General features: G+C 42.6%; 1 protein-coding gene across 13 annotated transcripts; it reads right to left on the bottom strand.

Moving 5' to 3' along the window:
* Positions 1-37583: 37583 nt before the first annotated feature.
* On the bottom strand, positions 37584-98937 carry CREM (cAMP responsive element modulator). Of its 13 annotated transcripts, none has more exons than XM_054020960.1 (7): positions 98818-98937; positions 78945-79091; positions 71592-71689; positions 71174-71316; positions 57806-57994; positions 48962-49118; positions 37584-38283 (listed from the first exon to the last, which is right to left on the bottom strand). In XM_054020960.1, exons 1-7 carry the CDS (start codon positions 98935-98937, stop codon positions 38139-38141), a joined length of 999 nt encoding a protein of 332 aa, XP_053876935.1. In that variant the 3' UTR covers positions 37584-38138. The 13 variants fall into 13 exon arrangements, with proteins under 13 accessions (XP_053876935.1, XP_053876937.1, XP_053876934.1 ...); XM_054020959.1 differs by having other exon boundaries at positions 38189-38675; XM_054020964.1 differs by lacking the exons at positions 71174-71316; positions 71592-71689; positions 78945-79091; positions 98818-98937 and adding an exon at positions 69995-70179 and having other exon boundaries at positions 38189-38675.
* Positions 98938-112112: the final 13175 nt, after the last annotated feature.

Here is a 112112-nt window from a genome sequence, read left to right as displayed (position 1 = left end):
CATAACTTAAGTCGACTTAATACCGTAGTGTAGACATGGCCTTAGGAAGAAAAGGACTTCATGTGTTGCTAGCTGTGAAAGGAAGAGATGTATGCCCATTGTCAAAATGCACCAGTATCAAACTCTCTAAGAAGGCAGACAAAATAAATGAAGTAGATTTATTTCTTTTTCATGGTCAGATGGGATCTTCTGTTTGTATAGGAGAAAACATTAATAAAGCAAAGGATGTGGAAGGGAAAGGGTTTAGTTAAGTTAAAGGACTCTCACATACTATGGTGTCCGCAGAGTACCTTAGTTTAGCTATCAAAATCTGAATGTGGCATCTATAAACCCTTCTCATCTGAATCACCCCTGGGGAGAAGGGAATATGTAAGCAACAAATCAAGCTTCCTCTTTAAGAAAAGTACACATGACCAATATAAGCCTGTTTTTATTCTCAAATTCATCCCCATGGGCATGATATCCTTGCAGAAAGAGAAGGTCTCCCTTTTGTCCTGAAAAAATTGTTCTTAATGGTCTCCTCCTAAGCAAAGAAGAGGTATAGTGGAGTACTTAGACTGTATTTAACTATCCTCTTCAGGGCTGGAATAAGGTAGAATCCATGGATTTGTGGATCAAGCCCTGAACTGGAAGTCACCCACAAACTACAACTCTATATGAGGAGGGGTCTGCTGGCACAGACTGCTGGGCCTGCCATGGGTACTGGGAAGGAAAAAGCATAGCATGGGTAAGGCTAGAAAAAGAAGAGAAGGACGTTATGGAAAGCTCTCTTCTATCAATTAGCAGGTTTGGTAACCTGTTCTTGCATCTGGTAATAAGAAGGTGCCTATTTCCTGTGTGAAGACTGCTACAGACCTAGCAAACACAGAGTGGATCTGGAATCCCTGACTTTTTCCAGCGTTTCATTTCTGGTCCCACAAAAGGCAGCTTTTCTGGTTTATTTTGCACACTCTCAGCTAACCCAGAACTCTTTAGCCACATGGCCCTCCTTGAGAATACTATAGTTGCTATGGAGAAGCTGCAGTATCAAAGGCATCCTATGTCACTTGAGGGAAAGTTTAGCTATATTCTCCCACAGCTATTTGTCTGTTTTAGCCACCTGTAGCGTCTTAGACTGTGAGCAAGCTGGGGCAGGACGTCTTTATTTTTACTTAAGAAGGATGGTCCAGTGGCTAGAGCACTAGCCTGGGAGTTAGAAGATCTGGGTTCAATTTCCTGCAGGCTTATTGTGTGACTTTGGGCAAATCCCTTAGCCTCTCTGTACCCCATCTGCAAAATAGGGATAATAGCAATTTCCTACCTCACAGAGGTGGTCTGAGGATAAATGCATTAGAGACTGAGTTACTCAGATATTATAGAAATGGGAGCCAAATAATTAAACAAAATAGATGATTCATATGGTACTTCAAGGTAGACACAGTAGAGTTCTTTGATGCATGTCCCAGGCCTATCTTGAAATGCCTGGTGGAGATTGATGTAATTAAGGAACAAATCACTTTGAAGTTTCTGTGGCTTATGAACTCTACCCACAACATCACTTGACTGAGTGAGCAGGCAGAAGTAAATCAACTGAAAGAAGAAAAGCTAAAAAGATATGAAAGTAGCCATCTTTCCACTCTAAATAGAGCCAGTTTAAGTCACCAGCACTTGTAATATGGGCCTGGGAAAATTAGTCATTGACCTAAAAACACTTCCCACTGGATGTCTGCGAATACATTTCACATCCTGCAAAGAAAAATAATCACTGAAGAGAAAAGAACAAAAGTAGATAAAGAAACACCATATGGTGAAATGAAAATAGATTGTGCTAGCAAGTACATAAATAAAAGTATAAGGAATATAAATATAACCAAAGTACATTAAGTTAATATTATTGGCCAATTTAAAAGTCAAAAGCCAAAACAGTAGACTTGAGTCTGCCTCTTAGTAGAAATAAAACAGAGCTTTCCTTTAAATCATCCGACATTCTCTAAGCACAACAGGACGGTGTAATTGTACATCCCCAGTTTGCTACAATCCCAAGCAGCTCTGGCACTCCTACAGATGACCTGAAATTGTTCTTTAAAGCCAGCAATTTATGGTTAAACAGGAATTCAGCACATTCATTTAAAACATATTAGGCCACATACTCAAGCTGGTGTAAGTCACCAAAGCTCTATCAAAATCAATGAAGAGGCACCAATTTACACCAGAATCTGGACCCCTTTCTTTGCTTTTTAGATCAGTGATGTCCACACCTGCTGCAAATCACTGGCTCTCACTTTCCAAAAATGCACTCTGCTGATTGTCTCATACCAACCGTAGGATTCTACTGGAGGTGGTTTATTGAGATAAAGCAAGCCTATGTTTTTGCATTAGAATTTTATTGCTTTCAACGTTATTAATGTTCTTAGGCCTGATACTCCATTCCATCACTCCAGTTTTATGGCAGTGTAAGCTAATTGCACTCAGTGATGTCACACTAATGTAAAACTGGAGTGAAATGCTGTTGAAGCTAGGCCTTTGTTTTTAAACTGTTCTTCAAAGGAGACGATTCAAATCATTAAATCATGACAGCTCAATCACAGAGCTCACTGCAAGGTATAGAGCACATGGTGATAATTTATTAAATTCTAGGAAATAACATGGGAGCATATTACAGCATATGACTACAGGCTGCAACCCTCCTGCGTAGGCTTGGCTTGAAAACCAGAAGATATGTCTTCGCAAACTCATTTTTCTTGAACCAACAGTGCATAAAAACAATTACCGTATATACTTGTTCATAAGCCGAATATTTTTGGTAAAAAAGTGACACATCAAAGAGCGAGGGTCGGCTTATAAATGGGCGTACACCAAAATTTGATGATTTTAAACTCTATGGAATCATTGAATTGAATATCTAATACACTGTTGTTTTGTTTACCTGGAGCATCTGCAGGGATGGAGTGCCTCAGCTCCCTATGGCCGCGGTTCACTGTTCCCAGCCAATGGGAGCTGTGGGAAGTGGCACGCTCCATCCCTGCAGACGCTCCAGGTAAACAAAACGTCCTGCCTGTGGCTTATCCTGACAGGCCGGGAGCCAAAGTTTGCCAATCCATTTATTGATGTCAATACTGCAGCCTTTTAAAGTTGCAAAGGCTTTGTTTAGTGGACTACATTGGCTTGAAATGGACCTCATAAGTCTCGAGCCAATATGAAAATATAACGTGCAGAATCAATGGAATCTCTAATAAAATTGAAATAGCCTGTTATCCCTACAGACGTGCCAATCTACAGGGCTGCTTTGAAATAAACAAAGAACAATAATAATTTGACAGTGATAAAGCAGGTGACATTGCTATATAAAGTCCTACAAAATCTATAACTAAAATAATAATCATCTATTTTCATACTAGTATTTAAAATGAACAACAGTGAAATCAAAAGAAAAGTCTTCTTATCATGCAGCATTCAAACTTAAAGTTGTTGAATATGCAGAAGCAAACAATAATTGTGCCGCTGCTCGTGAATTCTGTATCAATGAGAAGCAAGTAAGAGAATGGCGAAAAAATAAAACACACTAAAAGACATGCCAAGAAGCAATAAAAAATGTCCAACGAGGTGCACTTCATTTCCTGAGCTAGAGAAAGATCTCAATAATTGGGTTGTTGAATGTCGACAAAATGGGTACATTGTTACTAGAACTGGAATTCATTTGCGTGCTCTGCAAATGTCGAAAGACGACAAATACAAGTCAGTAAAGCCGTCAATGTTTGTCGCATCAGCGGGTTGGTGTATTCGCTTCATGAATTGTCATGATCTCTGTCTTCCCCTTGACTGGGAATGGCAAACTGCGGACACTGGGAGCTGAGGGGCTCCAGGCCTGCAGATGCTCCAAGTAAACAAAACATCCCGACCCGCCAGCGGCTTACCCTGATGGGCTGGGAGCCAAAGTTTGCCAACACCTGAAATATAGGGTCAGTTTATGAAAGGGTCATACAGTTTTTGCTATTTTTACCTAACCATCTTGGGGGGTCATCTTATAAACGAACGGGCTAATGAATGAGTATATACGGTAACTGTCTTTCTATAAATGTTGTTTGAGACGTGTTGTACATATCCATTCCACAGTAGGTGTGTGCATGCCTTGAGCACCGTTGGAGAACTTTTTCCTTCAGTGGTACCCATCAGGGTGGCTTGAGCACTCTGTTGTCACATGCCCCTGTGTGCTGGTATAAGAGGGTGGAGCTTCCCCGGACCCAATCCCCTCCCCCAGTTCCTTCATATCAGATAGACTACACAGAGAGGAAAAGGAGGGTGGGTCATGGAATGGCCACGTGCAACACATCTTGAAGAAATGTTACAGAAAGGTAGGTAACTGTTTTTTAATTCGAGTGCTTGCACATGTCCGTTCCCTTGTACCTGACTCACAAGCAAACAAACATGGAGGTGAACAGTGATTGTAGGAAACCCATCCAAAACTGAGAAGCAAAAGTGTGGACTGATAACTAAGTCACCACTTTGCAAATGTCTCTGATAGGTACCTGCACCAAGAAAGCCACTGATGTTGCCTGCAATCTAGTAGAATCTGCCAGTACTCTATCTGGTGGGGTTATATTAGCCAATTGGAGCATAAATGAATGCACTAAGATATCCAGGATGAGATTCTCTGAGTGAAGACTGGTTGGCGCTTAGCTCTGTCCACCACCACAACAAACAACTGTGTGGAGGCCCTAAAGGACAAGGTACGTTCCAGGTAGAAAGCTAGAGCCCTTCTCATGTTCAATGAATGAAGTATCTCCTCATCTCTATGTGCATGAGCTTTCAGCAAGAATTTTGGCAAACAGATTAACAGGTTAACATGGTAGCTGCTCATAGGCATGCTTCAGTGTGGGATAGTCTCTTTGGTCTTGGTAAAAGGCTGTCGCCATACCCCAGCCTGGGGATGTGGGGGCTGTTCGGGCCTACCAACCATCTCCTCTGGCAGGGCTGGCTGGTCTCCGGAGTCTGTCTCATCCACCTGGGTTGTCTCGTCATCAGGCTTCTCCCCTTCGAAGACCATCTGTGTGGGAATGTCCCAGAGATCCAGGTTCTGGAGAAGCTGGGGGAACTCTGGCCAGTCCCACCCAAGGATGACGGGATAGAGTAAGTCTGCGGTGACTGACACAGACATCTTTTAGGTCATCCCTGCTACAGTTAGTGTCACAAAAGCCGTGAAGTAGGTCTTGATGTCTCTGGTGCATGGAACAGAGCTGTACCTGGACCCAGGTCATGTCAAGGGCTGATATCAGTCATTGGCATACCAAGGTCTGACCGTACCCAGAATCAAGTAGGGCGGTAACCGACCGTTGGCTGAAGCATACAGGAATCACTACCACTGCTCAGGCTTCTCATCCCAGTCCCAGGCTCCTTCCCCAGCCAGTCCTTATTCCCCTCTCCTGCCCCATCTTCTTGTTCCCAGCCATTCCCAGTTCTCCCCTCCTCAATCCTCATCTGACCTGCCTCTTCTCTCCCACCCAACACCACTGACTCCCTGATCCAGACTTCCTCCCCAGGTTCCTCATCCAGTCTCAGTTTTCTGTCCCACTTCTTCCATGGTTTCTTGCCCCAGTCTTTGTCCATCCAAACCCAGTTCTCTTCTCCCATCCAGTACTTTGTCAGATCTGACTCTCCTCCCTCCCATGGTTCCTAGACTCAGGCTCCTTGTCCAGCCAGTCCCAGGTTCTCCTTTCTCCTCCCCTTGCCCCCAGCTCTTTGTCTGATCTCAGTGTGCCTCACAGCCAACTGGATTCTAGTACCTGCCCCAGCCCTCACCAGTTCCCAGTCCCTATCTTCTTGCCCAGCCTGTTCCATCCTTCCCTCCCTCTTAGTTCCAGCCTCCCCTTCCCTCTAGATCCCAGTCCCAGTCTCCTTGTCCAGCGAGTCCCAGTCACAATTTACCTTTCCCCCCACTACTCCAGTCCCAGTTTCACCAGACGACTTGTCCCAATGTATTCCTTTCCTCCCCCGCCCCCCCCCCATGGGGATGAACATGCTCCGTCTGGTGTGCACTAGGAACTATGAGAGGCTCGAGCATGTGTAGTGAGGATAGAATCTTCAGACATGTTAGCTGCTAAAATCAAAGAAGTCTCTACTGAGCATGTGAAAACTGCGAATTTTGGGTAGATTTTCACAGGGATAGCAAAAGGCACATTACTGACTCAAAGGCCATCCCGCTGCCAAATTTCAAATCTCTGCTCGAAAGCATAGAGGCACTACAGCTGTTGAAAGAAAAAAGTCTCCAGAATTTTTTAACATGGGCAAACCATTGTGTTTTTCCATAGCCTTGTTTTCAGAAAGCACCAACCATTTTTGGCTGATATTTTCCAGAAACATTCAACCTGAGGCAAACATCTGGCATGGCAAATTTCATCCCAGATAGTTAACATTTTGACAGTGGCCAATGCCAGGTGCCCCAGAGGGAATGAACAGAACAGGCAATCATTGAGTGATCCATCCCGTCATCCATTCCCATCTTCTGGAAATCAGGTGCTAGGGACAAGCAGAGCACTGGGTTGCATCCCTGACCATCTTGGCTAATAGTCATTGATGGAACGATTCTCCATGAACTTATCTAGTTCTTTTTTTGAACCCTGTTATGGATAAAAACTGGTCAAACAAGACCCAAAACTCAACTTAGCACTAAAAGCAGCTAATTAACTTTAAATTAACTATTTTCTAACAAAAAGAAGAACAGGAGTACTTGTGGCACCTTAGAGACTAACAAATTTATTAGAGCATAAGCTTTCGTGGACTACAGCCCACTTCTTCGGATGCATATAGAATGGAACATATAATGAGGAGATATATATACACACATACAGAGAGCATAAACAGGTGGGAGTTGTCTTACTAACTCTGAGAGGCCAATTAATTAAGAGAAAAAAAAAAAAAAAAAAAACTTTTGAAGTGATAATCAAGCTAGACGAGTACAGACAGTGTGATAAGAAGTGTGAGAGTACTTACAAGGGGAGATAGTCAACGTTTGTAATGGCTCAGCCATTCCCAGTCCTTATTCAAACCGGAGTTAATTGTGTCTAGTTTGCATATCAATTCTAGCTCTGCAGTCTCTCTTTGGAGTCTGTTTTTGAAGTTTTTCTGTTGTAATATAGCCACCCGCAGGTCTGTCACTGAATGACCAGACAGGTTAAAGTGTTCTCCCACTGGTTTTTGAGTATTTTGATTCCTGATGTCAGATTTGTGTCCATTAATTCTTTTGCGTAGAGACTGTCCGGTTTGGCCAATGTACATGGCAGAGGGGCATTGCTGGCACATGATGGCATAGATCACATTGGTAGATGTGCAGGTGAACGAGCCCCTGATGGTATGGCTGATGTGATTAGGTCCTATGATGATGTCACTTGAATAGATATGTGGACAGAGTTGGCATCGGGGTTTGTTACAAGGATAGGTTCCTGGGTTAGTGGTTTTGTTCAGTGATGTGTGGTTGCTGGTGAGTATTTGCTTTAGGTTGGGGGGTTGTCTGTAAGCGAGGACAGGTCTGTCTCCCAAGATCTGTGAGAGTAAAGGATCATCTTTCAGGATAGGTTGTAGATTTCTGATGATGCGCTGGAGAGGTTTTAGTTGGGGGCTGAAGGTGACAGCTAGTGGTGTTCTGTTATTTTCTAACAATAACAGGATATATGTATGAAGGAGCGAGGGAAGCACTTATCACAACAAGTCTGATATTGCTCCAACAACTGTCACTGGCAGTAAGAAGGAACTGAGGGTGTCCGGGGGTGGCTCCACCCTATTATATCAGCATGCAGGGCCGTGTGGCAACAGAGGGCACTCAAGCTGCCCTAATGGGAGGAAAAAAGTTCTCTGACAACAGTGCTCAACACACACAACTACAGTGGAATGGACATGTGCAAGCACTTGAAGAAGAATTATGTCTTATGTAAAATAGGACTGAATGTCAGTGTATGAACATTTGATCATTTTCTGTCAGATTTGATTATAACCTACCAATAACTATAAGGTTTTCCCATAAAAAGAGAAAGGAGGGGAAAAAAGAAAATGCAGCAAAACAAGACCCTTTGTTGGTAATACAAACAATTAAAGTAATCTCTAAGAGTAAAAACAGGTGAATTATATGCATCACGAGGACTTGATGCAGGAATTACACAGTGATGTTCTATTGCCTGCATTATGCAAGAAATCAGACTACATAATCACAATGGTCCCTTCTGGCCTTAAAAATCCATGAAAAACAGTCTTGTTCCTATTTTGACTGTACTTACGTATTCAACATGTATAAAGTTTTCTGAGACCAGGTTCTACTGGAACTTTCATCTCCTCTCTGTCCATAGAATGGATACCAATGGCACAGTGGTTCTGACGTTCATTTTCTAAGCATTGCTTCAGTTTTTCTATAAGCAAGATATGCTGTTTTCTCTGGATCCATTTTAACACTTGCAAAATATTCCCAGTTTCTCAGCCATTATGAGATGTGGACAGAGAATTCCCCATACATGGCTGGAACTGTACTCAGTGGATAGGAAGTTGAAATTAAAAGAGTGTGTGATTTTAACATTTCCCCTAAAATGTTTTACCAAAAAAGGTTTAATTTCAGGGTAAATCTGCCACTGATGTAGGGAAGTGGATTTCTGGCCACAACCTATCTAAGAGAAAGGAGAGCAAATGGTATTAGTGATATTAATGGAAAATACAATCTTCATCATCCATCCATAGTATTCGCATTTATACCTATTTGGGCTTCATCTGTAATCCTTAGTCACATGTATAGTCCCATGGACTCAAATGATTAAGCCTTGCAGAATCAAACCCATTGCAGGCCAGTCACTATGAGAAAGAGAAACACATATACTTTGAGTTAAGTATTTCATGGGGTCAGTGGGAGCTGTGGGTGTTCAGTACCTCTGGCTAACTTTAGGCCAGCAGTTCCCAAACTTTTGAGGGTTGTGCCCCCTTCCTCCATCCGCACTCTCCGCCTCTCCTCTCCCCTCCCCTTCCCCCCGGAGCTGAGAGCAGGGCCGTAGCTCCGGGGAGGGGGGGAATGGATGCATGCAGACAGGGATAAGAAGGCTGAGGTTGGGACTGCAGCTGGGGGTTAGTCTGGGGCCAGAAGCGGGGTTGCAGGGCGGGAGTGGAGCCGCAGACAGGCTGTGGTGGGGGCTGGGCCAGGAGTAGAGCTGTGTCGTGGCTGTGGTCGGGACCAGGTGTGAGGCCAGGAGCCGGGGACGCTGCTGGGGGTGGGACCGGAGCAGAGCTGGGGGCGGGGAAGGGCTGGGTGGTGCTCCCTCTCTGCCCCCCATGGGGGGTGGCTTGGGCTGTGCCCCCCTCCAAATATTCCTCCATGCCCCCCTTAGGGGGCATGCCCACAGTTTGGGTACCTCTGCTTTAGGCACACATGTCTGCAAACATTGACCTGTGTCGAATGAGGCAGAGATTGTGTGAAACAAATAGTTTGTGACCATGTAATGGCTGTACCATAGGGTCTAAGCCAAAGCTCACTCCAAAGCGAATGGAAAGACTCCTATGACTTCAGTAGGCTTTGATCAGATCCATAATGCATCTGTGCAAAGGAAAAGAATTAAAGCTGGATGATCCACCTTAGTTTTGTCACTTGCTAAAACTTTTTTGTGCTTGACTTTGAAATTTTCACATTTTTTTACTGAAGGCTCTTTTCCCTTGTATCAGTGAGTCTTATATTGTATGTTATACACTTCCATTGATGTTGTAGCAAATCACTGAGGGATTTGTGCCTCACTCAATGTCAGTTGAATTATTACAAGGTATTATTGACAGAGAAGATAAAGACACCATGAAAGGTAAAATAGAGACTTGTCCATTTTGCACCAATCAGAAGTTTTTTGCGTTAATGCCACCAAGGTCTCACAGTAGGGTTTGAGTGTAAAAATGGCCAAGGCCCCCATTTCATTGGATCTATGCGGGAGCATGCTTACCTCAGCACAGAGCCTCTTTTAAGTCTATACTATAGGGCAGCATCAGGCACAAGGTTCTGCCTGTTTAGCTCTGGGTTGCAGGATCAGAGGCTCAGTCCATCGGGAAGATTGGCACAAATTGGAGATAAACACCTAACTCTCAGTGAAAAATCAGTGAGGGCTGGATGCCTACCTCCCATTTGTGCCTTTGAAAATCCCCCCAATAGAACTTTAACCCAAAGTTATAATAACCAAAAGTTACATTTTTTATTTCCTTATCAAAAAGCATGTATTTCTGCCCATTTCTAGTTTCTCCTCAGGCAAGTATTACTTTTGGTATATTCCTAACCCAGATGAGATATGACATTCAAAATTAAGCTGAATAATATTTTTATTCTATGAAAAACTGTTTGAACACCTCAGGCCAATTAAATCTCCAGCAGTTTATTAGAACCCCTCTGCTGTGTTGTTCTCTTCTTTGAATTTATTACACCTATTGCTCAACTTCAGCAAGCTGAACGTTTCCACGTTGCATTGCTAAGCAAAAGCCAGAACCAGAAGGGTTGAGTATGGAGGCTGAAAACAACCCTGGCTTTTTTGTCAGTCTTGTTATCGTCTTTATCAATCGTGCTGGGAATCAATATTCGGAACAATCTGATTTCACAAGCAGAAGCTGCTGGATATCTGCGAGGGGTCATTGTACCCATGTATTTGGAAGTAACACATACAAGGCTTTTTGCTGTGCCAAAGGAAAAAATATCAATGTGACAGTCTTCTTTTTGTCACAGAGGAGCCCACGTATTTTACAAGAGAAACAGTTTCCAGGTGAATGTATCAGCTCTGTCACGGAGCAAAGCTTTGCAGCTTTCTATGCCACTTCTCCACAAGAATCTATTAACACTAGATGCACAGCCAGCCAGCCACTCCAGGTTGTTACCAATTAGTTATTTGGCAATTGCGAGCTACTGCTTTCTCTTTCTCAAATTGTCCTTTCTCAAGATGTACACACTGGTGTCTAGTCAACCTTGAGTTTTGAAAATCTACCTGGAGTGCAAGGGAAGTGAGAAAGGCTGTCTACTCCATCTACTGACATGATGGAAAAGATTCTTCAGGGAGTAGGCAGAAGTACCCCTCATCATCCCAGCAAAAATCAACAAAGAACCCAGTTTCTTCAGGGAAGTCCTACAAAATGCAAGGGCTTCTCTCTGATTCTTCCTGACGATTTCAGACATTGTCAAAAATGATTTTATTGCTCATGAGGTGTCCTGGATTGACAGTACTAGAATATGAATGCATAATTAGTGCCATATCCTGCTCCCTTTTATATCACGGGTAGTTTTGCCATTGATCTCAATGAGAGAGATGGATCGAGCCTTACATTGTGCATGTGCAATCAGAACCCTATTGTGCATTTAATTCAGGGGTCTCAAACTCAAATGACCGCGAGGGCCACATGAGGACTACTGCATTGACCCGAGGGCTGCATCACTGACACCCCACCCGATGCCTCTGGCCCCGCCCCCACTCCACCCCTTCCATGAGGCCCCGCCCCTGCCCCGTCTCTTCTCCACCTCCTCCTCCAAGTGGTTTTAATAATATATATATACTCAGTAAAGCCTCCACTCCACTGGGCTGCACCACCACTCCACCCCTGCTCTGCCTCTTCCAGGGGTGGCAGGTTTATAGAAATTTTGGTGGTGCCCAAAACCTGCTCCCCCCAAACTCTGCCCCCACCTGCCTAAGGCTCTGGGAGGGAGTTTGGATGGGGCAAGGAGTTGGGGTGCAGACTCTGGGATGGAGTTTTGGGATAGCAGGGGGTGCAGGAGTGAGGGCTGTGGGGCTGGGGATGAGGGGCATTGGAGAGTCTCAGGACTAGGGAAGGGGAAGGGCAGCCTGCCCTGACCTTAGTGGATGGGGGGCACTAGGACCTTGCGGCAGCAAATGATGCGGGAAACCGGCAGAGCAGAGCATGAGCTGCAGGCTCTGGGGCAGTGAAGGGGCAGCAAGTGAGGCTGGGGGACACTTGGGAGAGGTGCATGGGGGTGGCAGGCGGGGCCCAGGGAGAGACCCAGCCCCAAACATTGGGGAGCAGCGCACGGGGAGCTTAGCTGCCATATAAAATAACTCGGGGCGGGGGTGAGGGGAGTTTGGCGGCAACAGGAAGTAACTGGGGGGGGGCGCGGGGAGCTTGGCGGGCCGCAGGGAAGAGCTCCGTGGGCCGCATGCGGCCCACGGGCCACGTGTTTGAGACCCCTGATTTAATTCAACTAGTTACATGAACCAGGAGAGCACCGATTTGCACATAGGGCTTCCTCCACGGTAGTCTATTTACAGTGGCAGTAATTCTATATTATCTTATACAAACACACTGTGTAGCACCAGAGAAGCATTAAATACATCTTGAAAACACAGCCAGAAGAACATTATTCAGTGTCTCCTAGTCACCAAGAGGTATTTTGGTAGGATGGCTATAGTACCTACTAATTCAAACGAATTAAATTCCATCTTGCTCTGATGTATAGTTAAAATCCATAAATATGATAAATGTGGGAAAGTTTCACTAAGGAGAATCAATGCTACCAAATTAGTTGGCGCAATCAACCAGTGCACTATGGAATTAACATGTAGAGGTTGCTCCAGCAAAAGACAACAGCTTGATTCTCAAAAAGAAGAACAGGAGTACTTGTGGCACCTTAGAGACTAACAAATTTATTAGAGCATAAGCTTTCATGGACTACAGCCCACTTCTTCGGATGCATATAGAATGGAACATATAATGAGGAGATATATATGCACACATACAGAGAGCATAAACAGGTGGGAGTTGTCTTACTAACTCTGAGAGGCCAATTAATTAAGAGAAAAAAAACTTTTGAAGTGATAATCAAGCTAGCCGAGTACAGACAGTGTGATAAGAAGTGTGAGAGTACTGTATATCATTGTAATGCTCAGCAATGCAAACTAATGCAGTGCCCATAGCCAATTACCAATTCTATCTTAAAGTAACAGGGGCTGTCCGAAAGTGGAAATACAGCATTGTAATGTAATGGGATGTGAATTAACCCGAATCAGCTAGTCTGTGATAGCAGTAGGCATACATCAGTGCAGACAAAAAACATCATTTATCAGTGCATGGGAGAGCAAGTGCATTTCTCAACTTCTGATTTTGACTTTTAAATTAATAATATGAATATTATAGACACTGCCCCGACCAGATGCTGCTGTATAAAGAGACCCCTGTTAAGCACAAAGACTTAATATCAAGAGAAAAGACACTGCTGCTATAAGTCAAGTTTTCTGTATTTTACTAAAACACAACAAAATAGTTAGCAGTAAAAACCATACACTTAAATAAATGCACGCTACCAAAAAGATCTCTATAACTAGGATTTCCACTTGTATAGTGAACTAATCATACTGTTTTGATGAAGCTGCTAGCAGCAGTGGCAAAGCAACAGTTTAAACAAATGATGAAAATAGCTTCAAATGTTTTCAGAACTGCATAGATTATTAATTTATTATCTTTATCTGAGTACTTCACAAAATTATTCAGCTGGAATTCAGGTAGACTAAACAATGATTATTCTGGATAGACTTGAATTTGTGGTTAGAATGAAAATTACATAATTTTGCAGTCATGGTTCTGATGTTTCACTCTACCAAAAAAAAAAAATATATATATGTCTTGTCCAGAATAAAAGTTGATGATTTAAGACCTTTCTTTAGGCAGCAATGAATTCCTTTTTCCCACTCTCAGTCCAGGTTACTGTCAATCCCCAATCCATTTGAACCCAAACACTGCAATGCATTTTAGATTCTCCTGGCATTGTGGATTTTGGAGGTGCCTAAGTCAACAATATTTTGCTGATGTCTTTCCCAAAAACTTATGGAAGCAGTTTGTTTAAATCCTTGTTTGTATTTTTGTGCAATTATGCAAAGAGAGCCTTTGTCTCTACAAACTTAATTAAATGTTTTGTTCTACAAAATGTTCTAAAAGAGTAAAGACTATTCAGAAAAACTTGAGAAATGTTACTAAAATGTGGTTTCCATGAGTTAAGGTAGAAAATGTCAATTGTGTAAGGAAAAGTATATAAAGAAAAGAATAATAAAATAAATAATAATAAGTAACACATATATAGCACCCTCTAGCTGAGGATCCCAATATACTTGACACAGGTGGGTAAGTATTACTATTGCCATTTTTCAGATGGGGAAACTGAGACACAGAGACAATAAATTATTTGACCAAGGTTACACAGCAAGTCAGGACAGCGTTGGAAATAGGCACTAGGCCTCCTGACTCCCAGTCTTCTGCTATAGCTGATAGGCAATACTGCCTTCCATAGTAGGTTGACTGGGTCTACTGCTTCCCAAACAGAGGCTATTATGGGACCTCTCATGTATCCTGAATGTAGACCATCCTTTCAGATTTCAGTATCAATTTGGCTCCCTCTGGTGACCGATAACAGCAAAGCCTGAAATATTCTCACAGTTCAAGTTTCAAATGTAAAGTAGTTCCCACGCCCATCTGTCTGCCTGTTTTCTTTGCTCTCACATGAAGACTTCCATTAACCTCAACAGACTTTGGATCGTACAGTTTAGCACTGGGTACAAAGGGCAACCTATACTGGTACAGCAGAACCTTACAATATATTCCAGTCTCTGTCCAACAGCCAATTGTCGCTTGTTGATTATCATTCCTGTGAGCACTACTGTCTGTGTTGTACAGATGAGCAGCATCCAAACAGAGGAGTGCTTAGCATAGCTTCTGTTGGTTCACTTGGTAAATTTTGCTGCTTAGGGTCTAACCAGGTTTTCTGCTGCAATTATCAGCTGATGTTGTGAGCTGACATAAAACCTGTTAAAAGAAGAACAGGAGGACTTGTGGCACCTTAGAGACTAACAAATTTATTAGAGCATAAGCTTTCGTGGACTACAGCCCACTTCTTCGGATGCATATAGAATGGAACATATAATGAGGAGATATATATACATACATACAGAGAGCATAAACAGGTGGGAGTTGTCTTACCAACTCTGAGAGGCCAATTAATTAAGAGAAAAAAAAAAAAACTTTTGAAGTGATAATCAAGCTAGCCGAGTACAGACAGTGTGATAAGAAGTGTGAGAGTACTTACAAGGGGAGATAGAGTCAACGTTTGTAATGGCTCAGCCATTCCCAGTCCTTATTCAAACCGGAGTTGATTGTGTCTAGTTTGCATATCAATTCTAGCTCTGCAGTCTCTCTTTGGAGTCTGTTTTTGAAGTTTTTCTGTTGTAATATAGCCACCCGCAGGTCTGTCACTGAATGACCAGACAGGTTAAAGTGTTCTCCCACTGGTTTTTGAGTATTTTGATTCCTGATGTCAGATTTGTGTCCATTAATTCTTTTGCGTAGAGACTGTCCGGTTTGGCCAATGTACATGGCAGAGGGGCATTGCTGGCACATGATGGCATATATCACATTGGTAGATGTGCAGGTGAACGAGCCCCTGATGGTATGGCTGATGTGATTAGGTCCTATGATGATGTCACTTGAATAGATATGTGGACAGAGTTGGCATCGGGGTTTGTTACAAGGATAGGTTCCTGGGTTAGTGGTTTTGTTCAGTGATGTGTGGTTGCTGGTGAGTATTTGCTTTAGGTTGGGGGGTTGTCTGTAAGCGAGGACAGGTCTGTCTCCCAAGATCTGTGAGAGTAAAGGATCATCTTTCAGGATAGGTTGTAGATCTCTGATGATGCGCTGGAGAGGTTTTAGTTGGGGGCTGAAGGTGACAGCTAGTGGTGTTCTGTTGTTTTCTTTGTTGGGCCTGTCTTGTAGGAGGTGACTTCTGGGTACTCGTCTGGCTCTGTCAATCTGTTTTTTCACTTCAGCAGGTGGGTATTGTAGTTTTAAGAATGCTTGATAGAGATCTTATAGGTGCTTGTCTCTATCCGAGGGATTGGAGCAAATGCGGTTATATCTTAGAGCTTGGCTGTAGACAATGGATCGTGTGGTGTGTCCTGGATGGAAGCTGGAGGCATGTAGGTAAGTGTAGCGGTCAGTAGGTTTCCGGTATAGGGTGGTATTGATGTGACCATCGCTTATTAGCACAGTAGTGTCCAGGAAATGGACCGCTTGGACGTAGAAGCCCTCTACACCAATATTCCACACAAAGATGGACTACAAGCTATCAGGAACAGTATCCCTGATAATGTCACAACTAACCTGGTGGCTGAACTTTGTGATTTTGTCCTCACCCACAACTATTTCACATTTGGGGACAATATATACCTTCAAGTCAGCGGCACTGCTATGGGTACCCGCATGGCCCCACAATATGCCAACATTTTTATGGCTGACTTAGAACAACGCTTCCTTAGCTCTCGTCCCCTAACGCCCCTACTCTACTTGCGCTACATTGATGACATCTTCATCATCTGGACCCATGGAAAAGAAGCCCTTGAGGAATTTCACCATGATTTCAATAATTTCCATCCCACCATCAACCTCAGCCTAGATCAATCCACACAAGCGGTCCATTTCCTGGACACTACTGTGCTAATAAGCGATGGTCACATCAATACCACCCTATACCGGAAACCTACTGACCGCTACACTTACCTACATGCCTCCAGCTTCCATCCAGGACACACCACACGATCCATTGTCTACAGCCAAGCTCTAAGATATAACCGCATTTGCTCCAATCCCTCGGATAGAGACAAGCACCTACAAGATCTCTATCAAGCATTCTTAAAACTACAATACCCACCTGCTGAAGTGAAAAAACAGATTGACAGAGCCAGACGAGTACCCAGAAGTCACCTCCTACAAGACAGGCCCAACAAAGAAAACAACAGAAAACCACTAGCTGTCACCTTCAGCCCCCAACTAAAACCTCTCCAGCGCATCATCAGAGATCTACAACCTATCCTGAAAGATGATCCTTTACTCTCACAGATCTTGGGAGACAGACCTGTCCTCGCTTACAGACAACCCCCCAACCTAAAGCAAATACTCACCAGCAACCACACATCACTGAACAAAACCACTAACCCAGGAACCTATCCTTGTAACAAACCCCGATGCCAACTCTGTCCACATATCTATTCAAGTGACATCATCATAGGACCTAATCACATCAGCCATACCATCAGGGGCTCGTTCACCTGCACATCTACCAATGTGATATATGCCATCATGTGCCAGCAATGCCCCTCTGCCATGTACATTGGCCAAACCGGACAGTCTCTACGCAAAAGAATTAATGGACACAAATCTGACATCAGGAATCAAAATACTCAAAAACCAGTGGGAGAACACTTTAACCTGTCTGGTCATTCAGTGACAGACCTGCGGGTGGCTATATTACAACAGAAAAACTTCAAAAACAGACTCCAAAGAGAGACTGCAGAGCTAGAATTGATATGCAAACTAGACACAATCAACTCCGGTTTGAATAAGGACTGGGAATGGCTGAGCCATTACAAACGTTGACTCTATCTCCCCTTGTAAGTACTCTCACACTTCTTATCACACTGTCTGTACTCGGCTAGCTTGATTATCACTTCAAAAGTTTTTTTTTTTTTTTTCTCTTAATTAATTGGCCTCTCAGAGTTGGTAAGACAACTCCCACCTGTTTATGCTCTCTGTATGTATGTATATATATCTCCTCATTATATGTTCCATTCTATATGCATCCGAAGAAGTGGGCTGTAGTCCACGAAAGCTTATGCTCTAATAAATTTGTTAGTCTCTAAGGTGCCACAAGTCCTCCTGTTCTTCTTTTTGCGGATACAGACTAACACGGCTGTTACTCTGAAACTTGTCATAAAACCTGTTGTTTGTTCTAGTATCGATGTCATTTCCATCAGATATAGTCACCATATCTTTGGTGGCTTTTTTTTATGGGGAATTGTTGTTAATGGTACAAAGCAGATGAATTTGTCAGGAATCTAGCCCTTAATGAGATCTAACCCACGTTTTACCATTGTGCTATGTAGGGAAATGACTTATTAGACAGAGTTATTCCATCACCAAGTGATTGCTTTTAAACCCAATTGATCTTCTTACAATATTTCTCTGAATTAATGCAAAGTTAATGTATTATTTTAATAGGATTATATTTATATTAGCTATTCCATTAAGTGGTTTTCATTTGACTGGGCATCTATCCAAGATCTTAGAGAACTAATCTCTTCAAGGTAGCCCACAAACTTATCCATTGTGCCATTCCATGAGGGACATTAATTGACTCATATTTTCTCTTTGATCTATACACAGAATTCCCCCGTGCAATAGCATTAATTATTATAAATCAAACAATTTTATTTTCTATGTGGCGACCTCTCAAGAGTGATTTACATACAAAGACAATTGAGCTAACATTCTAAGCAGAAATGAAGTTTTGACTAAAATATGCTTTACATTTTTAAAAATAGTCCACCCTAGTTTAAATTTAAGAATATTACATGTACACGTATGCATACACAGTAATTATATACTTTACACTTCTCCAGGTATAGTGAATGCAGTTTAAATTTTTCTTTACCTTTTTATCAGTAGGTAAGATAATACTGGTTTGGGCAGTATTCTCCATTTTAATGACAGGGAATACCAAGTCAAACCCATTATAAGGAAAAAAAATTAACTGTGTCCACTCTGTATATAAGTATCTATGCACGTAGAATTATTATGTATATATATGTACGCAAGGTTGGTAGTGCTATTATTAAGATTGCCTGACACTTTCATTGTAAGACCCTATTTTCAGTTGCTTACAACTTTCCAAAAAGTTAACTATTTGCCATGCCAGATGTTTGCCTCAGGCTGAATGTTTCTGGAAAATATCAGCCAAAAATGGTTGGTGCTTTCTGAAAACAAGTCTATGGAAAAACACAATGATTTGCCAATGTTAAAAAATTCTGGAGATCTTTTTCTTTCAACAGCTGTAGTGCCTCTATGCTTTCGAGCAGAGACTTGAAATTTGGCAGCGGGATGGCCTTTGAGTCAGTAATGTGCCTTTTGCTATCCCTGTGAAAATCTACCTAAAATTCGCAGTTTTCACATGCTCAGTAGAGACTTCTTTGATTTTAGCAGCTAACATGTCTGAAGATTCTATCCTCACTACACATGCTCGAGCCTCTCATAGTTCCTAGTGCACACCAGACGGAGCATGTTCATCCCTGTGGCAGCGGAGGGGGAGGAAAGGAGTACATTGGGACAAGTCGTCTGGTGAAACTGGGACTGGAGGAGTGGGGAGAAAGGTAAATTATGACTGGGACTCGCTGGACAAGGAGACTGGGACTGGGATCTAGAGGGAAGGGGAGGCTGGAACTAAGAGGGAGGGGAGGATGGAACAGGCTGGGCAAGAAGATAGGGACTGGGAACTGGTGAGGGCCAGGGCAGGTACTAGAATCCAGTTGGCTGTGAGGCACACTGAGATCAGGCAGGGGGAGGAGAAAGGAGAGCCTGGGGCTGGCTGGACAAGGAGCCTGAGTCTAGGAACCATGGGAGGGAGGAGAGTCAGATCTGACAAAGTACTGGATGGGAGAAGAGAACTGGGTTTGGATGGACAAAGACTGGGGCAAGAAACCATGGAAGAAGTGGAACAGAAAACTGAGACTGGATGAGGAACCTGGGGAGGAAGTCTGGATCAGGGAGTCAGTGGTGTTGGGTGGGAGAGAAAAGGCAGGTCAGATGAGGATTGAGGAGGGGAGAACTGGGAATGGCTGGGAACAAGAAGATGGGGCAGGAGAGGGGAATAAGGACTGGCTGGGGAAGGAGCCTGGGACTGGGATGAGAAGCCTGGGCAGTGGTAGTGATTCCTGTATGCTTCAGCCAACGGTCGGTTACCGCCCTACTTGATTCTGGGTGTGGTCAGACCTTGGTATGCCAATGACTGATATCAGCCCTTGACGTAATTTTAACATATACTAATTTTCTATATACTACTGTCTGTCACTTATGATGTATATACACAAATCAATACACACACACACAATATAAACCTTCTTAATTTTAGGTATCACTGATTAAGATCACTTCTTTGTGACTTAATGAGGGACTATACTATTAACAAGAAGTCATTAGAATGTGATCTCAGAAGGCAAGCAAATAAGGTTGAGCAGATTAATAAAAGACGGAAGCAAACAGAGTAAGACTAGGAACTGTGAACTAGGAGAAGATAATATAAAACTGTAGCTATTGTATGTAGAATACAAAATAAGCCAGGTTTAAAAGAAGAACACGGGGAAATAATTAACTGGAAGGAACAAATGAGGAAGCATGACAACATAATTCAGTCCTATATAAACATCACTGGCAGGTCTCAGTAACATTAACCTCCTGAACAGTGGAGCAATCTGAGTTACTGGGAAGAATATATCAACGGCAATAAGAAGCAGGCTCTCTGCAAGGGATTATCACCATACAGAAATGTGCAAAACAAAGGCAATACCCCTAAATTTTACTCTTCGCTCTGACACTCTCTGTGGCCTTGGACGTATTATTTAACCTCTCTATGTCCAATTCCTTATCTGTAAAATGCTTGTTCCACCATGAAGAATTCCCCTGCATAAAGTGCAAACTGACGACCCTTCTAGAGAAAAAATGTGGACTTGAGCATTAACTGACTGCTCTGAAACAGACAAGGTCATTAAAAGAACTCCCAGAAGGCCTGCTGCAAGACGCAGCACTGGAAGATCAGACTGAAAAATGGAAGCAGGAGGGGGTCAGATGGAAGATCACATCTGAAATTAGAACTGTTTCTGCAAGGATTTCTCTTACCTCAAGAGACACCAGGTTCTGACTAAGAAGAAGAAGCAACAAGTTCTGCTGGTGGGGGACACATTACTAAGGTGTAAGGACAGAACAGCATTGTACAGTATGTGGCACAATGGGGCCCTGACCTGATTGAGGCTTCTAGATGCTATCACAATACAAATGTTGAATAACTAAAGAACATTCTGCAAGCAGGATCCTGTGCTGCCTGTTGCTAGCGGGAGCAAAAAGCTGAAATGTGTTACAGAGTGCAAAGGAAACAGCAGACGCAGGAGCTCTTTGAAAAGTATCGTGGATGATTTTAGAGACCTAGCTCAAGAAGTGAAAGAGGACAGCACCGGTGATTTCCTCAAGTGTTCTGCCAGTCCTAAGGTTGGATAAGTAGGATTGTAGAAATAAACCAATGGCTAAAGAGGTGAGGAGGTTAAGATTCACAGAGCACTTATGCCTTCTCCTTTTGTGGAGGGAAGGGGTTGTTCGAATTGGACAGCTTTGCCTAAATGGTAGGGAGACCTACCCCACTAGCAGAACTAGTCAGGAACTCTTCAAATTGAGGCACTGGCTTGGCTAGGTAATTAGTTTGGAACAGAGTTTAACTATTGTTTCAGTGAAAACATTTTCCAGCCTCAGGCATAGTCTAGTCTGAAGGGTGGATATGTAGTCAGTTCTAACATTAGCCAGACTCACCATGTCAGAAACTACTGGAAGAATAATTAAACACTTATTTAAATACTGTTCTTGGCCCAGTAAGTACCAGCGTCAGAAGAAATGGAGTGGGGCACAGTAAGAAGAGAGAACACAGAGCGGCAGCATAGTAAAGGGAGTTGATTGAAATAAAAATCCCAAATGAATTTAATTTAGAAGGTCTGCAAATATAACACACAAGACAAGTGTACACATACCTGCTCTCTAATTGCCTGAGCTGTGACAATGTGAAGAGGATACAGTGCAAGCTTTTAAGGAAAAATTTAGGTTGCTACCAATTTAAAATTACTTCCATTAATCTCAATTTGTGAATGTAAACAAGACTGATTTACATACAAATATTCATAATATGATGAAAATTTGGAAGTATTATGCAAAGTTGAATAAACAAATTCAAATATTGTGTATCCATGCATCACTTAGGGAAGTGGTTTTCGAACTTTTTAATCTGCATACGGCTTTCCAAATAATGTAGTCTACCACATACCTCCATCTGAGATAGGATCATAATATACCTATGAAAACAGAAAGGAAAAAAATAAAAGGGTCTGTAAGGGATAACACGATGCCATTGTCCACCATTACGAGACTTTTCTCGCGTACTCCCTGACGAGAGCTCGCGTGCCCCTAGGGATACTCATACCCCAGTTTGAAAACCACTGATTAGGGAGTATTCCCATTATTAAACATCGCGCTACAACACATGAAAATTCATTTACTGTACAAGAACCTCAGATTATATCTGACGCACTGACTTTTTCTGGGATAATTCACTTTTTTAAAAAGTTTTAATATTTTTACTTTCTTGAGTTCCCAATTATAGATCTATTTATGGCAGATTCTACAAATACCAGTTTTGTCTTTAATCCATATTATTCACATTTTTGAAAAAAGACTAGTGAATTTAAGACATGTTTGCTATTATTCAGTTATATTTAGGCAGTCACCAAAGGCTCCATTCAGGATCAGGCATTAATTCTGCCAGGTGCCAATGATGCATTCAGTTAAGGCTGCACGGAACCCTAATGAAATCTATGGGTGCAAGGGACCTCCTGCTCAGATATGACTGCAGGATCAGGGTCTAGTTTATTAACTATTGTAAGGCAGAAATGAATGAGCTTTGTCTAAAAAAAAAGAGAACTTTCCACTCAAAGCGTAGATTTTCACCACTTCTTCTCCGCTGTTTTGCTTTTGTTTCCTGCCTTCTAATTATTTTTTCTCCTGCTTTCTTCTCTGCCTTTCACAAACACCAAAATGAATTTTAATTGGGATGTTGAAAGGTAAAGTATTTCCTTCCACCTCCATATCCTGTGTTTCAAAAGGACTTATTTTTTTATATATTTTTAAATTTTTATTCCACATTTTGTAGTCCAAAGTTAACTAACTACTGACCTCCATGAACCATTAGATTTATCACTCTGAATAGAGTTTGCAGTGTAAATTCTTGACATTTGTGTTACAGAGTTTATATTTATTCATCAGTGTATGCTCAAGATTCAGGATCACCTATTTTAGCTCCTTTATCAGATGCCAATATCAGTCAGAAAGGAATCTGTAAATTAAATTTTTATAAGTATGATGGCTTTGTATATTGAGAAAAGGGGCCAGTAATAATAAAATTATACAATCATTTTATTACTAGATAAATCTTTAGTGCTGACCAACAAGTCATATTAGTTTTAGCTTTTTCAATCATTGCAAAACAGCTTTTATAGTATAATTCAATACTAAAAAATAAAACCTTATATAAAAGAAATGTTTTATTCCTTTCATTGGTACTGTTTGATTCTTTAATTGTTGCTTGGAAAATAATAAATACAGTTAACACTTCATTCCGCCAGGTGTCACTATAAAACAATCATAGGAATCATTTACTTTGTTTCAAATTCTAACCTGAAATTTTACAACTAAGGGGGAGTTGCATCCTCAAATGGAGAAGCCCTATGTCCTCTCTGCTCTGATGCCCTCCTCTTACCTAATATAAAAAAACAGCGCAAAAGGGATTTCTTCAATTATCAAGTATATTTAGAAACCAACCTATTGAAAAATTATTTATCAACCTTGGTTTTACAAAAATGTCAATAAATAATGCTTAGTTTTATGTTATCATCCATGTGTTACTTATTCAGGGTACATTCCACTGCCTTTTACACAACTGACATTGGCTTAGCAAAGGAGCAGAGGTCAGCTTGATGATTTAGGCATAACAGGTATTTAAAATTCTTATTTTAAAAGGTATTATCTCTCAAGAAAGTTACACTAACCATGACACACACACACACACTTACTTACTTTTCCCTTTTAAATTCAATGTGATATATGCGAAGAAAGTTTAGGCACATTTTAAAAAAATCAGCAAAGCGAAATACTGTACCTCAATTGGAAAGAACACAGGCCACAAGGCACAGGTTTTCTATTCATGTGACTCAAAGTGCATTTGCTTCAGAGAGATGGTGGTAACTAATAATTTGTACTAAATTTAAGAATACAAAGCAATTTTGTGAAGAGCTCATCTTTTAGTCATGTGCAAATTTCATCATAGCATGTTTTTAAATACGTACAAAAGGAAGACTAGCTGGGGGCTGGCCAGAGTTGAGGGGTGAGGGGCCCAGCTTCGGAGTGAGGGAAGAGGGCTGGCTGGGGCAGGGCCACCCAGAGGGGGGCGCAAGTGGGGCAATTTGTCCCGGGCCCCACAGGGGCCCCCACGAGAATATAGTATTCTATGGTATTGCAACTTTTTTTTTTAATGGAAGGGGCCCCCAAAATTGCTTTGCCCCAGGCCCCCTGAATCCTCTTGGCGGCCCTGAGCTAGGGTGGGAGCAAGGGACCCTGCTGGAGTGGGGGTGAGGGCTCCTGCTGTCGGGGGGCTGGCTGTAGTGGGGGCTGAACTGGGTATATGGCTTGGCCTCCCAAAGTAACAAGTGTGCAATCCTCTAATAGTAATTTTGTGCTTTACCCAAAGCCATAAGCCATTAGGCACTAATTCCATCCCTATTCAGCAAAGTCCTTGAGCATGTGCCTAACTTCAACAATGTGCTTAAGTTCCATTGACTTCAATAGGAGCTAAGCATGTGATTAAATGCTTTCCTTGAATTGGAGAACTCCTTCAGTAGAATGAGCATCGCTTGCCTTAAGTCTTAATTTAAAAGAACCAATCTTTCTGATTATTTCATTAGACACTGCTGGTGCTCAATATGTGATGTATGTAGCCATATATTGAGTTATGCTGTGTGCTAACCTTTTCAGATAGAGGAGTCAGCCTTCCTGCCACATATGTTTTTCTTGGGGAGGGAACAAGTGTTATAGATCTATATCTGGTGAAGTTTTTATTTGGTGTGAGCTCAACCACATTTGAAGCATCATGGAAGAAAGCCATCAAATGTGGTTGCAATGGCCAGGAAGTGGCTCACATTAGAAGCTTGTAACATCCCTGTGTCTTGAACCAACCAGGAACCACATAACAAAACAGTAGCTTAGCTGCATCACAAGACTTCTGAGTAGTGACATTTTTACAGGATATATTAACCCCATCAGCCTTCACTAATACAGCCATTAAAGGGCAGGAAAAATCTCAGGAGGTAACAAAACAAAGGCACTTCCTTTGTTTCTTTTTTTCCATTTAATTTAATAGATTTCAAACTGCACTTGATATGAGTAAGAGCTTTTCCATTTAATCTACACCCAGTACTAAGCGCTCACAATATCAGCAACTGCTTTGATTGTTCGAGGTGTCTGAGGCTTGAGATGTTATTTCCAGGTTATGGGGACCCTGCAGCCTCTGTAAGTCATGAAGTTGTGATGGTAACAACCCACCTCTTCTTTGAGGTGCTGCCTCACTACATCTACCATGCAAGTTACAGTTACTACATTTTACTGACAATTATTAATAAACTACTCTCCTCATTACCTGCTGGACAACAATGAGGTTCATAACTGAGGCCCCTTAGAAATCTGTGAACACTACATAGGAGGAGGGCAGGCTGTATATTAGACATTAGAGATGGAAAATATCTATTTGATCAGCTTATTCATCCACCTACCAGATTGATTTGGGGTAATTATTGCATTGCCCTAAAATTTAATACTTGACATCTTGAAACTTAAGAAACTTGTTGTAAGTTAATGCTCTCCCATTACCCAATGAAGACTAATGCTGTTGCTGAAATAATGAAAGTGTTCTTATGTTTATGCAGTACGTTTGATCCAGACGAATCCCAAAGTACTTTATAAACTGACTTTACAAACCATATATTGCACAGTAATGACTTTATTCAACACTGAAGTGCAGCCATTTCTGCATCAATTGTTTAACAGCTCAGCAACAGCACATGACAATGTAATGTTTGACTGCTTTAAGGAAAAAAAATCCTTCACACTGATTTAACTGTGGTACCATTACCACAATTCCATAATCGGACAAAGCACAAGGGAAAATTTTAAGTAAGCAGAATGAGGCTACTCCCAGTTAGAATGAGAGTGGGATGCTGGGCTCGTCTGAAATACTGCTGCTTTCAATAAAACTGGAGCTCTCTATCTTATATGGCCCCCAGCACCATAGTATCTGATTTCATCACAATCTCTAATGTCAGGTTTCAGAGTAGCAGCCGTGTTAGTCTGTATCCGTAAAAAGAACAGGAGTACTTGTGGCACCTTAGAGACTAACAAATTTATTAGAGCATAAGCTTTCGTGGACTACAGCCCACTTCTTCGGATGCATACATTAATCTCTAATGTATTTATCTTCCCAACACCCCTGTGAATTAGGGAGGTGCAATTATCCCCATTTTACGTATGGGGAACTGAGGCACAGACAGGAAAAGGAACTTGCCCAAGGTCACACAGGAAGTCGGTGGCAGAGCAGTGATTTGAATCCAGTCCCTAGGCTAGTGCCCTAACTGCTGGACAGTCCTTCATCAATATAGGTTGAGAGAGGAACTGAGAGGGGCAGGATGTATGCCCTGGGATATGGATTTAGGGCTGCAACTTGTATTTTCCTAAAATTTGGGTTCAGATCCTTATAAAAACCATCTATAGGAAGCCCAGATTATCTTTTGTGGATAATTGCAGGGGACTGTCTTTCTCCTTCTTGCACCAAGAATACCAAATCCTCTAGATACCTTAGTAAGATCAATTAGTGAAAGTTTTAATGAATTTCATTAGGAAATCATCCAGCTTTTGAGAGTAACTATGATCTAGGAGCTATGGCTACTAAGGTTTAATCTTGTGAGCCTCAGACGGGTAGGTCTAGGGGGCCAAGTGAAGGAAGTTCCAAGAGACTGGCATTATTCGTGGCAGACAAACACATACAGCAATTTACAAGCCAAGAGTGTCTTCATTAAGTTACTACAAGTGATGAGCACATTAGAAGAACCTATATAGAACAGAATAAACTTGTAAGGGATGACCAGGATTAATTAAGCTTGAACTTGATCGATCTTTCTGGCTGCCCAGCATATAATGGGAAAAGGTAAAAAAAGTAACCCTGGAACCCCAACCAGGGACTGATAGAGCATCTGGTCTCCAGGCCTGTGAGTGAGAATGCTGTGGACAGAATTTATCTTCTTGGCTTCAATTCCCAGCAACACCCTTGGGAGGAGGCTAACTATTGCATTCTCTACTGCCCACAACTCTAGGAGGCTGATGTTGACCTGGCATTCATGGGGACACCACTTTCCCTGAAATATATGAAATCCTACCTGAGGAGCTCTTCCCACCAGACTGGCCTCAGCCCTCATATGGATTGCTGGAGGATCTGCCAACAGTTTCTCTTGGAGATATATGTTGGGGTGATCACTGCACCACATAGGGGAAGGCAAGCTTGGGCCAGTAGAGCTTCATTTTCTTGTAGAGCATCCCCTTTTGTTGCAGCCTCTATGCCTGGTGTTGGGGAATAATTTCCTGGCTCTTGTGAATCATAAAGGATAACAGGATTGGCAGTCTGGGTAGAACTAAAGTTGTAACTGACACAAAGCTTCCTTGCACATCTCTCAATAATGGATGATTTGATGAGTCCAAAAGGCCTTTTTCCCAAGGCTAACCAAAGAGCTCCATCCCATCAAATGGCACTTGAACTAGATTGCTCTCAAAGTGGGGTCTGTATCTAGAGCCTGGAGCCACAATTTTCATTGATGTTTCAAGGAAGCGATCTGATAGAAAATCTGGTGAGGTAACAGAAGGCATCACACAGAAGAATTCATGTCAGGTTGAATACAGTTTCTTTCTAGTCCCCTCTTTAGGTCCCCAGAGATCTCATTTTCTGAGAAGAGGAAGTGGTGGCAAAACAATGGAGGTGGGTTTTAAGGTGTTTGATCTTTTGGTCAAGAAGTCCTTTGGTAAAAGTCCACCTCAATGACTATTTCTGTGTGAACCTGATCCTGACTAAGATGAAGGAAGGCCAAGTCAATCTTTGGGACAGGAGAGAATTTGGTGGCTTTATTCCACTGGACTTGGTAGCAGAGATATCATTGATCACTCTCTTTTTGTCAGAGTTTGGCTACTTAAGTCATCAATGCTCTCAACATGATCTGCTTTTCCTTTGCCGCATTCTGAATGAGCCCTAGGGAATTGGATTGCTGATTCAGCTATCTTGAGAAAGGAATGGATTTATTCAACCAAAACATGGCAAACAGAAGACCTGATTTCTCTCTTTCAAGGTGCTCAGAGTGGGACGAATGTTCCTCTTCTCTGATGAGCACAGGGCAAATCAGATGTGCCAAACCCATGAAAAAAGACAGAAATTGGGCTTGTTTTTGACTTAACTGGCTTGTGAGTTGCTTGTTGGCTAGTTTTTGGCTTGTTGCTTGTTTGGCTTGTAGCTTGTTGCTTCTTTTTTTGACCTGCTCCTGGCAAGCAAGGGCGGGGGGGGGGCAAATGGGAGCAAGGCAGGGAGAATGTCAGGGGTGCATAGCGAGCCCACAACAGTCCCAGACTGCACGCCGGGGGGATTGAGTCACATAGGGTGTTGGGGTTCTTAGGGATTGGCTTGTTTTGGCCTTATTTTGAATTAGCTTGATTTTTGGTTTATTGTGAAAGTCAGGGTGCTTATTTACCCCATGAAAGTTGGCAACTATTCTTGTAATTTGTAAGGGAATATGCAGAAAAGAGGCCATTTTGGGAAACTGGGGAAGAGAAATGATATTTACTGTCCTTTCACTGAGAGGATATGAACAAACAGACAGTTGGACTGGATCTCACAACACATCATCATCAGTGAGCCCACCTCCAAAGGCATTTGATACTTAATTTTCAGAGCAGAAGGAAAACTGAGGTGGGTTTTTTCTAGTCAATGGACCTTGCACTCATAACTCCCTAATGCACTTCTGAAAATCCAAGCCTTACTTATTACAGAAGATGCTTCTATAGTCCAAGAATCAGGTCTTCATTCTGCAGATCTTTGCATTGTGCACATCAGGAAGTGCAATGCTGCTGCATTCCCACAGCAAGAGTGAGCAGAAGCTATGCATCGGCAGAAATGAAGTTAAGCATTAAGCTTGTGCAATGAACAGAAGTAAGCTTCAAGCCCCTTGTATGCTCTTTCCGTTACAGTCACAAAGGCAGAGTAAAAAAATGAAACAGAGGTAGGTGAAGAATGGGCTTAACTGAATCCTGTTTGGCTGTATTCCTGTTACAAGAGAGGAATAACTTTGTAGCTGCACAATAATGCTCTTTAGTGTATTCTTGCAATCCCCTCTATTCCTTGTCCTCCTCATCATTTTACACATTGTGCTACACTCAATACTTGTCCTGTGCAAGATCAAGACCTGAATAAGAAAAATGTTTGAACAGTATGTCTCACAGACAGTGAGAATTCTTTTCAGGCTACTGCATAGCCCCAAGCAAAAAATCAAGTTCAATGTCTCACTTTGGAGACTTAAGTTAAAAGTGTCCCCTTACACCTTTATATTTACTTCTTTATCTATTTGTGTGGTCACCTGGCATTTCCCATGCCTCTGGAGGCTGCTAGCCCTGACTGCAACACTCCTCATGGGAAAGGACCCCTTCAGCCATGCCCTTTTGCCTGAGAATCCCAAGCAGGGAATTCATAGATTCTAGGACTGGAAGGGACCTCAAGAGGTCATCCCACATGGCAGGACCAAATACTGTCTAGACCATCCCTGATAGACATTTATCTAACCTACTCTTAAATATCTCCAGAGATGGAGATTCCACAACCTCCCTAGGCAATTTATTTGAGTGTTTAACCACCCTGACAGTTAGGAACTTTTTCCTAATGTCCAACCTAGACCTCCCTTGCTGCAGTTTAAGCCCATTGCTTCTTGTTCTATCCTTAGAGGCTAAGGTGAACAAGTTTTCTCCCTCCTCCTTATGACACCCTTTTAGATACCTATCCTATCTCTTAGAACTGGAAGGGACCTTGAAAGGTCATCAAGTCCAGCCCCCTGCCTTCACTAGCAGGACCAAGTACTGATTTCTGCCCCAGATCCCTAAGTGGCCCCCTCAAGGATTGAACTCACAACCCTGGGTTTAGCAGGCCAATGCTCAAACCACTGAGCTATCCCTCCCTGAAGACATACTTCATTCCCTCCTTTTTCTTAGAGGTTGAAAGAACATTACTTACCTTACAGCAACTGTGGTTCTTGGAGATGTTGTACTCAGCGTGGATACCACTGAAGATACACACGAGTCTCATCAGTGTGAGACTGGACATTTTTGCATAGTGGTGTCCGTTGGGCTGTGCACATGCTCTTTGCCTCCTCACACTCCTTTGCGAGGGCATAAAGCATGGGGGGTTGCTGGGAGCCTTCCTCTGTTCCTTCGCAGTTTGAAGCCTCTGATAGCTGAGGACTCCAAAAAACAAGGATGGAGGGAGCGTTGTGGGATCTGACTACTGCATCTAAAAAAACAGTTACTGTAAGTTCTTTCTTTGAGCATTTGTCCACGTGGATGTCTGGCAAGCAGCTTCTCCTCAGGATGATGGGAGTTAGGAGCATAATTTGAATGAGCCAAACAATTATTAATGACAAGTGGACTTTGAGATAACTGAATGCCAGTCTCACCTGTTTTGGGAGCAGTGTACACCAAGATTTTTGGAATCAGTTCCCTAACTAGATCCAAACCATTTGGGGCTGCTCATATGAAAGATCTTTTCCACTTCGAGAAATAAATTTTCCTGGTGGAGGATTTTCTGCTCCGCATGAGAATCTTTTGAACCTGTATGGAGCAGTCTCTGTCTGTACTGCTCAAGCAGCCAATATCTAAGCCATCAGTCATAACGACTAAGGGTACAGGTGCAAGATCTGATTGTGGTTCTGGGATATTGTATCTGGCAGGCTAGGTCTGACATCCAAAACTGGCTTAGCCAGTAAAGGGCTATCAGGATGACCGTAGCCTTGTCCCGATGTTGGATAGCATCCTAGGGATCAAGGGAATTGGTGATGGAATATGAGGTCTATGATAGACTCCTTCAGTGACTGCTTGTGGTTGGTCACTGCATGCCTGCTTACAAAGTCTTCCAGGTTGTTGTTGACCCCTGGAAAGTGTAGAGCCAGCAGGGTTAATCTGTGTTGATGGAACCACATCCATAGTCTGATGGCTTCCTGGCAAAGAGGGAATGATCAGGTGCCTTCCTGTTTGTTTATATAGTGCATTACTGTGTTGTCTGTCAGGATTTCATGTGTAATCTTAGGTCATCCTGAGGTCATGTTTCTTATGCATCTGCAGGAGGTTCAGGTAGGCACACCAAATGCATCCCTGAAACATCTGTGATAGGTGTCGTAGTTGGGGAGGAAACAAAGGGACCCCTTTTGGTATATTCATTGGGTCTACCCACCAAGTTAGCTCTGATAAGACTTGGGATGGGACTATGACCTTTTTGTCTATGTGGTGTCTCAACAGGGTGTACATGGACCTCAGCCATAGGTATAAGGGGCAATGATGAAGTCTGGCAAGCGGCATCATATACGTGCATGGCAACATGTGACCTAACAGCCCCAGACACATATACACCATCACTGAATTTGACTTCAGGTCATTGACTAATAATGGGAGAGACCAGAATCTGTCTTCTGACAGGTAGACTTTGGCTGATATGGAGTCAGTCATAGCTCCTATGAACTGTATCATCTGTGATGGGGCAATGGCAATTTCTGTAGGTCATAAGGAGTCCTAATTGGGACAACAGGAAAAGTATGTAATCCAAGGATCCCACACTCCTGCTGGGACCTGTCTCTGATCAGCCAATCATTCAGGTACAAGTGGACACAGATGCTCTGTCTCCTTAAGTACACTGCCATTAGTGTCAAGCATTTTGTGAATACTCTTGGTGCACTGGATAATCCAAAGGGAAGAACTCTGTATTGGTAATGGTTTGGCCCCACTGTCAATCTTAGGTACTTCCTATGGGCTAGGTGGATTTGGATATGGAAATACATCTCCTGAAAATTGAGAGCCATGAACCAATCTTGAACTTGGAGAGAGAGGATGATGGAGGCAAGAATTACCATCCTGAACATGAGACAGCATATTTGTTGAGTCTTCGCAGGTCTAGGATAGGACAAAGACACCCTTTCTTCAAAATCAGGGAACACTGGGACTAGATGCCTCTCCTCCTGAACTTTTCTGTTACCTCCTCCACAGCTCCCAGATGAAGCAAGGAGGCCACTTCTGATTGCAGTAGGCTCTCATGAAAAGAGTCCCTGAAGAAGGATGGGCAAGGGGGATAGGTGGAGGGTAAAGAGTGAAAATGGATGGGTTAGCCATGGGTGATGATCCCTAACACCCATCTGTTTGATGTAAGGGCAGATCATGCCCAGAAGAATTGGGCGAGGCAGATTCCAAAGGTAGAGCTCATTTGATTGGATCTGATGTGGCTCCCAACTGTGCTGTCAAATTTGCTGTTGTGTGCCAAAGGTAGGTGTGTTGCCAAGGAGGAAGAAGGTCAGTGTCCTCTAATGTACCTTAGTCTTTTCTTGGGCTGGTATTCAGGATGCTTGTGTTGGTCAGCTGGTGTCTGTGGCCTCGACTGGGCCTATGGGTGCTACAGCTTGTGGTACAGTGTTGGGATGCAAATCCCTGGGGATCGTAAAGTGACCTTTGAGTCTTCTAATGAGTGCAGAGCGCTATCTGCCTGCTCTCTAAAGAGCTCCATGCCCTCAAAAAAGACAGGTCCTCAGTTGTGGTCTGTACCTCCTGTGACACTGTGCCTGATACTCTTCATATTCATAATTTCTCTATGATATAGTTATGATGTATTTTGTGCAAGATACAGCATGTGAGATGTCTTGGAAAAGTTATGATTTGCTGAATATGATTATCCTATTTGTATGCATGTATCATTTTTGTATCTGAAGTTACGAATATTGACTATGTATCTATATTTCAAATGTGTTTACACCTGGAGAACACCCACTACGCAAAAGGCTCTCAGTCTAGATGGCTGGCTGGGAAGGGCCCATTCAAGTTAAGGGCCATTAGAAAAAACAATAGGCCTTATAAGAAGCTTATCTCTCATCTGCGAAGTCTTCCTGAGAACGCTACAAACAGCCTCCGAGGCTGCTGTGACACTACAGAGACATTTGACCAGGTCATCAGGTGCTGGACTCCATCTTGGGATGTCAGTATTTTTGCACTGACTGGCATGGGAACCAAGTTTTGAAACAAAGAGATCTTTCCATATGCAAAAGCTATATAAGACAGGGGAGTGACATCATCTAGGTTCTTCACGGACTCCCCACCCAAGAAGGCTCCTGGAAATACCTGAGGAACACAGACAGAACTGGGGGAAGTGCTGGACCCAGGCTAAAGGGATTTTTAGCCTGTGAATGAAACACCTGGGGATTCCAAGCTGTAAGCAAATGCAGCTTGCCCCTTAAGAATCTGCAGCCTGCTTGTATCATCACTTTGGGTGAGAATTTGCTATTCATATCTGATCTATGTAGTATATTAAGCTCAGTTTGCAGTTTTTTTATTTGCTAGGTAATCTGCTTTGATCTGTTTGCTATCCCTTATAATCTCTTAAAATTTATCTTTTATAGTTAGTATATTTGTTTTTACTTTGTTTAAAACCAGTGTGTGGGAATCATAACTCGGGTCAGAAAGTTGTCGCATATTCCTCTCCACATTGAAGGAGGAGGTGAATTTCATGAGCTTACATGAGTTCCCTGTGCAGTGCAAGATGGTATAATTTGGGTTTACACTCAAGAGGGAGTGCATGCCTGTGTAGCAGGGAAGTTCTCTAGCTGGAGCCTTCCCAGGCGGGGCTGGTCATAGTGTCTGCATGTAACTGCAGGTGGGTGTGTCCCTAGCTGTATGTGTGCTGGTGAAAGTGCAGGCTGGAGCCTGGAGTGGGCTGGACAGCTTGTCACAGCAGTACAGTGTAAAGGGAGCCCAGGCTGGTGGGTCAGGGGGGCTCAGTGGTACCCAACTTCCAGGTGTCACCCTGGGGGGAAACCCGTCACATCTCCCTTGGGATACCTGATGTTTGGTGCCATGGTGCTTTGCACATCATCATTGTGTTGACCACGGACCTTACCACTGTGTCAGAGGTATCCATTACAGCTTGCAGTGCCATCGTGACTACTAGTTGACCTTCCTTTATTGTGTCTCTTAGCTCCTTTCTGCTATCTTGTGGGAGTTTTGCAAGGAGGGGTTTCATCCTTGGATAATAAGGCCTGCCAGTTGGCCATATGCAGCTGTTGGGAGGCACAGGAGTATGACTTTCTCCCAGACAGGTCAAGTACTTTCAGGTCTTTGTCTTTGGGGCTACATTTGCTCAAATTTGATTTCCTGTATCACCAATATGACTAAGGAGCCTGGGGTGGGGTGGGTACAGAAGTACTCAAAACCCAATGGAGGTAATTGGTATCTGTTCTCAACCCATTTCACAGTAAGTGGTTCTATGGCAGATGTCAGCCACAGAGCCTTGGCTGGGTCCAATAATCCCCTTATAAGGAGAGTGATCCTGGCTGGACCAAAAGCTGACAGGATGTTGAATAGCTTATGGGATTTTTCTGAAATCTGCCATCTCTAGCTCCAGAGTTTTGGCAATCTGCTCAAGGAATTCCTGGAATGATTGCAAAATGGACAGGGCTTGAAGCCTGCAGGTTTCAAGTCTGCCATATTAAGGAGACCTGTGCAGGGTAAGGATCTATATAGGGAGTGTGTCAGTCCAGGAGAGCCTGTATAGGGAGGTCTAACTGTTGGTACTTAGTCAAGATGGGTCAATATGATCACAGCTATCAAAGAGGAAGGTAATCAAAGGTGTTTTCAAGAACTTCAGATTCAGAAGGTCTGTGTAAGATTTAGTCAAAGCTAAGAACTAGCAGGTCTGAAATTGTCCAGGTTCTGTCTCGCTGTTTTGAATCGTCAATTTGTGGTTCCTGTTTTTTCTTTATCACCTTGACAACCCAGATTCCTTCTGTGGGAGCATATACATATAGTTATCTCCAGTCCCATCCTTGCATCTTATTTCCAAATAAGCATTTCCCTTCTCCAACAGTCATAGGATCTTTGTTCTCTCTTAGCAACCATATATTTGCATGTTAATTGTCTCAGTAAGAGGTGTTAATCTGAAACTGGGTCATTCTGTCTTTAAAAAATACAGGACTAATATTTTTGTAATTTTTCCTAACATTAATTTTGTGTTATACTAATCCAAATTATAGAAAGTTTAACAACAATAGGCTACAGGAAGTTTCTCCATTTTTTCTAATCTCTTTCAGTTAGAAGAACCAGTCTTTTTGCCAGGTGGATTTTTCTGAAGGTATATAAATATGATACCTTTCATTGCTGTGGATAAGTAAATAAATAATCTCTAAATGAGAGTTTTTCAGAAGGATAACCACCTATCAGAAAATCTTTTAGGTTTAGCTTCCATTGTTTACAAAAAAATTTCCCTGTGGAAGAATGAATTTTTAATTACAGAACATATAATAAATGTGTCTTCTAGAATCCTGAACAAAGGAGGGCCCATAGTACAAGCTGTACAGACTTGGAACAGACACGCAATCCATTTGTTCCAGTTTCCAACAGTAGCCAATACTAGATGCTTCAAAGACAGGCATAACCACACAATGCACCTAATTTTGCGATACTATACAGTGCAAGGAGGGAGCTCTTCCAGACCCAGCAGGTGATCACTTTATGCTTTGTGCACAACCTTTGTAATTTTATGGCAACTGTCGTAACTGTAGATGTTATGCAAGCATCATAAAATATATTGTCATAGAAAAGGAAAGTGAACTTAAAGTTACCCTTCAGGAATCCTACTACTTTAGTCATTCCCTACATAATCCATTACCATCTCAAAGGCTTGCCCCAAGTCATCAGGGAGGACTGAACACATTAAGACTGAAGCATGTTGCTGAGTATGGCTCTTCTGAGAGCCAGGTCAACTGGAAAGGACATAGAATCAGGAGCTAATTGACCTGTAGCTCATGGCTACACTAGAACACAGAAGTTGTTTAAGAGGTAGGGGTGGAATTTAGGAATATAAAAATATCAGTCCTCCTACTGAGAAGAAACTAGTTATTTGCATTTCAAGGATTTTGAAGTATCAGTTTTGCTGATCCCATTCATGATTTATGTTTTCCATTATAGTAGTGTGCTCTGGGAAGATACAGTGGAATGGAAATTTCTTCTCCTAAAAACACAACCTTGTAGTTATTCAACACTAGCTTCTAAACCTAAAGAAATCAAGGCCCTGAGAATTAAGGCCTCTGCTGTATCTGCCTAGGATATCCCATTCTCTGAAGTCTAGCTGATCAGGTTGCATAAATACTTAATCTAAGGTTTTGGAGCAGAGGGAAACAATCCCATAGTTGGGACCCTCCTTCCAGAGGATGTCATGGTATCCTCTCGCACTGAGATACCTCTCCAGGGGAGGTAACTCCAGTTATTAGGAAGAGACAGATAATAGTTATGGGGGATTCGATCATTAGAAACATAGATAGCTGGGTTTGTGATGACCGGGAGAACTGCATAGTGACTTGGCTGCCTGGTGCGAAGGTTGCGGATCTCTCAAGACATCTAGGTAGACTTATATGTAGTGCTGAGGAGGAGTCGGTGGTCATGTAGATATCAATGACATAGGGAAGGATAGGAACTCTTTGCCAGAGGATGTTGTGAAGGCCAAGACTATAACAGGGTTCAAAAAAGAACTAGATAAATTCATGGAGAATAGGTCCATCAATGGCTACTAGTCAAGATGGGCAGGGATGATGTCCCTAGCCTCTGTTTGCCAGAAGCTAGGAATGGGCACCAGGGGATGGATCACTTGATGATGACCTGTTCTGTTCATTCCCTCTGGAGCACCTGGCATTGACTACTGTCAGAAGACAGGACACTGGGCTAGATGTACCTTTGGTCTGACCCAGTATGGTCATTCTTATGTTCTCCCTACTTTCAGTCCTTGGATGAAATCCTGAGCCCCCTAAAGTGAATGGGAGTTTTGAATGGGGGAGGGGCAAGATTTCATCCTCTATTTTCAGTAAAACAAATTAAACAGGAATGAAATTTTTCTTCCCTGACTTTTTATAAGTAAGGCAGTGTGGGTGACCAGTTACAATGATATGTCCAAAGATTTTTACTCACAACTTGGACCTAACACTGAACAATTAGATCACTCCAACAATATTATCTATTTTATAAAATAGTCATATAAACATGTAATAATTTAAGCATTATTTTCCACCAAGGCACAATGGAAAGTTGAGTTTACTAGAAATTTCAACCAATTTGGAATAGATTTATTTTTAAAAACATTCAGCACTTAAAGGCCATTGTGAAACACCATAAGTCAGCAGAGAACTAGTGTTGGCTGCAGAGTGACCCTGACCAAAAAAAAAAAAAAAAAAAAAAAAAAGAAATCTTCAGTCCCTTTTGCCATCTCATAGAAAAACCAAAAAGGATTCCACATCTCAGCCCCCATTATAATGAACAGTTTGGTCCTGTTCAGAACATTGATCAGTTAGCATTCAGGATGCAAAGTCAATTCTGATACATAATCCACTAATACATCAGATATTTTGTATAATGCTTGAAGTAGAAGTAACAAGGAGCCATCTAACAGATATTTGTAACTTCATCCAGGTGTTTAAAATATTTATATTATAATATTGAGGAGCTTGCTTAAGTTATATAAAGTTTATACTAAAACCTTCTCCGAGGTATTTTTCATATTGCACCATCAGTTTAAAAACAGTTTAAACATGCCAGATGTTTAAATGAACAACAAATGCTACAAAGGGTAAACAACATGGTTCTATTAAAAACTGTCTTCAACCTTGGCACTCAGTGACAGCAATACAATATTTTCTTGGCAAAGCAACTAAGAAAAATTGGCCATAAATTAATAGTCTAGTATTCTAATACATTTGTGTAATCATAACATACTTTATATAAACTCTTTCCTGAGATACTTTGGGTAGTTTAATTTTGTTGTATTACTGGATGCATTATCTTTGATAATTCACTTTAAAACACCTGTACAATATTTTTGTGTGTAGGTCACTATCAATAACACGTAAAAAGTAGTAAATGCAAATATATGGCAATGGAACAGCTCTTATAAATGTTGCACTTTTAACCATGTTACACACACTTTAACATTTGTCTCCTTTGGAAAAAAAAATGAAGTTACATCTAAGAATCTACAAAATGCAAAAAAGTATTTCAGGAATGTTAGGGGTTGCAGTATAAGATAAATGACACAAAGAAAAAGTCGTAATTCTTATTGGCTAGGTATTGTCTTCAAAAGCAACTGGACATGTTGTAATCAGTTCACAGCATAATAAATATTTCTACTAATCTGTTTTGGAAGAACAAATGTCTTTTAGGGTTTCAAGCTCCTCTATAAGTTTCTTGTTCTGAACTTCTAGCACTGCAACACGACTCTCCAGACATTTTATGTATTCTTTCTTCCGACGTCGACATTCTTTAGCAGCTTCCCTGCAAAAAGCAGAAGTAAAGAGTGCAAACAAAAACGCCATTTGCAGCTATTAAAAAATGCAGATTGAAGAAAGCTCAGTATAGTATGGGGACCATGACAGCATTCCAAATTTTGGAACAATTTCCCAAATCAGTCTGAAAACACTAAGCAAAATTGGGTTCACAAGGGTCACAAGTGTCCCTTCCTCAAATTCACATGGCAATCTTGATTAAAGTTCATAGTAAACAAGGTCCAAGTCAAAGACAGTTATTCTGCTTTATGGCAATAAAGATCTTTGAGGGCCTTGAGTTCCTCAATCAGTGTCTTGTTTTGGTTTTCAAGCACAGCCACACGATTTTCAAGACATTTGACATACTCCTTCTTCTTTCTGCGACATTCTCGAGCAGCTTCCCTAGAACCAACACAAGGCAAATAACTACAGGAACAGCCACAACACGGCAAAGACTGGATAAGTGAAATTACCTGAAATCCCTACAATTCCACAATAAATCAATCATGTGTCAGACAAAAAGAAAGCTAAGCAATAATTGTAGACAACTGCACCATTAAACAGCAACTTAAGACAACAGGAACAGCTTGTTAATTAATATAGTTTGCTCAGCTTCTACAGTATGATGAATGAACTTTTACTCACATGAACTGAGACACACACAGTGGGGACAATAATCAGATGTTAATGAACTGCCTTCAACTGCACTGTTATGATTAAATTACTGCCTTCATTTCTGGAAATAGCATTTTTTTGTTCCCATTACATCCCATTTTGATGTGCTTATGAAGGCATTTAGGGTATCATATTCTGCAACTCCAGAAATGTTACAGAATTACCTTTCAGAACATTTAATGTAGCAGCACCAGATTAAACGCTAAGTATCAATTTAATGTAACCTTGACCTTACTTTTGCAAAACTATGGGTTAGGGTTAGTTATAGTTCAATATGGGTATAATTGTTTTCTTTAAAAATGTTCACTTGTACTCATACAATCCTGATTCTTCTTTTTATGCAAAGACAACCACCCATTTCACAAATCTATTCAGAATTCTGTTACATAAAAGTTAAGCAGTTTGGGAAGGATTTTCAAAAGCACTTAAGTGAGTTACCACCTAACTTCGTTAGGTATTTAAGCACTTCTGAGAATCCCACCCCTTAATATTTACAGGGATGATGTTATAAATTGTCATCATATATGCTTTCCTGTATGCTCTGAAGAAGGGGGTGTGAAACTAGTTCAAAAACTGAAGAGAAAAGAATTAAAAAGAAAAGGAAGCAGTATGAAAACACAACAATCCTTATGAGTGATTTAAAATGAAGACAGGCAAGAGAGCAACACAATATCATGAATGCAATGAGAAAGGATGCAGCGATTCAGTAATTTAGAGCTCTACATAGGAGTCTATTTCTTCCTGCTAAGTGCATGCCTTCCACTGAGGTTAGCAGCAGGTATGCACATGCATAGATGAGAAAACAACACCATTATAAAAGTCAAAGTAATGCATGAAGAAAGCAAGGTAGTTTAGCTTATTCTGCACACCAAAGTACATCCCAAGAAATTAAAAAACATATCCAAAAGTGACCCAGTGCACCAACTGTCACACACAAAGCTACCGAAATCAAAGTTATACTATGGCAGTTTTATTTATTTTTCAAAAACATCTTCCTCCCAGCATATCATGTAACAGTCTGCAACAATCATTTCAGAGTACAATAAAAGTTTCTTTTACAGTACACACTGGATAGATACTTCATTACACACCCACCAAATTTAAATGTAGTTCATATTTAAAAAAATACAAACCACAAAAGAGATAATGTAATTTGTATTACAGAGAAAATAACTGATTTTAATCACACAAATATTTTTCATCCTGCAGGATTTATATATTTGATGTATATTTGGCATAAAGGTTTTGAAAATAATGCAGATATCTGAGTTTCAGACAGCAATAATTTTATGCTTCCTTCCAAAGGCACAAGCAGACAGCAACTGTAACCCACATGCTTTATACTTATGGTTGCCAACCCTCCAAGATTGTCCTGGAGCCTCTAGGAATTAAAGATTAATCTTTAACTAAAGATTATGTCATGTGAGGAAACCCCCAGGAATACATCCAACCTAAATTGGCAACCCTATTTATACTGCATCATCTGACCTTGTTTGTCCCAAAGAAGGAGAGAGAGAAGCAGTGGAGGGGAGACATGGATTTTAGTTAGAATACTGTCTCCCCATATTTACAGAGTGCGGTGCAGGGCAACTTAGTTAGAAGGATCCAGAAATAGGGTGTGGCAGTTACTTAGACATGCTCATTAGCTTTTTCTGAAGTTGTATAGGAAGTTTTCATTGTGGGCAATCTGTGGGACCTGACGGGTCACCACTCTCTGAGAGCTGAGCCAATGAAAGTGCACTGGGGAAGAACAGAACTGAGAGATGTATCTGCTAGAGGGCTGGGTCCCAATACCTGTACCACTTTGGATACAGGCTACAGATTTCTTTTTCACTAGCAACTTAGGAGATCTATTCCAAGGGCTGAATGCTTCTAGCCGTGGAGATTTCCAGACTGCCTGTCTGCTGACAGGGTTCTGAAGTATTTGAAAGGACTGAGATGCAGCCATTCTTCCCAGGCTCTGAAGAGTCCAGGTGACACACATTACATAATATGACTACACTATACAAAAAAAAAAACAGTTACTCGCCTTCTTGTAACTGTTGTTCTTCTAGATGTGTTGTTCACATCCATTCCAATCAGGTGTGCGCGTGCCCCGTGCACAGTTGCCAGAAATTTCCCCCCCAGCAGTTCCCGTTGGGATCAGCTGTGGAGCCCCCTGAAGTGGTGCCTTCATGGCGCTCAGTATATGACCCTGCCGACCCAGCCCCTCCTCAGTTCCTTCTTGCCGGCTCCTCTGACAGAGTAGTGGATATTGGAATGGACGTGAACAACACATCTCGAAGAACAGTTGCAAGAAGGTACGTAACCGTTTTTTCTTCTTTGAGTGCTTGTTCACGTAGATTCCAATCAGATGACTCCCAAGCTCTACCCCGGTGGTGGGGCTGGAGTCAAGGAATCGCTAATGGGAGCACCGCTCTGCCAAAAGCTGTATCATCTCTAGTGTGCTGTGTAATGGCATAGTAAGAGGTGAACATATGCACTGAGGACCAAGTAGCTGCCTTGCAGATTTCCTGTAATGGGATCTGGGCCAGAAACACAGCTGACAAGGCCTGTGCCCTGGAGGAATGAGCCTTAAGAGGTAGGTCTGGAACCTTGGCCAGCTCATAATATGTGTGGATACAGGCCGTGATCCAGGAATATAATCTTTGAGAGGAGACTGGGAGTCCTTTCATGAGGTCTGCCACTGCCACGAAAAGCTGGTTCGACTCCTGAGTGACTTTATGTATTCAATGTAGAATGCTAATGCCTGCCAAACATCCAATGAGTGCAGCCTTTGCTCTTGGGTACTGTTGTGTGGTTTGGGATAGAAGACAGGTAGAAAAATGTCTTGGCTAGTATGGAATTGTGACACTACCTTAGGGAGAAAGGCTGGGTGAGGTCTGCGTTGTACCTTGTCCTTGTCGAAGACCATGTAGGGTGGGTCGGAGGTAAGGGCCTTTAACTCTGACACCCTCCTGGCTGACTTGATAGTGACTAGGAAGGCTACCTTCCATAACAAGTAGAGAAGGGAGCAAGTCGCCAATGGTTCGAATAGGGGTCCCATTAATCTGGAGAGGACCGGGTTAAGGTCCCATGCCAGAAGAGGCTGTCTAACCCAAGGATATAGCCATTCCAAGCCCTTAAGAAAACATCCTACCATACGGTTAGTGAATATGGAGCGTCCAGATGTGCCCAGATGGAAGGCCGAGATAGCAGCAAGCTGTACCTTGATGGATGATGCTGCCAGGCCTTGTTGGTTGAGGTGCAGAAGGTAGTCCAGGATGAGTAGTATAGATGCCTGAAGTGTAGGAGTGTGATGTTGGGCACACCAGCAAGTGAACCTTTTCCACTTGGCCAGATAAGTGGCCCTGGTGGATGGTTTTCTGCTGCTGAGCAGGACCTTTCTTACTGGTTCTGAGCACAGGAGCTCCACTGGAGTTAGCCATGAAACTTCCAAGCAATGAGATGGAGAGACTGGAGGTCCAGGTGGTGAAGGCGACCATGGTCCTGCGTGATCAGATCAGGGTAGAGTGGTAACACGATGGGAGTGTCCACTGACAGCTCCAGAAGTGTGGTGTACCAACGCTGGCAGGGCCACGCCAGGGCCAGCAGAATTACTACAGCTCTGTCTGCGGATTTTCAGCAGTACTCTGTGCACGAGTGGGAATGGTGGAAAGGCATATATGAGACCATCTCCCCAGGGGAGCAGGAACGCATTTGAGATCAAACCCGGGCTGTGTTTCTGAAAGGAGAAGAACATTGGGCACCTCCTGTTGCTCCGGGTGGCAAACAGATCAACCTGGGGAAACCCCCACTTTTGGAAGCTGGAATATATGACATCCAGATGGATGGCCCACTCATGATTGTGAAACGATCTGCTGAGGTGGTCCGCTAGTTTGTTCTGCACACCTGGGATATAGAACATTTCCAGGTGAATGAAGTGGGCTATGCAGAACTCCCATAGTTGAAGGGCCTCCCAACATGGGGGGGAAGAGCGGGCTCCACCTTGCTTGTTGATGTAAAATATGGCCATGGTCTTGTCCGTCATTACCTGCACACTCTGGCCTTGGAGCCAGGATAGGAAGGTTTGGCATGCTAGCCGTACTGCTCTGAGCTCTCTGATACTGATATGCAGGGAGAGCTCATCCTGCAGCCATAATTCTTGTGTCTGGAGTTCTCCCAGATGCACCCCCCAACCCAGAGCTGATGCATCTGTTACTAGGGCCAAGGAGGGCTGGTGGCTGTTGAAGGGGACTCCCTTGCAGACTGTGCGAGGGTCGAACCAACATTGGAGGGACTCGAGTACCTGGTCTGGTACCGTGACCACAGATTCCAGGCTGTCACGCCGCAGGCAGTATACAGACATGAGCCACGCTTGAAGTGGTCTGAGCCTCTGTCTAGCATGCCAAACCACGTAAATGCAGGCTGCTATGTGGCTGAGGAGACTCAGACATCCCCTCACGGTAGTGGTCAGGTACCACCTGAGGCTTTGGATAATGTCTGTCATGGTCTGAAATCAGGTCTCTGGCAGGAGTGCTCTTGCCTGTACCGAGTCCAACACCGCACCAATGAATTCTATTCTTTGAGTCGGTGACAAGGTTGATTTGTTCACGTTGAACAGGATACCCAGCCTCTCAAAAGTTGCTGTGACTAGTCGGACTTGAGACTCCACCTGCTCCCCGGTGTCCCCTCTGAGTAGCCAGTCGTCAAGGTAGGGATATACCTGTACCTGCCTCCTGCAGAGGAAGGCTGCTACAAATGACATACACTTACTTGGTGAACACTCGTGGGGCTGTCGACAGACCGAAGGGGAGGACCATGAACTGATAGTGTTTGTGGCTGGCTACAAACTGCAGAAATCGTCTGTGCGTGGGCCGAATAGCTACGTGAAAGTATGCGTCTTTCATGTTGAGGGCAGTGTACCAGTCTCCCAGATCCAGGGAAGGAATAATAGTGCTCAGGGAGACCAAGGGTAACTTCAACTTCACCATGAACCTGTTGAGGCTGTGCAGGTCTAGATTGGTCTGAGACCCCCCTTTGCATTGGGGATTAGGAAATAGTGCAAGTAGAGCCCCTTACCCCTTAGCTCCTGAGGAACCTCCTCCACTGCTCATATGGCAAGGAGCAATTGCACCTCCTGGATAAGGAGCTGCTTGTGAGAAGGGTCCCTGAAGGACAGGGAAGCGGGGTGGGAGGGAGAGGAGGAGAAGAATTGGAGAGAATATTCTACTTCTACTGTGCGGAGAATCCAGTGGTCCAATGTTATTTGGGACCATGCACAGTAGAAGTGGGTAGACGATTCCAAAAGCAGGGTTGAGGATCCAATATACGGTCTGACATGTCTTCCCCAGGCACACTTTCAAAAGGCCTGCTTGGAGGCCGAGAAGGTGCATGCTTGGCCCTGTGATGATGAGGGCTGGGATGGCTTATGCCTGCTATTCCTACTTTGCCTTCTAGAAAAGTCTTGCCTAGGGCGAGGTTGGTAAGGATGTTGAGGGGGTTGAGGTTTAAAGTGTTTTCGCTGAATAGCGGGGGTATGCATCCCTAATGACTTCATCATCGCCCTCGAATCCTTTAGGTCTGGAGTCTGTTTGCTTTGTGAATAATCCTGTCCCATCAAAAGGCAGGTCCTGCAGAGTCTGTTGGACCTCAGGGGGTAGGCCTGAAACTTGAAGCCATGAGGTCCTCCTCATGTCTATGCCAGAGGACAAAGTACGCGCCACCGAGTCAGTAGCGTCCTGTGAGGCCTGTAAAGAGATCTGTGCCACTGTCTTGCCCTCCTCCACAATGGCCCCAAACTCGCCTCTGGACTCCAATGGTATTAGCTCCTTAAATCTGAGCATGGAGTTCCATGAGTTAAAATTATATCTGCTCAGGACCGACAGTGGATTAGCAATCCTGAGCTGTAGGCCACCCATGGAGTAGACCTTTCTACCAAAAAGGTCAAGTATTTTTACAGTCCTTGGACTTAGGCAGGGTCCCTGTTGCCCCTGCTTTTCATGTGCATTAACCACAGACATCACCCAGGAGCAGGGCTGTGGGTGGGAGTACAGATACTCGTAACCCTGTAAGGGTTTGAAGTATTTGCATTCTACTCCCTTGGCCATTGGGGGGATGGAGGCCGGCATCTGCCACACAGTTTTGGTGTTGTTTTGAATGGTCCTAATGAGTGGAAGCGCTACTCAGGATGGATCTTCTGCAGCCAAATGTCCACCATTGGGTCCTCCTGTTCCATCACTGGGTCCTCCTGTTCCACCACCTCCTCGGCTTGCAAGCCCATGTTGCGCACCACCCTGCGGAGTAAGTCCTGATGGGCACGACTATCTATGAGTGGTGGTCCTGAGATCGAAGTTCCTGCTACCTTCTCATCCGGGGAAGAGGATGAGGATGCAGGCGGGAGAACCAGGTCATCCCAGGCCTGTTGGTCCATGGAGACCTGCTGATCGACCTGCTGTTCTGGGTCGATGATCCCGTTCCACCATAGGGGCAGGGGTCTGTGTCGGTGAAGGTGCTGTAACCAGAATCTCTTCAGCAACCTGGGTGCGGGGTGGCTGGGCAAGGCCGTTGGCAGCTTGCGCTCGGATGCCACCAACTGGGAGCCCTTGGACAAGGTACCCTGGGACTGGTGATATGCCATTGTGCCGGTCCTTGCAATTGGGGGGGCCATGGCATTGTACCCACATCAGGCCGCCGATATGTCACGCAGTGCCGGCTCCAGTGTGAGTAGCTAGACCCCGTGTCAGATTCTGAGGACGGGGACTGGGATCTAGAGGGCCATGGCAGTGCCAATCGGAGCTGGCCAGGTGAATGGTGCCATGTGGAAGGGGAGCGGTGCCGAGACTTCGATCTGTATTGAGGGGATCGGTGACGCAGTGATGATCAGTGCTGGGAGTGGGACCTCTGACCATCCAGGGACCAGGGCTGGGACTCTGAGTGGCGCCCCCTTTCCAGTGCTGGGGATCGTTGACCTGGCGATGCGAGCAGGCGCACCATTGTTGGCTTGCCATGAGATGGTAGTGCCCTCGGCAGTGCTGGGGGCTTGTTGCGGAGAGTTGGAAACCGCGGTGCTGTCATGGCAATGAAGTCCCGCGCGGCCTTGAAAATGTCCGGAGTGGATGGCAGGCCCACCTCCTCCACCATGTGGATTGGGGAGTCCAATGGTCCCAGGCTCAACGGTACTCCTTGCATGTCTGAAGTTCCCGGAGCTGACTCCAAGGATCTTGGGGCCGGGTGTTCCTTTCTGGGACACGCCCCATTGGCCAAGACCACAGGGGAGAGTCTCACAGGAGATCCATCTCTACCCTGCTTGGTGTGCTTCTTCTGAGGTACTGGAGAATGGGACCGGTGCCGGGCGGTTCCCAGTCTTAGGCATGGGGGATCGGCACGGTGCCACAAGTCTCTGTGCTCGGAGATCTTCTGCAGTGCCGTTTCTGGTACCGATGCCAGAACACTCCGCACTGAGGAGCTTGGTGTCGGTGTCACGGAGTGTGGGGGGGACACAAGGCCCTGCACCCCCAGCTTCCTGCTATTCACCATGACTCTCAGCTAGCCAGTAAAGCAGAAGGTTTATTTAGATGACAGGAACACAGTCCAAGACAGGTCTTGCAGGCACAGACAACAGGATCCCCCCCAGTTAGGTCCATCTTGAGGTCCCAGGGCACCACAGCCCCCTTGGGAGGTCAGAGCCCCGTCTGCCTCCCAGCCATTCCACCAGCCAGCTCTGAACCTCTCTCCCCAGCGTCCCCTCCCACAGCCTTTGTCCAGTTTCCCGGGCAAAGGTGTCACCTGGCCTCTAACCCCTTCCTGGGTTCTCACGTTACATGCTCAGGTATTCTCCCTCACAGCCAGTCTCCAATCCCCCCATGCAGACCATCCTAGCCACACTCCCCTGTCTTCCCAGCCAGCACTCCCCACTCAGCATTCAAAGACCACATTAAGAACAGTCCCAGTTTGTCACAGTCGGGTCCTGCCGTGCCGAGGAAAGGCTGCAGTTTAAGAGCCGCCTCCAGGAGGAGCTGTTTCAACCTGAAATCCCACTCCTTTTTGGTCCTGGGTCGAAAACCCTTGCAAATCCTGCACCTATCAGCTTGGTGAGCCTCAACCAGACACTTTAAACAAGCATCGTGGAGGTCGCCCGTTGGCATGGGCTTATTGCAGGACTTGCAGGGCTTGAACCCCGGGGATCAAGGCATGCCCCGAGGTCCCCAAGGGGAAAGGTCGGGGTGGAGGGGAAACTCCCCATTCCTAACAGAACTACTATTAACTAATAAAACTAGAGCAACTATAAACTACTAAGGTAAACTACACTAGAAAGCTAGGAGAAGCGAGTAGAACTTGTAATCAAGCCACTCGCAGTTCCGACAACCATCACAGGCGGTAAGAAGGAACTGAGAAGGGGCCAGGTCAGCAGGTTCATATATTGAGTGCCATGAAGGTGCCACTCCAGGGGGCTCCAAAGCTGACCCAACAGGAGCTGCTGGAGGAAAAATTTCTGGCAACTGTGCACATGTGCACACCTGATTGGAATGGACGTGAACAAGCACTCAAAGAAAAAACGGCGAAATCATCTCTAAACGAAGATCAGAGGGAAATGTGTTTATACATGTATACTAAAGAATAGAACTGTAAATGTAATGTTGAAATCTTATATGTAGATATATTTAACAGCAACAAAGGGTGGACGATCACTGGGGCTTTTTGGCTCCTGGAGAAGTGTAGGTAACGTAACTATGTGATGTGATAGACCCAGGCCAGTTGGGTACAGCAGAGTAGTAGAAGACAGATATACTGGCCACTGGAGAAGCAGTTTTCTGTTCCCTGCCTGACCAGAGCGGGGGCTGCTCCAGGCTAGGGAGGACACATGACTCTAGTTAGCCTGCAAAGAGTCAAGTGAGGCCGTTAAGCTAATGTGAACACCTAACTCTAATTACGGCCCCTCTGATACTGTAAAAAAAGCGAGTGAGCAATCAGGCTGGGGGAAGGAAAAGGGACCCAGAGGAAAGGAAGTATGGCTGAAGGGCTGGGTAATAAAGACACCCTCAAGCTACTGGAAGAGAGCCCTAAGGTAAAGGTGAAAAAGGTGTTAAGAGAGAGAAGCGGGAGAGCTGTGGGGAAGTGGCCCAGGGAAGTGTAGCAGCTCTGGCGGTGAAAGGTCGGCTGCCAACAGCTGCTGCCACTAGGGTCCCTGGGCCAGAACCTGGAGGAACCTGGGTTCCCCCCAAGCCGCCACTACAGAAACACCTCCTGGGAGGGGAAGACAGGCCCCTCTTCTTGAATAAGCGCGTAGGGACAACAGAGACGGTGGGAGTTATCTCACCAACCTCCTTGCTGGCTTATGATGAAAAGGGCTCAGTAGACTGTAATCCTGGCCCTAGAGAGAGAAGGGCTACATGGAGGGTCGCAGTGCGCCTCTGAGGCTAGTATAAACCGCCTGGAAGCGCGGGACCCAAGGTCAGAGCTCTGCCACAGTGATAAGTACACTAGCTGGATACCTCTACAAAATATGACTGGCAATAAAAAAGTTAATGTTGATATTTAAATTGTCATAATTATATTTCAGTGTTAGAAGTCCATGGGGATGAGTCAGACAGCTCATGCCTTTGATCTGAGAATTCTTGTTTCAGGCTCTCTGTAGACTCGGGAAGACAACACTGCATTGATTTCTGATCTGTTAACCTTGAAACTGATTTTCACAGTCATGAAGGCTACAAATATTTTTTTTTCAATGAAAGCTTAGATTTAGTAACACTGTTTTGCAGGAAAGAGTGTTTCTCATGACTCAGCTGAAGAAAAGCTACTTATGGTTTAGGCAATTATTGGCCATTATGCATCAGTGCTATGTACGTACACACTTGCTGGTGATGTGGTTTAACAGCTAAGAATGTTCTGCTCTCCCTCCATCACATCAAGGGCCACATGACCTTAAGAGTAAGAATTTATTATAATACTTTCCTTTGAAGAAGATTAATTGTAGCTGACATTTGCCCTTTGCAGCAGTGTCTAATAATTATATTATTGTTACACACTCTTACCTATTTTTCATAAGTCTCAGTTCCCTTTTGCGTGTTGCCTCTTCTGCTAGCTGCTGAGGGCTGTGCAAAGTTCCTGGTGAGGCTGCCATTACCACTCCTTGAGGCAAGGCTGTGGTGGGAGTTCGGATCTGGTAAGTTGGCATGTCTCCAGTGGCAGCTGTATTAAAGAAGAACAATTTTTACTTTATATAAACTTACCTGTCAAAATCTAACTGAAATAGCAGACGTCTGTTGATATGTTAATCAGGATCTCTATTACATCAAACATTTCATAGGCTTGTGTTGTGATGACACAAAAACTAACAAATACAACTAAGACTTCTGTCTATTTTGTAACACGTTACTTACACAACACATTTTAAAAGTAGTTTTATGTTTTTAGCTTGGAATCAGTCCCTTTCTGATATTCTCCCTTTGTTTTATTAGTTTCTCTAATTTTTCATTCATTTCTAAATTGTTCTCTTGCTACTTTTATAACAAAGGCAACCTTTAAAATGTCGTTAAAGCTGGGTTAGTCTTAATGTATGTGGCATGTCTGACATTTAAAATTAATATACATTTAAATGTTGAGTGTCTCATACTTAAAAATAAGAGCAAGTTCTTGCTTGTAAATTTTGATATGTTTTCTATATCATTGCAGACCAAAGCGCATAACTTTCCCTAATCCAGCAGATGAATACAGAAGATCAAATTTCAGGTGCTATCACATAATCTCATTAAATTTTGTACTGCATTTCTTTAAAAAGAGTAATTCCAGTACACAAATAATGGAACAGTCAGTGAAATTCAGAAATGGGTTAAAAACAAAAAGGTAAAACTCGCCCAACACTCCACTTTTTTTGAGGGGAGAGGGGGAGAGAGAGAGACAGGTTGGGAAGATAAGATAAGTCAGTTATATGGAGGAAAATATAGAAAAAACTAAATGAATAAATAATTACCCTTCTTATAGCCTTCTTCCACATCTTTTCACACCAGTGGATCTTCTAAAGCAGTACTCAGAAATTGTGAAATGGGAGAAAAATAGATTTAAAATAATAGACTCTAGGAAGACCACACCAAAAATTCACTGGACATAGGTCACATTCAAGCAAGAGAGGATGGCCTTGTAAGTAAGGCACTGGACAGATTGGCATTCAAGAGATTTGGGCTCAATATTGGTCTCCCTGTGTGACCAACGGCAAGTCACTTAGCTCCTGATTTGGCAAGCTACTTAAGCACATTGATTTTGTTTCAGTTCACCATTTCTAAAATGGAATAATAATACTTCTGTGGTCTGACACTATATTTCTCATGTCTATTTAGATTGTCATTACTTAGCCTTTAGGGCAGGGATTGACTTTCACTGGATGCATCTTCATTAGGAAAAAGGTGCCATCTTAGCTTGAGTTAACTAACATGAATCAAAATCCTAGTGAAGATGAGAACATTTGTAATTTTTACTTGAATTTGCAGGTAACCCTAGACTTCCCCATAGTCTTTAAGATCACCTGTTAACACCTGTGTAAACTACAAACTGCCTTTTATTTCACAAGGATTTTAACTCATGTCAGCTAATGCAAGATAAAAACACCTTTTTTCTCTAGTGAACACGCTGCCCCTATGTGTGTGTGTCTAGCACAACTGAGCCCTTATCTCAGTTGGGGCCTCTAGAGGATGCTACTGTAATTCAAATAAATAATGATAATAATGCCTTGACCAGGTCAGCATAATGTCTTTCCCTACCTAACAAATAGATGCCAGTGAGTTCTAAAAGCATGATGTTAGAGGAAAACAATTGTTTTGATCCAGCAAAGCTAGCAATCGGATCATTACACCAAAACTCAGACAAAGCCTCAACATTTTTTAGTTCACATCACAGTATATCAAAATAATGTGATTGTGCAGTTGAGTAAATCACTTCAAAGCACTTTACAACACACTGAATTAAATTACATTTGAGCTGTGATTATTTCTATCTGCAAACCATTTTATATAATGTCTCAAAAAATTAGAATTGACCAGAAAGGAAATTGCCATTTTTCTTAAAGACAAGCTGCAAAAAGTGACATAAAGAGACGTACATGTAAAGTATATCCAGCTATTTTTCTATTCTTTATTAATTATTATTATTATTATTTGTTTAGCATCAAGAGCCTTTGGTGCTATACAATGCACAATAATAAATATAGTTCCTGTCCCCAAAGATATCACAGTCTAAAAGGCAGACCCAGAGAATGGGACACACTGGGAAATCCAGAGGAGGGGGTGGCTTTATTTGGTTTGGGGTGGTGATTGTGTTTAATTATAAATGAAAAACATGCTTCTTGTGAGACTCACAAAAAAGTGGGTTTTTAAGAGGAACTTGAGCGAAGACAGGATTACACTTGGAAAGCTGGTATGCGCAGCATTACCTACTACTCCTAAGGTGATATAGAAAAATGCACAGAGCCATGAAGGGAGAAAGGAAATTGTGTATTGAGACTGGAATCACTGTCAGAATGAAATGGTTAAGAGGGGACACAAGGCAAAGTTTAAGATTTAGGTGGGGATGGAGTTATGAAAAGTTTTGATGGGAAGATTGAGATGTTTTAGAAATGCTGATGTTTGGTACCATTCTAACCTATGTGAAATGTGCCCAGATTCCATAGTGATGGATGCCTTACAGATACCTGCAATAACTAATAAAATAATAATGATCCATGAAACATTGGAAGAGTGGAAGTGGAAAGCCTCAAAATAAAGAAAGTCATTCAGTTTATCATTTACTTTAAACTAATCTGTTTTTGTCTTTCTGGTCCTCCTGAAGTAGAGATTCACCAGCTCCTGCTCTATATGATGCTCTACCATATATTCTATTGGTGACTTCCATGGCAGGTATGATATCACCATCACAGAGAAAGTCAAAGCATCATATTGAATAGGAGTCAGTGAGACTATTTCAACAACCTAAAAGACAAAAGAAATAATATAATCTGAAATGCAGATGGACCCCTGCAAACATGTGAAACCCCATTGTCTTTAATGGTACTCTATGCAAGTGTAAGGGTTTAGTCTACCATACGAATCAGACTGCAGGATTTTATTAGAGAGGGAAGAATTACAGCCACAGTGATCTTTTTCTTCCTGAACAAAGTCCCAGAGAAATCTGATTCACAATAAAAGTATTTGCTCAATTCACTTATCTTAAAGAAATACAGTAATATTCATTATGACTTTATAAAGAAACTTAATGTAGATTGTAAATTCTTTTCACAAGACAGACCAAACTCAAATCAAACACTAAGGTCAGTGGTACGTATTGGTAACAGCCAAAGAGTGGGAACCAGGATAGTCCTATGGCTGACCCGTGCTCTCACTGCATTTCCCCAAGCAAGACACTTTCTCCTTAAGATTAAGCAAAATTAGTTAAGCAAACTGGTAAAAAGCATTCACTGAAAGCCCTTGGGCTGTATCTGAGTTCAGGCACATAATTTACAAAATGACTAAACTACTAAAAAATCCCACCAAAGCAACATTTTAGCTTACCTTGTAAATCAACCTTATCTGGAGAATTTAATAAGACCAACATACTAGTAAAAATCCCTTTAAAAACAGGCTGTTGAAAAAATATTCTCTTGATGAGCACTAGAGAGTAGGCAGAGTCAAGTTCTTATAAAGGCTATCCAGGAAAAAGAATGTGACAGGCTATATATCCCTCCCCCTTTGTGAAGCATACCAATAACTACCTTATTAGAAGTTTCAGAGTAACAGCCGTGTTAGTCTGTATCCGCAAAAAGAAGAACAGGAGTACTTGTGGCACCTTAGAGACTAACAAATTTATTAGAGCATAAGCTTTCGTGGACTACAGCCCACTTCCATCCGAAGAAGTGGGCTGTAGTCCACGAAAGCTTATGCTCTAATAAATTTGTTAGTCTCTAAGGTGCCACAAGTACTCCTGTTCTTCTTTTTACCTTATTAGAAGCATTTTTAACTTTTCCCCCATAAGCTTTCTAGTTTGCTCCTGAATAGCTGTTTGTGTGAACACAAGAACCTAAAATGTGGACGTAGAGAAGATATTTACACTTCTGGAGTAATAAAACAAAGTATATGAAATAGCTTTACTCAGCTAAGAGCAGAACGTAGACACAAGCTGCAACCTAGTTAACATTACAACTCTGCAGCGTTTGATGAAGCAGAAAGGAACTGACTAAATCACAGCATGACTCGGAGCTGACGTCAATGTGTATCTTGTTTGGAGTTTAACTTTTCCAGTTCCCCACTGCAACACGATTCCAGGAAATCTAATGACGTCAGCCTTTTGAACTCAATTAGCTGAGGAACAGACCATTTTAAACAGAGGAGGAAAAAACAAGCAGGCATTACAACATTCACAACACTCCAACTCTTTCAGATGCATTTGTGCTCCCTATTTTCTTTAGCAATGAATAGTAAAGGTTTATTTATATAACTGGAACAGTGCACATCTTTCACTTACAGCTCCACTTTAGTTTTGACAGGCTAAAGTAAGCTGAAGTGATAGTTTATTTATTGCTAAACCAAAAAGCAACAGACCAGCTGCACATATTATTTACAAAGAAAAGAGACTACTGCAATGCAACAACAAAGATACACTAAAGAGTGCTATTAAAATGGTAAATTTACACTAAAATGCTGTATTAGCTAATGAGGAATAAAAATAATTGGCACCAATTTGTGCAACTTTGCACTGTAAAATTAAAGAGGTACTTCAACAAGTTCTAAAAACAAGTTCCACAGACTGCTAACTATGTAATCTTTTCTGGATTTCCAAATAAAGTATAGAACCTGCTATTTTAAAGACCCTGACAAGAGATTCCTACCTGTTTCATCTCCTGTTACAGCCATGATCAGCTTTTGCATATGGGATTCTCTTGTTGCTCTATCACAGCCCAACATGAAATGTTCCAAACTAGCAAGCATGTGCAGGATTACAAGCAGGAACACTGACATCACAATGACCTCACTGGCCTACCTCTGTCATTAAAATGCTTTGTCCTGGAACAGCTCACTAAAACTGCAGCCCAAAAAAACTGTTTTTGATGATAAAGGATCCTTTCATATTTCTGTAGCCTAGCTTTGGTTTATTCTAATTTACATATGTTCCTAATTTACAAACCACACTCATCACAGATCTACTTGTAAATCAGACTCAAAGACACATTGACAGCAAAGACTGATGGAAATTATTTCATAATCTTAGTATTGCCAATTCCAAAAATCATGAGTCAGATCCCTAAAAATAGTTAAATTAGACCAAAAATCAAGAGATTTTTTTAAAGAAGTGTAAATCATAATTTTTGGTCTGCCTTCTAATTTTTCAACTCTTTCTGCCCACACGCAACGTGTGTGACAATTATAGAATTGCCAACTTTTACAAATTTATAGTTAGTAAGGAGATTTTTTGTTCCCCTGGCTGAAGCTTTTCCTAGAAGACTCAATTGAGACCAGGGCCCCATTGTGCTAGGCATTGTACAAAAAGATGGTAAGATACAGTCTCTGTCCCAAAGAGCCTACAATGAAGTACAAAACATAGAGATGAGTTTGTGACACGGCAACTCAAACCGGGGCTCACCAATCTTATTGGTACGGGACTAACAAACATTCATTAGATGGGAACAACCCTTGCTGAACGGGGAAGGACTCAAAATCATGACCTACAGGTGAAAGGCTCTGTAGCTCCTTAACAATGCCCTGAACCTCCTGTACTCCATTAGTACAAATGTTATACCTTTGAGAATGAGGCTTCTTTCTGGACCTTGTCCTTATAGAACACAGTGTAGGGCGGCTCTGAGGTAAGTGCCCTAATCTCAGAGACCCTACAGGCAGATGTTATTGCTAAGACCTTCCACAAGAGGAGAAGGAGGGAACAGGATGCCAAAGGTTCGAAGGGGGAGCCAGTGAGCCTAGACAGCATGAGATTTAAGTCCCATGGAGGGACTGGGTCCTGGATGTGAGGGTAGAGTTGGTTCAGAATTTTTCAAAATTGTACTGTCATGTCATGAGCGAAGACCAACCTGCCCTGGAATGAGGGATGGAAAGGGGAAATAATGGCCAAGTAGACCTTGGTAGATGAAAGAGACAGACTTTGGAGCTTGAGATGCAGGAGGTAGTCCAGGATTGACTGCAGCGAGGCCTGTTCGGGCCGAATACCTTGGTCCAATACCCAGCACATGAACCGCTTACATTTGGCCAAGTAGGTCACTCTGGTGGAGAGTTTTCTGCTGCCCAACAGGACTTGTTGGATATGGGCCGAGCATTCCTGCTCCTCCATATTTAACCATGCAGCAGCCAACCCATCAGGTGCAGTGCTGCCAGGTTGGGGTGCAGAAGACTGCCGTGGCTCTGTGACATCACGTCCGGCTGAAGCAACAACTGTAGCAGGGCATCCACCAAGAGGTCCAGCAGTGGGCTGAACCAGTGCTGGTGTGGCCAAGCCAGAACTCTGAGGATCACCTTTGCCCTGTCCTATATGATTTTCATGAGGACTCTGTGGATCAATGGCACTGGAGGGAAGGAATACATGAGTGCCCACAACCACGGGAGCAGAAAGGCGTCTGATGGAGAGCCTGTGTCGATCCCCCGAATCAAGCAGAAAACATGGCACTTTCTGCTCTGCCTGGATGCAAACAAGTCCACCCGAGGAGTCCCCCGTGTTTGGAAGATGATGCTGACCATCTCCAGGTGGAGTGACCATTCATGGTGAGATGAGCAGGTCCTGCTGAGGGGAACTGCCAATGTGTTCCTGGTCCCGAGGTGCACGGCTGCGAGATGAATGGCACGATGAAAACAGAAGTTCCACAGCTGAATCGCTTCCTGGCAAAGGGCTGACAAGTGGGCTCCACCTTGTTTGTTGATATATAGAACATTGCACCAGTGTTGTCTGTCAGGATCTAAACCACCCTGACCCTCAGATGAGGCAGGAAAGCTTGGCAGGCCAAGTGAACCGCTCTGAGCTCTCTGATGTTAATGTGGAAGGGGCGATTGTGACTCAACTAACGTCCTTTTGTGCTGAGATCATCCAGGTGGGCTCCCCATCCCAGATCCAAGGTATTGGAGACCAGGGTTACTGATGGGGATATGGCCGCAAAGGGGACTCCCTCCAGCACTGAGACGGGATTTTACCACCATGCGAGTGACGACAGTATGTGGTCTGGTACCCTGACTATGCAGTCTATGTTGTGTCTGTTGGGGAAGTAGACCAACACCAGCAACACCTGTAGGGCCCTGAGATGGAGCCGCGTGTGCCAGACCATTTAAGTACAGGCTGCCAGGCGGCCCAACAATCTCAGGCACATGTGAGCAGTGGTGAGAGGTTTGGCTCACATGTACAAGATCAGAGCTGTCATGGCTCAGAAGCAGGTCTCGGAGAGAAAGGTGAGAACCACCCCACTGAACTCTATCCATTGCACTGGTATCAGAGTTCATTTTTCTTTATTTATCAAAACACCCAGATCACGACAGGTGGAACACACCAGATCGAGGTTCTTCTGCACCTGACCCCGAGATCAACCCTTGATGGGTTGCAGGGTCTTAGGCACATCCAGTACCAGGTGCGGTGTATTTGGTACCAGTAGGACCATCAAGTCTTTAGCCACCTGGGCAACTTCGGGTGTTGCAGGCCCCAGTGGGAGCTGGACTCCCCTACCGCTCCCAGGAGTCGGAGGAAGATCCCTGGTTGGGCTAGACGGTCTGACCACAGCGGTACCCCATTGCAGCTCCATGGTGAGACCCCTTCCCCTCCTTGGATGGCGCTGGGGAGTTTCTTTTCTTTTGCCGCTTTTTGAGCACTGGGAAGGGGGAATGGTGCCGGGAGGAACCTGGTGCCGGCGGAGTGCTCTGCACTGACGCGGAGGTGCTGGGCACACAGTCCAATCGGGAAAGCTCCAACACCAGGCGAAGTGCAGCCTCCATGGGGAGGGCTTTCAGGCAGATGACCCGCTCTTTCTGGGTTCTGGGACAAAAGTTCTTACAAATCCTGCACTTCTCCTTTATATGGGACTCTCCCAAGCACTTCAAACAGCTGCTGTGGGGGTCACTAACAGGCATAGGCCTGTTGCATGATGAACATGGTTTGAAGCCCAGGGAATGGGGCATGCCCTGCTCTGGGGTGAAGTCCCTGCTGGGACTCTAACTAGTAAACTAACACCTAACACTTAACATTTAATAGCTAACTAACTATCTGAGAACTATATACAAAGAAGACAGTCAATGGGCTGTTAGAAAAACCGCTAACACTCTTGCGAGGCAAGACAAAGCACTCCGACCAACCGTCACGGCGGGTAAGAAGGAACTGAGAGGGTGTGTAGGACTGGTAGCGCCTAATATACAGATGCATGAGCACGGCACTCCAGAGGGTGCCACAGCTGGCCCTACGGATATCGCTAAGGCAAAAATCTCCAACAACTGTGCACGTGGGTACACACACACACCTAGAATGGAATCAACATGAGCAAGCACTCAAAGAAGAATTCTTAATTTCATTTTATTTACTCCAATTACACAGCAACTTCCAATCAAACTCAAACTGCAGCACTCCACTCTTGACCTACTATGAAACACTATCTCACAAGGCCTGGACAAAAGTGTACATATGAACCAGCAATGTCATCATGCTCTTCCCTCATTACTATATTTCCTCTAAAGTACATAAACATTTATTTTCAAATGAGAGTTGCTGCCCTTAGTGAGCAAACCAACCCACTCTTCTCCTAACACTAACTTTCTCAGTTCCTTTTATTAGTATTTCTTCCACTGATTTAACATCACCATAATGTGCGCACCAACAAAAAGCACTTTGTGAAAAAATCATTTGTATAAATCTAAAATTTAGTAGATCTCAAAATATACCTTGCACAACAACTTGGCTTCCAGGTACAAAAAACTGCTGTGTGCCATCAGGTGTTTGTGCTGCATATTGCACAATGGTAGCACCTGGCTGAGGAGCTCCTGAATTTGTCATTGTTAATGTCTGCAGTCCCTGGACGCCATCAGATGCTGGATTAGAAATCTGGATTGCTCCACCTTGGGCTATGGCAACTAAACGCAAAAAGAAAAAAACAGATTACGCAATAGAAACAAATATATACAACATATTATACTATATTTACCACTTTTGGAAGAACGTTTTTTTTCATCAGATAGGGACTTCCAATCATCTCTGTGCTTAAAGAAATTTGTAGAACTAACACTATGGCATGGCATGCTGAATTAATATACACCTCTACTCTGATATAATGCTGTCCTCGGGAGCCAAAAAATCTTACCGCGTTATAGGTGAAACCGCGTTATATCGAACTTGCTTTGATCCACCGGAATGCGCAGCTCCCCTCTCCCCCGCCCCCCCGGAGCACTGCTTTACCGCGTTATATCCAAATTTGTGTTATATCGGGTCGCGTTATATCAGGATACAGGTGTATTTTTAAAAAACTGTACCAGCCTCTTATGTGCCATTCTCCTATTTTGTATTATTCACTTTTTGGGTCAATCACATGGAGAATGCACTACTTCACCCATTTTTTTTTTCAGTTTTTAATCCCAGCAACTCTAATATTTCCATAATAATTTCCATATAAGACTGATAAAGACAAAGCATCAAGCTCTTGGGGAAATGGAGTAAGAAGTTGAGGGTAATTATAACAGATGCAACAGGAAAAATAAAAAGACATTCAAATTTATCCTGACCCTTCCATAAGATGCAAAATACTGGGGATCAGGAGGAAGGGAAAAGGGTACCATTCCCTGGGACTCAAAATCTTCCTCCTTTTCTCAAGTTAGGATGTCTAGGTTTAGGCTCATTACACTTTAAGGTTCTCTATATGAGAAAAGACTGGAAAATTTTGTTTTGAGATACCAAAATGTGAAAATAAGAATCTATTATCATGCAGTCAAAAATATGAAAGAAAATGTATGTATACATTTTGCCCATATCAGCTTGATTAAACTCTTCCATGTGACTCACAGAATATTCAGCATAATAAGTGTTTTGTAAAAATCAAATTCATTGAAGGGTTACATGCTAATTTCAGCAGAAGTTCACAAATACTCATTTAAAAACAGGTTTCAGAGTAGCAGCCGTGTTAGTCTGTATCCACAAAAAGAACAGGAGTACTTGTGGCACCTTAGAGACTAACAAATTTATTAGAGCATAAGCTTTCGTGGACTACAGCCCACTTCTTCGGATGCATATAGAGTGGAATAAATATTGAGGAGATATATATACACACATACAAAGAGCACGAACAGGTGGGAGTTGTCTTACCAACTCTGTCCACATATCTATTCAAGTGACATTATCATAGGACCTAATCACATCAGCCATACCATCAGGGGCTCGTTCACCTGCACATCTACCAATGTGATATATGCCATCATGTGCCAGCAATGCCCATCTGCCATGTACATTGGCCAAACTGGACAGTCTCTACGCAAAAGAATTAATGGACACAAATCTGACATCAGGAATCATAATACACAAAAACCAGTGGGAGAACACTTTAACCTGTCTGGCCATTCAATGTCAGACCTGCGGGTGGCTATCTTACAACAGAAAAACTTCAAAAACAGACTCCAACGAGAGACTGCTGAGCTGGAATTGATATGCAAACTAGACACAATCAACTCAGGATTGAATAAGGACTGGGAATGGCTGAGCCATTACAAACATTGAATCTATCTCCCCTTGTAAGTATTCTCACACTTCTTATCAAACTGTCTGTACTGGGCTATCTCGATTATCACTTCAAAAGTTTTTTTTCTCTTACTTAATTGGCCTCTCAGAGTTGGTAAGACAACTCCCACCTGTTCATGCTCTCTGTATGTGTGTATATATATCTCCTCAATATTTATTCCACTCTATATGCATCTGAAGAAGTGGGCTATAGTCCACGAAAGCTTATGCCCCAATAAATTTGTTAGTCTCTAAAGTGCCACAAGTACTCCTGTTCATTTAAAAACAGGAACATATCCACTAACTTTTATAATACCCTCTTAGAAACACCATTTAAGGAGTACCCATTCCCCAGGAAGAAGTAAATGCTCTTTCTATGCAGGTATTTAAACTGCACACATCACCAAAGTATTTAAATGTTGCTGTTTGATAGTACATAAAAATCTATTATAAGCATAGCAGTGTTGCCAGCTCATGATTTTACTGTGAGGCTTATGTTACTTGGTGTGTTTCTTAAAGTCTCAGCTTTTGGAGTCATATGAGTTCAGGAGAATCTCAGCTTTCGTTATTTTTAAAAAGTAATTTTTTGCCCCTCGTGGTTTGGAGAAAAGCTGTAAAATGTGAAATCTAAAGTTTCAAAAATTATAAGATAAATAAAAAGATATTTATTATTTTTAATCTTATGATTTTTAAATGTATTAGATGATTTGGGGGGTCCCGACTTGTGATTTTTGAATGCCCGAGGTCAGCAATACAGGATGTTTTTCTTTAAAATGCAACACAGTGCATTAAGCCTAGCCCATATCAGAGGGCCTTCAATTACTGACAGTTGATCTAAACACAAGGTACACATACTGGTACTTCTGAAAGGTAGGGGTGTTTGTATTCCTGTTTGTTTGCACAAAGGGCCAGATATGGCAGTGCAGGTGCCCTATAGCTAGCTTATAGAGTTTTGGAAAATTCCCCCTGTATAGAAAATCGGGTGAAGCAGCTGGCCTTGCATGAATCATTGAATCATAGAATATCAGGGTTGGAAGGGACCTCAGGAGGTCATCTAGTCCAACCCCTTGCTCAAAACAGGACCAATCCCTAGACAGAGCTTTGCCCCAGATCCCTAAATGGCCCCCTCAAGGCCAATGCGCAAACCACTGAGCTATCCCTCCCCTCACATGGTTCAATCCCACATCCAACCTGACTCTAGCACAGCAAGTCCCCACAGGATATTCTATATTTCACAAGCCAAGACAGACTCCAGAAAGCACCAGAAAAAAGAAAGGAGGTGGAATAGCAGTCCTGCTCCCCGCCACAGTTGCCAACTTTCACATGGTAAATAAGTACCCCAACTTTCACAATAAGACAAAAATCAAGCCAATCCCTAAGAACCCCAACACTCTATGTGATTAGATCCCCCCAGCGTGCAGTCTGAGACCACGGTGGGCCCGCTGTGCACCCCGACTCTCTCCCCCCCTTGCCCCTGCTTGCCAGGAACTGATCAAAAAAAGAAGCAACAAGCTACAAGCCAAAAACTAGCCAACAAGCAACTCACAAGCCAATTAAGCCAAAAACAAGTTCACTTTCTGTGTTTTTTTCACGGGTTTGGCATGTCTGCTCCCCACAAGTCTGGGATGCACAAGATGTTCCATCCGAGAAACAATACATTTGAGCGCATCCATAAGACCAGTGAGATGAAGAACCAGAGGTACCTAGGGCTCCTGGAGCTGTACAATTCCTCCAATGGAAAGCCTGCCAACTTCCTGCAGGATCATATAGAGCTGCTGCCCAGCATGATATTGGAAGCTCCCAGATTCCTTGTCCTTCACAACCTCAACATTCACAATCTCAATTATACATATTATAGTCTCATGGCTTACATGGAAACCATGGGATTCTCCCAGGCAATCTCTGGACCTATGAATGCAGCCAGAGATAAGTTGGATCACAAGCCCTGGACTGGCCACTGGAAACTTCACCAGCATACCAATCTCCTGATCCAATCAATCATCACCTCATCCAGGCAGAGATCAGACCCTTCTCTCCTTCCCATCAGGTGGTGACCAACCAAAGCTGGTCCTCCCCCTGAAAACTCCTAAACACCCTAGGTTTTCCATTCATCCCAGGAGAACAAGCCACCTAAACACAAGGTCAAGGTTCAAATGAGTTTGTACAACAGTACAGTACTGTGTTATTCACTACTATCAACAGCTTGGCCCAAGCCGTCCCTTCGCACAGACAACAATGATCACTATGGGTCACAGATGAGCTATGGCAGATAAAGAGCGTATCTAGAAAGGCAGAATGCCAGTGATGCAAAAAAAATTTTGAATTCTCCACCATAGCACAAAATAACACTTACAAGACTATGCCACTGCAGTAAAGATGGCAAAATGAGCCTTCGACTCCTCTAGAATCAATGTGGCAGAATCAAGGCCTACAGAGATATCTTGCATAGTGAACTGCCTAATCAACCCAGACTGCATAGCCTGAATATCCAAATACTAAAGCTGTGAAGAACTGTCAACATACTTTAATTATAAGATTAACTGAATACATACATACAGTTAACTTGGAAAGAAAATTCTACCCCTAACTAGATTGCATTATCCTCCCATCACCCATGACTGAGTTTGGTCCCATCACACATGCCAAAACTCAAGAAACCCTGAAAAAATATTAGAATCACAATCAGTGAAGCAGATCTATTTCCCTCCTGACCTGTAAAAGCCAGTGAAGAACTCTTAAGCAAAGTACTAATGGAAATAGTCAATGCCTCTTTCAGAGAAGCACATCTACCAAACTCCTAGAAAAATACAATAGTTTGCCCAATTCTCAGGAAGCCAACACTCAGCCATGAAGATCTTTCCAACTATTGTCCCATCTCCAATCTCCTATTTCTGGGCAAAATCATTTAGAAAATAGTGACCATTAAGCTCTAGCAACATGTGACAGCAGTCAATATCCTGGATACCTCACAATCAGGGTTCAGATCAGGACACACCACAGTGAGGGCTCTAGTGGCACTACAAGATTACCTCCTCATGGCCATGGACACAGGTAAGGTCAACATGCTTATACATGCATCCAACGAAGTGGGTATTCACCCACGAAAGCTCCAATACGTCTGTTAGTCTATAAGGTTCCGCAGGACTCTTTGCTGCTTTTACATGCTTATACTGTGGACCTCTCTGCACACTTTGATACAATGGACTGCAAAGTAGTACTAACACATCTATATGGTGTATCAGGAGTAAATGGCCAGCAGTATAGACTCCTATTGTTTCTCTCCAACAGAACTCAGAGAGTGCAGATAAACAACTGCTCCTCCTCTCCAGAGGCCTCACCTGTGAGGTCCCACAGGGATCCATACTATCCCCACTTCTCTTCAATACTGGGAGAGATAATAAGACATCACAGGCTTAGTTGCCAACATTACACCAATGCCACTCAACTCTCTCTCTCTCATTCTCAGCTGAGGTAACCACTGCCTCTACTAACATGTCAGAATGTATACAGGAAATTAATTCTTGGATGAAGAGCAGCTGGACTGAACTGAACCCAGTCAAGACTGAAGTGATGCTGGACAGATAGGGCAAATATTTCCAAGAGCTGATCAAGATGTTGTCTCCACCTTCCATCGAAGACATATAGTCCTCATTCATCAAAGGGGTGCAAAAGCATACAACCTCTCAGCATCCTGTTTGACTCTCTGCTAAGCTTGGTAGCATTAGTTGCCAAAAATGACTTTTTTTTTTAACCTCCAGTTTGCTAGGAACCTTCATCCCTTCCTCCATCCTGCCCACCCTGAAATTGACAAAGGGGAAGTGGCCAGGGAATCTTTATGCTGTGTCAATTCTTGGCTGACATAACAGTTCCTTAGGATTGTAGGTGGCTGGAATGAAGTGATAAACTCGCTGAGGATCTGTGCTTAAAAGCTCAAGCCCCAAAAGGAAGTAGTTAGGCAATATGGTATCTTTTTATAAAACAACAATAAATTCCAAATGGTCAAACCTAAAATTTCAACTGCCAGTATTTAGCACTAACTGACCATCACTACTACAACTTGGATTGACTCTCAACTCTAACTTTTCTTTCACATGACAATTCTGACAAAAATGAGAAGCATCTCAAGAAACATTTTGCTATAACTCCCTTGAGCAAAGGTAGATCTAATATACTGAGTTCACTGCAATAAAAGGTGAATGGGATTTTGTTTTAAAGTTTTTGTCCTTTTCACATACAATGAAGAACTTTTTCAGATCTAGTTAATGAACTATTAAATTATGGAGTAAGAAAACTGCTTGCAAAACGATACAGCTTCAAAAACAGAGACCCCAAATCAGACTCATCATCGCATATGAAGGTTGGTATATGCTTTCCTTGAACAGTGCCTAATATTGAAGCATATGACTGCAAATGTATTTAACAAATACTGTACGTGAAATCAGTCTAAAAATGCAGAACATGTTCTAAGCTATCAGCATGATTTCTTATTTGAGGGAAGAACAGCATGCATCAGGATGCTTCTAGATCAGGCTCATGCCAAAGCCTTTTTAAAATTAGATTAAATAAGATTTAGTTAAATTTCTTATGGACTCTGCTAATTCAAGCAGACAATGGTGATACATTTCTTTTGCTTATTGCAAAGTAGATGTCTTACTGAACAAATATTCCAATTAAAATAGAGAAAAACGCCTGCACTACTAGTCAGTACAGTTTTGGCAAATTATAACAAAGGAAAGTGATGTGCGATTACAATTTAAAAAATTCTTGTTACTAGAATTTGCACTTAATTTCATGTTAAAACATTAAATTTCTTTAAAAAACTCACTACACAGTCACAAAAATAAAGTTTTAAAGAGTTCTTTCAGATTAGACACAAGAGTGATCCCTGAGCCCAAAGAGGGAGGATGGCCAACTGGAGAGTATTTTCTCCAAAAAAATCCCAAAATGAAAGTGGAAAAACATGGAGTAGACTGATGCAAGAATGCCCAGGAGTGCTGCTGACTTCCTGAAGCCCAGGAGGTGAAGATCCTGATTAATGAAAGCATGGGAGTTCTTCGGGCTTACTGAAGACACCTCAGACCTTAGTCACCAGGAAGAAGACAATGATGTGACTAGTGAAAACACAAGTCCCCAGATTGCCTGGCTGCTGAGTTAAGATGTTTTAACTCCCAGTTCATCACAAACCTGTAGGAATGAATATTCATTGTATGTCTGTAACCATTTTTTTTTTAAATGGAGATATCCTATCCCCTAGAACTAGAAGGGACCCTGAAAAGTCATTGAGTCCAGCCCCCTACCTTCACTAGCAGAACCAAGTACTGATTTTGCTCCAGATCCCTAAGTGGCTCCCTCCAGAATTGAACTCACAACCCTAGGTTTAGCAGACCAATGCTCAAACCACTGAGCTATCCCTCCCCCCAATACCTTGCCACAGACCCTATGAAGTTCCCCTTGTATGACAAAATTGATAAATGTCGCATTGCAGCTAGAACCAACCCAACCCAAAACTAATAGACCCGTGATATTTAAGACAAAAAAATAATTTTGGCATTAATGGTGGCTACATGATTTCTGACATGGGAACATAGTTAAGAAAAGTAAAAGTTGCAAAACATGACCAAAGGAATTTTTACACAGAAAGAAGATTTATTCTTTGTAGCACTCAGTAATAGTATTTTATACTAATTCTTGAGGCTAATGAAAATATTTAACCCTTCACACATAAGGCCCAATTCTGTTTCCATTCAGATCAGCATACAAATTCATATTGACTGCAACAAAGCAAAATTGAACTATAAATCATGTAGAGCTTCTTTTATATGTACTGAAAGTTGCTGCATAGCATAAGTAATAATTGAATTTGTGTTTTATTTCCAAATGCAGACAGTTTCTTCTGACACTTATTTTCTTTTCAGTCTTGGACACATTCAACAACTCTATTGCTTTGTGTTTTGCTACTTCCATTCCTTCAAGCCTATCCATGTTTTCCTGAAAAGGCTACATTTTGGAATGAATTCTTCACATTTTTTAATATAACTTCAAAGCTGAGTCTCTTGACAAAACTGTAGTTTGGTCATGACGACCCAAAATGAAAAGCTGAACACAACTAATAAATACACTCTCCAGTTGAGTGGTACAAGTTGTGAGCAGCTCCCAAGAGGTCCTAAGCACTACTGTTGCAGTCACTGGGTATTAAGGACTCAGCATCTAGCAGGAGTGAGTATCAATGCCCTTCCTTTTTAGACCCAATGGATTTAAGGACTTTTATATTCTACAGCAGGGTTCTCAATCTTTTTTCTTTCTGAGCCCTCCCCCCTCCCCATGCTATAAAAACTCCACGGCCCACCTGTGCCACAACAACTGATTTTCTGCATATAAAAGCCTGGGCCGGAATTAGGGGATAGCAAGCGGGTCAATTGCCTGGGGCCCTATGCCACAGAGGCCCCCACAAAGCTAAGTTGCTCAGGCTTCAGCTTCAGCCCCGGGTGGCAGGGCTCAGGGACCTGGACTTCAGCCCCATGTGGTGGGGCTTCAACTTTCTGCCCTGAGCCCCAGCAAGTCTAACACTGGCACCAGGGCCGGCTCTAGCTTTTTTGCAGACACAGGCAAAAAAGCCTCCCGCCACCCCCGGCCCCCGGCGGGGAGCGTGGCAGGGGAGGGCGCCGAGCCCGGCTGCAGCCCCGCTCTCCCCGGCCGGCCGGAGCGCCGGGGGGAGGCCGGCCCCGCTCTCCCCGACCAGCCAGAGCGCTGGGAGGAGGGCAGAGAGCCCGGCCGTGTCCCCGCTCTCCCCGGCCGGCCGGAGCGCCGGGAGGAGAGCGGAGAGCCAGGCCGCAGCCCTGCTCTCCCTGGCTGGCCGGAGCGCCGCCCCTCTCCAGGTGCCGCCCCAACTACGTGCTTGGTCGGCTGGTGCCTGGAGCCGGCCCTGACTGGCACTGTTTGGCGGACCACCTGAAACCTGTTCGCAGCCCCCCATGGGGCCCCAGACCCCTGGTTGAGAACCACTGTTCTACAGAACCTTAATTTGGTCATCACCATTAACATCTCTACAACCAGAGTAATAATGAATATAAAGAATAGTAATTAGTAGTTCAGTATTAAATGTAAATTTTGTTTTCTCAGTGTTGATAAAATCATTTTACTTTTACAAATTATAAAGGATAGCTAGAGGAATTCTAAGAACAGTTAAAGAATTAATTTATTTAGAAAGAGCTATTCTATCCCTTTCTAAGTTCCATTGTTAATATTTTAGTAGGAGTCCTCTGTTCTTATATACGTACTTCAGAAGAAGCAGACCTCCTTGCCATTTTCCTGCCATTGTGTAGGAGAAAATACACCGCTGTTTTTAATAAAAATCTTCATTATTTCTACACATGAGAAGACCTGAGACATAAATGACTCATTGTAACAGTAAATTCTTTGTTTTTAATGCTATAAAAAAACTCTACATAAAAAGGAAAAAGATTAACGGAAATTCAACCCACAGAAGAGAAATGACTGCAAAATTTAACATTCATAGTGAGGTGTGAAATGTTTAACATGTAAATAAAGCAAAAAAAATCTTTGAGGAATACTGCTATGAAGCTCTTTTTTCTACTACTGTTTAGAGAAAAAGAATGAGCATTTGGAAATTGTAGCTTATGGTTAATTACATTGGTCTACTTTTGAGAAGTCGTCTGTTTCAGAGATAAAATGTGTTATTTAGTATGTATTTTGATGTGCTGAATTCAGATATGACAATTAAAACAACTGATTGGCTACTGTTTCTAAGATATTTAAGTTTTTACATTTTATGTCTATGCATATTGTGTAGATAGTAGAGTTTGAATCATAAATTGTAAACCTAGGTCTTTTCATGTGTTTATGGTTGCTTTACATGATAATATTTCACCTGTCCTGTTTATGTAACACTTTAAAAATCAGCAAAAGGGTTATATAAATAAAATTTATTATGAAACAAAAGGCAAAAAACTATTATGTATATAGTTTAGTCCTATTCAGTGTCTACTCGGCGCTTCTTGGCTTGTCTCTTGTATTCATTAAATGGAGCATCTCTTGTCACTGTCCAGCAATAGTCTGCAAGCATTGATGGGCTCCATTTGCCCTGATAGCGTTTCTCCATTGTTGCAATGTCCTGGTGAAATCGCTCGCCGCGCTTGTCGCTCACTGCTCCGCAGTTCGGTGGAAAAAAATCTAGATGAGAGTGCAAAAACTGTATCTTTAGTGACATGTTGGAACCAAGGCTTTTGTATGCCTTGAGGAGGTTTTCCACCAACAACTTGTAGTTGTCTGCCTTGTTTCCGAGAAAATTTATTGCCACTAACTGGAAGGTTTTCCATGCAGTCTTTTCCTTGCCACGCAGTGCATGGTCAAATGCATCATCTCGAAGAAGTTCACGAATCTGAGGACCAACAAAGACACCTTCCTTTATCTTAGCTTCACTTAACCTTGGAAATTTTCCACAGAAGTACTTGAAAGCTGCTTGTGTTTTGTCAATGACCTTGACAAAGTTCTTCATCAGACCCAGCTTGATGTGTAAGGGTGGTAACAAAATCTTCCTTGATTCATCAAGTGGTGGATGCTGAACACTTTTCCTCCCAGGCTCCAATGACTGTCGGAGTGGCCAATCTTTCTTGATGGAGTGGGAATCTCTTGCACGACTATCCCATTCGCAGAGAAAACAGCAGTACTTTGTGTATCCAGTCTGCAGACCAAGCAAGAGAGCAACAACTTTCAAATCGCCACAAAGCTGCCACTGACGTTGGTCATAGTTTATGCACCTCAAAAGTTGTTTCATGTTGTCATATGGACTGCATGACCAACTGGAATTGATGGCAAAACATTGCCATTATGCAGTAAAACAGCTTTAAGACTAGTCTTCGATGAATCAATGAACAGTCTCCACTCATCTGGATCGTGAACGATGTTGAGGGCTGCCATCACATCATCGATGTTGTTGCAGGCTACAAGGTCACCTTCCATGAAGAAGAATGGGACAAGATCCTTTTGAAGGTCACAGAACATGGAAACCCTAACATCACCTGCCAGGAGATTCCACCGCTGTAGTCTGGAGCCCAACAGCTCTGCCTTACTCTTGGGTAGTTCCAAATCCCTGACAAGGTCATTCAGTTCACCTTGTGTTATGAGGTGTGGTTCAGAGGAGGAGGATGGGAGAAAATGTGGGTCCTGTGACATTGATGGTTCAGGACCAGAAGTTTCATTCTCTTCCTCTTCCTCGTCTGATTCAAGTGAGAATGATTCTGGTGCATCAGGAACCAGCAGTCCTTCTCCGTGGGGTAGTAGGCGTATAGCTGATGGAATGTTTGGATACTGCACAGTCCACTTTTTCTTCTTTGACACACCTTTCCCAATTGGAGGCACCATGCTGAAGTAACAATTGCTGGTATGATCTGTTGGCTCTCTCCAAATCATTGGCACTGCAACAGGCATAGATTTCCTTTTCCTGTTCAACCACTGGCGAAGATTTGTTGCACAAGTGTTGCAGCATATGTGTGGGGCCCACCTCTTGTCCTGATGTCCAATTTTGCAGCCAAAATAAAGGTAATAGGTTTTCTTAACCATAGTGGTTATACTGCGCTTTTGTGATGTAAAAGTCACTTCACCACAAACATAGCAGAAGTTATCTGCACTGTTCACACGAGTACGAGGCATCTCTGCTCACTTTGGCTAAACAGAAATGTGTCCCTTTGCAAAATCAAACGCTGACAAATAAGAGAGCACGGCACTGTATGATTTCTAGAGCTGATATAGGGCAATTTGTTCAGCAGAGTGATGTAAGCTTCGTTATGATTGCATCATCCATGACTTCTAGGAATAACCTGATGCAATTCATATCATGTATGATGCAATACCAGCTTAAGATTGTATCATTAATTGTTTTGCCTAAAAAGCAAGTACTGTCCAAACCCAGTCATAGATTTATTCATAGATCCAGTCAAAGATGTATTTTAGTTATTTCTGGTTTAAATTGAGATCCCTTCCCTTTATAACTCACTTATCCTCCGCCATTCCCAAGTCAAGGGTCATATATACTGACCCAATAGCATATCTTGAAAACTAGAGCCAATAAACAATTTTAAGCATCATTTTCGTTCTCAGTGACCCAGAATTAGTAAAGTTTGACTACACTTATTTCAGAAGCATTTTGGCTGTAGAGCAGTGTTATTGTAGCTTATGGTTAATTATTGTTACAGAAAATTATTGTTAATGCAACAGGAAGATTTGAAAATCAATCAATCAAAAGTCAGAAAACTGAGAGATAAGATAAGATAAATTTCACTATACCTTTCCTTCCTGTGCTTATCCCTAAATTATGGTCTCTATGTCATTACAAATTATATGTGAATTCATACCATAAACAAGGTTATGTTTATATCATGGAGGTCATAGTCATTCTCTGCTTCAGTCCCAGGGGCTGTTGGACTTTGGAGCTGGCAGTCAGCAGGGCCCTGGCAGGATTCCAGTGACAGCAGCGACAGGCGACTGGGGGGCCCCCTGCAGGGTTCCAGTGACAGGTGACAGACTTCTGAGGGGGCCCACCTCAGGGTTCCGTCAATGAGCGACAGCCTCGCACAGGGGCAAGGGGACGCCTCGAGCAAGTGACTGGGGGTGTCCCATTTTCTCTTTGGGAAATACGGTCACCCTGCAGCTCCCAGCTGCTGCGGGCAGAGGGGGAACCCCACAGCTCCCAGCCACCATGGAGGCGGGGAAAACCATGGAGCCACAGCAGCAAAAGTCACAGACAGGTCACAGCTTCTGTGAATTTTTATTTATAACCCATGACATGTCCATGACTTTTACTAAAAATAACCATGACAAAATCTTAGCCTTAACCATAAATAATAGGATGAATGTGACATGTAATAAGTAACCATACAGTACACACATTCTTCAGATGACTTGATTACTGACACAATTAGAGATTTAAATACAATAAATACTCTATTTCACACCACTTAATTTTATAGTACTGCTATTTTGCATTAGATTAGCAAAATGGTATTAAATTTTTAAGATAAAAAGTGAGCCATAGTCACATACAACTTTGTATTGCACTGTATTAATGTTTTAATCAACATTTTCCAATCATCATGTGCATTTAATACAATATTAAAACAATACAATAATGAAAAACAAAAAATTCTTATAATATACAAGTACAAATACCTGTGTATGGAAAAGACAAGAGAGACACCTACATTTTGCCTCTTTCAGCCAATGCCTGGTTCTTCCATTCTTTAAAGCACAGTACAATGATGTACTTGCTTTCAAAATGACTCCAAGTTTGGGAAATTAACAGAGGCTTTGAGGTGGAAAGGAAACAGACCAGAAGAAGTTTTATTTTTGCTAATGTGATGTGGCAGAAGATGCAATCTGCAATCCTCTTGGACAAATATGAAGATAAATCTCATTCTCTTTTTCCTGGTCCAAATAGCTCTCTCCATTTTTCACTCTGCTATTTTTAAATTCAGCAAAAGATAGTAACAATATTTTTAAAATTAAAATGCTATACTGTATCTTAGCATACGTACTGTATTGCCCTGTGCTAGTCTGATATAGGCTGGTTGGTACTGCCATTGCAGGGATGCCAGAAGGTGTTCCTTCTTCCTCTGACTTTTCCTCTTCAATCTTAGGGACACCAGTAGCATCAGAAGATAGTTCATTCAGAATTTTTCTAAAACATAATTTGAACAATTTAATTTAAAATCAATGCCCGTAAGAGAAACATTTTGAGGACTGTATTTTACTGATATTTATACTATGAGTAGCATGTTGGTTCCAGGATGTTAGCAAGACAAGGTGGGTGAGGTAATAGCTTTTATTGGACCAACTTCTGATGGTGATAGAGACAAGCTTTCGAGTGTACACAGAGCTCTTCTTCAGATAGTATTAGTAGTAATATAAGTAGTATGTGGCAGTTAAGCTAGTTTTAAAAAAGCATAAACTTACCGGTATGAAGGCCTTCTTGAAAGAATCTCTCTACGTTTTTGAGAATCAATTACACCCTCCGAGTCTGCAGAGTCCTCTGCATTTGCAACCGATGTTACCTATAATTCCAAAATTTATGAAATTCATCATCTTAATACATTCTGGGATGTATTAACAGGTGTGTTGTGAGCAAGACACGAGAAGTCATTCTTCCGCTCTACTCTGCGCTGGTTAGGCCTCAACTGGAGTATTGTGTCCAGTTCTGGGCACCACATTTCAAGAAAGATGTGGAGAAATTGGAGAGGAGAGCAACAAGAATGATTAAAGGTCTTGAGAACATGACCTATGAAGGAAGGCTGAAAGAATTGGGTTTGTTTAGTTTGGAAAAGAGAAGACTGAGAGGGGACATGATAACAGTTTTCAGGTATCTAAAAGGGTGTCATAAGGAGGAGGGAGAAAACTTGTTCACCTTAGCCTCTAAGGATAGAACAAGAAGCAATGGGCTTAAACTGCAGCAAGGGAGGTTTAGGTTGGACATTAGGAAAAAGTTCCTAACTGTCAGGGTGGTTAAACACTGGAATAAACTGCCTAAGGAGGTTGTGGAATCTCCATCTCTGGAGATATTTAAGAGTAGGTTATATAAATGTCTATCGGGGTGGTCTAGACAGTATTTGGTCCTGCCATGAGGGCAGGGGACTAGACTCGATGACCTCTTGAGATCCCTTCCAGTCCTAGAATCTATGACTCTATGAATCTATGAATCTTATATAATACAGATGCTGGTAACAGGGTTGTGACATTACACCCCATATTCTTCATAGAAATATTGTTATAATATGATTATAGCATATCTAAGATATATTTTATGCAAGAGGGTCTTGTGAGCTATTATTGGAAAGGTTACGATTTACTGAATATGATTATCATATTTGTATGCATGTATCATTTTTGTATCTAAAGTTAGGAATATTGACTATACATCTGTACTACAAAAGTGTTTGCACCTGGGGAATGCCCACAGACAAAATGCAATCAGTCTGGCTGGTTAGCTGGGGACAAGTCAATGAACCAGTAGGGAGAACAATAAGTCTTTGAAGATGCTACTCTCCCACATTCCTGGGATGCTACAAACAAAGGCCTTTGACTCATGGCTGCTTTGACACTGCAAGGTCATGTGATTATGTCACCTGGTACTGGACTCCATGATAGAACACCAGTATTTTTCCACTGGGGGAGGGACGGAGGAACCACACTGGAAAACAAAGGATTCCCAGCATATGTAAAACCTATTTAAGTCAGGGAAGTAACATAATGAGCAGTTGTTCTTCACTGAATCACCGCTCAGGATGACTGCTGGAAACATCTAAAAAACAAAGACAGAGAGGGGGAGAAGCACTGAGCTTCTATCCTCTGTAGTTAAGAACCTTGTTTTGTTTTCTCTAAAACTAGTTTGTGCAATTTATAACTGGGGGGCAAAAAACTATGCATATCTTCCTCCACATTGAGGGAGGGAGCAAATTTCATGAGCTTACGCTGCCCAGTTCTCTGTGCAGTGCAAGACAATAAAATTTTGGGTTTACACTCCAGAGGAGGTGTGCACTTGAATGCTGGGCAATTCCTTAGCTGAAGCCTTTCCATGCAGTTGTCATAACTATAAAGGGAAGGGTAACAGCCCTCCTGTGTACAATACTATAAAATCCCTCCTGGCCAGAGACTCCAAAATCCTTTTACCTGTAAAGGGTTAAGAAGCTCAGGTAACCTGGCTGACATCTGACCCAAAGGACCAATAAGGGGACAAGATACTTTCAAATCTTGGTGCGGGGAAGGCTTTTGTTTGTGCTTTTTGTTTTGGGGGTTGTTCGCTCTTGGGACTAAGAGGGACCAGACATCAATCCAGGTTCTCCAAATCTTTCTGAACAAGTCTCTCATATTTCAAACTTGTAAGTAAACAGCCAGGCAAGGCGTGTTAGTTTTTATCTTTGTTTTCTCAACTTGTAAATGTACCTTTTGCTAGAGTGTTTATCTCTGTTTGCTGTAACTTTGAACCTAAGGCTAGAGGGGATTCCTCTGGGCTCTTTAAATTTGATTACTCTGTAAAGTTATTTTCCATCCTGATTTTACAGAGATGATTTTTACCTTTTTACCTGATCCACCAGGAGTTGGTGGGAGAAAGGAGGGGGATGGTTAATTTCTCCTTGTTTTAAGATCAAAGGGGTTTGGATCTGTATTCACCAGGGAATTGGTGAAGAGTCTCTCAAGGCTACCCAGGGAAGGGAATTAGCATTTTGGGAGTGGTGGCAGCGGACCAGATCTAAGCTGGTAGTTAAGCTTAGAAGTTTTCATGCAGGCCCCACATTTGTACCCTAAAGTTCAAAGTGGGGAAGCAGCCTTGACAGCAGTGTTGATTTCAGTGTCTGTGTTTTTCTGCAGCTGGGTGTGTCCCTACCTATGTGTGTGCTGGAGAAGGCTTGATGGCCTGGTTCAGCAGGACAGTGTAAGCGAGCCCAGGCTGATGGAACAGATGGACTCAGTGGTACCCCAGTGTATCAGATGGCACCCCAGGGCTGGGGGCAACCCATCACAAGGGTGACTGACTTGTAGGCTACGTCTACACTATGAGCTAGGCTGTGATTCCCTGCTCATGCACACATACTTGCACTAGCTCTGATTGAGCAAGTATGAGTATAAACAACAGCATAGCCACAGTAACACACATAGTGGCAATGGAGACACAGTTTAGCTGTGGATACATATTCAGCACATCTAGGCTGTGCCTCAGTTGCCACCACACATGCTACCACAGCCACACTGCATTTATACTCACTCTAGGTTGGTGAGAGCTAGCACAAGAGTGAATACATGGAAAGAGGAATCACATTGCTAGCTTTTAGTGTAGCTGTAGCCTCACTCTGCCAAGGGCTACTGAGCAGGGGCTGCTCCAGCCAGCCGGCTAGGGACCACTGCCAGGGGCCGCCGGAGCAATGGCTGGTGTGGCTGTCCCAGGGGCCAGATGCTTGGGCGGCCTTGGGGTCAGCCACACTGGCCCCTGCAGAAGTCATGGAGGTCACAGAAAATCACAGAATCTGTGACTTCCGTGACCTCCGTGACAGACACAGAGCCTTACATGTAAATAATTTCCATGTTGAGTGTGGTGGAACCTTGAAATTTTGTACATTCATTCATTATAAACTATAGGAGTATACCCAAATTTGAATTCTGACATTTCCATCATAGATCATCATGTGGACACCAATTTGAAACCTACATTAATTTTTTTCTGTCCGGTGATCTCCAGTTTGGAGAAATAAAGGTAATCCAAATTCTATATTTCTAATTTTAGGCAAAAAGAACTGTCAGAGGTGAATAAGTTTACTGTATACATCCATGTTGTTAATCACATCCATTCAAAAATGTAGATTGCTATCAACTAGTAAAATATAACCATTTCTTAAATTGCAATTACAGCATTAATCAATTTCAACTTAATACCAAAGTCAAACTAACTACTAAATGCAAAATGTTATACTAACACAACTTTAATTTTAACTTCAATGATAATGCACAATATACATTAAATGCAAACGTTAAATTTGCTGTAGTAACCTCACCACAACCACAGAAATTAAGTTAGCATCCAGAAATTAAGGAATACATTTAACAACATAAATGATCATCTAAAATACTACATACCACATGTGCACTGGGGTTAGGTTAGTATTAGTGTGCAGACTTTAACTTTAGAACTTTCTTGACTTTTGTGAGTTTACATTTTCACATTTTCTTAGAGTTGTATTAGCATAATTTTTTACATATTAATTTCAGGTTTGGGTATTTTAAAAGCAAAAAACTGCACAGCTAAACCACAATCTATACCAGCAGATATTATTTTGTGCAAAACTGAAACTGCGATTAACCGAGTAAGGCAAAACACTATTTACATGATTCATTTAACTGCTCAGTCCACAGTTGTGTAGGATATGTACAAAAGTGGAACTGTGCAGTTATATTAGTTATATGGAAAATAGCATATTCACACAGAGAAAACCAAAAACTACAGTTTTTGTAGATTAGACTATTTTTAAACTACCTAAATATTAACTTGATTCAACAAAAGTGAGCTGGAAGTCTGACAGAGTCAGACTTGGACACAGTAAAGGTTCCTACATCTGGAGCTAACATCAGAAAAGATTGAACTCGGATGATTGCTGTACCTGTCTCACATAACCTAGGGCCCTAAACACTCGGGGCACAAAGCAGAACTTGCGTGGATCTGAAAGGGCATGAATTCCTGGAAGATTCTGAAAACTTGTGGCATTAGGGCACCTCATCCCAAGAGTATAAACAGTCAGAGGCTATGACTTCAAAGACCTACAGGTTACTGTAAACAAAGAAACCTAACGGCTCTTTTCCTTTACTGATTTAACTGCAATTCCATTTCTGCTCAAAACCATTTTGCACAGTCTGGCGCTTGCTAGGATAGTGTGGGACATATACAGTAAAATGAAGCATCCAAATATTTCAAAAACATAATGAGAGGTATTTCTGCAACTGTGAACAAACCTAATTTTAAACTAGACTGCAAAACCCTGCTGGGATGAGCAGAATCAATTTGTGGAGGTTCTGTTCATTTCTCTTACAGAAATTATGAAGGTTGGCAAAGGGGACTTAAAGTTGCCTTAAAGATTCCCCTAGCCTAGGCATAGGGTCACTCCAAGGCAGGCTGGAGGCATGTTAGAGGTCCAAGGGGCAGGGCAGAAACATGATGCTATCCAGCAATAATGTCAGTAGGGTGACCAGATGTCCCGATTTTATAGGGACAGTCCCAATCTTTGGGTCTTTTTCTTATATAGGCTCCTATTACCCCACATCCCATCCCGATTTTTCACACTTGCTGTCTGGTCATCCTAAATGTCGGGCAGAGTGGTCTCCTTGAGGCCCCTTTATCTGATGTGCACTGCTGAGATACATTACGACAGTGGTTCTCAACCAGGGGTCCAGGGCTCCCTGGGGGGCCGCAAGCAGGTTTCAGCTGGTCCGCCATGCAGGGCCAGAGTTAGACTCACTGGGGCTCAGGGCAGAAAACTGGAGCCCCACCGAATGGGGCTGAAGCCCAGGTCCCTGAGCCCTGCCTACCCGGGGCTGAAGCCGAAGCATGAGCAACTTGGCTTTGCGGGGGCCTCTTTGGCATGGGCCCCAGGCAATTGCCCCGCTTGCTATCCCCTAATGCCGGCCCAGGCTTTTATATGCAGAAAATCAGTTGCTGTGGCACAGGTGTGCCTTGGAGTTTTTATATCATGGGGGGGGGGGGGAATTCAGAAAGAAAAAGGTTGAGAACCCCTGCACTAGCAGATCTAGCCTTAAGAATGTAGCATATGTGGAGAAAGTGGCCAAAAGCAATACATGTCATTTCTTGGCTATCTGTACATATAATTGGGGGTTAAACCAATGAAAGGGATATACAATTTGTCTGCTGCAATGAGTTCTGTACCTATGGATATTTTTAATGATATGATAAAAATACTTAACACTTGCTGTTGGTGAGGGATTACCAGAGAGAAAGACTTCATTAGAGAGCAGCCAGAGCTGCTGGTTCTACAAGCTTTCACCATCTCCATTCCTTCCCAGCTCTACTCCAGCTCACAGCTCTAGACTGGTGTTTAACTACAAGGCCAAGTAAAAGTTCAAGGGCAGGGTGGGTAAAGGCCCTTCAGCCCCTCTTTTTTCCTCCCTCCTATGAATCTGCTGTAGACACCTGGCAAAATGCAGAGGGGACTGGGTGGAAAAAAGAAAGGAACTTCAAAGAATGAGCTGAAATGCAAAACATTCGCCACAATGCAGAGCAGTTATGATCCCTAATTTTGGGCAACAGCTTTTTCACTGTCCCAAAATACTCAGTCTTTGTCACCCTTCTTGTTCAAACTCTTGTGAAGCCATGGGGCAGAAGGGGGCAGGAGACTGTTGCCGGTACAGGCACCATGTCATCAATATGCCGATGACATTAAGCTTCTTTTCGTGAAACCCAGATTATACCATTTCCTCAGTGTCCCAGTGTCTAGTAGAAATAGGGTCTTGGGTGAAAGCCAGCTTAATAAAGAGGTGCTGCTGATTGGATGGGGAGAATACTTTAAGGATCTGATGAAATCTATAATTGCCCATGTAATGGGGTATACCGGCCCATTAGGGCTTTTGGAACCCTGTAAGGACAGAAACACCCTATCTCCCTTTAATAACCATATTCCCAAAGGTAAGGGAAAAAAGGAAGCAACCAGCCAGGGTTAACTGGGCACAAGTGCTTCCTTCCTTACGCCCTGATTGTGGGAGAAGACAGGGCAGCTGTAGTTGGCCCAATACCCGCTATGGGAGAGCAGCTGGTTCCTATTCCCCTAATAAAAGAGATGGTTGGTGAGAAACCCAGGGGAAATGTTTCTCTTGCTGGGTGACTTCAAGCCATGGGGCAAATATTTTATTTTTGTATGTGTGTTCCGAACTAAACTGAGTTGAAGAATGGTGATGATAGCAAGTGAGAAGTAGATTCCAGTTATCTAAGAGACCATCTCTCTTTGGAAGGAACACTTCTGCTGTCTGTGTCAAGAGTAAAATTTGAGGGAGCTCAGGATAGGATTAGGCAAGGTATTGCTACTCACAGCAAATACTCCTAAATCTGGTTGTTTTCAGAGTAGTCGTAAGATATTTTTGTCCAGTCTTTTCACTTATGAGAAGCTTAGTACACTGGTCCCCGTCCTCTAACTTAAGCAAGATCAGGTTTGTGAAGGTTTGCCAAATATATGCTACTTCTTTTGTAGCCATTTTTAATTTTTATCTTTATCACGTAAAGCAAACCCAGATGCAATAATGGATGCTGCTAAGAATAAACAATAAGAAGAGAAGCCGTATTTATAATACTTTTATTTGTATTGCTCCCAGATACTCTCATCAGTATAGGGGCCCCATTATTCTAGACTTTCTGCTAATACACTGAAGAGATAATCCATGCACTGAAGAGTTAATAATCCCATTTGAGACAAGATGTGGAAGGAGCAGAACAACCAAATGAGAAAACGAAGTGGAAGAGTCATTAAAATAGGGCCATGTGATTATACAAGTTTGCTATTGCACAAATTGAGGGTTCAAGGCATCATTTCTTTAAAAGATAAACAAGAAATATTAATGAATCTCTACACACCACCTGCCTAGCTATTATCAGTTGGCCATTACCCATGAGCATCTTGGCAGAAGTGGGTCTTCTATCCACTGGTGAGAAAGAAGATGGAAAGTTGAAGATCCAAGGTGGAGGTTTCAAAATGGGGGAAGGAGGAGAAACCACAAGCTTAAAATAATTAATAACTACAGCAAAAAATATAAAAGACAGCTAACCTGAACAGCCTGCATTGGTGGTGACTGAATCACTGATGGCTGTGTGGCTTGAATCACTCCCTGGACGTGTACAGTTTGACCAGAAGGCAACTGTACTAGAGTTACAGCTGGAGATCCCCTTCCAGCACTTGATCCAGCTACAGAAACCTGCAAGAATTATGATAATCATGTTTAAATAAAGTGCTCTGTAGATTTCAACAGATTCTTCAAAAAGCAATAACACAGATAAGTTAAATGATAAAATTTTGAGCCAAACTGCAAGAAAAAATACACATTATGCTACTTATTACTAGGACAAAATTATTACTATTTGTGCTAATTACATACCTTTAAGCTGTCTCAAGTTGGTGACCAAAAAAAACACTTGTCACTTTTTAAAATCTTGACCTTTTGTCTTAATTTTTCAAAGACCTGTCTGTTTTTTATTAAAGATCTCCAAGCTTTCAAAGACTAAATCTTCTATTCCTGGCTTGTACTTTAGGACAGAGTCACAGAGATCTCAACGAGAAGTATCTGTATGGGGTGAACAAATCCAATCATGACAGGATACTCTCAATCAGTGGTATGAAATCCTTTGGTCTTCTTTTATCCAATCTTTGGCTTTCTACTTGTATTCTTCAGGAAGATGTTCTAATATAGAGGACAATTTTTTTCCCCATGATAAAATAGTTGTATCACTAAAGCAATGCTTGGATTGTAAACTCTTCAAAGCAAGGACTATATCTGTATTATGTTCATACAATACTGAGCACAATGGGGCCAGTGCCTCTCAACACTACTGCAATATAAACAACTATACACCACAACTGATGATTTTCAATCCTCAAGGCTGACATGGTGGAGGAATATGGTTTCTTACCCAGATTAGCAATCGTTCTGGCCTCTTTTTCTTATAGTATTCTACAACAAAATCTTCCACCCTTAGGCTTTACTACTCCACCAGAGACTATCAGAGATCCAGATATTGGTTGGGAGAAGAAATATTCTAATCCCTATAGTGGGACATGTTAAATTTTATTAGTTTGTTTGCCAACAGGTAGTCAAACCCCCTTTAAAAGGCTCCAGTAAACTTTAAATAATTGACAGTGCAATTTTCTCTCTTTTCTGGGTCTCTAAAACCAAACTTTGTGAGACATCTTGTGGTATTATGACACTTCTAAATTTAGACCATATGCCAGTCTAGATAAAAAAAAAAACTCTTAGAAATGCCTATAATCATCCAGCTGCCAGAGATATTGAAGTGATGGAAATATTGTCCTATGGAGAGGTAAACAAGACTGGAAACTGTCATGAAGCAAAGGGAAGATTTTTAAGATCACTGTAATAGATCTGAATCTGTCTCTGGCAAATCATGCCTAGTCCTGGACACAAGAATAGATGATATAGAAGAAAAGAACAAAGACAATTCCATAGGATTTGTAGAAGAAGAGAAGAAACAGTCCATCTTTTTCAGCTCTTCAGTGTGAACTGGAAAAAAACAATTTGCTTGTGTTCAAGGTTACAAGAATTCATCATTCTCCAAGACTGTTGTTTTCAGTCCTGCCTTGGTTAGCATCCCAAAGATATATCTGGTGGAGAGTGGTCACATCCCAAAGCTGGACTACTCTAAAACAATAGATCAATGAACAGGAGACGGTGGAGAGGACACACTGACAGGAGCAGAATATTGAAATACAAGATGTAAACAGGCCAAAATGGAGCTAAAAGATTATGATAATTGCATTCTGTCTCATTTTCCAAAGTATCCGAGACATTCAGAATAGAGAAGAAAAAAATTCCGACTGTTGAAAGGTCTTTGATTAATGATCCCTGAAGATTTTGATTAGTGATCCCTGAGCAATTTTTCTGTGGGAAAACTCTGCTGGCAAAAGGTCATTTGTTAAGACAAAAGGTCTATCAGAGGAAAATGTTATCTTCTTGTTATTTATTTACTAGGAAGTGTAGTAAATAAAACATGCAGTACCATCAAAAAGCCTGGGTGCTGAATCAACCATACCTGAAGAAGGAAGTTTTATAAGTAAAGTAGACAGGATCTGGTCAACTCCTTTTAATATATTTATTACATAACTGTTAAATTGTCAATAGGAATCTGAACAGACTCTATCGGGAAAGCTAAAAGTAGAGGGCTTCTTACAACTCCCAAAAGGAAATCATCCTAGCCTGAAAAAGGCTTCTAAAAACAAGCATCAAAGACACCCAAAGCTTTCTCCACTCTATAACACATACACTCGTATTGTCATTAAGATGCTGACATTTTGAGCCCAAGAGCCAGCCAGTCTAAAAGATGGAAACTCAATATGAACTCAGAATATGATCTGCACCTTAACTAGAATATTGAAATAAAAACGCTTCTAGAGCAGGCTTTCCTTGTAAACTTAAAGGCCAATTATATATAATAGCAATTACAAGTATATTTAAGAGTCCATTTTATGCCATCTTATAATCACACAAGAAAACGTATCCAAAACTCCACCAGAGTAAAGCTTATTTAAAATTTCACAGGGAAAAATGATTTTGCTTTAATGAGTTCATACATGATATTATGTTCTGGGTGAAAACAAGCACATTTAAAGCTGGATCAAACTAAAAGAAATCTGTTCTTGTTTACAGAAAGAACTACATAAATAGAAAAAACATAATTTACACATTAAGCTAGAATTACATGACAATTATTACATTTGAGTGACTTTTTCTTTTAACATTTGCAGAACCTTAACAAAAAGTGATTTCAACACATCAGATTTACTTCTGTCATTTTTTTTAATTGAGTTTTGTCTCTGTAACTTTGAGATTAAGAATCACGTTTCCATTCTGATACTGTGCATCTCTTTAAAACAAAGTATAAATAATCCCGTAAAAGTAACATTGGATTTATTTTCTTTCATTCTAAATTGTTGACTGTGTTCCAAAATTGCAGCCTTCTGCATTAACTAAAATACCAGAACATTTTGACTTGCTTATTAGGTTACTTGTGTACTGATACTAATGGAAGTAGTCTTGGCAAGCCATGCAATCCTTACGTCAATGACGAGTGATGCTGCCTATGACATCTGAATTTCAAGGCTTGCCTAGACTGCCAATTACTGAAGGCTGATGAACAGCAGTGGCAATTCAGCAATCTGAAAAACACAGTTTTAAAAACACTGAATAGTGCAATGTTACAATGCATTTCACACTGTCCCAGGCAAGCAGAGGAAAGGAAATGTTGCATCATGTAGTATCATGAGATCTGATCCACTGAGGTGCTCGGCACCCTCAAATGCCAATGACCATCAACGGGCATCAAGGGCACTCAACGCCACACGGGCACTCATTTTCTGTATATTTAGAACCAGATTGTGTCCTACTTCTGGGTCAACGTGAAAGAGAGGAGAAGGTGTGGTAAGGACTACACACAGTCACTACTCTGATGCTTGGGCCTGCATCCATTCAAAAGGAATACTTCCCAAGGGTAGTGGCACTGCCATAGGGAAAAGGAGTTTTGGAGGTCTCCTGCTTCCCAGTTCTGAACTGATTATGAAAAGTGGAACTCCTCTTGAACAAGGATTAAAAAAAAAGGCACAGAAATGCTCTCCTAAATCCCTCACCTATGACTCAAAGACTTTAGGTGTTGAAAGCACTTTGGCCTTCAGCAGAGAGAAGATTTTTATGACTGTTTTCTTTTTTATATTGTACTCTACCAACTGGTATCTGGAAATCTAATGCAAAAATTAAAACAACCAACTGTCAACAACTGGCATAAATCAAACCCATTCCTACCTCTACCAGTTCCACTCTTCATGAGATAAATATCCTGGGCACAGGCCCAAATTTTTAAAATATATCTTACATAGTATCTGCCCTCCAACCAATAAACCCCCCACCCCCCAAAAAAGGGGGGGCTCTGACTCCTGGAGTGAAATCAAGAACAAAGGGCCTTCCACCAAAACTGCTCTGTGCCCATACCCAGGAATTAAACCACAGGGACAGAAAACAAAGGTATTTTGATAAGACACAATTTCTGCAACAGTGCAAGGGGGAAGAGGCTCTCTCTGCAACAGTCAGCTCCCGAACCACTCATGGCTTTATAGATGGTATTCCTTGCTTGAACTGCACTCCAGAAAGAATTCTGAACCACTTGTCATGATGACTTGCCCCAGTCAGGCTGTATGCCGACTGACTTCCCCCAATTAAGTTGCACGCTGACTAGCTGAATGTTATCTATATTCTTCAAAGTCGGTCTTAAGACTATATGTGACAAAAGTCTTAAGAGTATAGTGACAAAAGAATAGATAACTGTGTTGAGATCTGCATCAGAAGGAAAAAGTTGGTCTAGTCTGGACTCAAGAAACAAATGATCAATTTAATGAAATCCCAAGATCACAAACAACTGAGAAAAATTGTGACAGTACCTTTTCAATCAAGGGAGTAGGTACAGTTCCCTTTCTTTTCAAATGTACTTTTCTCTACCGAGCAACACCAGCTTCATTTTTTTCTGTATTGAATTTAAGTCAAGCACTGAGAAGATAGAACAACCGAATATTCCAGGTTTGATGTGGAGACACAGAGTTCATTTTCATCAACTTAATGATAATACTGCAGTTCAAAATGCCTTTCTTCAACAGCCTTACATACATGAGGGTGACAGGATGGAATGCTGTGGGACCTTCACTAGGAGAGGACATGCAATTGCCACAATCCTCTAAGTCTTCCCTATATGAATAAACAGATCCTCTGTACAACAATCCCATTCACCTCTATCAGCTCCCACAGATAAGTTAACAGTAACTCAAGATAGCCTTATCAAAACTTATACAATTTTATTAAATTGTAAGTACTATGACCTCTGATCACTGCCAGAAGATCACCAACCAAAGCAACAAGTGTTGTTTCAATCTGTTCCCCAGGTCTAAAGCCAGACAAATCCAGGAATCTAAAAGAATATAGGTGTCAATTAAGTCATCTTTAAAGTGGTAAGATTGTTCCTGTCAAACAGATAGTTTCTTGCGTAAGAATCTAACCACTGCCTGCTGTAGGTCACCAGCCAGCTTTCTTTCACAAAAAATGACATAATCAATTCTGATCAATAATGGGTGTGATGCTTCACTCCATATTCTTTATGCAAATATGCTTATGATATGAATATTACATGACTGAGATATACTTTATGCAAGATGGGTCTTGTATGGTATCATTGGAAAGTTTATAATTTACTGAATGTGATTATCCAATTTGTATGCCTGTATCATTTCTGTAACTGAAGTCAGGAATATTGACTATGTATCTGTATTTCAACTATGCTACTTCGCGTGACGCCCACTGCTAACACTTCAGGTACAACAATGGAAAAGCCAGACAGGGCGAATGGTCCATCAGTGAGGACAATGGACTGGGAAAAGGCTTGGCCTTCCTGTGGACAGTCCATACTGCCACTGACTCATGGATGTTGTGATACTACAGAGTCAGGTGATCTTGTCACCTGATACTAAACATTACATAGGACTTCTTGTAACTTTCCACTCACCACAGAAATGGCATGAGGTATATATAACAAATCTATGTTACAATCGACTGGGAAAAAACCTGCTACTAGCTCATAAGCCTCCTTTCTTATTGATGAATTTGTCATAGGTCCTCTCTGTGAGGATGCAGAGGAAGGGGGATACCTAAATAGCAATGCTTCAATAGTCAAAGTAAAAAGAGTATAACGGTCCAGTAGGCTTTTAATACACTGGCCCAGTGGCTGGTTACCATTATTCTTTATATTCCTACAGACCAACAGGATTCATTAGTCTCCAAGGGCAGACATTTGAGAAACACAATGATTGGAGAAAAGATAAGTAGTTATCTTTGTCACAGTTTCAGGGTAACTACACCTGTATTCCCTCCTCCATAGTCCACTCCAAAAGTTCCCAGTGAGGTCTCAGGTCTCCAGCCATCACATCTTTGGGCAGGAATCCTTGTCCAACTTCCTTCTGATCAGGAGGTTGTAAGGCTAAACAACTCCCTGACTTACACTGTGATATCCCCAGCAAGCCAATTTGCCTAAAGGCCAGCAGCTTTGCTTTGTCTCCAAGGTCTGTGAACAGCGTATTGTCAGTAGTTACAAGTTATCACACAGCTCTTTCTACGCAAGCACATTTATTCTTAAAATAAAAGCATTAGAGAGAAAACATAATAAAAACAATAAACAGATTTAAATACACACTAAATATCCCAGGGGTCACCCATGCTACTAGGCCAAAGTCTTTCGAACCCTTCTGCAAGGTTTGGAGTCGCCCTTGGACAGAAGGCCCTCTCCATTTTCTGAATCAGAAAGAAGGCCTGAATCAGGGTTAATCCAGACTTTTATCCAAAAGTCATTTCTTTGTCTCATGGCAGTGGTGGGCAGCCTGCAGCTGGTCAGGGTAATCCGCTGGCGGGCCGCGAGACAGTTTGTTTACATTGATCATCCACAGGCACAGCCGCCCACAGCTCCCAGTTGCCGCAGTTCACCGTTTCTGGGCAATGGGATCTGCGGGAAGCAGCGTGGTCCACAGAGACGTGCTGGCTGCCGCTTCCCGCAGCTCCCATTGGCCAGGAACAGCAAACCGCGGCCACTGGGAGCTGCGGGCGGCCGTGCCTGCAGAGAGTCAATGTAAACAAACTGTCTCACGGCCCACCAGCGGATTACTCTGATGGGCAACAGGTTGCCCACCACTGTTTTATGGTCTCTGGACAATCCAGTTTAAACCAGTATATGGGAGCCTCCCCAGGTGTTGGTAACTCTTGGGAGCGGTTACAATCTGAGTGATTTGCCTTAATCGCCTCCCACTGTTTTTGGTTCCTGGAGAAGTGTGGGAATCCTCCCCAGTGGAGTTGCATGCAATCCCTAGCCACAGCGATACACAAACTTAATAGAATATGGTCCTTAAAGATATTGCATGGGATTGCAATATCTGTCACACTCTTAACACTGTTGCAAGCAGTGTTGTTGTAGCTGTGGTGGTCCCAGGATATTAGAGAGACAAAGTGGGTAAGGCAGTATCTTTTATTGGACCAAATTCTGCTGGTGAGAGAGACAAGCTTTCAAGTTTATACAGAACTCTTCTTCAGGTCTTGAAGATGACGGAAGAAGAACTCTGTGTAAGCTCGAAAGCTTGTCTCTCACCAGCAGAATTTCGTCCAATAAAAGATACAACCTCACCCATCTTGACACTCTTACAACCTTATTTAACATCTTGTCCCCCTTTATAAAGCAAAGCTGTATTTAGCTGTAAAGTCTGAATTCCAGCCAAAAGCCAGATATTGCATCTCCTCACAGTAGTCAGACCATTTGACCATGTTGCTAGGCATACTCAATCAAAGAGATAGCACAGAGAAAGCAGCAAACTTTTTATTATTGCGTAACTCATTAAAAATCTCATGCTCCTGATTTAGTTAATCAGAAGCAAGTTCAATAAACATCTGACTGGACAGAACAGAAAAGAAGGAATGGGTGAGAAGCAATCTTAAATGCCATTCAAGAAATGTCTCATGCCTTGAGAAGAACTAAATCATAGACTCATAGACTTCAAGGCCAGAAGGGACCATTCTGAACATCTAATCTGGCCTCCTGCACATAACAAGCCACAGAACCTCACCCCCTCACTCCTGTAATACCTCTGGTTGAATTACTAAAGTCCTCAAATCATGATTTAAAGACTTCACATTACAGAGAATCCGCCATTTACTCTAGTTTAAACCAGCAAGTGATGTGTGCTTCATGATGCAGAGGAAGGTGAAAACCTCCCAGTGATCCCTCTCTTGTCAGTAATATTGGTTAGCAGCCAGAGAGCTAATGTAGAGAGATGATTTCGAAGTCAGGGAAAGCAATGTTCCATTCAGTTGCTTTTTCTTTATTTAATTCCTCCAGAGACAAAATACCTGAGAGAATCAACCCCAGTGAGAGCCACAGATCCATCAGTATGTGAACATACTGAAATATTATGTCTTTGAATTCCTTATGGAATGAGAATGCCAACATTTTCCATTCAATATACCTACAAAAATATTCATTTGATACTCCAGCCTAGGGAGCTTACCTCCCAAGGAAGTGAGTGTACTAGCAACGTCTTTAAACTTTCAGTGTAAGACAGTGGCTCACCTTCAAACTCTGGAGCATAGAAGTCTCCCAGATAGGGAAATTTGTTAACCAAGTCCTCCTCATCTTAAGTCAGGAGACACATAAAAAAGGGGACCACTGGAATGTTAATACTATGTGCTCCTTCCCAGAAGTAGGCCGTGCTACAGAACCAGGCGGTGGCTCTGCAGGAGGAAGAGCTGGGAGAAGTTGATCTGAAAATGTAAAGCTGGATAGAAGCAGTTAGGGAAACGAGGTCCTGAAGATGGCAGCCAACTCTTGTTCTAGCTGGTTGCGGTGGAAAACAGCCCAGACAAGAGACAATGAGCAGCGTCTATTATAGTGCTTTGCTTCACAGGAACAACTCGCTAGAACAACTTCACAGTCAAGAAAAAATGTCTGGCTGAGCAAAAACAGTATGCAGCTACAACAGTGTGCCCCTGGTGGCCAGACAGCTAAAATGCATGTTGATCTGCAAAGATTTGCTGCTCACAGCTCTCAGTCTCCTCCTGCTGCAGATTATTTGATGCCCAAACAAATTTTTGCAGAATTTAAGCCTTTTTTTTTTTTTGGTAAGATACCTATTTTTTTTCAGAAGGGCTGAGCACCTACAGCTCTCACTGACTCAGTTGTGAGTACTCAACACGTCTGAAGATCAGATCATATGTTTTAGCCTTTATGGCTGAAAAGAAAACTTTCCAAATGTGAATTGATTCTGTGCTCTCTTCCTGAGTCTGCAGAAGACAACAAGGTGTAAACTGCTTTAACTATAAATTTCCATGTCAAATTATATACCAAAATTTCTCACTATTTCACAGTTGATAATTTTAATTGAAACATCTAACTAAGGTGTATCTCTAGTGTGGTTTTAATCATCTGGTGCTGATTGTGACAGATCTGACAATTACCTGCAACATCCTTCAAAAACCTTAATGAATGAAGTTTAAGTATCTTTGCAGCCCATTGTATCAAATGCAAAGGTTATGTATTATTGTGGGCCAGGATTGTATGTAATCTCTCCAGCAGGGAGATGCGATGTGAACCCTGGGAAGAGTTATGAACTTCAAAGGAGGCATTGAATAATGTGCCAGACAAGAGTGGACTTTTGGGACAAACAGTAACAAGTTTGCCTGGGAAACCTCTACAGGGAGGTGAATGCAAATTCCCCATCTCTGCTTATGCAAAAACCTAGCCTTTTGAAGATATGCCCTGGGGAGAGGACCATTATCTGCTGATTACCTGTTCCTGGAGACTCAAGATCAAGGGCTCAAGCTATATAAAGGAAAAACTAATTTATCCATGGGTGTGTTAGTTCTAAGCTGAGGCTGTTATGAACTTGTGATCTTGGTTTAAAGGGCCGACTCCTACCAGAGCCCTTGGTGAAGTAGGGGGATGATCTCTGGTAAGCTTATTAGCATGTTTGTAGGTACTTTTGTCATTTTTAATATGTTTTCTCTGTAATGCTTTCACTTAAGAATAAATGTGATTGCTTATTAAGAACTGTGGGGTAACTTGTAATTGCCTTAGTTATTAGTTATTCATAGCCTTCGGAGAAAAAGCAAAGCACAGACATTGGTTTGTGTAGGTACTCTGGCTTGCTGGAAACATCACAGTGTGGGTAGGGAACTGTGCAGCCTCAAAATGCAATGGTCAGGAGGGAGAGAAATGTGGGTCTCTGCCCAAGAGAGATGACAGCTGAAGAGCCAGGAGCCTAGAGTGCAGGCCCTGGGTGAACCATGGAGGAGAAATACAGGTGTAATTGCCCTGAACTGTGACACAGATAATTACAAAAAATCTTTACCAAGGGAAAGTGCAGAATTAGTCAGAGCTTTGTTTAGTTTATCTGTCAGATGTCCCAAGTGATAGAATTTCCAGCATTTCTCTTGAGATACTATTCCACAGGCTAATAATGCTCAATGCTAGGAAGTTTATCCTGATATTCATCCTAGATTGTATACTTCTTAATTTCTTGCCATTACTTCTAGTTAAAGCATAGAACTTGAACTGAGCCACCTGAGGGAGGAAAATAGGGGGTGAAAGGGAGAGGCAAGTAAGCGCTGCTTATTTATTTTCCAGTTCAATCTTTGGAAGTTTGAAATTACTGCCTGAAGGAACACAGGAGTCTTAAAACCATCAGGAGCACCCCTACACCGAATACATGCACTTTCCTGAGAAGATTCTTTATCTACAGGAGATACATTCAGAAGAGAGAATAAACGAACAGAGCAAGTGCTGTTCAGCAAAGAAAAAGCAGCAACACTTACCCCTGAAGAGACAACTGTAGTGATGACTAGCTGGCTGGGGTCTGAATATGTGGGGCTCAAAATGAGGGTATCAAAAAGTACAGACCACTTGTCTTCATTGGGCAGGAATCCTGTCTAGAAAAGTTTAAGTGGTAAAAAGTTCACCCTGCAGGATTTCTTCTTCAGTGGACTCTTTCTTCTGTGGAGGCCTCAGATGTAGCCCTAGTAAGTGGGGTCACATGGGTGCATGACACTATTAAGCCTAACATCTTCAGGAAGAACAGTACACGTCTCAGAGGCTGGGATCCCAGAGGATACTATCTCCCAAATGGTATGGAAAACTCAGGGCTCAGAATAATCCCATCTTTTACGCCAAGATAAAAACAGGTGCTTCGTTGCTTAGGCAAAACCTCAAGGGTTGGAACTATCAGTATGCTTTCCTTAGAAACAAGAACACTCCCTGAGCTCCTGGTACTCTTATCAGTCAACAGTCTAAATACAGGGAAACAACGATACTTGTGTTGTCTGAGGAATGAAGACTCAGCAGTGAAAATATTCAGTGATATAGAAAGATCAAAGGGTAGGATACCATAATGGTAGTGGCCTTTTCCTACACAAAACCAGAGGTACTTCTCATAAAATGGATGGATGATCAGGTATAAGAGATGCTGTCAACACAACCCCTTTTCTTTCCGTAGCAAGAAATAATAGGAAAGGAACATGTTCTCCTTTTTACTACTAAAGGACCACCTCTATATCCTCTTTTTAGAGAAGGAAGATAACTTCTTCCCTTAATATCTTCTCATGAGAGGGATCTCTGAAAATGGAGAGGAAGAGGAAAGGGTACAAATCTAAAACTGAATAGTTGAAGGCTGTTGACTATCACATCAAACTTTCTGCCTGGCGCTCAATGCAACAGGCAATCTTACCACTGAGATGGGGCAGACCACTGACGAAAATGTTTAAACTTCTGCCTGAAAGAGGAGTGTCTATGGGCAGACTTCAGTCTGTTGGAAGTCAAGGCAGAGCTCTGCCTCTAGAATCCAAAGGGAGTAGTACCCTCTTAACTGAAGGCATTTAAAGTAGCTAAAGATGTCTGGAAAGTTGTCCAAAAGTCTTCAACTTTTTTTAAGCTGTCATCTCTTTCTTCACTAACACATCTTTTCACATAGAAAGTGACCTACTGTGGTCTGGGCTTCATACAGCAATGTGGTGCACTTCAGCCAAAAGAACTATTGAATGGTAATGGTTGCATTATAATGGGCATCGTATGCCAACTCGTAGGGCATGTTTGGCCATCATCTCATCTTCAGACACAAGTAATTTAAGATCTTGCATGAACTGAGACAGGATTTAATCAAAAATGAGCAACAGCTTGTAACATGAGGAAGTTGCACTTCTCAAACATGGCTTGCTAACTGTCAATTCACACCTGCATGATTACGTCTTTTCCAGCACCAGTGAGATCTTTTTGAAAATTATATATTTTAAAGAGTGTTTTTCCCTTACGAGTTCAGTTATTTTATAATCTAGCGTTTTAGTTCTGTTGACCTAATAACAAGATCAGTCTCCCTTTGATAAAGGTACATTGGTAAAGTGGGAATGAAAAAGGAAAAAACATACTGGAAATACTGGCTAGAATAGTTTTTCACTCATTGTAAATGTAACAATCCTCTTTGCACTGGAAATTTACTTGTGTCTAGATACTGAAGTGGAAATGTACAGAAAAGACCATAAGAGCTGCTTCAGTCTCATGGACACCTATGAGATGCAACCTGCTGTTTTTCATATCCTCTGTTACTCTTTTCCATTCCTGCAAGGTATATTAAATGAAAAAGAGAAAATATCAGTGGCTGTAGTTCTTTAATTTGGCTCCCTCTGGCTATTTACACGTGTAGTATCTAGGTGTTTACATTGCACATTCCAGGATCACATAGAGAGTAGTGTTCACTGGACATACTTGCTCTTTTTAGTCACCCTGCTTCACACAGGGTTTCAAAAGTATAAAAGGGGAAATGGTTTCAGCCACCCTTCAGTTCTTTCCACTAATGCAGGAATTCTTAACCCAAACTCTAAAGAAGTAAAGAAAGCAAGAGAGGAATGTGAATATGCAGAGGTAACACTATCTAAGAGCAGATCTACACTTAAAATGCTGCAGCAGCTTCTTCCATCAGCGTAGTTAATCCGCCTCTGTGAGGCTGTAGCTACATGGACAGGAGAAGCCCTCTCGTGGACATACTGCTGTCTACATAAAGCAACAGAGGGTCCGGTGGCACCTTTAAGACTAACGGAAGTATTGGGAGCATAAGCTTTCATGGGTAAGAACCTCACTTCTTCAGATGCAAGTAATGGAAATTTCCAGAGGCAGGGCACCTCACCCTCCCTGACTGAACTAACCTCGTTATCTCCACACTGATTTATACCCGCCTCTGGAAATTTCCATTACCTGCATCTGAAGAAGTGAGGTTCTTACCCACGAAAGCTTATGCTCCCAATACTTCTGTTAGTCTTAAAGGTGCCACAGGACCCTCTGTTGCTTTTTACAGATTCAGACTAACACGGCTACCCCTCTGATGCTTTCTACATAGTGGCTTAGGTCAGTATAACTGCGTTGTTCAGAGGTGTGGATTTTTCACATCCCTGAGCGATATAGTTATACTGATGTAAGCTTATAGTGTAGACCTTGCCTAAGAATTATAGTTGTGGGAATATAACTTCTGTCACATTGAGGTAGTCCACATATTTTCATTTGTAGAAGTTTGGCAAGCAGTACCATCCCAAAAAAGGTGGGCACAGATGTTCTAGGTGAATAAGAACTTCAAAACTGCTAAAATGAGCAACAGCTCTGGATACCAGGTCCAGAGAGTATTAGAAGGGACTTGTGATAGGTTAGTCTGCCCTTTAAGGGCAATGGTGCCAAAGGGTCAGCCCACCACCCTGTTATATGGCATGGTCCTTTAATATTTTGAGAAGTTTTGGTGTATGCAAGGATCTAGGAAATAAGAGGTACTGCTGGAGAGGAAGAAGTCCTGGCAATAAGCAGGACGTGGGAGAAAGTCAGTTACTGTTTCTTTAAGGGTCCAGGACTAGTGAACTTGCAGAGTGGGTGAGGCAACCTACTGGGGATGAGCTGTGAGAAGGGGACTGGCACATATGCTACCTCCACCCCCTTAGCAGGGTAGACACCAGCAGTAGAAGGCTGCCTACTGAGGCCTCCAAGTCTGAGGATTAATTGGGGGAAAGAGGCCAGCTGAAGGAGAAACTGGCTAAGGTTCTATAGCAGGCCTAAATTACAACCCAGCTCCAGGGAGGAGAACTGGAGACTCCTGACTTAAGGAGAAACAGAAGGACTGCCTAAGTTTCAATCCAACTTTGGGGAGGAGATATAGGGACTTCTGTCTTAAAAGAGGGTTACAGTTTAGGCTACCTCTACACTACAAGCTAGGGGTGCCCCTGGTAAGAGGATTTGATTTTGGGAATCGCTGAAACGAGTTGTTGGGGGCAGGAGGGTTGTAGAAAGCAGGCTTGTCTCCCACCATATGCCTAGTCTGAGCATCGGAACAGGCTACTGATTGACTCCCTCACGTCACAGGAATCTCCTTCAGAGATCTCCAGGAAACTCTCGTGGAGATACTGGGCAATCCGCTGCTGCAGGTTCTTCGACAGAGCTGCTTTGTTTCTTGCCCCATTAACGGTAACTTTCCTGCACCACTGTGCTGTCACGGGTGGGTGGGGAGGGGGGACCATTGCTTCACACAGGCAAGCCACATAGGAGCCAGGGCGGAAGCCGCAGTCTTGGAGAAGACCCTCCCTTGATTCCCTGCTCACCCTCAGCAGCGAGATATCTTCCATAATGATCACATCCTGTGGAAAGTGTGGGGACAGGAATAACTATCAGGCCCCTGCTAAAGTGCTGGCTCTCCCCAAGAGCCATGTGCCCAGTGTACAGCAGGGTCCAGGAAGAGTGATTTACCCTGCCCCTGCAGCTACTCACCATTTTCGGGGTCTTGCGGCTCATGTGTGCTTGCCTGGGGTAAGCCAGTTAGTGACAGGTGTGTAAGTAGTGGCTGTGTTTTAAATTACTGAATCAGTGTTCTCTGTGTTGCAAACAATACTGCTTCTGTACAATGTTGCATTTAAACTTCATAGAGATGACCTTGGGAGCCCAGCCTCCCTCTTTGTTATCAGCGGCTGAACAGCTGCGCAGAATTAGAAAGCGGCCAAGAAGAACGAAGGACAACTTTCTGCGTGATGTTATGATGAACTCAACCGCTGAGAAACAGGTATGAAGGAGTGGTGGAACAGCGAGAAGAGGGATCGAAAGGAGAATGCGGCACGCCAGAATGAAGCCACAGAGTGGCTCTTAAAGGTTATGGAGTTCCAAGCAGGCACGCTCCAGGCGATACTAGCTCTGCAAACCGAGCAGCTCTGCGCCCGCCCTCCCCTACAGCCACTGTCGCAAAACTCTTTCCCATGTTCCCCCCAGACATTGCCAACACACTCTTATCAACCTCCTGACTTCAGTCTCTACCCGCAGCATCCCATTCCTCCCTCCTCACAGTCCAGCACTGTGGCCTCCCACTACCCACTGCATTCAACACCCATCCCTCAACAATTTGGCCCTGCTGAAGTACAGTACCCACTGCATTGTACTCCAAAGGAGAAGGTTGGATATGATCCCTGGACATACACAAATCTTTAGCCGTCCCGGGACCCCACCTCCTCCTGGGACCTTCCCTTCCCCCATCCCCCTCATTGCTGATTTTTTTTGTTTGACTCTCTCCTCCAGTAGTTGTTTTTTAATAAAAAAAAAAACTGTTGGTTTGAAAGCAATTTTTATTCTATGAATTGAAAGCAAAAAGAGCACTGCAAAGCAACATACAATTATGTTAAACCCACATATTGCATTGTCTGCACCAATCATCTCCTAGCATTACAAGCACTGTACTCCCGAGCATAGCAACAAATATTAGTGGTTTTCAGCTTCAAATTGCTGCCTCAAGGCATCCCTGATCCTTATGGCCCCGTGCTGCACCCCTCTAACAGCCCTGGTCTTTGGCTGCTCAAACTCAGTCTCCAGACACCGAGCCTCTGTGATCCAGCCCTGAGTGAAGCTTTCACCCTTCCCTTCACAATATTATGGAGCGTACAGCATGCAGCTATAAGCATAGGAATACTGTCATCGGCCAGGTCCAGCTTCCCATACAGGAAGCACCAGCGGGCCTTTAAACAGCCAAAAGCACACTCAACATTCATTCTGCACTTGCTCATCCTGTTGTTGAACTGCTCCTTGCTGCTGCCAAGTTACCCCGTGTATGGCTTCATAAGCCACGGTATTAAGGGGTAGGTGGGATCTCTCAGGATCATAATGGGCATTTTGACTTCCCCTACGGTGATCTTCTGGTCCAGGAAAAAAGTCCCTGATTGCAGCTTCCTGAACAGGCCAGTGTTTCGAAAGATGCATGTGTTGTGCACCTTTCAGGACCAGCCTGCGTTAATATCTGTGAAATGCCCACGGTGATTCACAAGCACCTGGAGAACCATTGAGAAAAATTCCTTGTGACTAATAAACTCGGTGGTTAGGTGATCTGGTGCCAGATTTGGAATATGTGTGCCATCTAACGCCCCTCCACAGCAAAGCCATCTACAATGTTACGCATGTTGCCCAGAGTCATGGTCTTTCAGAGCAGGATGCGATTAATGGCCCTGCACACTTCCATCAACAAGAGTCCAACGGTCAACTTTCCCACTCCAAACTGGTTACCGACTCATCAGTAGCAGTCTGGAGTAGCCAGCTTCCACAGTGCAATCACCACGTGCTTCTCCAATGGCAGGGCAGCTCTCATTCTCATGTCCTTGCACCACAGGGTTGGGGCGAGCTCATCACACAGTCCCATGAATGTGGCTTTCCTCATGCGAAAGTTCTGCAGCCACTGCTCGTCATCCCAGATGTGCATCATGATGTGATCCCACGACTTGTTTTCCAAGCCCCAAAGTGGCGTTCCACTGCGGTCAGCACCTCCATGAATGCCAAAAGCAATCTCATGTTGTAGCTAGTACACATGGCAAAATCAATGTCACACTCCTCTTGCCTTTGTAGTTTAAGGAATAACTCCACTGCCACGCATGATGTGTTGGTCAGAGCGAGCAGCATACCGGTCAACAGTTCGGGATCCATTCCTGCAGGCAGGGTGTGCAGTACACAAACGGTTGAAAGATGGCGCCAAATGCAAATGGAAGCACAGGGATTGCTGGAATGAAAAGCAATGCATCATGGGGCATTGAGACAGGACCCAGGATGCCCCATGACCCCCTCCACCTTCCTACAACTCTTAGTGGCTGAAGAGGAAGAGATGCTCTGTGGGATAGCTGCCCAGAGTGCACCGCTCCGAATACCTCTGCAAGTGCCACATGTGAACATGCTATTGCGCAGGAAGCTGACAGTTTGAACACACAACAGCGGTTTCCCTTCAGCGCTCTCTGAGTGGCACTGTAACTGCAGGTGCTGTAACTCTGCCAGTGTAGACATACCCTTAGAGTACTACCCCAGCTCCCAGAAGGAGCAAGAAAGATTACAAGGATTCTTATAGAGACCAAAAGTGCGTGTGAACTGGGATGACTGAGTGAATTACACTGTGTAGACTTAATAAGCACTTAATAAACCAGAAAGGGGCTACATGTTTTGAACAAATCTAGTCTGGGTAATTGATTGAAAGAACCCAGGAAGTGCTGAGTGCAATATACCAGCAGAGAGGTGAGAAGCCACAAGGGGGTGTGCTGGAGGATAGTTCCATGACAGGATTGGAACCTCATTCTCCCAAATCAGGCTTCATTTGAATGGGGAAAAAAGGTTTAAATCCCACATAGAGCTTCAAGCAGCAGCCTTGCAAAATGTTAAGATGAAGATCATCTGAAGGCATATTATATCTCCTGGTGGCCGAGCATCTGTCAGGTCACAGCAATTCTGAAACACAGTCACATTGGAGGCAAATTCTGAACTGTGATGGACAGATCCCTGATCTCATTTGCATATGACCCCCAAAGAAGAATAGATGTGGATAGATTTGGAGATATATAGATAATAAATTGAGACCCAGTGGACACTTAAAGTATGGGGCATAACTTCCCTGGATCTAAATAAGGCTCAGGGAAAATACAGACAAGCTAGTACCCAGAAAGAACTGGAAGTAGGAGAGAAACTATGTTAGCCTAGTTTCCATAGCCAGGATTTCACCCAAATTCATGTCTAGGGATCTGGCAACTTTCACTGGCTGGCAATGGCCAAAAGTAATTACAAATTGATGCCTATGAGGTGCCTGTCACGGGACTGATCCTTTAAGAGGGAATCAGGGACCCACCTACCTGAGACAAGCTCCTGTAACAGAAAATGAACCAACTTATACCCACCTGGATCCAATTAAATCCTTAGGTGATTTATTGCCAGTTGTTTAGCTAATGTGCCTCATAAAGGCACATTACTAGCACTCAGTTGGGCTCTAGAAAACAGGAAGTGCCTGCGAAGAGTAGAGAGCTCACCAGAGCAAGGAACCCGGATGGTGTGTTCTCAGGGAGTAAGTAGCTCCTCAGCAGCAGGAGAAGGACGAGAAGGGATGATAACAATGAAAAGGGCAAGAGAATAATGCCAGGAGCCTGGGGGGCTGCAGCTGGCTGGACAAAAGTGGCTGCAGGTGAGTTCTGCAGCAAATTAAGGTAGAGATTGAACTGGACCCCGAGAACCACAGGCCCCACAGAGGAGGGCTGTACAAACCCCAAACTCAATGGGAGAGACTTTCTATTTCAAATATATTTCAATTTAATAAAGTAGAACCATAACAGGGGAACTTTGTTTTTCATTCTTTTGGACTGTGTGGCATTCTTAGGGGAAATAGAACCTATAGTGCCACATTCAGCCAGCAGGAGCCATTATGGGCACAGCCACCACCCCAATACAATGCCCTATATTTTGTGGGTAGTCTCAATTCAGTTTTTAATTCACAGGTGTACATGTCACAGAAATCACTACCACAAATAGGACCTTCATTAGTTAAAGTAGAGAAGGCCAAAAATTGGATGAGCTTTCAGAAAGAACTACCTTGTAACCTTTATACTTGACTTTTCAAGTCAAGGTTGAAGAGAACAGGGATGAATGGGTGCATATGGTGTGTGTGTAAACTGCATGGGCAATACGGAGAAGTTTGGAGTGCAGCTGATACACAAGTTCTATGGAGAAACCGACAAATCACCCTTCTGGGTGCTGCCAAGCTGAGTCCTTTCACAATATCACAACCACTAACCTGATGAGCACAAAGAAAGGACAGGTCACTTGAGTAAGTACTATGGCAGAGCAGTTGGCACAGTCCACAGGGAGCCAAAGACTAAAACAGGAATGCATCCTGCTCACACTGGGGTTATGCCAATAAACTGTATTTGGATAAAATATGCATCTCCGAAGCATTGTCTGGATTAAAAATAAACATGTGATGGAAAGCCATAGGAGTTGAATGGCACTGAAGTACTGTAGTATTTCAAAGGATCAGGATATAAATATTGACAAGCATACTGGAATATTAGTAGCAATTTCCTTTTAATACAGATCATGGATAAGTTTAAAAAAACTGAAGCCTTTATGGAGCTTACCTAATATATCAAACTAAAGTTTGAATGTTTTAATTGTCACCTCTATTCTATTAACCAGCAAAATACTTTCCCAGAGAATATCTAAAAAAAAATGTAAAAAAATCCAGAAAGTGCCATCATGTGCATAGAAAGGAAATATAAGCAATGATTCTAAGAAGTTTTGCCTGAAGAATTGGACTCATTTTGAGTAAACAAGAGTACTAGGGCGGGGGAAGACAAAAATTAGCTTCACCCATTATCATAAATTGCTGCATCAAGCATCTCCAAATTCTAGGATACATGAAATTCATCTCCTCACTCTAATCCTGTAGCTGCCTCAATTTAATAGGACATTATTATCAGATAACTACTGTATAGCAAGTTTCAGAGTAACAGCCGTGTTAGTCTGTATCCGCAAAAAGAAGAACAGGAGTACTTGTGGCACCTTAGAGACTAACAAATTTATTAGAGCATAAGCTTTCGTGGATGCATATGCATCCGAAGAAGTGGGCTGTAGTCCACGAAAGCTTATGCTCTAATAAATTTGTTAGTCTCTAAGGTGCCACAAGTACTCCTGTTCTTCTTTTTACTGTATAGCAGTAGTTCCAAGAACATGGAAAGACAGTCTACTGGCTTCCATTACAGTGCCATCCCGAGAAACTCTTGAAGTGTTACTTCTGTGAATGACTTACAATAATGTGCTGTATTATCTGTGGCCCTTATTCTGCCATGTCCATAACACAGCAGTCATCATTTGGGACTATATCTTTATTGTTTTTAATATGAAATCACTACTCTAAGAACAAAAGATTGATACAGAGCAGGGGGATTTCATGATGAACTGTAGAAAAGTATCATGTTCATCCAAATGCAAGTAACAATTCTAAATGATCATTTTTATTTGTTTTTCTTAGTTTCCTGTATGTCAAATTACCTGAGCTATGGGGGGAATCTGACTTTGGCCTGGCTGATTTTGTATGCAAACAGCATCGCTCTCTGCCACAGAATCTGTTGCACTTCCATCCTGTTGCGATTCAACCATTTCCGTGGTCATTTGTCTAAAAATAAATAATATAGTGCAAGGAAATGAATTCAGACCTGAAGAAGGGATATCTATTTCAACTCTATTAAATTATTTTTCTCCTCAACTCCCAATTTCAGTTCTTTAAAATATTTGACAAAAGAGCAACCCAACAGTATCCTAGCATCACAGTGTGTTGCCATGCATGACCTGTAAATTAGGAATCAAGCTCACTCTCTTGGCTAGCAAGGACTAGATGCAGTGTGTAAGCAATACTCCCAGCACTGAGTAAGGAAATCAAAGCCTCATTCTCTAGCAACCCATTATGTCCAGATACTAGCTTGCAATGCTGATTCCAGGAAGATACCTATCCAGCCCTTCTATGTTGGGGTAGGGGAGTGGAAGGAACATTAAAACAAGGAGAAACTGAAGATGAGAAGAGTTAACTGGGAAAAAGAAGAGGACCATTCTGAGGAATGCTGAGGGAGAAATATCTGGTAACTATTTATTCAGTCAGGTCTACAAAAGAAGACCTGTAGATGCAGTATAGTATAGTCACTTTAGGAAGTGACAATTAGATGTCTAGGAAGAATTGGTTAGAAATTTTTATCTTTTCTTTATTCAATTAGGTTAGACAGTCATAATATTGTGTATCCTGCAATGGACACAATCAGAACCATAAGATTATACCTAACAAGTGAATATTTATTCTGGATTACCATGTCTGGATTGTTTTTCTTTTGTTTTGTGATGAAAGCAAAACTTCCTTCTATTCTTATCTGTATAAATTAGTCACTGGAGAGATATACCAGAGTAGGAAATTATTAAAATATTGAGACACCTGAAAAGTTTTGATAGAAATATTGTACGTAAATCCTACTGTTCTGTCCCACTAAATAGAAATATCATCCTCCTTTAGACAAAATATAATTTTATTATATACTTTTGTCACTTTTGCTAACAGTAATTCCAAACATGAAGATTTCATATTCAGGACACGGAACTGATTTTGTTTTGAACCAAATGATAGATGTTTAACACTTGATTTTTACATTGGTATCAGCAACTCTCTTGTGATTTTTTATCCTGTAAATCTTAAACCTAAGCTTGGGTAAATTACATCCATCAACTGAAATTTATAAACTGAAAGACTCGGTTAGTGGAGAAAACTTTCAAATATATCGACTACACAAAAACATAATTACCTTACGGTTGTTTTTCCATGATATTTCTTGACACACTTGCTCATAATGGATGGTGGGAGTGTTTAAAACAAGAGCTTGGTTTTCCTCAGCTCACTTTCTCTCCTACTGAACACTGCAGTGAAGTTATGATGTTGAAGTTGTGATGTCACAATCATCACCATAGCAACAAACCAATGTCATAAAGAGTATACAGCCTTCACTGCAGGCTCAAGGAGAAGTGTGGCATTAAAAGAGAGATCTTGTTCAAACGCATACCAAATATTACAGGAAATGCAGGAAAAGACCAGACAAGGAAGGGAAAATCACCTATTTGTTGTTTTAATTTTTCTGACGTTATAATATGACAGGGTTCCTATTCTGGGGTCTTCTGCTATCATGTGAGACAAGCAGGAACTCCCTGATTCAATGGTTTTGAGGCCCCTGAAGTACCCATATATATTTTTAATGCACAGGCCAACTCCTGGTATCTCAGTGCTCTCTGGAATGTTATTTCTTTGAGTGAGAAACAAAGAGCTCCTTAAACACTACACATAATTTATGTCCAAAATAAGTCATCAAAATTTTTGTCTCCCACTATGGGTTGAGAAGGAATCAAGTTAAACGATATCATCAGAGAAGCAGAATTACAGGTAATTTTTGTATCTCTAAGAATACCATCTTGACTAGACAGTGGATACACAAAAATGCCCTGCCTCCTTCCATCTCAAGCCCCTGTGCAGATCTCAGGTTCCAGTATGTCTCTTAGTAACTAGATCTTGAGTGATTTATGGCTTTAATGGTTAAAATTGCCATCTTGAATTCTATCAGAAAATTCTCAGGAAGCTACTGCAGCTCACAGAGTGCTAGCATTCATACACTCTTAAAATAAAGTTCCTCTTAAACTAGCTTGTTTCCAAATGGTGTCAGTGTATACACCATGAGGAATGTATTAGAGTAGTCTATCTTTTGTGTAGTTTGTTAGAAAAAATTTTAGTACATCAACAGCAGTTCTAATTCAATCCATAATAATACAGTATTTAATATATACACAGATGGTACCTCCTGCATTCCTATTTTTTCTCATGAGTTCCTTTCCCCTGGATATAATGCTAAAATAATAGTGCAGTCAAAATCTCAGGATGTTGAGAGCACTGGTGCTCAGTATGCACCAAGGACTTAATCAGAGGAGAGTGTATAACTTTAAATGGGGCAATTCTGGATTGACTCATCAGCTACTCTGAAGATCTCCTACTGTATCCAGCCACTTCTTCCTACAGCACATGTAAGTGAAAAGAGTATCTTGCTGAATTACTGTACTTCTTATGCACATACCCAGTATAGTAATAGGCAACGATCTGAGAAGAAATAGTCTTTCTCCCAGAAATTTCACTATGACCCAAGACTCACCTGTGAGGATACTAGTTGTTTAATATGTATATCCAAAAGGATGTCCCCATAGATCAAAACAGCTTAAATACCAGGATCAATAATGTAATTAGTCTGCATTACCAACATAGTCACTAAACCTTTCTTCTGGAATTAAGAGTAGGATCCTAATTATTTTACCCGATGCAGCTCCAAAATCATACCTTCATATTTCATATCCAAGATTGTCTGTCACACAGAGATAGGGTTTAATTCAAAATTACTAATTTTACCTCCGTCCCACGGAAAATGTTCCATTGGCTTCTCTTGGCAAGGATCATCTATCATGCTGTAGAAACTGACATGTTTCCAATTTTACTACTTTATTGCTTTAGGCTTGATTTATATGAAGTCTGGACCCACACATCCATTAGTTAGAAATGTAGCACTTTTCTCGCTTTGGTGAAAAGACAGTCTCAATTAGCTGCTGAATGTCATTGCCTGTTGCACTAAGTATCATGAAACAAAAGCAATAAAGTGTTTGAGGAAAATGCCTATCTGGTTTTCTAATCTTGACAGTATCTTTTATTTCCCAGATAGGGGCTTAATCCCTTATGGATTGCTGAAGGCCCTCCTCCTACAAAAAAGCTGTATTATTCTATTTGTTTTTGACACCCCTGTGATCCTTCCTGATCTTTCTATGGGCAACTCTTTCATGTAGTGTAGACAGCTAAATACTTAACTAATTTCAGTTCACGTGTCTGTTATTAGATGTATGCACAGTTAAACTGTACTGATGTAAATAGTGAAGACAACTAAAAAATTAAAAAAGTATCTCTAGGATATCTGCAGCCTTTCAAAATATGACAAGAAAGAGGACTGTATTTTTATTATGCTCTAGATTTTAGGTAAAACTCATGGGAAATTAGAATACAAATCTCAGATGCAGAACACAATTAAAATACACTTTAGCCACACCTAAGCATGGGAATCTATTCAAATGTATTCTCCAAAGATACAGCTGAATATACTCTGGATTTTAATTAGACAGATGATTTACTATTTTTAATCTTCAGCACAGCCAAATAGCACTAGAATTTTTTATATTGTCTCTTTTCAGGTATTCCTGAGATTTGTTAATACCACTGTTCTCCTAAAACATTACTTCTGGACAAGCCATTATTGTTATTTTCAAGGGGAAATTAATTTAAATGTCAACAGTGTGTAAACTTGTTGAACAAAATGCTAAACTGAGCACAGAAATTGCCTTCTCCAAGTATGAAGGTCAAATGAAACCTAAAACTTTGGGCCTGTAAAAGACAAAGCTTAAAAAAGGTAAGTAGCCATTTTAGGTGTACTAGTCCCCTTGACAAAAACTTGTATAAAAGGCCTGACTAAAAACAAAGTTGCAGTATAACAGCTGCATAATATAAAGCATAGTGCAAGACAAAGGACCTATTTTGGTTGGCATATCTGAAAATAGCAAGGCAGGTGATATGTTTTTCCAAAAGACTATTAAAACTGTTCTCAATATGAAGCACCCATGAAACAGACAGTTATGAATTTAGTCCAGAGACTACCAAAATAGAAGACTTTTTCTTCCTATAATGTAAGCAGAGTTTTGATTAGAGGCAAACCACCGATGACAAAGGAAATGTATTGACAGATCCATTGCTCCTAAGTTTCAAAACAAGGCTCTACATCAGGGGTGTGCAAACTACGGCCCGCGGGATTGCCACCCCCGTGATGCCATGGGCCCCGCGCCACTTCCGGAAGCGGTCGGCACATCCCTGCAGCCCCTGAAGGGGCAGGGGGCAGAGGGCTCCGCATGCTGCCCTCGCCTACAGGCACTGCCCCCCGCAGCTCCCATTGTCCGGAAACAGGTAACCAAGGCCAATGGGAGCTTTTGGGGAGGTACCCGCAGGTGAGGGCAGGACAGAGCCCTCTGCCCCCCCTCCCCCAGGGGCCGCAGGGATGTGGTGCCAGCCACTTCCGGGAGTGGTGTGGCACAGGGCCAGGGCTGTCTTAGCCCCGCTGAGTGCCGCTGCCACCCCAGGTAAGCAGTGCTGGGCCAGAGCCCGCACCCCAAACCCCTCCTGCACCCCAACCCCCTGCCCTGAGCCCCCTGCCATACCCCACCCTCTTCCTGCACCCCAACCCCTTGCCTTGAGCCCCCAACCCCCTGCCCTGAGCCCCCTTGTACACTCCGCACCACTCCTCCACCTCAACCCTTTGCCTTGAGCCCCTTCCTGCACACCACACCTCCTTCCACACCCCGCACTGCCTCCTGCAACCTGACCCCCTGCCCCAACCCTATATTCATGGCCCTGCATTCAATTTCCCCACCCAGATGTGGGCCTCGGGCCAAAAAGTTTGCCCACCCCTGCTCTACATAGCTCTTTCGGGCAGGGACTATCTTCTTCTGTGTTTGTGCAGCACAAAGAACAGTGGGGTTCTAGTCCATGACTAGGGCTCCTAAGTACTGCAGTAATAAAAATAACATCCAGTTTATGCCCCTTATTTCATGAAAAGTCCAAAGGTCTTTGTAAAAGCGTTAAAGGATCCATGAGTAATGGAACTAAGTTTTAGCTTTATATATCCAGCAAGGATCTTAACTGATTTTGATGACAGAGATCACGTGGTCTGGAAAATCAGGAACAATAAACAGATTCTGTTTGTTTGTTTTTTAAGGAAGATTGAACTTTCAAACCATTATAACTTTATAGGCCTTGTATATGGACTTAACCCTAAACTCAAAAATTGCTTTATTTTATATAAACATGGTTTAATTACAAATCAGCTACATATCATGAGATTTATTTTGATATTAAATATTAATAGGATTGTTACATTTTTCCTCTGGGTTGCTTAATACCTTTCAAAAGTTACGAGGCAATACATTGATATTAATTAGGCACGATTTTTATCTTAATACACGCAAGTTACATGACTGCACTTCCATGAATTATGGTTGAAAATATATTCTGTAATTTAATGTAAGGCAAATGTATGTGGTTTTTTGCCTGGAGATGATGAGGAAAAATCACAGGGCTGGAAACATATATGCCTATTTTCTCTGTCTCACTAATGACATTGTAATAACTTATTGTGACATTGTTTATTGTGTATCCAGTATTGAGATTTTGCAGTTTGAGTAATAGTTACACTCTGCATTAGGAAATGTGTTTATCTGTATCTTTACTGTTAAATTTGCAGTACTTAACTTTCAGAATGTCAGGAAATCTGAAATCCTCTAAGGAAATGCTTTTACTGTTTGAAAACATATTAAATTATATTGCATTGTGATTTATTTTTTTTTAATGTATCGGTTTCTTTAATATAGTGTTTTCAAAGTTTAGTTCAGCTTGTGGGATGGATGTTTGGCACCGGCTTCATATCAGAACTATGTAAAGATGTCAGACCTGTAGAAGAGAAAAAAGAGAGGCAGAAGTAACCCTCTTCTACCCCTCCTCTCAAAATAAACTTCACAGCTAGAAAATTCATTCCACCAGAAACCATTTGCCTTATGAGCCACAGAAGCAACATTAACTGGATAAAAGCAAAGTAGAAGTAGCCATTGCTAGAAAGGAAAGCTGATCATGTTTAGAGCCCTGCAAATCTGCAGATATCCGCGGATATCCACATCCACGGATACGGACATCAGCAGACCATGTTTGCGGACAGATGCTGTCATAAATATAGGGGGAAGGGTAGCAACCTTTATGTATCCTTGGCAACTGTACTGGATTGCCTTCCCTGTAAAGGGTTAAGTAGTTCAAATAACCTAGTTGGCACCTGGCCAGAAGGACCAATGAGAAAAGAAAATACTTTCAAAATTGACAGGGGGAAGGATTTGTTTGTTATTCTCTTTTGTTGTTCCCACTCCGGATGGAGGGAGAAGCCAAGCAGGTACAATATCTCCTGAAAATATACCTGGAATAATCCATCTAAACCCACAGAAACTGGGAGTGGGGCAAGGAAATGCATTAGCTTATCTTTTGTTTTGGCTTGTGAATTTTCCTATGCTACAGGGGTAGTTTCATTCCTGTTTTTGTAATAGTGAAGCTGAGACCAGAGGGGAATCCTCTGTGTTTTAAATCTTTTTAGTACCCTGTAAAGTTACCTTCCATCCTGATTTTGCAGGTGTGATTCTTTTACTTATTTCTTTATAAATAAAGTTCTTCTTTTAAGAACCTGATTGATTTCGGTGTCCTGAAGACAAAGGGTCTGGTCTGTGCTCACATTGCTAAGGCAACTGGTTGATAGTTTATTCTCAAGCCTCCCCAGGAAAGGGGGTGAAGGGGTTTGGGGGGATATTTTAGGGGGATAGGGATTCCAAGTGACCCTTCCCTGAATATTTTGTGTAAATCACATGTTGGTGGCAGTAATATCAGTCTAAGAAATTAGTGCTTTCGAGAAGTTTTAACCTACGCTGGTAAAATATAAGCTTAGGGGATCTTTCATGTGGGTCCCCACATCTGTACCCCAGAGTTCGGGGGGGAGGGGGGGAGAACCCTGACAGATGCAGATCCAAATTTTATATCTAGAGCCCTGCAAATCTGCACATATCCGCTTTGTAGCCACAGACCATATTTGTGGATCGTGGATTGGATGCGGATACAAATTTTGTATCCCAATCATGTGACCCAAGATAGGCAGATGCCACTCAAATTTAGAGATATGAACCTTTATTTTTAAACTTTTTCGTTCCCACTGAAGGGAGACTGTTTTTAAAAAAAGCTTAGCCCTATAAAATACTTTTGAGGCAAATAATTGCATGCTGTTTTTAATTTTGAAATCCTTATAGTAAAAAATTTATCTTTAATATTTGTTGATGAGATTTAGCTGCATAACCAGTAATCAAAGTGCTCCAGAATTCAGTATGACCTGAAGCATCAGATGCCTCGATTAAATACACAGAGCCATTGTACAATAAATATTTTATTCCAATATACTTTTATAATATAAAATATCAGAATGCATAAATTCTCAACAAAGGTTGAGTAAGTAGTAAAGAAACTGCTACTAAATAAAAGGCAGATAAACTGTGTGATTCAGCACTTCCACTGAGGTCTCACTGGGTGCATCATTTTTCTGCCTCTGCAAATCTTTCAAATGTCAGATGGATGTTACACATTTTAAGGGTTTTCTTCTTCTTCTTGGCTACCAGCCCTGTAAACTTCATTCATAGAGCGCAGGGCCTTGTGTTTGAGGGAAAGTTGTAGATAGGAAACTCAGAATCCATTTTTTTATGGATTTCAAGGCCATTATTTTTTCCTTCAGGTCAACAAGCAGGGACTAGGCAGGAATAGTGCTCCAGAACATGCATTTGTTAAGCAAACTGAGCACCACCTGCAGCTCTCTCTGCTTGATAGCACCATTCTATTGATTTCATATCAAGACAGTAGTTCTCTGATTAATTTCCATTATTAGTAGCACTCTCCACTTCTCATCTTCTCCCATATTTCAAGATTTTTCCATTCTATTCCTTTTCTCTGAGGACTGTAACAGTCTTAGCAAAAAGAGAAAAAAAGTCACTGGTATTAGGGCAAAAAGAACAGGAGTACTCGTGGCACCTTAGAGACTAACAAATTGATATGAGCATACGCTTTCGTGGGCTATGGCCCACTTCATCAGATGTAGCTCACAAAAGCTTATGCTCAAATAAATTTGTTAGTCTCTAAGGTGCCACAAGTACTCCTATTCTTTTTGCGGATTCAGACTAACATGGCTGCTACTCTGAAACCTGGTATTAGGGCAGGTAAGATGATACATGTCACTCAGGACACATCTGCTCACCTAATACTACAGGTGAGAGAAATCCAATATTAGGCCTTCTGTGATATTTAGACATGCAATAGCTGCATCAAAGAACAAAGTGGAGCTCAATCTATAGTTACAGTGTAGATGAGATTACCATTTAATGTGAATATCTGGTTGGAACAGCTGTTCAGCTGCATGAGATACAGCTGGACTCAGGCCTGGGTAAAAGCTTGACACCAGCAGAGTTGTTGCCAAGACAATGACTCGAAGTTTCAGAAAGAGACCTATTTCTTATCAATCCCACAGGGACCCTCTCTGCCCTTGCCTGCAAGGCAATAATCTAATTAAAAGGGATCAGGCCCATCCAGATCCCTTCCCAGAGAATTGCCAAGAAAGGCTACCAAGAAAAACAGTGACTCTCTGCCATTCACCCCAAATATTAAAACAGGAGCATCCCCAGTAATACACAGACACACATATTGCTTGAGAGTCTGCAGTTTACCTTAGCCACTTGCACAAAGTGCTTCCCCCATAACCTGCCACACACAATACCATCCTTTGTGCCCCCCATCCCCTCTGCATGCATGTATGCAGTGTTACTCCTACCCTAATCAGAGGATCTTGCTAAGCCCCTCCCGCAGGCAGTGTGCCCTCACTCCCTCTATACCAGTGGTTCACAACCTTTCTAGATTACTGTATCCCTTTCAGGGGTCTGATTTGTCTTGCGTCCCCCCAAGTTTCACCTCACTTAAAAACTACCTGCTTACAAACTCAGACACAAAAAATACAAAAGTGTCATAGCACACTAATACTGAAAAATTGCTTACTTTCTCATTTTACCATATAATTATAAAATAAATTAATTGGAATACTTTGTACTTACATTTCAGTGTACAGTACATAGATCAGTATAAACAAATTATTGTATGAAATTTTAGTTTGTACTGACTTCGTTAGTGTTTATGTAGCCTGTTGTAAAACTAGGCAAATATCTAAATGAATTGATGTGTCCTCAGAAGACCTCGGTGTACCCCCACATGCCTCTGTACCCCTGGTTGAGAACCACTGCTCTATACAAACCCTGTGCTCCCTCCCACACACATCATACCAAGTACTGGCTGCCTGCTGCCAGTTGTACACATGTAGTGTGCCGGGGCATCCTAGGCTAACCCTTTACATCAGCATGGACCCTGTTATTGCTCCATGCTACAGAGTGGGAATAACTCTCTTCTCTCTCTCTCTCTCAATGACAGACCAAAGAGAGAATGAAATGCCATTAGGGCACCCACCTGAGAGGGGGAGATCTCAGCCCAGTCCCCTGGCTCCACTCACTCAAATTATTTATCCATATGGCAACAGCTTCAACAGGAGAGACTGAGGGAGTCCCACATCAGAAAATCCCATAGTTCAGTGGTTAGACCACTCTCCTGAGCAGTGGGAAATCCCTTCTCCTTCTCTAGCAGAGAGGGCTGGTATCAAACCTAGATCTCCCACATCCAGGCAAGTGCTCTAACACTGGGATGAAAGTTATAAGATGAGGGACAGCACCTTCTCTGGCTGTTTGCCTGGAGTGAAGCAGGCACCTAACTTATTTCCTCAAGCAACAGGTTAGGCAGTGAGCCCAGACAGTAGGTTCCCCTTCATGGGCTGATAAACAGAGATAGACTCCTCCCTGCAGATCAGACTTACCCCTGATCTACACACATTGCTTAGGGCTGTGAAAAATGTCATGCTGTGTCTGTGATGTAGTAAGTTGACTTAACACCTCCCCTCCCACACCGTACATGCTGCTAGGTCAGTGGAAAAATTCTTCCATTGACATAACTACCACCTCTCGAAGGGGTGGATTTACTACAGTGACGGAAAAACCTCTTTCGTCACGGTAGTAAGTGTCTCCGCCATTGTCGCTACACCAGGGAAGCTGCAGCTGTGCCCCTGTAACACTTCTAGAGATGTCCTTCGGTGCCTAGCTCCGTGAGCAGGGCTGGGATTAGCACATGCCTAGCTCAGGCGGCTCCTGCTGCAGCCGGCTGGCGCTTGTGGGTCGCATTGTAAGGCGCCTCTCTCCCCTCCGTGCATCCAGGCGCTGGCACTGTTGTTGTGCCTGTAATTTTCTAGGTACCTAAAAGTTAGGTGCTGTGATGCTCAGCAGTGTCTAAGTCCCTTTGGGGACCCCACCCTTAGTCTCTCCGTGCCTCAGATCCCCAGGGGTAACATGGGGAGAGCAGCACGTCCCCTGCCTCCCCGGGTGGGGCGAAGATGACCCCCCCACCCTGACTGAAGCGCCTAGTTCCTACCGTCGTGAAACTGACCAAGTACCTGACTGACGGTGTTTAAAGGGGAGGGCGCGAAGCCCAGAGATTCGGGGAAAGGCATCCGAGCTACAGTTCCCGTGGGCCCGGGACTGCGGCGGTGGGGAGCCGAAGGGCTCGGCTGAATCGCACCCTCCAAGGAGGGGCAGGCGGCTGGGTAAACAAACCCCTCCGGACGGAGCCCCCCGGGGGGCGGAGGGGAGACGACGCTGAAGGCGCCCCAAGGCGGCGGGCGGGCGCGTCTCTCCTCACACACCCAGCAAGGGCGGCTCCCGCCCTGTCCTCTCGGGGCCCTGCGTGCCCTTATGCCCCGCTCCTCGCTGCACGCCTTGGCTTGTCTCCCTCGCCTGGCCTCTCCCCCCACTCCCGGCCGGCAGGGGGTCGGGCTGCGCGCACACACACACACACACACACGTGTCCCCGCCCCCTCCCGCCCCTCCGCACTCACCCGCCGCCCTGTACGTGATGCCCCCGTCACAGGGGGGTGGGGGGGATTGGGCCGGGCGGAGCCGCACGTCGCCTCCACGTCAGCGCTGATGCAGCCGCGCCGCCGCGGGGGCGCTGAGGAAATGGCGCCCGCGGCGGCTCCCCGACCCCGCGGTCACAGGAGGAGGAGCCCAGGCCTAGGCAGCCGTAGCCGCCAGCGCCGATTGGTTACAAACGGGACTCAACGGCCGGCGCCGCGCCAACCGCCGCCACGGGGCCACCAGCCAGGCACCTGATTGGTTGCGGGAGGGAGACGTCTGTTCTCTCGGGACTCCCCTCTCCCCGTTTGGGGGCTGTCTGTGGGCATCGCACCCCGCTCTCCGTGGGGAGGTGCCGCCTGCTGGCTTGGGGCCTGACCCCATACCCTCCTCGGAGGCACGGGGAACCTGTGGGGTGCGGGCGGCCCACGCAGTCTTCCTGGGCATTGGAGGGGGTGTGATCTCCCCTGCTAGCCAGGCCGGGGAGGGTGTAACTCACCCAGCACACAGGCATTGGGGAGGGTGTAACTGTGCCCCAGCCCCACACTCACCCCATGCCGTAGACCCTCGTGGGAAGGGCAGAGGGTTTAGAGTTGTGGCTGCTGGGGTTTTATACCAAGCTCTACTGCTGGTTTAGGTGACTTTGGGTAATCACTTCTCTGCCACAGTTCACATTTAGTAAAATGGGTGTAAACTCTTACCTAAGGTGCCTGAGCACGTTAAAATACTCCGGGGGCACCAGGAAGCCACTTCCTTTCTATAATATCACTGAACCTCCTTGTTGTACTAGGAAACTTAATTGTCTGAGAAGTTCTTATATATTTCCTTTTATCTGAAGATACCAAAGTACTGAGAACAGTACAGCAAAACGTTAAGTGACCTGCTCAAGGATACACTTGTGAAATAACTTTGTTTAACAAAAAATTATCCTTTAATTCAGATTACATTACTAAGAAATGTTTTTGTTTAGTACATACAAATATATATGTACTTTGTTATTTGTATATAAATACAAATAACATTGTATTTATTTTATATTTTTAAAAAATCCCAAAATTTTAGTATAGTATATCAGAAAGTTGCCAATAGATAAAAGAGAGACTGGTGGCTATGTTTATGTTCTCTCCCCCTAGAACCAAAGGGATACATTTAATGACTATAAATAACGTTTGAGACTTACCATGCATTTGACATATTTGCTGTATTCTGGAAGGTATAATATTGGTAGCCTTAATTTTGATTATGCTCAAATTCTATGTAAATATTTGGGCCATGGAGATTATTGCTACTGTTCTAGTATGTCTTCTCATACAAATGTTTAATGTTTCACAGTATACAAAAAGAGAAGAAGGATGATCCTGTGTTAGGGCTCTCACTTGGGGACTTGTGAGAGCTGAGGTTGATTTACCTGCTTCATCACAACTTCTGTGTGACTTTGGACAAGTCACTTAAGCCCAGATCCTCAAAGGTATTTAGGCACATAACTCTTACTGAAATTAATGGGCGTTAGTCCCCCAAATACTTCTAAGGTTCTGTGCCTCTGTAAAAATAGGGATAATACTTCCCTACTTCACAGTGGCATTGGGAGGATAAACACAGTACAGATTTTGAAGCGCTCAGATAGTACACTAATGGGGGCCAATAAGTACAAATATCCCTATGTACAAATTTTTAAGAGTATAAATGAAAGGAAGGAAGAAATTGTCAGTGTTTTGCTGTATAAACTCTGCAAGTAGAATGCCAAGTGTAATATTTGAGACTCAAGTGTTTATACCATGTGTTTTACATAGCATGTTTATACAGCACACAACTTTTATTCTGAAGTCACCTCTTAATGCACTGTCCCACCTATACTGTTGGCATGATAGTGCATTTCTTCTATGTGCTTGCTTAAGTATTTGAGAACCTATTCAATAGTGACAGGTTTCAAAGTAGCAGCCGTGTTAGTCTGTATCTGCAAAAAGAACAGGAATACTTGTGGCACCTTAGATGCATCTGAAGAAGTGAGCTGTAGCCCACGAAAGCTTATGCTGAAATAAATTTGTTAGTCTCTAAGGTGCCACAAGTACTCCTGTTCTTTATTCAGTAGTGGTTTGTTTAAAAAAAAAAGGCAAATATCT

Source organism: Malaclemys terrapin, chromosome 2, assembly GCF_027887155.1.
Source record: "Malaclemys terrapin pileata isolate rMalTer1 chromosome 2, rMalTer1.hap1, whole genome shotgun sequence".
Taxonomy (NCBI): Eukaryota; Metazoa; Chordata; order Testudines; family Emydidae; genus Malaclemys; species Malaclemys terrapin.
This window is presented reverse-complemented; position numbering and strand designations above follow the sequence as displayed.

Coding starts and splice junctions, on each gene's coding strand:
- CREM (XM_054020960.1), bottom strand. CDS start 98,937: ATGACCACGGAAATGGTTGAATCGCAACAGGATGGAAGTGCAACAGAT. Junction 71,690..78,944: donor CACCAATGCAGGCTGTTCAG/GTTAGCTGTCTT, acceptor TTGGAATTATAG/GTAACATCGGTTGCAAATGC. Junction 71,317..71,591: donor TCAAGAAGGCCTTCATACCG/GTAAGTTTATGC, acceptor ATTATGTTTTAG/AAAAATTCTGAATGAACTAT.